This window comes from Varroa destructor, unplaced genomic scaffold, assembly GCF_002443255.2.
Source record: "Varroa destructor unplaced genomic scaffold, Vdes_3.0 BEIS01000003.1, whole genome shotgun sequence".
Classification (NCBI taxonomy): Eukaryota; Metazoa; Arthropoda; class Arachnida; order Mesostigmata; family Varroidae; genus Varroa; species Varroa destructor.
The window spans coordinates 31,846,197-31,960,025 of NW_019211456.1; the positions used below are offsets into that span (position 1 = coordinate 31,846,197).

The 113,829-nt window shown below is 40.8% G+C and overlaps 5 protein-coding genes, 2 long non-coding RNA genes and 1 pseudogene across 38 annotated transcripts; 4 read left to right on the forward strand and 4 right to left on the reverse strand.

The window, feature by feature from the left end:
* Positions 1–3,953: 3,953 nt before the first annotated feature.
* LOC111247581 (uncharacterized) lies at positions 3,954–8,987 on the reverse strand. Of its 5 annotated transcripts, none has more exons than XM_086983822.1 (5): positions 8,478–8,987; positions 7,621–7,657; positions 6,068–6,221; positions 4,892–5,653; positions 3,954–4,402 (listed from the first exon to the last, which is right to left on the reverse strand). In XM_086983822.1, exons 3-5 carry the CDS (start codon positions 6,161–6,163, stop codon positions 4,082–4,084), a joined length of 1,179 nt encoding a protein of 392 aa, XP_086839948.1. In that variant the 5' UTR covers positions 6,164–6,221; positions 7,621–7,657; positions 8,478–8,987; the 3' UTR covers positions 3,954–4,081. The 5 variants fall into 5 exon arrangements, with proteins under 5 accessions (XP_086839948.1, XP_086839947.1, XP_086839946.1 ...); XM_086983821.1 differs by having other exon boundaries at positions 7,551–7,657; positions 8,478–8,986; XM_086983820.1 differs by lacking the exon at positions 7,621–7,657 and having other exon boundaries at positions 8,478–8,971.
* Positions 8,988–10,412: 1,425 nt separating this feature from the next.
* LOC111247582 (protein D3-like) lies at positions 10,413–14,118 on the forward strand. The gene is made up of 4 exons (XM_022798687.2): positions 10,413–10,562; positions 11,509–11,940; positions 13,076–13,340; positions 13,618–14,118. Exons 2-4 carry the CDS (start codon positions 11,710–11,712, stop codon positions 13,818–13,820), a joined length of 699 nt encoding a protein of 232 aa, XP_022654422.1. The 5' UTR covers positions 10,413–10,562; positions 11,509–11,709; the 3' UTR covers positions 13,821–14,118.
* Positions 14,119–23,765: 9,647 nt separating this feature from the next.
* LOC111248190 (uncharacterized) lies at positions 23,766–41,814 on the reverse strand. 10 transcript variants are annotated; one of them, XR_015323759.1, is made up of 4 exons: positions 40,889–41,814; positions 27,414–27,744; positions 26,651–26,843; positions 23,766–23,973 (listed from the first exon to the last, which is right to left on the reverse strand). It is a non-coding gene; the product is annotated as an uncharacterized LOC111248190 (long non-coding RNA). The 10 variants fall into 10 exon arrangements; XR_015323762.1 differs by having other exon boundaries at positions 27,414–27,686; positions 40,889–41,764; XR_015323763.1 differs by having other exon boundaries at positions 27,414–27,635; positions 40,889–41,759.
* Positions 41,791–42,936, forward strand: LOC147756822 (uncharacterized). Its single transcript, XR_015323764.1, has 2 exons — positions 41,791–41,925; positions 42,194–42,936. It is a non-coding gene; the product is annotated as an uncharacterized LOC147756822 (long non-coding RNA).
* Positions 42,937–48,882: 5,946 nt separating this feature from the next.
* On the forward strand, positions 48,883–74,598 carry LOC111247791 (uncharacterized). 13 transcript variants are annotated; one of them, XM_022799176.2, is made up of 7 exons: positions 68,023–68,416; positions 68,642–68,757; positions 71,428–71,540; positions 71,968–72,123; positions 72,428–72,892; positions 73,589–73,705; positions 73,939–74,598. In XM_022799176.2, exons 3-7 carry the CDS (start codon positions 71,444–71,446, stop codon positions 74,037–74,039), a joined length of 936 nt encoding a protein of 311 aa, XP_022654911.1. In that variant the 5' UTR covers positions 68,023–68,416; positions 68,642–68,757; positions 71,428–71,443; the 3' UTR covers positions 74,040–74,598. The 13 variants fall into 13 exon arrangements, with proteins under 13 accessions (XP_086838366.1, XP_086838367.1, XP_086838364.1 ...); XM_022799174.2 differs by having other exon boundaries at positions 68,662–68,757; XM_022799177.2 differs by having other exon boundaries at positions 68,666–68,757.
* LOC111247793 (calmodulin pseudogene) lies at positions 51,195–56,304 on the reverse strand (annotated as a pseudogene). Its single transcript, XR_015322721.1, has one exon. The product of XR_015322721.1 is annotated as a calmodulin pseudogene (transcript).
* A 7,371-nt stretch (positions 74,599–81,969) lies between the features above and the next one.
* Positions 81,970–87,057, reverse strand: LOC111247792 (uncharacterized). 3 transcript variants are annotated; one of them, XM_086982245.1, is made up of 5 exons: positions 86,766–87,055; positions 85,259–85,399; positions 84,344–84,664; positions 83,853–84,070; positions 81,970–83,615 (listed from the first exon to the last, which is right to left on the reverse strand). In XM_086982245.1, exons 2-5 carry the CDS (start codon positions 85,389–85,391, stop codon positions 83,373–83,375), a joined length of 915 nt encoding a protein of 304 aa, XP_086838371.1. In that variant the 5' UTR covers positions 85,392–85,399; positions 86,766–87,055; the 3' UTR covers positions 81,970–83,372. The 3 variants fall into 3 exon arrangements, with proteins under 3 accessions (XP_086838371.1, XP_022654917.1, XP_022654918.1); XM_022799182.2 differs by having other exon boundaries at positions 85,259–85,381; positions 86,766–87,053; XM_022799183.2 differs by lacking the exon at positions 85,259–85,399 and having other exon boundaries at positions 86,766–87,057.
* A 7,205-nt stretch (positions 87,058–94,262) lies between these two features.
* LOC111247019 (lysozyme C-1-like) lies at positions 94,263–98,160 on the forward strand. 4 transcript variants are annotated; one of them, XM_086985834.1, is made up of 5 exons: positions 94,263–94,322; positions 95,014–95,178; positions 95,705–95,869; positions 96,826–96,901; positions 97,408–98,160. In XM_086985834.1, exons 2-5 carry the CDS (start codon positions 95,025–95,027, stop codon positions 97,502–97,504), a joined length of 492 nt encoding a protein of 163 aa, XP_086841960.1. In that variant the 5' UTR covers positions 94,263–94,322; positions 95,014–95,024; the 3' UTR covers positions 97,505–98,160. The 4 variants fall into 4 exon arrangements, with proteins under 4 accessions (XP_086841960.1, XP_086841961.1, XP_086841962.1 ...); XM_086985835.1 differs by lacking the exon at positions 94,263–94,322 and having other exon boundaries at positions 94,329–95,178; positions 95,720–95,869; XM_022797535.2 differs by lacking the exon at positions 94,263–94,322 and having other exon boundaries at positions 94,331–95,178.
* Positions 98,161–113,829: the final 15,669 nt, after the last annotated feature.

Consider the following 113,829-nt stretch of genomic DNA (forward strand, 5'->3'; position numbering starts at 1 on the left):
AATATTTTAGTCTTTCGATAAAAAAAAAAAATGCCCCAAACTAGGCGCACCATTTCTTTCCGACCGAAGTTTGCCACGTTTAAGCCAAAGCTCAAAGCAAATGAAATGAAGCGGATCGATCAACGGAAAGTGCCAAAAACGTACTCTTCAGATACGATACTTGCGTCTTCCTCATACAACGACCTATTTCTAAACGAATTCTATCCAGGAGTATTCGGTGCAGTACACTAACGGAAACACACAGTATTATTACAGAGGTATTGGCCTGTCTTCCGTTCAGGATGGCAAATCATCGCCGATGCATCTGGAGATTAAAGTACGCCAACTTTAGACCTATCCAGAGTGTTATCCTTATGTGAATGACCAGCACCTTTGACAGCCAATAAAGAATTTCACCGAAATGTCAGAACGCAGCAGCTATTGTTGCTCTTGGCAACAAAAAACTCTGACGCTCATCAAGGCTACTGCTATTCAGGTGAAGAGGCGACTTTTTTTTTTTCGCTGTTGTCCCACGCTGCGTCTTCTTCCTTCCCCGTAAAGCCCGATGGCGCAGTGAGTATTCAGAAGGACAGGGGCGGGGTACACACAGGCTTCAGTTTGAAGGACCCAATAGATCGACGCTTGAAGGATACATTATACGTACCCTATAGCGCTGCAACAACGTAACATTAACCTAAGGACGACTTCTCTACACACGTACCAACAGTACGAAAGAAAAAACGCCAGGAAAAGGATGCGATATGGGGCCAAGAGCTTACCGAAACCATCATCTTCACGACAAGGATGCAATAATAATAATAATAATATCAGCAGCAGCGTGACACTCTGCGCTGGGAAAGGCGCAAGGCACCACGTATTTTTCCCGGTATAGGTGTCATTTATATACACATATATATATATATATATATAAATGGCTATCACTGGCATTTTTACGTCGGGTATTTAGGTTCGTCCCGTTCGCTCTGCGATGTTCGCTAGCTGACAATCCTTATTGGGTTACGATAGCGCCACCACCACAGTCGAATCGTTCGCTCATTGAGCCTTGTTAGGCTCCGAATACTAAATCGAGAGATAACATGGTAAAGAAGAGCAGCTAGAAGGGTGGATAAGAATACAGGACTCGCTGAGGCGAGGCGGCGGGCCAAAGTGCGCGAAAGATCAACGAGGCAAAATCGCATGGAACTAGTGCACTGAATGATCCGCCGCCATCGCTTATCAATCTCTTCTCAGAGAAACATAAAGAAATGCAAGATAGCAAGAAACGACATGAAGTTTCGTTTTCCTCTGAATGATTGGATGGCGCAGTGAATGTTGAACGGAAAGGTTGAGATTCGCTCCGTAGAGTATACAACGAGAGATTGGTTTGGGCTGCCATATTACATTACTTTTAAACCTGAAGAGACATATTAGGCTATATAAAGACATATAAAGATGACTCCAGACATTGTGACTTTCTATTCAGCCGTACGGAAGTCGGTCACCGGTAGGAACCCTTGAATCTCGGTCGGCATTACCGAACACATCAATAGAGAACCAGGCCCTTTTTGATTAAGATAATCATAACGAAATCAAGTTACTCCACGACGTTTCGTGTAGCACTCATATCGCCTGATCATAGGTATATGGGTGATATTATAATAGCAACTGAATCAAACTTAGCTATTGCAAGTGAACTACCATTCGTTCTACTATATCCATTTTAAGTACGTTTTACATTAAGATTAAATAAGCTAAGTTGAAACATCGGCCTGCCCGATGAGCTGCAAGCGCTTTTTCGCAATGGCCCAAACACATCAGAGAAATAGAACAGCAAAAAGATCTTTTTTAATGCCGTATACGCGGCATTTAGTTGACATCACCCCAATTGCCTATCGTGTAACTAGACGACGAATAAAGAATAAATACAAAAATCTGTCCTCATAAACGGTAGCCTGGCCATTTACGCAGGACAGATATAGCGCAGGCTTAATTTTGACACTGACATGTTGTTTCCCTTATAGCTGACCATCCAAATCGTTTGGGGTAACGTATCGGGGATGGGGAGCGTCATCGTTCCGTTAGATATAGCAGAGTCGGCAATAATATCTCGGGTCTAAGTAACAAGTTTTATATATATATATGTATATATCATACGCGAGGGCATATATAGGGCATCATTTGGAGTCGGTGGAACGGACACACCGCAAATGAAGATGTGATTAAGCTTGTTTGTTGTATTACAAACGAAAACCTTCGTAGCGAGTTCGAAAGAGGAAGCAAGTTAGCTGAGAACACATACAAGTCGCTATGATCAAGGAGTCACTAAAAAAGAAACACGATATTAAGCTAGCAGATCTAACAAGATACAGGTTTAAGGATGATACATAATATTAGGTTCGAAGAAACCGTTGATCTTTCCCAATCAATTCACTTCAATTGCCTCCAGTCACTAGCAAAAGTGTTCATATTTCCGTTTCGTATAAATTATAACTCACTAATACAAATATACAAAAGCAGAACACAGTAAACCAGCCATCACTTAAATGTTTCAGTCCTTTCTGCACGGCGGCTGCTGCTCGGGTCACCTTTTCGACCCATTTTGTATGCTGCTATTCAGTTATAAATCGCAACGCGCCTATTTGCGTGATAGGAAATAAAGCAGTATCTAAGAAGACATCGATTGCAGGTTCGTAGACTATCTGCGCGCATATAGTTTTCTATGCTGTACGTCGATATGGCGGTACCCGTTGAGTATGAAGCTTATACAAAAGCTAAGCTTTCGCTCATAGATGAACAAGATAATCATTTTCACTTATACATTTGGGTTTTTGTGCTAGGCCCAAGTGCAGGTATCGGCCTACAAATTTATCCCACCAAACACCGTATGATGAACGTCATACGGAACGAGTACTTACGCGATAGACGGAAGAAAAAGGGAGGGTCTGAAAACGAATGTTATGACGATCTCACTACGAAATTGGTCTTTCTATTCGTACTATTCGCGTACTATTCGATGAAGCTTTTAAGCAAAAAATGCCTCTTCACATTTAGTCCTACTCTAAACTTGATCATCACTATTCGAAACATATAACTAACGAAACACAGTAATACATATAGAAATATTTAGGACTTTTACTACCAGCATTTTTTTTCTCTTCGATTTGAAGAAAAATTATGCTATAAATTCTATATGTTTCCCTAGCTTCCGTCGGATATATTCCCTAACATAAGCATAGAAATGATGAAGTTTTTACCTAGTGAAGAAAAACTCTACAGAGGTAAGAGATGTTGTCGCACGAAAAAGCTATCGAATGCATTTTCTAAGGAAGCTCTACTTTTCTGCACTTCATAGTGATAATCTTTGGGTTATAAGAAGTGCGCAGAGAGCTCTAAAGGGCTAAGCAAACTCTAAAAGCGGCACAACACTTTGGACCTGAATCAAAAGATCTGTAAAATGGAATAGGCTTTACTTCCATCTATACAGAGAAAGAGGTTTCGGTGCAGATCTCTGTTGAACCAACGCTTGCGCCTTGAGTTTATTCGGTAAATGATGTTTGGGCCTCAAGGTAAAAACGACCGATCCTATAATCGCTCAGGTCGTCGGAGAACGCGCAACAACTAGAAACGAGTCATTGAAATTATACTACGTCTACCAAATACACATATGTTGTCTGTGAATGAACCGTTCGGCCAAAGCTGATTTCGGGAGGAAGACTGACGGTGTCGATTTCTTTAGAAAAACCTATCTGATACGAGAATATCTTGTGTGTCGCTGAAGTGAAATATGCGCTAGATAGCATTTTCGCTATGTACCCTTAAATATACACGAGTATGTTTAAATAGAAGCGTATGTTTATAAAATTCCACAACGATAAGCGTAATAACTTAAACAAACAAAGCTTGAATATTTTCTAATGCAAAATTTCCATTATTAGGTCGCTGCACTATATCGAATATATACCTTTGAACACACGTTTGATCGCTTGTTATTATTACCTGATCTATTTTTTATTCCAGTACATTGCCATGATATCATCCTCTTTTCCTCGCATTCTTAGATCTGGTTCTGTCCGTCTTATCATAACAATAGGAAATCTCTGAGCTAGAGCAAATCATTGACGCTATAATTCGTATGTAGCGGCTGAACTAGCGGCTGAAAATTGTGAGGACTGCTATAATGGTCAGTTTTCACAAAAGCCATTTCCGCCGAATCGTAGTTGATTAACATGTGGAGCGGCAGCGAGTTCGGCACTCTTTGGGCTCGTATAACCGCGTAGAAACCGATAACCCCAGTAAAAATGAGAATGAGCTTACGGTCAAGGGCTATATCGTTCCAAACACGAACGGAGAACCGACGAAAATTAGCCAAAAACAGGTCGCACTGATGAATCGAGCTTCTGCTCGTCACTTTTCGAGTCAAGATCTTAAAATGACAGAGTCACACAAGAGAATTACAACGGCAGTGGGTAAATTAAGCTACCTGAATGCTAATGTAGAGGAAAGCTACAAGTGAAACTTTTGTTTTTGGTAGCCGATTTATTTAATGTAAGGCATATATGGACCGATATTATTAAATAGTTTCACGAACTAGCGTTTGCAGTTATTAAGCGAAGTTTAGGTAAAAAAACAATGCATTTCTCGAGTCGTTCTATAGCATAATGTAAACTTACTCACAATTGTATATTTCTTTCAAGTATAAAGTACCAAGCCTAATAATACTATCAACGACACACATTTCACATCACACCTCCTTGAGAAATAAACGAAGTGCTAACACAGTCTACTTGAGTAGTCGTACTCGAATCATCTATCGTGTTTAGAATGTTACACACTAATTAATAGGCGAGCCAACCTGCACTTCTACCTATCGGGCAGATGATCAATTGGTGCAGAACAGTTTGCAGTTATAAACCTGGTCATAGATGAGGTCGGGAAGAACCATGGACGACTTCGACATCCTGCACGCCATCTCGACCATTACCATCATGAGAAGAATACCGCTGAGGCTCTGTAGGTACGTTGATAGCCATCTATCGTTCGAGACCTGCCTATTTAATGTAAATAACAAATCTAGGGTGAGAAAGACCATTGTTACGTTCATCAACAAGATGGGCAAGCCGAAGATTTTGTTGACATGATCGTTTAATAGACGGCCTACCATTTCGTGCTGTCGGATACCCTGAATTGGCTTCTCCTTTGCATGAGCCGTAACTCTGATCGTAATGAGATTCAATTGGTAAAACACTACGCTCATAAAAATCGTCGTATAATACAGACTGCTGAACAACAGAAGGCCGGCAACAATGTGTTGGGTGCCAACCGCGACGCTTCTGAAGTCTGTCACGTAGAACGTCTCGATCAAGCGAGCGCTGAAGGTTAGAAAGAAAAGGCCAAGTGCGACAATCGAAACATGCCGATAAACACTGGTCGCCCGTGGTGAGGTTTCGAATTTGCGGACAATCCTCGACAGATCCTGAACTATGTTTTTAAGAAGTAGAATGTTTGCTTCCATGTTGAAATAGATAGAATTGAATATTGCATTCACGTGAAGTACGCCTAACAGAGAGCGGTTCCATAGCACGGAACCGCTCATCGCTGCCGCATGATCCCACAGGTCGACGATCCACAGAAGAAATAGCATGAAGTGTAATGCTCGAATGCTCCAAAGCCAGACCTGATCGTGCCGAAAGATAAACAGCAGACAGAAACGCAGTGCACAGATTATATATATTTAAATACGAAAAACTAATAGAACGACTGGATATTTTAGTCTTTGTAGGCGAATTTGAAGTATGCTGCAGCAGAGCCATTGTGAAATATTCATCTGATCTGAGTAAACGCTGCAATTCACATAATGATAGTTTTGACAATAAATTAGGACCGCTTTGCGTCTCGCGTAGGGACGCATGTCGTATTTGCAAACCCAGGAGCTCAACAAATAACATATACTAAAAAATGTAAACCTTTTTATATCTAATTTGACTGCCTTAGCATTTGTGTCTACTCCAGTGTTCACAGGCGGTAAGAACTCATCGACTGTTACTTCCGCAATGTTTAGTAGCGTTGTTGTGTGGCCTAGCAGACGTACCTTTTTCTTACAGTTCTCGGGCTCACAACCAGGCATTCCTAGCATCAGTCCAACAGCCTTCATTGAATTAAGGCTAGCCCTGAACTCCGACAGCATTTGCACTCGAAGTTCTGCCTCGTCCGCACCTTCCACGAAGCCGGCTGACAGTAGTGACCTGAACAAATGTTCTGCTCATGAGACATATAGGTACGTAGAATATGTCGTTGTCTTTGAACAAAATGCACTCGGTTTTATATAATCTATGGACGTGGCCGGATATCAAAGATAGAGTATTAATGGGACTAGCGTGGATAAGCATGACTTAGTACTAAACAACTATCCAAACCCTGCGGGAGGGGACTGTAAACTGGTAAAGTCATTACATGAACTACGCTCAAACATATCCACTCAAATGAAAAAAAAACCCAGCTATTTGATGAAATTGAATATAGCGTGTTGACGAAGGAGAAATAATCTCGCCGATTGTGTAGGCCAATCGCGGCCTACACAATTGGCCGATATTCCCAAAATGGATTTATACGTAAGTTGTCAGCTTCAGTGTCCTCTCTCTATCGGAGCCTGGTAGCCCGACAACGCTATTGTCACACTATAAAGAATAAATATTATCGTCTAAGGTAGTAAATATTGCCCCCTTCGCAGTGCGGGTGAAGCGTAATTATAGTAAATTATAGCAGTCAATTGATAAATCATGATATTGTTAAATCAGCGACGCGCAAACATTGAGTCACGCTTTCAACATGAACGCTTTCGACAACGACAAATGACACCTTCTTCACCTAATCGTAAATAACAGCTTAAGAACTGCTTAATAGTAATTTTTCCTTAGTAATAGCGGACATTTCCGTAAAATAAATAGATGTTTGAAGGTTACTACGGCTAAGTAATGTTTCAGACGGCTGGCTCCTTACAGTATAGAACAAAGTGAGTCCATGCCCAGCTGCATGTCTAGCCTAGGTTACGTGTCCCTGAATCCACGTCAGTGCTGCACCATGACGGAAACGCTTTTGCGCGCAGCTTACTTAACTATAATACGGCAGTTATTTTTAAATTACTGAAACACTTATTTCGATAACAATTGGAATTTGCCACTAATAAGAATATATACATACTTTTTACGTCGCATCAGCCTATTTTGACCCCTTGGGCATAGTATTCATCAGCGACATAGGATAACAAGAGAGACCCAAACAAACACCCGATAACAATTTCCTATAGGGTACAATTTTACAACTTGTGTTTGTGGATACTTTTCTCCTCGTAGAACAGCATCATTCCTGCAGGTATAGGATAACGAATAGGGAGGGCACGTATCTGTTAAACGGAAATCTTCCAAATAACTGCTATAGCAGAGTCGTATGGTAGTACCAATCAGTATGAGACATCTCAGACAAAATGAGTGTCAGTTGCAGGCATCGGTAACTGATGATTCGGTCAATCTGTACTATGTTTCTCACTGCGGCATGCCCCCATCGCCCATACACACCGGACGGTGAAGATTCATCTCGTAAAAATTAAAGAAAGTACTTTAAACTGGATAGGCGAAAATGACTGACGTGGCAGAACTGCTTAGTAATTCGCGGCTTCGGTGAACTAAAATCATAACAAAAGATCGCAATATTAGTGTACCGTAGATTTGTCGACGTTCCATATCGTTACCTAATCGTTAGACATTCGATCACAGCTTACTGCTATGTATTACATACGTAGGACGTACTCGGTCGTTTTGTATGTTCGGAGAAAATTTCCAATATATACTATACTATAATATATACTGTATAAATTGGGCTACCGATAGTTCGACGCGCTTCGGATCGGATGTTAAAAAGATTTAGTTGGTAAATGAAAGCTTGGCAATTGGTCACATACCACCGTCTGAGAAAACGACAGATATTTAGTAGAGCCGAAGGCCCGCAACGCTAATACTATTATAGAATTTCCGTCCTTGAACTCGGAAGACCTCAGTCTATAATCACTATATTAACGATGAATATTTATCTATGCTAGCCAGTTGGTTCTGTATGATGGATCGATACCCAACAATAAAAAATAAAACTATAGTTAAATTGCCCTCCGACTGAGTAGGTTTTATATCTTAGATGCACAATAGTTGAGCTAATTTATTTACAATTACACTGAATGAATAAATAAGATCTTGTTCTAGACGAATACGTTAGTATTGTTTGGCTGCTGGCTAGATAGGCCGTTGCAAAGTCAATTTTCAACGCTTTCGTATCACTCGAGGGTTCGTCACCGCAACTGGTCCGATCACAGGAAGGTGATTTTGCCAAAACGAAAACAGGCCCAATATTACTTCTCAGCATATTGCGGCGGATTATTCAGATCCAGATACACCGCTACGTGTACCGGATCGCTTCTGATGTTCCCAAATATTATTGGATTCGTGACTCACATGTTGTGTCTCGTGTCGCTTTAGTCAGTCTTTGTTTTCTTTCACACTTTTAACACGATTGCTTTTATAGTTCCGCTTGCTAGTTCACGTTGGATCGATTTATGGTCAAACAGGCCTTCTTGTTGCTTATTTTTCCCTGTTCGTTTGCTCTATACAGCAACAACTGGCGCCGTAGCGACCTGCAGGTCAACGGTGAGAACTCAAACCACTTTTGGTGGTACGCTATAGCCCCGTAGCCATTCGTGAACGGCCAGCTCGGAGAAGCGAGGCAACAGGAAACGTCGATCGCTCAGTAAAGGCAATGGTTCGTCGCCCGCTTTTTTTCGTAGCCTTTCTCGACCCGCCATTTTCGTCGTTATAAGCAGAGACAAGACGGTCTCCTCTCTCCGGCCTCAAGCTGGTGTGTTTCGTTTCCTTCCGAGTTCAGTCATAGACACAGCAACTGGGTCCAGACCAGAGAATCTCGAACGCTCTTAAAGAGCCGACTAATGCAAAACGATACGATAGCGAGACGAAAAACCGGCGCAATGCTAACTTTTTAGTGTCATCGTTCAAATTGTCGAGGAAGAAGAACTTCTAGTGAGTTTGCTGGGGCTTCGTGGTGAACAGTGAGATATGACATGATCATAAGAATGTTTTTTAATTCATTGCACATTATAAAACTTTACGTGTTTATATCTTAACTACGTATATCTTTCAAATGAATATACTTTCGGACAGTCAATAGACCTATGACTACTCACGCTTCGCTCACGAACCTTTGTCTGACCTCGAGTAGGCTAAACGTTTCCTTCGAGAAAGTGGCCTCTCAGCCTACCCTTTAGCCTAATGCGTCCATTTAACAGGCCATTGAATAATTGTTGTCGATTTGATTACAGTTCGGCAAAGTGGAATAGTTCGCCAAGATTGAAAGCACCATCCCCCAGGAACTAAAAAATTTTCTAAAAATTTACAGTTTGACCCACTCAAACAACATTTACTTTAAAAACAAGATTTTGCCAATAGTACGTAGTTCACAATTAGTGGAAATACAAAAAACTATTTAGCTTTTTACTGTACCAGAACAAAATTTATCGTTATAACGAACATTATCACATTAGACTGAGATTAAAATAATCCACACGGCTTTAGATTCATTGGTTTAAATTAATTGAAATATCAGAGCTTCATGGAAGGCCCAAACCAGTTACAGCTTGTCCTTCGAATTAGTAAGTCTTGGCCAAACAACGGGCGACGTCGCTTAGATGAAACATGACGTATCCCGAAAGCTACGGTTATTACGCAAGACACTACAGAATGGAATTTCAACATATAGAATGGACGTAAATATCTGCTTTTCGTCGTATTATTATATACATATATATATATATATATTTTTTTTTTCCGACGGCCGATAGCATCATACAAGATAACAACCGTCGTGGCTGTGCTTATTAGTTTGGAGAGAATGGTGTAAACTGTATTAGTGAGCCACCGTGTAGACCTGGAGCTCCCGTTTTACATTGGCCGCGTGTCTATCGAAATAAAATCTGCACAAATATCGATAGATGCTAGTTAGATATAATATATCCGTGAATAGCGACAGATCACAATTCCGACGCTTACAATATCCTTCACATTTCTCCGGAACATAGCGAACACTTGTGAATGTAACACACAGCGTATGCTTCGATCCAGAGAGCTTTGTTTCTAATCTTGGCTAGAAATGTATATCGATGATACGGGTAGTGTTTGTGTCATTGGTTACCTAAAAGAAAAAAGTACGCAAAGATGAGCCCCCCAAGCGAATTTGTTTTCGCCAAACTTCAAGGCAAATTTGCTGTTCGCTGACTATTAGCGACGACTGTATAATCCGCCACCTGCATAATGGAACACAATCATGATTTGTGGGTTGTGCGACCTAGGCGTATTTTGACTAACTCTCGAGTGTAAGTAAGTCCTGCCAGTATTTTTATACGATATAGACGAGGGAGACTGAAAACGGCATTGTCACTCGTGCTCAATTTAGTTCCCAGTGTGACGCCGTAAATATCATGCAGTGTGGTCTGGGTAACTACGATGTTTAAGCCAATCCTTTCCAATGAAGTAAGTTGCTGAAATAGTTATAAATTGATATTTGTAAACAGTGTAACCCATGTTTAAAGCTACGAGCTTCACCGTTTATGTCGATTGTTTGCACATATTCAAATTGGTTCAGTCTATATAGCTATATACTTATTGCTAAAGAATAAATATAAAAAATGGACTGAATCATAACATTTTTTTGTTGATTAACTGGTTGTGTCACTTCAAGTTTCTTCTCTGAACTTCTGCTATAGTATGAAATATTGCAAGTCAAAAACACACACTTATTAATAACTGTTACATAAATAACTGTTTGGAGACTTTTTCAAAAGACGAACTTTAACTGTTTTTCTTCATACTCTGATATGCGAAGTTCAGTGAAAAAATTACAGTATAACACCAAATGAAGTTCACTTACTGCAAATAATGGGTTCCGTAACGACCCGAACTAGCAAATTCAGATTTCCGATATAGCGGGAACCGTCAGGTTGCTTTCGGTAGCAGGCCGTTGGCCTAAATTCAGGCCTAATATGTATGGAACACAACGATTTCGTGGTTAGGGAGCGTAACCCAAATACCATTCGCTAATTTTTTTCCACGATTTACTTGTTTTTACCTAAATTATAACTCGGCCATTTAAAGATGACGCTAACAATTAAGGCAAGACATGTGGATTTACTAATCGGGGGTAACAACTGACGGCCTTGATAGTCAGACACATGAGTCTTATAGACTACCCCTTCAAAAATCTAACGTTACGTTCTCGACAGATTTATTTTACTGGTCCTTTTCTAGTTCATGATACTAGGTTAACGGTAGTCATTGGTTAGAGACCGCTTATCAAAATTTCAGGATCCTGACAAAAATCACCGAGATTTACAAGTCGCTAAATAAACAGCACGTTAAGTTTGTCTATTCATAGCAAAAACAAAATGATCGTTAAAATACGGAACTCCATTATCTGTAGTCATTTTCCAAACGTCATCTCGTGGCTATCAGCTTGCCAGCTATCAGTGGCAGGCAACTGTACGCTTTCTTCAAGCTGGATGTACTTTCCCAGAACTACTCTTTGAAAGGTGTCTGAGCTGCACGCGAATGAGGGTCGCATTGGTACGAATATAAGACCACCGACCAGCACCTTAATAAATGCGACGGTACGGCCGAACACATGAGAAGCTGTTGTTTCTTCATTGAAGAAGAGCAAGCACGGCGAAAACAAAAAACAGGAGTCGTTATGAGACAACAGCGTCAAAACTGGCGTATGCCAGCTGTTCTGGTGGGAACGTTGATCCTTAGCGGAGTTTTGGGCGATAATAAGAAGACTAGCCTAAAAGAGGAGATGGAAAAATTGAAAGTAGTACCCGATGTTCTGCCAATCGCACCCAAAGCCAATGTAGAGGTATGGCCCTATTTACCTCTTTGCATTGTTACTCAAGAGCCTTTTCAAATGTTTTTGGATTATCCCTGCAGTTTTTGCACGCCCACGACTTTTTATGAAAAATTTATTTAAACGATTTCGGATTTCTCTTAGGAGCGTCGGGAGTGCATTAGGTTCTTATGCTTTTCGGTAAATTATTTACGTATACATATTTTGAGAAAAGATATATTTAGTTGATCTTGCAACTTTGCATATAACCACGTCAAACATATACTGCAACGCTATATATATAAATTAATTAATATAGCGTTGCAGTATATGACTAATTAAAAGTTTAAAGTTCATTATCAAGTGTTGCCTTTGACAATTATATAGTCTTCTTTCAAACATTCAGTACACTATCGTCAACAGTTGAAGTTCAGCAACGTCTTTTAGCTCTGATCCATCAATCTGCACAGTGGTAGTTCAGAAAGCAGTTTCGTGAAGATCAATCGCTGTCTAAGCAAATCACCCACGGTCATTCCTTCATTATTATTCTTCTTCTTCTTGCTATGACCATTATATACACATATAATCTATAGACTAATGTGCACTTTGCAATGAAGTGTGACTGTTACTCTGAATTTCCGATTGAAAAAAAATTAGCGGCTAAGGCCACTTTTTACAACAGCTCAATCGTTCCTCATTATGTGGAGTTATATTATTACGTTCACTTATGTGGAAAGTCGATTTAAGTAAGACGAATAAAAGCATAGTAAGCACATGTGTGCTTGCTATGTACATGTGTAAATTTTAATCTTTGATAATTGAAGTTGAATCAGGCTCAATCAAGATTGAATTCTAGTGCCTACTTAGTTCTGCCTCTCTGTCGACCAGAAAATATAATTACATAAAATGATTCATATTCTCAATGTCACAAACGTGTAGTGAATCCTTCACATAAATATCACCTTAGCTATATAGCTTTCTCAAGTTTCCATAGCCTCAAATTATGCCTGCTCTCTTCCCTAATACGGGTTATGAAGTTGTTTTTTTTTTCTAAAAGATAGAATCTCTATTTGAAGTAATCATTTGATTTTCTAATTGATGGCCGCTGAAATAAATAATGCGAAGGTATAGTGGCGTGCACTTAGATTGCTTACTCTTTTATTCAAAGGTGGATTATGGAAACGGCGCTGTGTTGCGTCTTGGCAATACTTTGACGCCGACCCAGGTAAAAAACCCGCCGACTAGTGTGACTTGGCCTGTAGAAAATGGAGCCTTCTATACGTTGGCCATGGTTGATCCGGACGCTCCGTCCCGAGAAAAACCCACGCTGAGAGAGGTCAAGCACTGGCTGGTGGTCAATATTCCCGAAATGGATATCGGCAAAGGAGAGGAGATCGCCGGTTATCGTGGCTCGGGACCCCCTAAAGGCACTGGTAGGTCCTCGAATACCACGCTGTCGTAACGAAAGCTGGAGCAATAGCGATGGTCAGAAAAATTAGTTCCTTTTTGTTACTTTCCAATGATCCTTGGATTAGCATCCAGATTCACCCACTGCCTTTTGATTGGAGATTGTTTGATTAAAATAAGCACACTTTGTTGCAAATCTCTATGGTCAAATATTCTAAACAGACTAAAATTTTGTTCGATACCCTTTTGAAATTGCGGCCCTAACGAATTGCACTCATCGAATTACCTGTATTACATCTTTAGGACTGCATCGTTACGTAGTCGTGGTTTACAAACAACCGGGTCGCATCGAAGTACCTGATAAGAAAGTGGCTAGTTCCTCGCGGGCGGACCGCTATCACTGGAGCCTTAAGGATTTCGCTGCGAAATATAACCTAGGCGATCCTGTTGGGGGTAACTTCTATCTCGCCGAATGGGACGCATACGTTGATACTATCCCTAAGTAATGTGTAACGAATATTGTTTCACCCCTTGCCCTAAGAAGATGTTTTGTTTAAAGTGCGAAACATAAAAAGTTAAAATGAGGAGCACTTGTGACATACCAATTATAAAAAGACTGGATGTTCCACTAGAAAAGAGCAGTTGTTTGCAATCGAAGAGCCAAAAGAAGGAAGGAATAAGCGGCTTAACGAAGCAGATTCAGGTCCTCGTCAATGCATTCTAGTAGAACCGGTAGTGAAGCGTATTATGTAATTGTTAATATTGAATCATATAGAAAAAAACTAATAAAAGCATATTTATTAATATTCAGCTTTTTTCGATGAATTATATAATGTAATCCAGCGCTTTTAATGGGTTCCAAGAAGTGTAGCGTGATAATAATATTTGACCAGTTCTATTAATTGTTTTTTCATAAAACAATATAATTATCGACGATGTATATCTGTGCCAGATCAGTGTAAGTAAGGTCAATAGACGAGCGTCATACTTCATCATACGAGTTATTAAATATGTCAACTTATTTTTTCAACTGCATAAAGATAAAAATCGATATATGTCAGCTCTGTAATTCCAGTGAAGCTAGATAAAAGACAGGTGCTCATTAAATAGATTTCTCCATTTTTCTCTGCAGTTGATATTAGCGAGACCACATCTTTACTCATTTCTTATTTGGTACCGCTTAGGGCGAAATCGCTTTTAGAAGTTCATGTTGTTGTAAGACTACCTGAAGATATCGTCAGCGATGTCCTTGATTTTCCAAAAATATGGTACTCAAAAGTCTCAGAAGAGACGGGGGCGTTCAGTTTTAGTGTGAACTGAGGGTCAGGATCAGTCCAATCAACACGATGGCAGTACCGTTATTTAGCAGGAATGATTGATTTCACATTTAATAGATTATACTTATTTTGCTGTTCTTTTCTTTTCTTTTTCTTTTTTTACTAGCCTTACGATTAGCTAAAGTGGGCCGTTTATGCTGGTTTTGACCCGAAAAACCATTTCAATTCAGATAGGACAGATTGTTCAAAAATAGCGACAGATTTGAATATATGCGAGCCTCACTACTTTTGCAATAGCGTGCGAGTTTCGTAAAAACGTTCGTTTTTTTATCAGAAAAACCGAAATTATGGCACCACACACCGTCCGTATCGTACTGTATAAACAACCTTCGTATATTTTCTCATTGATTTTCACAGCTGACACCCCTCAGCAGCAGTATTACACGTATCTTGTGATATTGCCTATGGCGGAATATATATCTTTAAATCTAGTCGTCCTCTATCTGCCACCCGATGATCTAGACTGTGCTTGGCCAAACTACAATATGTACACTAACAGGGCCGCTTTGGTACATTGAAATATTTACTCCGGACGGATAGTCCTCTCCGATAAGGACTCATCGTCAAAATCAGTAAGTTCATATTTTATGGTAGGCGATACTGTTCGCTCGTAATAGCATTGTTTCTTTATTTGTTTGTCGTCTAAAAATACGGTTAAAAATAGGACGAGCATACGGTACTGATGGCATGCCTCAATCTCGTTGGTGCAGCCTTTCATTACCGATGACGCATCCTGAATCAAATGGCAGAACTGACTGAACTCGAGGCCCTTCTGGAAATGCTGCCGATCGCATCGAAATCTCACTCCATGCCAGGGGATGTTATTGTTGTTCCTATTTGAGTCCATAATGTTTTTGAGACAGTAGTGTAACATATAATCTGCTGCTTAAGTCTGAATGATGGCACATACTGCTTTTGGTAAGTTATTCTAACTGGGTGGATCACTTTCGATTGAGTTTCAACTTACTCAACTTTAGCTAACAGTTTCACTTAGCGTTAGCGACAGAGAACAACTGGCCAGCTCACTTCAACTAACCAATTGTTACGGCTAAGCTACCATCGTAAATCTTCACTATTATTCGTATCGTAGACGGCTATACTTGGGAAACGGGTCTAACTTAACATAGCTTGGACTGTTGTCATACATAAACGATTCCTCGTTTAAAATAACAGCTCTTAGAAAAGCTATTTAGAGTAGAAATACAAACTTTCCTATATCTGTACATTTTCAATGGAACCGTTTACCCCTAATGCCCAAATGTGTATTTAGTAGAAAAAAATGTTTACCTATTATCCAGAAGTTACCTATTATCGACGGAATGCTTCAATTTTATCTGCATATTATCAAGGCATGGCGTTCATCCGTCATTTCTCATTACGAAGATACGTAGTGCGCATTAAATCCAGGTTTTCTCAAGTTACAGCACAAGTGGAACTGTGCTCGACTGTTAGAAATGTAGTCAATCGCCTAAGGTCTACGAAGAACCTGCTCACTAAACTTCTACGATTAAATAATGCATAACAAACTTTATTTTAAGCAAATGTTCGAAATCGTCCAGAATTAGGTTTTTTTTAATTGTATCTATTGCTTGGAACATCAAAGGACTATAATACGTTTGTCTAGTTATGTTTATATTTGATCAGAAAGTTTGGCCAAGTGAGTCAATCTTCCTACCTGTGCGCTCCTATAAAATTTCAGCAAATAACTTATATGGGTACCCCTGACTCAAGCTGTGCCATGCGATTATTCCTTTTTCTAAGGGATAACTAACTGACAAAGGAAGGGTCTTCGCTTTTTATTTTATAATTGCAAATTTGGTTTATGTGTTTAAAGGATATCTTCGAAATACCCCTTGAGGGTACTGAGGATTGATTGCCAGTTAGATTAAAGTCATTTAGTAAGTAAGGTATTTCTAAGCGTTATCTTTCGACTAGCTATGTAATAGTTATTAGCTGTGCTTTTTATTTAACTTTTTTTTTCCAAAATGTACACAGACAATCGCCCCTACTTTTCCGAGTGTGTAGTCAACTGGCAGACAATACGATAACCGAGAAGGCTTTTTGGGAAAAACTTACTCCCAATTATACAACGTTCATACTTTAAAGGAAACATATCCTAAAAAGGAACCGTATTCATATTACATACAAAAACGTTGTGGGTAGAGTAAATATTATATGTCTGAGCGTCTGCCAATAACTGTTTCAAATTGAAGTATCCATAAAATTAATTAGGTAATAATAGACTTCTATATAATAACCTGAGCTCAATAAGGCAAATTTCTGCGGGGATATATAGGTATATGCTTAGTAATATTTGGACGCCTAAATAACCTAACAATTCACCTGGAGTAAGATTTGGCTTTTAGAAGAGAGACCTCTCCACAAGCTAGCTTTGGTAAAACACCAATTATCTATTTTTATCATTTATGACCGTAGGCTTTTGGAAGTTAAGAGTTAGCAATAAGACAATTACTTCACATGATATCGCCATAAATTTTCCCTCGAACTTACTCATCATGTAAGTGGAGCTAAACAACGTTTCGTGGATCTAAACTAAGCAAATATGCCCAAACGTTTGTACTTAATATAGTCACCGCTTACAGTTTGTGTTATATAAAATCTTCAGATCAATGCATTACCCAATTTAATAAATACGCTAGATATCTTGTTTTTGATAACAGAGGCTATCTTATGATATGCGCGGACTTCTGAAGCGAAGCCGAAAATGCTCGAAATTGTTTATTGGACCCCTAGATACACCGATATGTCTGAATTTTGAATAGTACATTCAATATAACATGTTTAAGAGTTTTTTTTTTTTTGTAAATCAATACCATGTCACAATCTTTCGTATTGCAAAGATCACTAATACTGCTACGTCTATTGTTCTCGGTAGAAATTCAATGATGAATAAACAACATGAACAGTTATACGTAAATACAGAGGTTCAATAAATGGATCACAACTAATTTTACTAGATAGCTCTGCGTGTGTACCGCATGTGGTGATGGCCTCTTATAGTTAAAAAAAAATCAGTGACGTTGATTATTTATTGATTTTAATGTAGAGGTGCGTATCATTACATGCTACTCGTATTTTAGCATAATTATAGGCCACTTCCATAGTCATTCCTATCGCTATAAGGACTAATTAACTTCTCATTATCATATAGGCTTCGTAGCAGAAATCTTCTTCCAAGGAAGTATGAACCCTCTGCTTGATTTCGCTTTGTTACATTTTCGTGACATACGTGTTTAAGATTATAATATGTAGCTTTAGAAGTAAAAAAAAGTAGAAGGTAAAAGTATGTGAGCAGGCTTGCTTCGCTCGAGCTGGGCATACGTTGAGGACAGCAAATGACGAGGTATGTCACCTTCGATCACACTAACGATTGTGCTTACGAACGTATTTCAGGCTGGATAATAGCTTAGTTAGAGTAGCGAAATTCTAAGCAAAAGAAAACAAATGATACAAATACGGTTGTATGGAATTAGCTCCTTGTAGACTTACAGATGTGAATGGTTGGCATTGATTCGTGACCTATAATATGAGCTTTCGACACCGGAGTTTGCCGGTGTCGAAGGCCGGTGTCGAAGCTTACCGGAAGCTGCCATTTTGGAAGAAACAGTTCGACTACCAGAGAGCTGTGGAATAGAATAAGCTTGGCACGACCTATCAACGGTGGGTTACGCTGACCTTGTCCATATGAACTGTTTGACTCAGTATAAATTAAACGCACGTTTTGCCATACAATATTCCATATAATAATTTGGCTTTAGATGAACCATTTGAACAATTGCCAACGTGAACATGATAGTTTGCGACGTTTGTAACAGAACAACCTCTCAGTTTATACTTGTGGGCAACCAATATACAATTTGATTAATTATAACATGCTTTTTAAGGTTTTAAGGCGATTGTTTTTCAAGGTGCGGAAGTCTAGATGTAACTGTTTCAGTTGAAACTTCTAAGATTACGCGAAAACGTACGGCATCCATAACAGAATTACATTTGGCTGGTATTTCCTTTATGGTATTTTTTTTTTCCTTAAAACGTTCTTACACATATAATGTATGACGGCGTTTTGCAACCCTGTTAAGAAATCGATTTTAAAATTCATTCATTAATACTTCACTGCAATAGAAATTTTAAGTCGATAAGTTAATTAATCGACTTTAACAATTACACTTTTTTTTCCATAGCTGAACAGTTAGGATCAACTCGAATCTCTGTACAGCAAATTCTACTTGGACATGTTGTTTCGGATAAAAAACGAGAACATCAATGGATGGAGGGGCGCGTACATTGATTTGTGTGTTCAGTTTAAAAAACTCGGACTGTTAATCTATGAAAATGGTTGATCTACTTCATCGAACGTTGCCCTTTAGTAGCTTACTTTTATATCATTAACCCAAATGTAGAATACCTCGTGTGCGTGAACTTACTTTAATATTTAGTATTTACTAGTGGAATATACAGGCTGATTGCGACATGCGATAAATATTAACTTACCAGACGCCCATTTGTCATTCGTAACTGGGTCTATAGCAGGACTACATGCTTAAATGAAAGTTTCATTGCTTATTATTTAACCTTGTTATCTGAGTCTATAGATTATTTAGTATTTACACAATACTTAATCAATAGATGCGACATAAGACAGACTAACACTTTATATTACAAGCATGCTAGAGCGTAAGGCAAACAATTTATTCGTTCAAAATGATAGTCAGCTTCCTAACTGCATTTCTAATACATTCACTACTCAATTTAGCATTCTTAGAAGGAGATTAAGTAATCTTTACATATTTATATATGGATAATTTGAAATGTATACGCTCGATTGTTTCACTTATCTTCCTTTAGATCTTCCGTTTCTATTTTATTACTTCGAACTGTGTTATGTTCGAACTTACTACGCTTAGTTGAATCTTCGTACACCGGTAGCACTTCTTCGGCACTCGTCGTTCATTTCATTCGATTGTAGTAATTTTTTCCTTGTTAACGCTTGAATAATCTAATGGACGTTCTTCAAAGATTTGGCGCAAAACTTTGAAATTCTGTCTGCCGTACACACACACTGTAAACATATTCCAAGGAATCCTCTAGCGTTGCTACCCGAAATCGGTTTTCTGTGGCCTCTGCCCTTGGCTGCGCAGAAACCTCGTGTACATTTGGCAAATCAGAAATAATGAAAATACTTGTATTTTGGTAGCTTTGTCTACCGTCAACTTGAGCTTATAGCATAGCACGAATTCAACTTATCGCTTGGCTCGCCTGAGAGTAGCTGCTGGTAGTTCTTTTCGGGCGACAATTAATCAGGCGGAGTCGGCACAAAGTTGCACAGCAAAAAAACCGACAGTACTATGGCCTGGCGTCCGAGAGAAAGAACCGATTTGGTTCAGTCGAATGTTTTCACTGTCCTTACGCAGCCTGCTTCTAACAGCCGTTGTTAATTCTGCGCCAGGCTGTAAGTTGACAAGTCCAAACAACATTTCAACAAGCCTCAATCAGCTAATGTGTAGAATTATTCTATGCTGCCCTTTGAATAGGCGATTCATCTATTTAACACACTGGATGGCTAAACTTCACTAGTTTGATTAAATATTTGATGCAAATAGAGGATGCGGTAGCAGATGTTTATTGCATAGGGCGACTGGTTTTAACGGCGTAAGTAAACGCGAACCGTTCGTCAGGGCAGTAGCAACAACTTAAGTTACGTTTTATCATTCGTATTGCCAGTCTATGGTCTAGACACGCCGGTTCAATTCGATGTATATATTTTGTATGCGCTTCATCACATATTTTTTTGGTTTCGATTTTGTGGTTTGGCGACAAAACGCTCATGCATTTTTTTCAAAAACTCCAGTTTCTTCTTGTGGGATCACCATTTTTATGTGGCCTTCAGCTACGATTAGTTTTCAATCGGACTTGACACACAGGATTGTCCACGGTAGCTGAATGATTCGAAAAGGAAAGCTTGAGGGATCTAGAAATGCCACGATCCAGTTCGCGTTAAAATTTTATAACGCACGGTATTTATTGTTTTAACTTGAGAATGTTAGATATCACAGCAAGCGACCAAGTGTTTTATAGCACTCGAAAGAGGCCAGCGCGATAAAATAGCTGTAAGATTGGTTAGCACCTATGGATAACCTAGCTGGGCATGATTTAAGTCGGTTGAGGGCTTACTTGGAGAACATTAACTACACTATCATTTTTAACTATCGAATATGTTCGCAGGACTTATAAAAAAAATAAACATATTAGAAAATTATTGTTTGTCGCGGTAAGTTTACATGAACCGCGGAAGTTTCGTATTTTCTAATATCTGTGTTTTCTCACGCAGTATGGGTTAATCAAATACATCTTTATTAAATTTACACAAAAATAACTTCAGGGGGGAGGGGGGGGGCAAGTGCACATTTTAATGAACGCATTGCCATGGCAATTATACAGACGACCATTGCAGATTCAATTCTCAACTCTGATAAAAGGTTAGCGCGATATGCGATAGGTCAATTGTGCAAATTCCAGATAATAAATTTTGCAGAATTTTTCTAAGCTAGATTTTTTAGGTGAGTAACAAGTCTTCGATGCTGCAACGAAAAGGTAACTTAGAAGACCTGTTTACAGAGTACCAATAACTGATGATATTAAAAAATCTAAACCTAGTACTACCGATCAGTAGGCATTTGACCGTTTTTGATCTTTTGCAAATTTTTCTTACATACCACGTCGGTGATAAGCTTGATACTATCAAAACGGCAGCAAAAAATATGCGTTTGATTATAAAAGCATTCACTTTCTAAGATCGATCATTTCCTGTGGACGCGGTAATTGTATACGCGCGGTTGTATAGACTATCAAAAGTATCGATAGATTTAGTGTTGAAGAAACTGCCTCACGAAGATCAAGCAAACCAGAACAGTGACGATGATGCCGACACCAACAATAAAGGCTGTGCTGCGTCCTATTCAGCACGACATTTTGCACCGCCAGGGTTGTCGTGGCTGAGACACTCTTGCACACATATGCACGAGTAAAGTTCGCCTTGCACGGACGTTCCCGATGTAGAAGAAAGGGAGCGCCAAAGTGAGGACGGGTGCGAAGCGATCTTAATGTTTGGTTGGCAGTGAGCTTCCTAGTTTCCTAGGTTGCACCTAGATATATATGATGACTTTGGCGATGATGATGGCAGTGGTAGTAACCGCAGAAACAGGGCTTTGAATGCGGTGCTGGTGCCGGCATTTAAAGCAGCGCTGACTGCTACGAGACTTTCGTTCACTTCGATCTGGAAACGCAGTCAGGCAAGCTGACAGGCAGGTTCAAGCCGCAGAGATCACCATGTAAATACAATTCAATTCAAATGCATAATTTAAAACAAAAAAGAAAATGAGGTATTTAAAGAAATGTAACTTATACAGCTGTAAAAAGCTAGGTTCATCTGGTAAAGGCCTCATGTAGCTACATGCATCTCTTTGTCTCTAGGTGTATTGAGATTTTATCGAAGCAGTCTAACTTGAATTTCTCTACACAAAATAATCTGTTAAGTCTCTTTGAGAACTAGACAAACTTCTGGCATTTCAGATCTCATTACTGGCAACAACAGAAACATTTTTTAATTTTTAAATTAAATGTGAAATACATTTAATATAAGTGAATAAATTTACTTAACTTTTAAAAGATTGCTCTCGCAGTTGGCTTGGGTTATCGTCTGCAAGCAGATTCTCAGACCTGCTGTTGAGGAACTTGAGCTTAAGACCCTTTTCATTCTTAAATATACTGTGAATATATAACGAACATATATAGAAATTCATATATATATATATATATATGAATTTCATTCGGCAGTGACAAAAAAAAAGATTAAAAAAACCGTCAGCAATAGAAACAGAGAAATATGGTGGGCGTGAAGATAACATCTGCTTAAGTTCTTGCAGGACAGCCTTAATGACCTTCGCCACACGTGGCCTAGCATGTCACGGATAAGTATGACTTTGCTATCTTACCTGAGTCTTTTCTGTTGTATTGAGCTATTTCCGTTCAACCAATACGACTAGTCTGTATATAGATCCTTGTTATTTCTTTTGCTTTTCACAAGCATTTCACAGTTACAACACCTTTCCGGTCCCACCAAAGGCAAATCACTTTTTTTATGGAAAATGGTTCAGCTCAGAACTTAGGCCTATCCTTCAGGGCTATTCATCGTTCTATGTTTCATATCGACGCGGTGACACCACTTCTCGTCACCCTCCAGAATGCTTTCGATATATTGAAGGGTCATGAGAAGCAATGCCATCTTGTGAACTTCAGTTTGTATGTGGGGCCTCCAGGCTTCTAATTTTTGATAAAACCCCAACTATATTCGAGGTATTTGGCAAAATTCAAGTGTTTATCATTCATACTATCCGCCAGTTACGAAATTGCTTGCCATTTGAGGTTCTCATCGAGTTCAGATGCTTGACCGGAGTGAAGTACATCCCCCAGCTCCCAAATTCCTTCTTTGAACTTAAAAAGTTTCTTCGAGCAGTCCTCTTTGGTACAAAGTCTTTGCTGTACACAGCACAAATATCCTGGACTGGTTCATCAGCTTTGCAACTTCAACTAAAGGCAGGATCGAGTAGATTCATTCAAAAATGCTTTTCTATTATTTATTATTAATTATTATTATTAAGTTATTAATTTTTCACATAAAGTTCCACTCATTGCACCACAAAGGTATAAAGGGCGATTACAAGTAATACAGAGAACATTTTTAAATGGCATATAGGACTAGACAACAGCGCCCTCTACTTATGTTACAACCTAAGACATATACAGAGCAGAAAAGTCACGTCAACTGTGGAAAAATTATTTATACCGTGATTTCGCTCACTTCACATCCATCACGCACAACAGAACGTATAGCTAGTAGCTCGATGTTCCATAGGAATCCTTTACATTCCGGCCGATGACTAAGAAAAGAATAATGTTATGATGTTCGGATGTTTAAACGACACATTAGTTACACTACCTCAACATATTAAAGAAAGTGTTTTAACATGTTTTACTTTTAGCGGTTGCTTATTTTCTCGTTCCTCATTGCGCTATAAATAATAAACATGGGCTATCTTAAAGAATATCTGGTAACCTGTTTCAAAACGTATATTTATTAAAGTTCTTAGTGGACCCATTTCCGAAGGCGTAAACTTTTCGCATCGATGTAAACAAAATTTTATATCGTCTTTTAAATTCGTCGTTTTTGCAGGCTGTTCTTTGATTCTGATTTGGCAGCTTGAGCCGTTTCCAGTAGCAGAATGCTTAAGACGTTGCGCCTGCTCTGAAACAGATACAATATTTGAGGGTAGTTATATAGATGCTTATATGTAGAGGCTTAACAGGATTTCCATCTATGGAAATATCTATTTCTATTAAACTGTACAGGACACGACGGCCGCGACCGTGACCATGACTATCGTATACAGAATCTATTTGAAATAACACAGCTTCAGTCTGCCTCTAAGGCTACGGTAAGGTTTCCTATCTTTTCCATGCAACAATACTGGCACGCCCATCGATAGCTCAACTTCGAAATGACTGATCCACTATACTTTTTCAGACAGGCTGTTGGCCATTGGACTACTCGGATCCCTGATAGATATGTAAATGTCATGAAAAGATATAATGTTCGTATCATGGCAGCTGAACAAAATGTTTTGTCTTAAAAAAAGGCTGACCACGACGATGGTACGAATATTTGGTTTATGTACCATCAGTAAATAACTAAACAAATCAATGTTTCCTCTACTATTTAATAAAATTGAATAGTTGAATATTGATAGATTCTATGTTAAAGCTTCTACTTTTTACAAGTGTTGATCACTGCGTGTATTGAGTGGTAACCAGTCTGTTTTTGCTGATTTTATGGATATCTGTGTGTTTGGCATATACATTTGTATAAATTTTAATAACTACAAGTAGTTAACTGTAATAACATAACAAGAAGAAGATTTTAATAATAATAATAATTAAATTGTACGAGGTGCGTGGACTGAATGATCTCTAGTATGCGTCAGGTGCCATACCATATCTGGTTTCCTCATGAGGTCAAATGTTTTCTTCATGACAAATGATCTGTGTTTATATTCACCATATTTCTGCTATGTTTATTTATAAATGTTGTTGTATGATAAAGTAAAAGAACTTAATATGGCCATACATTTGTGGAACACACCGCATTACCAAGTAACCACTTTAGCTCTAACTATTTATAAATAGTTTAAATAACAACATGGCGATATTTAATTATTCAACAATTTATTATTATTAGTCAATACTCAGACGCATTTAATATACGTAGATAAATACCCATAACGTTATTTCTGTTGCTCTCCATTATACCAACAGTTGATTTGGACATCTCATGGACCGTGCAAATCATCCCCCGTAAAACTGGAAATTTCACTTACCAATATTGCTCATTGAACTTCAAGTATAATATATTTAGACGTCCCAAGTGTGACATAGTTTCTCCTTTTCACGGAATAACCTCACACTGCTTTTAACTAAATAGCATATATATATATATATATATGTATATGTTACAGATAACTTGCTTCACTTGCGCCTGTCATTGTGTTTAAAACATTTATCAACAAATCGAACCGTTTAATAGACATCAGGAAAGACCCTGTGGAACGTTTTTCATGCAGTTGTTGGGCGGTTCGGTAATGGGTAATCAGGTCTTAGTAAGGGCAACAGCCCTCAAATATTTTGGTTCTTGCAATAAAGTCGGTCCTAGTCCTAGCTAACTCACTAGAACTAGAATGGCGAAGTTTGACGTTAACGTCAGGTGGTATGTTCTTGCAGCGAGTAGCATAGGATGGATAGGGACTCACGTAGAGAATTAGATAATTTTTCTTCAAATGAACTTCATGCAAAGTTAATATCAGCATTCCTTGTATCGTTTCGATGATACGGTTAAACGAAACTGTCTAGCCTTTTTTTACTTCAGAACTCACAGTCTGACTGATAAACTATTTTTTATAAGGCCCATTTTTCTGGTGGGAACGACTGGAAAACTTCAATCCATTCAAAACTGTCGTCAAGCGCTGAAACCTGTCACGGTGCTTTCGTGACTCCTTCAAGAAAATAATTGCCTTTTTGCCTCTGATTTCCTTTACTAATTCTAATAATTTGTTGAAACATTTACTGGCAGCTTCAACAGTATTTGCTGATTCGGATCGTACGTAGAAGCGTGAACAGCTAATTAACTTTATCATCTCTTTCGGAAAACGACTCAGCCGTAAGTAAGTTAATATTTTCAGGAATATTTTCTTTTTACAGATTATTAACAGAAGCACCCAATCAACGAAACGGTTAACGCATGCGACCGTTGTGTTTAACGGTGACGTGCGTGCACGATCTAGCTTAATCTTGTTCTTACTATATCAATATAGGCTAGTTCTCCATAGATAAGCTGCTATAGAAAATTGCACTTTGCCGAACACGCGGCATTCTGTGTGTACAGCATAAAAGCTGTATATACTGCGATTTTTAAAATATGTGTACACAATGTTAGCAGGCATATAATGACAGCCGCAGAACTTCCTTATACGATCGAATTATTGAATGAATTTATATTGCTCACCCTTTAAAGCAGGAGGCACCACGTTTCGGTATCATTTTCTCTTACTTTTCTATGATGTATTATCTCATGCCTTATTGAACCTCTCCTTCAGATCATTAATTACCAAAAACTTCGTCTTGTGTATCCCACTTTTCGCAAAAACTAGAAGCAGCTCACCTGAATTCTCTGGCCAAAAAAACAATGCCTATTAATTTTCAGTTAAGCTGAGAACCCGGCTTACACCCCATCTGTTATGGTCTATGGCCAGCACCATTTTTGTTTCAGTGGAAAAACCATGCATCACATACGGCCAATTGTGTCCCCAAAGGGATTGTTTGTGAATGCTTTAAGGATTCTAGATAAGTATATATGTTTAACGTTTACTTACCGACAAAATAAGTTACCGGAACAGCGGTGCGGTGCACAACGGCGTCTTAACAATTAGGTTGAAGAAGGAAGATTTTTGTGAAAACCTCAACGAGTTCAATGTCTTGTCTCCAATCCACCGTAAGCTAACACACCGCTATTTGTATCCGGAGTATGGTTGAAACATTGTATTGAATTTAGCAAATCCTCTACATCTATAACAGACAATCCAGCACTTATCGCGATGAGTATACCTTTCAAACCTGCAGGTGTTATATACGCCGCCTCATGAATTTACCCTAATTTCTTAAAATTTCCCTCGTTAGTTCATTACAGAAACTTCTATATAGAGTTCAAATTTACTTCACGCCCAGCGCCCATCACTTTTAGCTGAACAACACTTAGATAAAGTGAAGGAAAACACTAAGTAATATTAGATTTTTTCCCATAGACTAAGCAATTTTGGCGTAGCTTAAAGGAACATTCGGATTTCAGCTCAGGTGTGCAATGGACAACAAACAAATTGCTAGGGACCTCTAAACTGCCTTACGCACTAAATGACCATAGCATACTTTGCTACGTAAAGCTGAGTAATAGTTAACTGGCCGTCATCGACTAGTTCGGCCCGTCTATTGCTATTACATAATAGAATGCAACATAATTCAAAGTACTTCAAGTAAGACCATTTCCTCCCGTCAAGCGTACCCATTTATGCAGGGCGAAATCGATTCCTCTTTGGACTGTAACCACATCGAGACGAATAGAAAATGCAAAAAGTATTTTACCTTGAACTTGTATAGATTTCTACGCGTGGTTGTTGATCTGGCCGTCAGTCGTGTATAGCGGCAGACACTCCGCGTAGTCGAGCTGGTGCAGCTGGTATGGATTAAAGGAAGCGCCTTGTTCTAGCATTTTCCAATTCAGCTTTAGCTGTTTGGTGCGAAGCTGCATGATCGTGTCCAGTTTCGGAGTTGAAGATTCTTTGACCATAGTTGGCGATAATCCCGCTAGCAACGAAACACAAGGCGAAACGACAGCGAACAGAAGAGGACGGCTGCCTGTATTTACGTACATACGTTTTCACATGTAATCGACCTTGCTGTATCTATTGTTCCCCTGTGGGGTAGAAAGGCATGAGCAAAGGAAGACGCTTGCTATTTTTGACCGTGATAGAGCAGCGATATGAGAAACGTCGCCTATTAGAGTTCAAGTCGATGACAATGGTATAATTTCACAAGGAGTCATAGTGTACTCTGACCATCTGCAGCTTGACTTTTTAAAATCATTTTAGAGCTAATGGCTGTGATAAATTTAATTGTTCATAGTTGATGTCCGACATAGCCACAGCGATCGAACAGAAATAGACTTGATATATTACAGGGTAAATCCTAATCATAAATTTGTTCGAAGGTACATAGAATATTTAACATCTGTCTATACTAGATAAAAATTATCGAAGTTGTTTTTTTGTTATCGTTCACTGACAGTAACAAGTGGATAAACCCTGAACGCGAATTTTTAGTTTGAACGAAAGGCACTTACCGCTATTGACAGAAATAATAGGATCTTCTTTGAATTTATTGGAAAACGTTCTTTAATACGATCAAGCTAGCACAAACAAAACCATAGCATATGGTTTCGTTTTATTGCAGTACGTTTCAATTAAATAGCAACGAAAAAACGCGGTACTGTATTCTTAAAACAGTTGGATTGTGACTTTGCATATATAAGTAAACTATGTAGTCCAATTGAAATTGGTCCTATCAGCCACAACAGATAGCATCTTATGGTCTTCGTCAATTAGGGGTTCTACCCTCGCCGTGATCACAGTAACCGCAAAACGGAACAGATCGCGTCTGGGGTAGCACAAACTTTTCGAAAAAAGAAGTTCTTGTTCAAGCCAGTATCTTCAACAATTATACATTTAAAGAAAAGTAGGGCTATATGGGCTAGTCCGTCTCTTTTAGGCTGGGAACATTGATGTAAAACTGCAATATAATCAAACACTTTTAAGTTCAGTAGTGAGTACGTATATGTGTCAATTTAAATGAAGCTATCGTCGTTTCGCATTTGTTGACCGGCGTTTTGGCCTCCCAGGGTCCCGCTTCACTCAGCGGAGCACAATTTCATGTAGACCTATGCTATGCAACATTTTTCTCTTCACTTAGTTCTTTGCATAAATGGGATTATATATGCCACGTGGGGCTATATGAGCCAGTGACATACCTACCTTTACATGGTGCTCTTTCAAAAAAAAATGTATCGTCGCAGCGCATTTAAAGCATATAGGACACGAGACTTTGACTACGCTGGTAGGTTTTGTTTGCCATTGCAGGGCTTGTCTCCAACAGCAGCGCGTAGTAAATCATGGTTGATTATACCTCACCTTTCCTAATATGTATGGTTTTAGCATGACTAGCTAAACATAGCAAGGATCGTGACCCAAACATGGAGGTTGACACCGAAGATCAAAAAGAATGGGTGGAGTGATCTACCATCTGACCCAGATTTTCATCGGCCACTCCTATCTCCAAGCATATTCTCGTAGAACAGAAAACGTCCACTACCATCAGACAGAAGGGGGCAAAAATGCGTCTTCGAAAAGTGCAAAAATTGAGCCTTCTCAAGTCATGCAATTAATGGTTCCCCTCACGTCTCAAGAGTACTAACATAAGCACCGATGGAGGATGAAGATTTCAGGAAGAAGTGAGACTATTAAGGTGCTACTGCGGTCGGAAAATGCGGGTCTAAGCTTTACACCACTCCTGAAACTGAAGCCCAGTGTTACATTCCCACCCAAAGAAAATACGACACCTATGTTATATATACATTTTTTTTTTTGGTGTAAATAGAAGCGTCGCAGTCTACGTGATAATCTATAGAAACCATTGTTTTATAATGCTAACCTTCCTTAAATAATAAAAAAAAAAAACACCTTCTTGATATATAATCGATACTGGTGCATTCACAGAAGCTCAATGCCTAAATGCTATCACTACAGAACTAGAGATTGAGAAACATTGACGTAATATCACAGAAAATGTTGTGGTCGTCTATATCCGCTGAAAAGCAAAATTCGTTTTGCGATTTAATAGCTCATCTAAGTAACAAAAGACCTATGCTATCATTACAACGTTTGCTCGCATTTGGCTGCACCATCTGACCGATAAACTATCTGTATATTTTTCCTCTGTCCTTTTGTTTCGTCCTGCCATTTGTCGGAGCAGAATAATCCAAAGTAGTGGCATTTTTTTTTTGCATCGATATGTCTTCGATTCGAAACTCGCTTGCTTGATTATACATACGTATATATATATATATATATATATATATATATATACTTTTGGCAGATTGTAACGTCGATGTTACTCTTGACGTCAGAGTTAACTTAGGAATCGTACAATCAGAGTTGTAAGACGTCCATTGTTTTCGAGATGGTAACGATAATGCGCTCAAACGATTCTCACGTTTTTTGATGCCTGATTGCTTCTCTATGCATAACAACATAAAAATTTCAAACTTGCACCACAATAGGATATTGCACTGTGGATAAAACCGTGACAAAAACCTGAACGCATGCTTTAAATTCCTATAAAATTTCCATTAAGGGGATATTTCTTGAAAGTTAACAAAATAACCTAAGTTACAAGCACATTTTTTTTTTCTAGAGTTCACAGGTGCATCGTGAACAGAGCTTACTCTTAAGTTACATTTTAATTTTTCGCCTAATATGCACTTTTCAGCTAGGAGCCTTTTTCAGTACTATTACGAAAAGCCTGGGTCCTACACGCTTCATCTCGTGACAAGTCACTTCGTCCTGTAGATTCATGTCCTCGCGATGCAGAAGCAGTGCGGATCATTTGTACGCTTTACCCAAGATGTCTATGGTGTTTATTAACGGCTCCGATGAACCATAAATAAGAGTGAGCCTGTATGCCGTGAAATACCTCTAAGCAATTTCAATTTTCGCGGCAAATTTACGTCGTATAAACACTATTTTTTTTTTTATACATGAATAGATATACAATCAACTGCCAAACGGCTTTCGTTTGCCGAGTCGTACTTACATTTATGCATGTAAATGACCATGAACCGCGCAGCGTCAATTAAATACCATTGTAGTGTACGAATGATTTTATACTTTATAGGATTATATCTGCTCCAGTTTGGTGCGATAGCTCCATCCGAGTGACTCTATGGCCTAATTACACGTAACTTAGTGATTACTCTGAGTCATTCGATCTGTTACCGCCGACGAACTTCTAGTTAGCGGAATAACTCAATGCGTCGATCAAAAACCACACGAGAACTAGCACAACCTAAACCGCTAACAGCTACCTGCCGATCTTGGCCACCTAAAACACCTGCCTGTCTACGATAGACGCACGGGGACGGATTGGACGTTAATCAACCGGCCGGCTAATCGGCCGGGATTCTGAACATCGACCATTGTTGGACATCCAATATATGCCTACCAACTAAATGTTCTGAGGCATTCCACTGAGAGTACTTAGCGTCTGTGATAGGATAGTAAATTTTAGTCAAATCCTATTGATTTGTGCCATCTTCCGTTTTCCCCAGTGGTCGAGCTAACGACTGCCTATCGGACAAAACTCAATCTGTTTGATAACGAAGAGACGCATTGTAGTGGATGATCGTGTAATAATTTGCACAGTTTCACTGTGAGGCAGTTCATCGTATGTATATATATATATATATAGATATATCTATATGCGTGAGGAGAAAACGGATTGACCCGATGTAATTCTCTAGAAATCAGCAATAAAAAACAACGATAGACAATTACGACTACAATACCAATTGTGATGGTAAACGTGAATCGAGGAAATAATAAATGGCGAAGTACATCGCTGGAAAAATACTCAACAAATCTAAGAATAACGATGTCCAACCGAGCGAAGCTGGCGGGCCGTCGCGTATTAGCAAACTAGCCGTTCATCCTGTTTTTAGTTGCAACTAGATCACAATTAGGAATACCGCAGAAGCAAAATGCGTGTAAGACGATTTCGGTCGTTGCCTATTTGCTTGTTTTCGTAGACTGTTTTTTTCTCAGCAGTTTACTGTTTATCTACATAATGCTCGTTTCTTTTGCATGCCATCTGTTATTGACTCGTTCACCGGATAGCCGACAATTAAACAGGCGACCCATTTTATTAAACCACAAAAACGAATATAAACAACGTGTGCCGATACCGTACTAAAGAAGCTAGAAAATGATACAGTGTATTACAACACAATGCTATACAGCAGTTTCAAACAGTCTACTTTGCTTTTTTTGCAATCGTGTTCGACGTCTAAACTAAGTCTGATATATATATAAAGGTATCATTTAAACATGCACTTTCGACATCCTTAGTCGTCTTCAATGAAAAGAGTAGATGTTTATCGTTCTTTACGTAAGCATTGCTTACTGAGTACGTTACTCATTGCACGATCACGTCGTTCAGTGGTTGTATCTGAGATGCCTGATCGAAGTGGAAAACACAGAAGAGTTTCTCAAACTATATTCATTTTGATCCTTCTGCACCTTGTTTCGGCCTCAAAATCAAACAGTTATTACCGATACGTGTGCCTTTTCGCAGGTCGGGTTACGCCGACACGAAAGGTCAATAATAATGTGAAACTGAAACTGCAGAGTTACTGTGTCAACAATCTGAACTATCGTTTTCGGGTTTGTCGTCACTAGATACTGCCACCATCGACACACCCGCCACGGCCTAACCGACCTGCGTTGTCACTGACAACCCACGACCCATTTTGCTTTGGTTTTGTATCGTTCTCCTTATCTCGAGAATACTTACCCAACAGGTGTCTGTACGTTTGTTGCTTACCGAATGACAGACCATAAAGGAAATACTCATGGAGGGAAATTTGCTCTGATCAGGAGGCAACAATAATAGATGAATCTAGAAGTAAGTATAATGAAGGAGAGCCAAACAAAAAATGGTATGACCCGTGTGACTATATACTCAACAGAAGCTCTGATAGTGTTGCTTGTGACTGCCTTATTGTTGATGTCCACCGATGACGGCGACGTAAAAACGAGGGATGGACTGACTAGCCAATTTTATGTTTGCTTACATCTTGTTCTATTTGTGCAAAGCGTGAAAAAAAACAGTACAAATAACATTCGAACTGAAAAAGGGTGTCGCTCACATCTTCTAGAGATATTTGGACAGATAGAGAGCGACACTTTGATAGATTAATGGGCCGAGCATTGCCTTATTCTTAAGACATTGTACACTATGAGATGTTTCTATGTAGAAGACGGCGATGTATAAAAACATACCTTGTAACAAAAATGAGCTATATATTTCTTCGAAAAAAGGTTCAATACGTAAAGATCGTCCGCTGTTTTTAGTTTTTCTAGATTTCTCTATCATGTGACGAATGCTGTCGGGGCATACGTCTGTCGACATGCGCAGGTGTTTATTTTCTCCTCAAGCACTCTGTTATGAGTGAACTAAGCTTGTCTGTTATGCCTTCCTTTAGGTTTACTTTGCATTTGGATTCAAAGTAATTTCACGCAAACTATATGTCACACACGTTACAAGATGCTTCTCGAAGTGGCAGTTCTTATCTCAACATAAATGATTAACGCGAGTATATGAAGCTCTTACCGAAAGCTGGGCCGTCAGAAAGTGTATCAACAGTAACTCCCATAAATAATGTATGCTTTGAGAAAATCTGACTTTCTAAGTTGGTACCGAGTGACCTCTACGAAACAGAGTTGAGCTAAGTTACGAATCATCTCGTAACGATATGTCCAAATGAAATTTAACTTCGGCAGGTGTGTCATAAGTGCCGTTTGTTGTGGGCTTTCCATATGCTTTTAGAGGCTAGTAGTAGTGAATGGAAAGCTCCTTCCTATCACAGAGAGACCGGGTACAGATCCCGAGACCGACCAAACGGGACATGCGAAGAGTATCCACTTTTCGCTATACTATTAATAGAGCATTCAGAAGACTATAAGCCTCGATTGCATGCCTAACATGTGACTTGACAAGTCGGGCAAGCGTGGCAAAATACACTTCATATTTGAAACATACTGTTAATGTTTGTTTCAGTTGAAAATTCATTTTTCCAATTATACGTTCGATCGGAATGTTCATTCGTTTTATATTCAGTTCCTTCAATTGGTTACATGCAACGTCTCCGATTTGCAGACATTTCCCGATGAAGATTCGTTTTAATCGCTTATTATCGAACGTCAATTTTGAGACAAAACGGCAAGCAAAATGCGTATTCTACCCCTTCCTAATAACAGCGATTAGTTACCGACCGCCTACAGAAGTGGATTTGTGGTCGCCTGGAGTATAAATCAGGGATTGTTCAGTAACCAATGTAGAACCCACCATTAACCGTTGTACCACCTAAGCCTCTTAGGAGTAGAGTTTGAAGAAAGAAGGCCTGGAGCGAGCGACAGTAACCCGACAACGTGATTGTCGAGTTCCAACAAGAAGGGGCGAGGAACAGCTGCCTGCAAGGCTAAGATCAAGCTAGGATAGGTGGAGCTGGCCGTTTTCGGATGGAATAAGGCCCGACCGCTGGAAGAGCAGATGAGAAATACGACAGTGACCACGAAGTGGCCACGAATGACGGCAGGACACTGAGAAGGGGGACAGCCACTGCAACGACGGAAGGCCGGTAGAGTAGTACGATACACGCAGGCTAACTGTAACACAGGCAATGACAATGGTAGTGGATCTGTTTGCAATGTTGAGGCCAACAGTACAGCAACACACCCTTTCTAAACGGGAGACCTAGGGCACATAGTCTGTCCGCTGCTTCTTTGACGTCAGCCTTTCTGTCCTTATGGCCCTAGCTAGTTTTCGGTTTCCCTTTACGCAGCAGCAGCGTCATGTCCCTCCTCCCCGTCCTCACCTCCCTCTTCTTTGTCTTGTTTTCTCTAGCAGCGTCGCTTGACTTCGCTTACTGTATCGGCCTTTTCCTGCTCCGTTGACGCTATCCTACCTTTATTACTATGGATGCTTGTTGAAAGCCCTTCGAGCCGGAACTAACCGGGCGACGACAAGGACAGGGACGATAGCGCATCCTCGGAAGCAGCAACAATAACAGTAGACAGAGAAACTCTAGGAGTAGAAGTAGTAGTAGTGCCGGGGCATAGGATACGTATACTTCTTGACTTCGAACATCGGCAGGCCATTTCTTTTTGCGTTTAACTTCGACGGACCAACGCGGGCAGGGCAGCATAAACAGAGAAGCAGCCCGCGCGGGGGGGGGGGGGGGTAGTAATGTTGAACAGCGGATGTGCTGGTGGGGGACGACAAAAGCGTACACGAACACATAAGTGTCACTCTAATGCCTCTACATATGAGGCTATAGAGGGCCTTTATGAAACCGGGCCGGACCAAGCTTCAGGGCTCCCTAAATCTGCCCTTTGGTTTAGTCCATACAACACTAACCGAACAACAGAATCCACAAACTCAATGTCTACATTAGAGCCGCTGGTAGCAACACTAAGGACATTAGTAGCGTTTTCACAAAAGGTTCATTGGTTAAACTCCGCCTAAACGGCGGCAGCTTTTTGACGTGAGCTTTTTCGACCACCACAGAAACCCTTAGGGCTATGGCTGCGGCAGACTCACCTACCTTCGCTGCAGCTGCCCCGACGTCCTAATATTATCGTCAAGCCAACTCTGGGCGGCCAACCGACAATTCCTCGTCCAGCTGGTGATGAGTAATGTCGCTGAACGAGAAGTAGACGGCAACTAAAGAAATGCGTGAGAGCAAGCAGGGTTACGGACCATGTACGAGACCTACAGAATTGCTGGCTACTATCGGCTGGCGCGGCGAAGGCGCCAACAGGTAGGTAGCGGTAATAGCGGCGGCTGCACTGAACGACAACAAGGACAAGCAAAACGCGAAGGACGAAAGGCTGGCTCACTTTCACCTGCCGGAGGTCGCATCGATCCAAGGCAGCAAGGAAGGTCGCGCCGTTGTTGGCAGCCGTCGCTTCGGCAGCCTACCAAATATACCATCTTTAATTAGAATGGTTCAAAATCAGGATATGCACACTGTAAGCTGAGCCGACGCGACGTTACTGCACAACGCGATCAGGTTAGTCGTTCCGTTATCACAAACTGCCTTTTGAGGTTAGGTAATTTATGCTAAGCGATTACCTGTATGTTGCTGACAGGTCTATGACTTGAATTTTGGGTCATTAGAGCAAACAATAAATTTCTGATATCAAATACAAACGTTACTAAAAAGTACTATGAATGTTGTATATTCCGTAGCTAAAATTAATGAGACGAATAAATTCTGTAGGGAAAAACAACATTTTGGGTTAGGTATGCCTATACGAGGCAATTTCTCGTCCAACTGCCGCTCTGTTGAAGTAATTTAGGAAAAAGTTGAGAATTTGTATGCTGTGAATCCATAGCGTCCGTTGAAGGGAATCGTGTGCCGGGTCCTTCCGACCATCATACCTGAAACTCTTCCACAGCGGTTTACTGCAGCCGCAGTTCCTCAGCTTCCTGCGTCTATAGGCGACGCCATGGGGCTGAATGGGATTCCCACACCGATGGTGGGCAAGGACGCTTGCCATCGTCCGCTTATCATAAAAGGTTGGGGAAAGTAACGTCACTGCGCTCATAGGCCTCCAGGTGACTTTCTTTACACTTGAGATGGTTAATTCGACGCAACTAATGCTAAGCTGAGTTGTGAAAGCAGACGAACAGCGGGCATAAACAGTACACAGTCAATAATGGCTAACCAAGGGAAATTGGGAATTGACTGAGGAGAAAAAAGCCAGTCTTTTTACGATATATCCACATGATCTGACGCTGACCATGCAGTGTACGAGACTCAATGTGAACTACTCTTTGTGATCCAGTTATCAGGTTTTACCCTTTAAGTAACGACTAATGAAAAAAATGTGATGTCTGATGATAGGTAGTAAGAAACTCAAATCATTTACATAGTAAAAAGCGAGAAAGTCGCATAATTGTTTTTTTTTTTAGTATATCAACGCTGTGTAACGGATTCATTTATTTCTAAGGTGGGTGCCAACTGTAAATACATAATGCGAAAATAAGATGTACTAAAAACGAGGCGTACTTTTCGTGGAGCTCAGCCACCAGAAGACTCAGTAGATCTTAACAAACAGCCTTTTAATCCCAGTGCAACTGTCGACTCATCGTTCACAAGCTCCGACAAAAGGCATGACAAACGGGTTGTCATCAATCCAACATAGCACCGCATGAAAAAGTATTGTTTTTGTTGCTAATATCGACAATGAAGCCGTCCACATGTATAGAAATAGGCAGTTAAACCAATTTGATTTCTGTAATGTTTTGGCCAACTTTCGTTTCCGATATCAGCTCGCTAAGGACATCCTTTCCATAAACCTTTTCTATATACTTAATTCAGATGCTGTTTATATGACGTTAGCTCACGGTCACTAATGCTTGGCCATCACAAACCAAATAAATGACTAGTTCGCTTAATGAAGGCATGCCGGTGTTACCTCGCCTAACATCAATGTGTATTTCCCCTGACTCCGGGTGTTGCATCATGCGAAATTAGTTGCCGTCGTGTACCCGTCCGAGAATAAGCGCCGACTCTCCGACTAATTCAATGGACAGCTAAACACACGATCTGTACAAACGTACTCGGACGTATGAGCCGTTTGGGCTGCTCGCCAGAACTCTGCATTATTGGCTATCCGCCAGAGTGGCAATTACAGCGCCAGAAACAAGAGTAGTAATAGCAGGAGGGGCGGCGGCGACGATTTCATTGTTCTAATTAATTAGTACTTACTAACGTTGGCGTTAGCAGCAGTCATCGGAGGGTGCTGATGTATTGACGAGGGAACGGGACGCGTTTAGGGAGGTATCGACACGCTTAAGAGGATTTGATGGGACTATTTGTCGAATCCAACAGCAGGGAGTCTTCAAAAGGAACACACAGGCGAGAAACATCGTCCGCAATGAACAAACATTAAAGGCTACGCGCCCCTTTGCCGCTGTAGCTACTACCCGCCAAGTTTGACAACACTCAGCGAGCTATCGCCAACACCGTGTTTAATGCCGAGTATAACTGGATCTGATTAGCGGCACTCGATATAATAAACGGACTCTGGTAATCATAAGCAAAGGGTCGCGGATTGCGTGAGGCATATAAGACCATACTTGTAGAGGTATGCTGGTTGCATACGACGACTAAATATATAAGATAGTCTTCATTGAAAGCCCATTTTTACAGCTTCGTGCTAGTAAATAAAAAAAAATATATATATGGATATATGGCTACGATGAACGTAGACTTACAAGCGGAAATAATTAATAAACAGAAGCGTAACTGAGAACTTGCTTAGAAACAGTTGTTAATTGGTTGTTTCAGCCTTCAATAGCCCTGTCGATCCATCTTCCTGTGTATCCGCTTCAACAGTTTTCCTATAAGTTTCCTACTTAGAAAATAAAGTCGCACAAGCAACTATTTTTAATTTTACTTCTTCATGTCTATATACATATATATAAAAAAAACATAAAAAAACGCCTTGCTCTCAATTTTAGGTAGTTTCATTACCTAGGTGTGGGCAATTCATCCGCGGTACCGGTTACACATAGGCCTGAATTCGGCTTCCAAAGCATCTTTTTTTCAACACAAAACACGCACATTTTTTTAAAATTAACAGTAACGTTTGACTGAGTTGTCTTTGCAAAGAAAGGTCCAAACACTCAGCATTATTGTCGCCTGACAACAAAATAGTTGACTTTAGAAATCACTTTAGAAAATCATATATACATAACATTTTGTGAAACATCGCTATCAACGGCCGCCTACAACGTTCACCGGTCCCTTTCTTCTTCTGATTGACGCGTTAAATGGAGTCCCTTAATGGAACAGATTCATTTTTTCGGTTACCCTGTTACCTCCACTGTTCCTACTACTTTTTCATTGCATGTCTTCTTCCCTAAATCTTCACTCCCACTGAAAGCCTCTAGCGTAGATTCCCTTTCTGCCGTACGGTAGGTAGTTAGCCACAGATAGTAAGTGACAGGCTGGCTGGTCGCATATGAGCTAGCTTCAGGTGGACTAAACGTAGATTGACAAGGGGTGAGCTGGGCATGTCAACGGCAGGCGGCTGCTTCCAATTGGCAAAGCCTAAGAGTACGAACGAGAGGTCAAACTATTGCTGCCCACGTAGATTACACCGAAAGTCAGACCCGTTGCTGCTGTTGTATAGGTTGGCTCGTATGCGTTTTCCTATACCGGTACGCTCTCCTCAACTTTATCTCTGTGAGTCATCGCGCTTTTAGCTCTTTCCTCAAACGCTTTGTTTCTGACAACAACGACAAAGATATGTTACGATGCTTGCATGCTGAGTATAAGACTTGTAACTCGTCGCAAAACCAAGCTTCTTCAATCTCTATTCTTTTTTTATTCGACGGTAGTCAGTGGCGCCACTACCGCCAACGGCCGACGCCATACCGCAAGGATGAAGAAAAGTTTGGACAACACGCACTATTTTGGCGTGTCTATTACAAATAAAACGTAGTAGTATACGACAGTATGCTATGTTGCATCTGGTCTTTGAGTTGGATATAATCATGACTGGCTGGCTGCCTGGCTGGCAGCTTTCCGAACTTTTGTCAACAAGTGCCACAGCTCGAGATGTTTGAGCTAGATATCACCATGTATTCTTTTCACGAAGCTGTCCTTTTTTTTTTCAGGAACTACAATGCTCATTTTGGGACATATATATATGAATATATAGTATTGTTGCTGTTTTACCTATCACGGAGGCGTTCGTTCACGTTGTGTAATAAATATAGTAACCTCACCTCCGTAATGAATATAAAAAATTGTTCAACAACGGTGTAACTCGTTATAGTCCATCCTAATATTAAACGAGTCGCGCGTTCTTGAGCAACTTGTCAGTCATCGATCAGTATGAGCAGTATCACTATTTGTCGCAGGCATTTCAAAAGATAAACTAGACTGAGACAGCAGATACGTTGGTCACGATAATATTGTTCGTTCGTGTAGTAAATATCTTTCTGAAAATTTTCTCCGTCTGATTTCTGGTTAGGCTATTCGAGCTATTATAGCAAGCGACGGTAATTTTTGCTTACTTCTACTGTTATGCGCTTACAATTAATGTATATGAGCAAATAGCAGCCGCCACTCGGTCTCTGACAAAAAAAATGACGCAGTTTGTCTTCGGCTGCCAAGGGAGGGTGCAAGACCCGTGTCCGCGAGGTACGCACGGCACCCTATGCGTCGCGTAGGTCCTTGGGCCCTCTGGTTATTCTTTCACACGTTGCCTTTTTAGACAGGAAATTATCGACGTAATCACCCCAACAAAAAATAAATAAGAATCTATCAGATGTCACTATTATACTTCGTATATATATATATATATGGATATATAAATATATCTATATATATATACCGATACAGCGATATGTACCACACTTGCCGTGTGGTACATATCGCTGACGGGGATCAAACCGCCAACTCTTATATATGAATATGCATAAATAGGGACAATGGTCGACAAAAAAGCAGACTAGTCTCTGTAACGTGTATCAACTAAGCACGTTTCTAGCGCTACTATAAACTGTACAACTGTTGTTCTTTTGCAGTAGTGCAGTGTGCAGTATATTATGTACTACGGTTTTCGATAGGGCTCGCAGACATCGTCGGTGTCTATCTCCGCGTATTAGTAATTATATGTGCATGAGTGTTGTTAGTGTCATCGTTGTTGCTTGTCGCCAGTAGCCAATCGCTACTATATGGGTAGGAAAACCCTCTCCGGCGCCTCCCCAAGAGCGCCCACCCTGGCAATGCCTCTGCTGAATATAAGCTATCTACTAGTATGTACACACACAATTTTGCACTGGCAATGGTTGCCGTTAGAGTTGCTGTTGGCCGTTTTTGCCATTGATTCCAGCAGCAGCGTGAACGCTAGTCACGAACAGCGTGGCAACGACGGCAAGCTGAGTTGCGGCGAGACTGGGCCACCACGCCAGCAGCTTGCGGCAGAATTTCGTCCAGCAACGATTAGCCGGCAGCCGAACGCTGAGTACGCAAAGCGTTACTAGCGAACGGTACTAGGAGGCAGGTCGTCAACTGGCTGGCATCGGCTATAGGTAACGCTCTAGCTAGAGCAGGCTGGCCGGGTTGCGATTGTCGTCTCCAGTAATCCCCAGTTCGTGTCCAGTTTCTGTTTATGCGTGTCTGCGTGTTCACATTTGTTTGCCCATACCTCATGCGCTGTCTCTTTCCTCCTCTCCGCCTGTTCTCTCTGCTGGTTTCTGCTTCTTCCTGAGTGTTTAGCTTGGCGCAAATCAACGAACTCTCTCGCTCGTCGTCGTCTATGGTCGCAATCGTTCCGTCTGCAGCGCTTAGCGTTCAGAGCCCGCATTAGCTGCTCTCTATCAAGTGCGAAGCTGCACAAACACATCGCCATCACTCGGCATGTCTGTGCAGCAGTGGCATTGGTTATGCTGGCTGTATACGGTAGAGTCACAGTTCAGTAGGCGGCGAGCAAAAACGACTACATTACCGGCATTGCCAGCAACTACCAACCACCGGCAGCGTCATAAGCACATTACTAAACCTGTGGTGATCATCAATGGGACGCCGTTGGCCCATAGCACCGAACAGCGACGTCAAGTACGGCAGTTTGAACAAGCGGACGCTATCCAACAGCGACTGCGAAGACGAGAATATTGACTCACGCACCGTACCAAACCGTCGTGCAGAGTCAGCGTCGACAGTGAGGGGGTGGCTCCATTGTATCTTTTTCCTTCGCTTTTGGGTGGCCCAAAATGCTGCCACGTCACTGAAGCAGCGAACGAATTTCGATGAATGCCTCTAAACGTCGTTCAACTCAGATTCTCTTAGCCATTAGGACACTGAGTGGTTATATAGAATACACCTGAGTAAGCCGTCCACTATGCACGATGTATAGCTTTCAGCAAGGAGATTATGCTAGATCGTTGTAACTGCACGTGCATATTCGGACATAACCGTTTACAGGTGTTGTCTATAACAGCGCTGGTTCAAAACGGGAGCAACGTCAAATACGCCTTAGCCTGAATGCCCCATATTTTGATTCCACCGCATGCCGTACCAACGACATATATAAGCTACAAGACGAGTATGATCAAATAGAAAAGCAATAGAAAGAATTTCCACCTCGGAAGCAATTTGGTGTATTTGTTCCTCGAACAACTACGCATGAGATAATAGTCGAAAATCAGCAAAAAAATTTCTATTCATCCATTTTCAGGGAGCTCGGTGAGGATTTATGCAATAGATTTATGTAATTTATGTCTGTGGTAGCAGAAGGGCACATCCACAAGATTCTGCATATGGTCACATTAACGCTATCGTATACTAAACGAAAATGTGCCCTCGTATTGACAGTTCTAAACAACATCCTGGCATTTTACCAATATGTTTCTAGATGTGAAGTCTATGATTATCTTATGTATCTCAACCATAGTCCACGCAGTGGCCATCTCTTAAATTAAACCAAATTAAATTAATTGTTATTCATTTGTAGATAACGCAAAAAAACTGCGACTTCAGAGAAGTAAACACTTTGATCCCCTGGCAAGAGCAAATAAGAGGCAGGACGGTCAGAGCATCGCGAACACATTACCAGACGTCGAAAAAAGTACCGGGTTATCAGCTACCGCCACTGTACTTTAAGCGGAATGAGCAGTTCTGAGCGTCCAGGAATCGCTCACACACTATACATACGGTTGTTTTAGTTAACAAGGACCAAAAAGAACAAAGTATATGAGAGCGTGTAAAGAAGGTAAAAAACAGATTTATTTAATCTCAAGGAAATCATATCGATCAAAGGCGGTTAAATTTAAAGACAAACAGACGCGTACAGATTGTCAGCACAGATGCACTACAAAGAAGGACAGCTAGTATCTCTGGTATAGTAATTACAGATGATCTAAAGGTCTGGTGGATTTAGTAGTGTAACTAAGAACTTCAAGCACAAAAGTAACCCAATAAGCTGCACATGACAAATAAGTTGAACTTTTTTACAAATAACGGTATAGGATGACTCTGGGTCTAACCTCAGACTTGCCATAAGCTACTTCCGAGTAGTATCGTCATACAGAATCTTCCGATTACAGAATCATGGCACGTATAGATTATATTGGGTCGAAACGTTAGCCATATGGTTGTTTTCAATTAACGGCCCCCTCAGACGAAGTTACTGCATATTGAATAACTCCGTATACGAGGTAGAAATAACATGAAATAAACTATCATTTATCGAAAATATCGGGATAAACTATTCTTTATCAATAATAGACGAATACGAAAAGTGATTATTCTAATTTACCTTTACTAGTTATATTTGATGTTATTTTCCCTTGAAGCACATGGCTCGCAGCTCCTCAGACGGTTTCTATGTTAACTGTATTAGTATCTGACATAGAATCTAGAAGCTCATTAAATTTTTCAAAGTTCGGCGCCTCAATGTAACTCAGACAGTCTGTTTTGTCTCAAACAGGTCATTGGAGCATGGAGTATCAAACCCGCACAATGACCATGTGTTTTTGTTTAGTTGAAGTAAACATTAGCGGCAAGGTTTAATATTGTTCTGTTTCAGCTCATACACATATAAATGCAAATGATTGAGCCGTGAAATTTAATCGTTATCATTACTTAGATCTGCAGGGTGGAAGTAAACCCAACGACGACGACAACTACAAGTAAGTTCCATGATTGTCCATGAACAAAAAAGTTCCAGCCAAAGGTCACGCAAACAAGCGGAACAGATACGATCGAAAACAGCGCAAATTGTTAGTTGTAGTGATCAATCGTGAATATCTTGCTTTAAAGGGAGGTGCTAACTTCTGCTTGTTGGATTACTTCGGTTTGTGTAGGCCGAATTCTCATTCTTGTTATAATACCAGTCACCGCTTATTCGATGAGGAATGACTCGATGAGCTTTTGTTTGATGTTCCTGTTATTATTAAATCATATTTCCTTCATCGAAACAACAGATAGTCGGAAATTTACTCAATTGAGTGCAACATATGGGTCTTATGAAATAGATTCGTGCAATAGAAAGATCTCGATTCGTAAAAACCGTTCCATTCGACCAGTACAGTTGCCCGTCTACTTTTATCGCTATCTTTATGTTTTGAAGTTATCGATGATCAATTCTATTATAAAATTCTATCGCTGTGCTCTCAGAATTCACGGAAGGTCTACCTCATTTGCCTAATCTTGCTGAAGATGTTCGCAGATATTTTATTTGAACAAATCAAAAATTAAGCGTTATATGGGTCAGACTCCACAGCTAAGGTATCTATCTCGTACTGTGGGATCCTCACCTTACGTAAATTACAGAAAAATTAGAAGAAGCATTTGCTCAGTTGATAATATTCACGATGTGCTGCTATATATGTGTACACGATGTGCTGAAACCTGCATATATATATGTATATATATATATATATATATGCAGGTTTCAGTGATATTATGTCAGCCTCTTCTTTTATAATTATCTACCCACTATACTACTAGATATGACCGACCCTAAACGACTTTTTAGAATAGTTCCCGGAAGGAGCTATGTACTCAATCGGGTTAATTTTTCCCCTAAAGAACAAACGTTGGTTTTGTCTATGAGGTGTATTAATTTCGTTGGTCGTACGCCAAGTCCAGAATACTTTGTTTCTCACCTTTTACGTTTGAGAACTACCGTTTTGCAAAAAGGCGGTCATTAGCATTGTGTACGCTGATATAGTATATTTCCTTAGAAACTGGGTCTTGTAAAAAAAAAAGTGCGTTCCACTTGTGTTGGGTAAAAGGCTATATTTTAACGATATTACAGGAGACGTTATTAATTAATAGCTACTAGGAAATTAGGGACCACTATCTTTAGGGCCAATATCGTCGATGGCGCTCCAGTAATTTTATAAAATCACAATCCGTGCGAGGAGTACAGGTTGATTCAGATTTGAAGGCTGTATAAGCATTGGGTAGCAAGACCTAAGATTAGCATCTGTCGAAGCTCACAGGAACTTCAAAATGAAGTTATATTTCTTCGGCCTAACATGGGTTTTGCGTTTCTCGTTGAAGTAAGGCGGTGAAATGAACAGCTGTGCTGCAGAGTGAGAAGTTAGAACATTACAAATATATGTAACATTTGTGTTCAGCACTCTCAAACAAGGATTTATGTCTGCACAATGATCTTCGTCTTTCTGTGTCTGTTTTGTTGGAGATGATGCGATATATTCAAAAAGGAAAGTCCGGCCTCTCCACTATAAGCTTTCTGCAAACTGACATTTTCAGCTAAATCTTGATCAAATACAACTCGTATCTATTCCGATCGACCTGACGACCTAAGGAAGGACGTACAAATATGTCTGCTGGCCGTAATCCCGGAACTTATTTACAGAGTTATTCATCTTATTAACCATTTTGAGTGACACAAGTTTACTGCTCTAAGAGGCGATGGACAATATAAAATCATGAGTTCAAAATATAAATCTGCGTTTAGGATAATTGTTATATTAGCAAAAATGACCCTGTTTCATCTGTGACCACCTGGGATAAGGCTACTGCCACACAGTCAAGAAATATATGGGTGTAAAAAAAATCATTTTACAAAGCAGTATGAAGAATAGGAACGTTCGTCTAATTTGGCAAACGTAATATACGCTTTCGTCTCGCTATGGTTAGCTTTATTTTTCGTTAATTGATAGGTCCCCCACTTAAAGAACCGTACTCGTAGTTTTTGATTTTTTGTGCTAACCTCCGCCTCTCACGACGTAATCCAGTAATCTATAACTCACCAAGTAAAGATGCATGCCTTTGCACATTGCAGAAATCAATCGCTTTCAAGTTACAACACAAAAAATCTGAAATATAACTACTTTTAGCTAAATAGCCTATCTAGAATCTAATATGAATTTTTCAGAAAAAAATTGGATGTTTTGAAGCTTCCGTAAAGATCAAACCATTGGTAAACCTTTCGGTTTGTGGGATGATATAAAATCGGGTTTTTATATCATCCCACTGTCCCTTGAAATAGCTATGTTGTGAGCAATGACAGTATAGGACCGACTTTCCTTGCACTTTTAGCCTATCGGATTGCCATAGCCAAATCAGATTAATATAGCCTGGGTTCAAAGCTTTGTCCTTTAACATTTTTCTATTTGTGCGTCATCATACACTAGCCTATATTTCTCGAGAGCATGATCTCCAGAAAGGAACATTAAATACGTCTACAGTCAGAAGTAACAGCATGATGAACCAATTCATCTCCACAATCATGTTCCCTGCCTGGATGACCAATAAGGTCACCATGTTTGATGCCGTTGCGTCTTTTTAACTAGACTAGTTGATCTAGACTATAAAAACGTGTACTATGTCGATGCGGGTCGCCGGATGCTTCTCCCATACGCCACCGTCGTCATTGTTCATTACCTTCATTTGTTACATTGTGGTCTGTGTCGGCACTTGCGGCACGCTTAACTGTATTAATCGACTGGCCTGTGGCACTCCTACAATAAGGTTACTGCGACAATAGTGCCGTCTACATCACGAGCGCGTGATAAATGATGCTGATTGTTTCTCTTGTTTTCGGCGCGACGCTCCTTAACAACTTACGTTTCCCTTCTCACAGCAATGATCCTGACTCACAGAAAGCTCATATTAACGATCTTCCTAGTGTGGCCCGCAAACTGCAAAAAATGGTAATGTCCAGCGCTGACGATGGCCAGGTTCTATCAGTCTACCTAATGTGACACAACGTGCGCCCATATAAACGCAAATAATGATCATTATGCATAATATATTCAATTAGAGCTAACTTCTAATTAGACATGCTGTAGTTATGGCAATGGGTAACTTTTCTCATGAAGCGAATACCCAAGTACACTCTGTAGCTCAAAGGATATATATATTTTTATGTAGTGGTAAGTTTATACAACCGATGTCGTATGGCAGAGACGGTTTCGTGGCTGGATAGAATAAGTTGTAACTCCGGAGAGGAAGAATATAGACAAAATCTTTACTTGAAAAATCTTCCCTTGCTCATTGTATCTTTAGTACTTGTTTTCGAGTAATAAGTATTCAGACACTATGTGATACATCTACAACAAAAAGCGCATAGGTATTTTTTTAAATATTGGAAAAAAGTTACCGCCCAAGCGTCGTATGCAGAAAGTATTCCATAAATCCATAACTATTATTTTACCTAGCGATTCGAGCTACGTTTTGTTATGATCCTAACTATTTGGCTTTTTGTATCGTATCTTTTCTATCATTATAGTGACATCGAATGATATATACGATGATTCGAAAATAACGAGCGTACTTTTTGCTATGGACATCTTACTTCCCTTATACTTATCTGTTATTCGACACAGATCGGGTAGAGGTAAAGCTTGTGAATATTCCCAACATCTTTTCGTTTTATCTTAAGTTGCCATTATTAGGCCCAAATAGGCGATACATTTTTTTTGAACTTAGAAACTTAAAAATTCTTAAAAAAACGATGTTTAAGAACAGCTTAATGGCTTGGTTTTTAAACAACGTTTACTCATCCGAAAACACGAGGACGAATGATGTGTGCACCGCGCACCAGATACGCCAAACAAAAAACCCGTAATAACAAAAATGTTTTACCGAGTTTTAATACTTTAAACAAAAGTAATTGCTAATTATCCGCTAATACTCTGTTTTGTGATAGAATGAAGCACTGCGCATGGGTGACAAAGCGGTACTATAGAATAACGTCACGTTACCATTTGTTTAAGTGAAATTTACATTAAAGCAAGATTTTTTAACAATGTCATGTAGAGAGTGCGCAGAGAAATATGAGGAAGATCGTAAAGCCTGTGTGGATAGGGATTTCTCCATACAACGCGCTATTTTTGGTAATAACTTAAATGCAGACGCACGTACCAACGAGTAGCATGAATTTGAAATGAATATGCTCCATGAATATGGATTATTTGAACATGTTTATCGTAAACTAAGAGTAACGACACACGTGTGCAAATGCCTAAAGACTTCAATCTTTGCATCAATTTTGCTTCGGAGCTATGACCTTGATTTTACTATTACTTGGGGACAATAAAACCAAACTGGCAATCGGAACGGCCATTAACATTGTGCAGGTCTACGTAGATTTTCTGCAAGGGCTGCCTGTCTCTTCCTATCTGCATTGGTTCATTGCAGTAATTGGTAATTTTGCTCTTATGCAGAAGAGCTCAAATAAGATGCTTTATTCCATACAATACAGTGCCTAAAACTAGACTCCACTAGTTTTCAGTGCCACTCTTAGAAGGCCAAATGACGGTTGCCAACAATGACCAGTTGTGGTCTACGTCTAATTATTTGTAGCTTACTCGCATATGATTATGCTAGGTTTTCTTGATTAGGCGACTTTTACAAACGGTAAATGCGCTCTTCCTGCCTAACGGTACAAGTGTCGCCTTCCAGCGTGCAATGTTGGATTTTTTCAGGCTAGACTTCGACACATGCGCGTTCTCTCGATGAAGTAGACCGTAGTGATAGTCCGTAAAGTATTCTCGGCTGAGATCCTTCTACAAAGTTAGCACTTAGAAACGCACTAGAAATGGCCACACATTTTACAACCACTTATTAATTTTACGCTTAATAAATTAAAACGTTTGAAAAAGCCTGTGTTACATAAACTGTAGCTTAAATTCAGTATGTTGAATAAACAGTCTTTTTTTTTTTAATATCAACGAGCTTGTAAAAATCATGGGAAAACAAACACAGCATAAGCTCATAGCAGGTATACATTGAGAGAAATGTCTAAACACAAAAAAACTGATTAGATAAAAATAGAATTTTTCAGGGCTGGTAAGATTGCCGATTGCCCAAATCAAGCTTAGATCATTTTCAAAAAATCAGAACGACGTTTAACCTCGGAAATGATGTTGGGTTAGCGTTTTAGTAACGCTTAAGGTGAAACACTACGTTTGCTGAGGACATACGAACAACATGTTTTGCTATATAGTAATAAACACGTGTGCTATATCTACTCTTTGTGCTAGAACATTCCGCGAGATAATTAACGGAATGCAGACAAGTCAAGCCTGCTCAAAGGCCCGTACAATAAAAAATACAGCACAAAAAAAGAACGCCAAGCTTCTTAAATTTAGCATATTTAGCTTGCTATTTATGAACCAAATACACATTATGCCGTGGTTTTCAATTTTTATTTTTATTTACATTTCAGAGAGGATCGCCGTCGGCTTGGCGATGTCATTACGAAGAAGCCAGAAGCCAGATAATTAAGCTACGTCCGCCTTCTACAGTGTTTTTTGCTGAGTGTTCTGTCTTATTTTTTTGGGAGGTTATTTTACTACCTCCGCAGTATTTTTTTCGTTTCCCTTCCTCTTCTAACTTTGCACTCTTAGTCTAACTGCGCCCCCAAACGCCAACCAGCGACCCCACTGAGCAATCATCCGCAAGCCATTATATAATTGTCGCTGTCGCGTTTTGCCTTCTATATCAACAGCAAAACTTATTTGCAGTTTAGTTAGTTGTTTTTCCAACATTTTGTTTCTGTATTCAGTTACTGTTGAAGCTCCTGTTGTATCATCCTTCGACGCTACGGTTTCAAATACATAATTGTGGCAATAATTATAATTGTTATAGCAGTCAGTAACGATGATCGAGTGATAATCGTTCTTATCATAATCTTAATTATCTTCTATACAGAATATGTCTGTCAATAAAGCAAGGTTAATCTTTTTCTCGCGTCGTTATCCTGGCTGATTAGGGAACTTCTCGCAAATACTTGTTTGATCTAAAGACTAAATAGAGAAATATAAAATCGTTCTTTAAAGTTGTTTGTTGTTGTTTTGCTAATACGCTTATTAACAACGGGCGACGGAGGGCTCGGCCCACGCGAAGTCAGCAATAGTTTTCCACTGGTAGTTTGCTGAGCTGTTTGTTTCGTCGTTGCGTTTTTACGATGAGAATGCATTGATGACCTGTGCAACGACTCAACGGAGGCGATACGTCAACCTTCGTTTTCTAATCAACCGTTAATAAAGCTGCAAGCCTGGTAAACCCAGGTATTTATCTGAAATCTGATAATGCTCTTCAACATTAATTATTGTTATTAGACAGGGAGTAGTAATGGCTGCGGCCAACCAGCGACAACTACTGCTCGAGTATCGCTGCTTCACACTCCCCACGTCGCACTAATAAAGATAAATTTCAACTTGGCTGTAAAAGAACTCATTTATAAGAGGATTGCGGGTCAGCTTTGAACCTATCCCAGGCCATATAATTATTCTGTAACCATGTGCCTACTTAGATCCATGTAGACAGACCGCCGGGTCAGCTACGCTACACGACCGTCACTCGACTACTTTTCGTTCTTATTGGAAAATCAGCCGCCTGATAAGCCTCAAGCCAAACCGAAATATCGACTGCCTTGCAAAGCAGTTGTTATAGGATTGTTATTATAATATAATGTCGATATTTTCGTTCGGGCCGTCAGGTATGCAAATGGAATAGGAATATTTTATAGATGGCGCGCCCGTTCGACATTCTGCTATGACGATCTACACCGGTCTTCCAATGATGTTTTCCCCTAATAGATAAACTATTTACCTTACTTCAGTTGCTATTATATTTAATTGGCAGCTCTTCAAACCTTCTGTGAGTTCCACTTTTTTGTTTGCTTCTGTCCGTTTATTGGACACTAACGAATGAGAGCAGCGTGCCGGTGACGAGGTCGTTCTCGTAAGCTGCTTGAATGGAGGTACCCGGGAAATCGATATGTTTTTATTACGACAACATTTTTTAACTGTGGGGCAAGTGGTCGACATTGAGCTTATATACGTGTCCGCAATGGTATTTGCTTGTCAAGAAGCGAGCGTGCTTAGATCAACGAATTCAAGTTGACGAAAAAGTAACTTTAGCAACTGAAGCCACGGAATACGAAGAAGTGAACTTGCCAAATTTCCACAAAAAGCATAAACAACGAACTATCCGAGACATTGAACGATCAGGTGAGCTCAGTTCTCCTAATTTTAACTGATTTTAACTAAAGTCAAACATGCGTACAGCTGTTTCTAGGACCTTCACAAGGTAGGGCTTAGTTTTTTTAAATATCGATTTTCGTTGAGTTTCTCCTGTGTACAAACCGGGTGTCGTTGTTGATACAAAGAGAACCTGATATGACATAGCAGGACAATGGTCATATTGTCATACATATATACTAATTAATATTTAATTAGCAACAATCAAAGCAGCAAAGACTTCCCAAAATTTTCTACAGATATTCTCATTCTGTGCATGAAAAGAACGTCTCTCAACGAGTCGTTAAACGATCAGAAAATCGGTTAATTAGGACCGTTAAACATGTTCGAACGTAATCCTCATAGGGGAACGGCAAGCGGTTGTCTTGTTGATGCTCTGCTCACTTAAATGTGTTGAATTGTATTGCGTTCTTGTAACCTCCATTGTGCCTCATTTTATATAACTACATTATAGACGAGCGACATCGTATAGCAATAATAAGAATCATGTTTAATCATATTTATATTTATTTTATTTTACCTTAATAGTGTCATTATCATTTATATTGTTATTATCATCATTGTTGTTGTTATTCTAATGAGAACGAGGTATAAAAAGGAACAATACCAATAATGGCTATTCTTTCATCTTTATGGAAAGCAGTTTCAGCAGCGACAGCGCAGACGGAAGAGTTTAATATATGTATAACTCAATTCAGATGCGGCTTCTTTTTTAATTTGTAAGTAGCAGATGGATGCTGCAATTGGAGAAAGGCCTAGTTTGAGATGTCCTTTTCTCGTGTCTAAACACCTGAGGATCCACAACTTGGCAACGTAAACCTGGCGTCACTCGCACGCCATGGCCAGCATGTCATCATCTTCCTTTCTTTCGATATTTATTAACGTCTCAATCATAACTCATTTTGAATAAACAGCCTTTGTAGCTCTATTGTTCTTGATTCGTGCTATGAATAGAGCCTCTTCCGGTAACCGCACCTCCGGTCTCTTCTACAGTCTCTTGCATAAGCAAATCGACAATCCTTCGTTCTTTTTACTAACCGTTTTTTTTTGTACGTGAAAGCACACTGCAAATCATGAACATCCAGGCCGAACAATGACAAAACAGATTTTTTTCACTTTGATAACGTATCCCCGTAGACACATACATATTAGTACGCTTCGCAGTGAAGGACATCTTCAATTTGGTGCTTCCCCTCGGCTGCAAAAACATATAGCGAACGAAGACGTACAGCTTAACACTTCTATTGAATGCTGTTGAATTTTTCCAATCAGTCGCAGATACGGAGAGATTTCTATAGAAAGCCTTCTATATTCTTCAAGCACACTGTTTTGCCTATGCAACTTTCAGCATCTTTAATCGTGATCGGTCTGCAACCCAACTTGCCATTCGATTTGCGTGTCAACACCTTCGTTCTACAATAATAGCCAATGAATCTTCACCAATGTCGTCACTGTTTGGATTCTCACCATTGCTTTAGCACTTTAATTAAACATCATAACGCTAAAAACCTTGCTTGTTTCAACTTTTACCATCATGTTGTTCCCCTCACCTCCCCCGACGTTTCCATTATCTCCCTTATCGCCGCTATAATCGATATATAATACCTAGCATCGCATAGCATAGCACAGACATAATAGCATCCTCCAAGTCCATTTGAATCGTCATCATCACGACGATTCTATTTCACTCCGGTGAGGAAGGCTGAGACAAGAAGGGAAGACGTGGAGGTACGGTTGTTCGTGATGTTCTGGCGGCTATCATAGCTTTAACGTCACGCATTCCCAGCTCTCTCGTAAACTTTGCCGAGCGCTGCAAGTCAACGAAAATCAGCCGGGAACCTTAGGCATTGATTACAATACGTCATCCGTTCGGGCACTAACTCTGTATATGGACTGATCATACGCAATGGTGGTGATGGTGCTGATGTCCTCGTATTCGCAGTCAGTTCCTGTTCGAGAAAATCGCTCGCGGCCAGCAGAAAGTGCTACATCTACAGATAGATTTTTCATTGCTCAAATTCAATAGAATAGACAGACGTAGTTCGTCCAAGACGCATACAACGCTAACAGCGTTAACATGCAATTGTTACGCGCTTAGGTTTACGAGGACAAGCATCAACCAACGGCGACATAAACGCCAGAGCTACAGCCAGCGCCCCCATCAGCGCCAGGGGTCCAAAACATTCATTCTGCTGGTCTTTCTCCGGCTCGGTAAACAGAAATCGTTATCAGTCGAATTAGGTATTGCCTCCGGCATCCTCGGCGGCCCCTTCAACTAGCGCCTGCTGCCCTTGAAGACATCAACAGCAGCAGCAGCAGCGGCGGCGGCCGAAGCAGCCACAGCCTTTTCTACTTCCTTCTTCAAATCTTTTCCGAACGTTATTCTCCTCCTAGTTGCCTAGTGCCGCCGCAGTCCATAGCAGCCGCTGCAGTTGTATGGTGCCGGTGCTGCAAAAGTGATAGTAGTGACGCTCGAGCTTATACTTTTCTCTTTTTCATGTGTCCTGTATGTTGTACGCATATCCTTTGAGAGCACAGACGCCTCTGGTCGTTGCATTGCTGCCATGGCCAGCACACACAATTCTATGTGTCTGTGCATGCGTGCGTGCGTGCGTATGTGTGTGTGTGTGATGCAGCTCAGCCTCTCCTGTTCATGGTAGCATTGTGACCGTTGTCATTACTATGGTCGTCTAACTTGCTTCATCTCTTGTTTCCCTGCGCTGTTGCATTGTTACTTCTCTTTTCGATTTCGTTCGACCATCTAAACGGCCGCGCACACTATTTCGTCGCAGAACCACCATCGCCTCATCATTGGCGCAGCTGTATAGTGGCAGCGATGCGTATTGCTGCTACGGGCGCTGCCTTCGGGCCCTTCGTTCTCGGACTTCCAAAGACTGAACTCGCTACTATGTGCCTACAACCACTATAACCACTAGTGCTAACCGAGCCTATAGCGTAAGCCAGCCTGCCAGCTAGCCGGGCTGGCTTTCCGATTGGCCAGTTGCCTGTCTTTCGGCTTATTTGCCTGTTCACTGGCAGCCGGCATTGCAGAGAGGACTGACTGTATCGGTGTTGTATAATGCCAACAGCATTAGCATTCACAACGGCACCACACGGCAGACTTACAGCATCTGCACAAAGCCGATCTCACTGCTCCCTCCTTCTCAATAATAACCAGCATCAACATAACAACAGCAGCGACTCGGAGTGCGGACAGGGAGCTGTGCTAATAATGGCAGGCATGTGGCAGTAGTGATGCCATCAGATGCTAAAAAACAAAACCGACAATGACCAAGTAGACTTAAAGAACATGGGCAAAGAAGGCATCGGAAAAAGCGTTCCATACAAGAACTTCGACTGCATATGGAAGACGATAATGCACCACCACATGTATGGCTTCTTTCTTAACTTATTGCTGGTATTAACGTTGTTACTGTTGTCATTGTAGTTGTTGTCATCACCATGTCAAATAGTCGTGGCCGTCAATGTCTGAAGCTGAAGGATTATTATTTGCAAGCCCATTACATTAGGTTTATTATACATAATTGTTGTACTTGTGCTAGAATAATCTAATAAAGTTGCATCGTCGCGTACAGTATATACCAGTATAGCGATGGTGACGATGTCAGTCTGAACCGAATGAAAAATAAGCGGGCCACCAAACACCCGACGACAACAAAGATTTAAACGATGTCTGCCGCGAAGTCTCTGCACGCCGTGGCAACGGCACGTAGTCGAAATGAGAGGAGCTGGTAGTATTACAGTTTTCGAAGACGCGATATAGCAGGCGCCAGCTACAAATGGCGATTACCCAACGTAACAAAGGCACTATCGTCTACTCTCAGGGACTCTGGGGGTGGCTATCGAGCTCTAAGGTGGGCAGGCAGGCAGGTTGTGTGCTACTACATGCAATGCTACTTGAACTCATTTGTCGTGCGGCCTTTTCCTTATTCGTTCGATACGATTTGGTAGATGTTATTGACCTCACTCAGTTACTACTGGTGGTGGTTGTGGTGGTGGTGGTGGTTGGTGGTGGTGGTCGTGATGGTGGTGGTGGTGGTGGTGGTCGTGATGGTGGTGGTGGTGGTGCTGCTGCTGCTGCTGCTGCTGCTGCTGCTGCTGCTGGTGATGATGACGACGTCATTTCGCTTAGTTTTCATATATATCCGTGCTTGCTTCCCTGTCGACTTTCATTATCGTATACTTCGTAAATATTGTTTGTTGCTTACAGCTTGTTGTTGCGTTGCTTTAACAACAAGCTATTTATAGTTTTCTATTCCTTTCTCTCTTTCTTTCGCGCGCGCTTTCTTTCTCACGACATTACACGAGACAGCCAACATTATCATATATTTACTTGGACGTCATCATGGTGACGAACTCCTCGTAGTTGACCTGACCATCACCGTCAATATCTGCCTCCCGAATCATCTCATCTACCTCCTCGTCCGTAAGCTTCTCGCCAAGGTTGGTCATAACGTGCCTGAGCTCGGCCGCCGAAATGAAACCGTTGCCATCCTTGTCGAATACGCGGAACGCCTCTCGGATCTCCTCCTCCGAGTCGGTGTCCTTCATCTTTCTTGCCATCATTGTGAGGAACTCAGGGAAATCTATCGTTCCGGAGCCGTCGGCGTCGACCTCGTTGATCATGTCCTGCAGTTCAGCCTCAGTGGGGTTCTGGCCGAGAGATCGCATTACCGTACCGAGCTCCTTTGTCGTGATCGTGCCATCTCCGTCCTTGTCAAACAGGCTAAACGCCTCTTTGAACTCGGCGATCTGTTCCTCAGTTAGCTGATCAGCCATGGTTAGAAAAGCTATATGCTGTCTAGCTTATGCCCTACTGTCCCGTTGTCGTTTGCCACGCACTTCAGCGCTGTTGGTATCTGCGTTTCGCCCGGGGTTTGGGCTTGGCCGGCTGGCTTGCTTGCTTTGCCTATTAATATTTCGCTGTATTAGCGCCCGTGAACGATAGTGAATCGAGTTGCCTTTGTACTGCCTCTCCTGTTATCCGTAAGTGCACCGACAATACTAGGCCGACTGATAAACAAAAAACAATATCACTTACTCCTTATAGTGCCAACAAAGCAAACCGAAATTGTCTGTCTGAACTAGGTGTTTGTATCAATAATAACCGTGTAGTTAGTTATTGGATATGTTGTCTGCTAGTTCACGCACTATCCGCAGTTTGCACAGTCCGTTCAACCGTTAGCCGTACAAGCGTACATTTGCGAATCAATCCAATTGTTCAGAACTAACCTAGCGAAACAACAGCTCTTTCTCTTTCCCTCTCTACGTTGGGTCGCTGTATCAGGTAGTGCTGGTAGTTTTTCGTCTAAAATAAACTACACCTGACTCTCTGTATGTAACGTCCAATGCACAGCGGAACAAGCACCGCACGTAACTCACATGTGGGGCATTAATCGGCAACGAACCGACCTACCAACCGACACGACTCTCCGGCTGTTGTCCCTCACTTATTACCGCTGATGCCACTCACTGCCACTGCCTTCTAAGCACCACGACTCAGCTAGCTCAGTACTTCCGCAGTCGCCGACAGACACAGCGCGAAAATGGGCTAAACAATGGTAGACGCCATTTTGCCGGACCATTGCTGCCGGATGATCTTGCTCATTGCGGCAAAGAACGACTGGAGCGCCCTTGCGGGCGATTCGATAACTAGCGTCGCGGCGGCTGTTATCGCTACGCTACGAGGAACAGCTACCACTACTGCGATTGACGCGGGAAGGCCGGTGGCGATTATGCCGGCTAGGCAGAGTCACAACAAAAAAGAGCAAGCAAACGATTGAGTGTCGCAACCCAAGTATAGAACTAGTAGCGATAGCGTGACGTCAGGCAACGCGCGAAACGCACCGGTTTTAACAATAAGCAGACGATTACAAGTTAATTTCAATGGGTAAAAATGTCATGAGCAACGGTATGGCAGTTAAGGATGGTAATTTTTTTTTTGTGTGCGTAAAGCCAGATAGAACGCAACGGAAATTAGGGCACAGTACAAACGACGCAAGCAGTTCGCAAACGGAGTGCTACTGTTAAATGATCAGCAAGTGTTACCGTCTTGAGGGTATAGACTATTTTATGCAAGCAGCTGAAAGTAGGCTCCGGCTTGCTACGTTATTGTGTGACGATGAAGGTTAGTAACTGGCCCGCCGCTGCCTTATTATAGCAACTTATGATGACTGAGTATCCAATTAAGAGCGCCAGGTGTTACGCTCTTCTGTAGACGAAGATGATGCCGAAAAAGGGACGTGTTGGCCCTATACGGAACACTTCATAGTTACCGGAGCAAGTTTGCTTATCGTTAAGCTGGAAAAGAGGACACTTTCTAGCCGAATTTTGGTTACTTGGATATGTTCGAGCTAACGTTTATCTGTAGAAGGCTAATAAAAATACGTCCACAGACAACTTAAATCAGTTTATGTTATGCCACGCACATACAGAGGGATCCTAACCCTATATAGGTAGACCTTATTACGAGGACTAGGGTGAAATCTCGTCGTACGGTTGACCAGTTAACAACTTAAAATTTTTTCTTTCTTTATAAACATGTTTTGCCCCAAGATAAAGAAAATACTTTGGTGAAATTGCCAATACTTTACCTAACAGCGATTAGATCGTCCTACACAAATGCAATAGGTGAACGTGTTTATGTAAATACTAACGTCAGTAGCCAGATGTCCGTAGTGCACAATTTCATGCCCGGACCTGTAAAGTTCCAGGTCGGGGCACGAAAGGAAACCCAGCCTGTTCCCTCGTGAGTTACAGCACGAGATGGCTCCGCAAAGTGGACTTAGTTTGCATTTACAACGATCGCGTGCATCTGTTTCATTTTTGAGGAAACAGATTAAACTACAGTGCAACGTTTTGAGACTGGTGATTCCGATAATCATGGCTAAGTTCTTTAAGCTTTTTTATGCAGCCTTTATTCGTTCTGTTGAGATTTTTCAACAATAAAGCCATCCGTTGGCATGACGTTACAATGCCAGCGTCAACTAAGGCAGAAACTGCTTAGCGATTTCTGGTCGTTCGTTTCATTTTTCATAATGCTCCACTGACAGAAAAACACCGAATTGTTTCTATGGCGCAAACGCGATTGTTCGAATTCAACACCGAAGCTTTCGGTCGAACTTTTAGGTAAAAGTAGAGACCTGCATCAGTGGATTCTGGTAGGCTAAAATCAAAATAAGTCAGCCATTTTTAAATGGTCAAAATGAAATAATAGGAAATTTTGACGCTGAGAACAGCTACTCGTTACTTGTTGCAGGATAAAAATCTCCCATTGGACTATAGTATTCAATTTAGGTAGAAAGAGACTTGCTTCCATTAAATTGAACAACTTCGAATAAAATCGCAAATTCGAGAACTGAACGTTTCTCGTCAAGCAGAACTATGGAAATAGAAACTGTGGATATTACTGGTCACAAGTCATTCGAAGTTATTTTTATTCTGTTCAGTTGCTACAAACTACCGACCAAGTCACACCGATTCTCCCTAAAAAAGCCATAAATAGAAAAAAAATCATGAACTAATATTTTGCCCTTGGCTATTTGATTTCTGTTGAGTTTAATCTTTACTAAAAATCTCATCGCGATTTGCCAGAACACGATTATAAAGGTCCCTAGTTTGTCGATGAAGATCCTTTTCGCATGACGCCGTCTGCCGTAACGAAACAGCTCTGACCTGGGAAAGGTAGAAGTTTTGTCAAGGAAGCATAGTATGCGTACAGGGCTACCGGCTGTCGGTCGCCTAATTTCCCGAACCTATTATCTTCCGCCTAGCGCTGTCCGATGCAATCAGATCATCAGGCCTAGCAGTTTTCTGCTTGCTGTTACAAGTCTCTTTACTGAGACTATTGCAGTAATTCGTGGAGTACCGCGAGTAGTGTACAGCATAAGTTCGCAACCTTCTGAACAACGGACGAAGTGAATAGGCGCAGTATTTTGCACAAGAGGCGAGAACAGCCAATGTGCTCGCCATTGCCGCCGTATCCACCATTACCAAGGCAGCGTTCTTCTCAGACTTGCGAACCCAGCTGTAACAAGGCCCGTACCCTGGTTCATGTATTAGCGACGGTATGACCGGTTGCCTGGCATCATGAAACAGCGTCTACGTGATAATGACAGCCGAAGTTGAAAGAAGGTTCGGCCGAAAATTATGATCGTACACATGAAAGCAGTCGTAGCTTCAGCAATGCAAGGAACCGCAAGACATAAGCAAGAGCTCGCTCTTTATAAGGCAACGGTGAGATCGAGTGCATGATCGTTGCTTATCGCAACGGTGTACCGCTGGTGAGTAAAACGGATAGCAAATCGTTGTCGATTAGCGATGACTGGCGGAAAAGCAAAAAAAAAACAAGCTTGCCGTGGCAATATTATTGTCTGGGTTCTGTGCTTATTTGGTCCACTGATGGGACGCTTGCGCTAATAGAACTCTATTAGGTTACGACCAAGCCAAGCGATGACAGTTACGATGTTGACCATCATCGTGATGGCGCTCCCTGATAAAACTCCTCTATATTTATTGTATTTGACACACTTAATTACTCATTTATTGTAGCGATCTTCGTTATTAGGTGAACTAAACAGAGTACGACGAACACGAACGTCTCGAGGAGCAGAATATACCTACGTTACTTGTATCAGTGCGCCGATGGCCTCAAAGGAGCAGACGTTGCTGTAACTTGCACTGAAGTAGTTTACTTTGCGGATTTTGCCCCGCGGCTACCCCGTGACTTTCGTATCGTTACCCCTTGGTGATTTAATGACTGACTTCTTTACCGTTTCAAAAAAGTAGGGAACAGATGACCATGCGCAAAATATTATAGCTGGCTATTCTGGTAGGTTAGACAGTGTAGTATTCCCCAGATTATTAGAGTAAAAGATGTGTGCGCAATTAGGTCTCAAGTAGGATAATATATAAGATTTTCTTTAATACAGGCCTCTAAGAAAACGGGGTTCGCTTACAAGAAAGAACCTTATAGATACATTGGATCCGAAGATACTACATAATATGCTTGAATGAAAATTAGCAGTTTTAATAATCACATTCGAGACTGTGTTGGTATAACTTACGGCGGTAGAGTAACTACTTTATACCTATGCTTTTCAGATTTGTTTTTTTTTTTTATAAGCACGCCCCTTCGATGCCAAGCGATACTCTCTCTGGGTTTTTGCTCACACAAACACGCATGTTAGAGTAAGCACTTACACATATGCGAAGAGAATTTCGATCATCCAATTAGTCTTCAGCAGTTTATCACGCGTCCTACACACAGAAACGACCAGTATTGCGATTGTTACGCATAATTTCTGTGTCTATCTAACAGCTTGGACAGCGTGTTTCTCAAGCCTAAAACTACTGGCTAACGTAGCCGGAATGGACTCGACGTCTTCACGTGAAGTTCTACGCAATACATGGCCGTAGACTGAGACTAGCAAGTTCTGTCTCGTCTGCTTTGTTTCAAACGAACTTCACGCTGTCACTTAAGAATACAAAGGCGGTAATGAGCCAAGTTCACATCGATATATCATTAAATGTACGTTTCGTTGAAAATTGTATTGTTTGAACAGGTACCCAGCGTGCATTACCTGCTTTGAAATGATCAAACCTTGTGTGTTATAGCCTGCCAATCTGAAAGCCAGCGAACTAACGGAACGTAGAGTAAAACATCAAACATGGAAAACCTTTTGGCAGATTAAAAGAAACAGATCGTCGGCGTTCCAGTCACAGCTAACGTAGAATAAGCTAACGCGAAAATATATCAACGAGATAACTACAGTAATATAACTGTTACTCTATACCATAGTTTACATTGAAGTATATTGAACGAATTACGAGATTAAATGATGGTGATCCCGAGAGACGAGGAAGAAAAGCAGGTTGTGTAGACCTTCCCGTCTGTAGCCACGCTGGCTAATACCTATGTTTTGGATTCTAGTGAACCGCTTAAAGGGTCAGCTGATGCACTGCTTTGCAAGAGACTCCCATTAAAGTAGTGCTAATGCGATTCTAGTGGCTGACTCTGAAGACTGGATAATTTTTTCTATATCACAGGCCAAGTGGGTAATGCTATAACATTGTTCATGTTAGGGTATTCCGCTGGGTCCTATGAAATAGTTAAATGGAGTTAGCAATCACTTTCCTGCGGATTAACACCACTGCTAGCAGGCAACAGGTTACTGAAGAATTTCCAAGTTGGGTGAAATACATATTGCCCGCATATATCCGCGACCCGTAGAATTCTTAGAAAAGGACTGGTTGATTCTAGGACGTGAGCGCAACCTGAACTATTTCCGAACACACAAGATGCTTCATGCCACTTTCTTTTTGAGCTGTTGGGGTTCTCAGGATCCGGATATCTCAACATGTCAGGAATTAACGGCTATATACTAGACACGTCGGAATATATATATGTGTGTGTGTGTGTGTGTCTGCGTCTGCGTGCACGAAAATTCACAGTGGAGGTCGAATTTAGGGAAAGAGCTGCTTCACGAAGGCTTATAGGGGTTAGGATTTTTTTTATAACCTACCAGTACGTTTTTAGTAACTTTCAAGTATAATTCGATAAATTGACCTATGGTTGTGAATTGAATAGAGCTTTTAAAGAGGCAGAGATTAAGAAAACGTGGCTGTTCGCGTTTCTGTTGAATACTACCTATAAAGGATGTTGAGTCCGGGCACCGTTCCCTTAAATCAGCAACTCTATAAGCTTTGACACTGGTTTAACGAAACAAACAGCAATATCGATCCTCCTTGTTCTGGTATTTACACGACGGGACCTGCTACTAAACGAATCAACAATCACAGCAGATTTTCGAAGCTTGTTTTCTGAGAATTACTCTATTCTATAAGCTTACCTTAAAGATGTCTAAAGATTGTAATATGTGTACGTATTGACTTTGTAGATATTTCTATCAACTGAAGATTTGTTGGATATGGTGCAGTCATACTCTTCGCAACCTAAAGGTTATTGAAAGCGAACCGAGTTCTCTCGTTATGCATACGGAGATGTGCCTTTCTCTCAGCTATTATTAACGGCTATCAATTGAAGACTGCTTTGGTTTTTGACAGATACTCGAAAAAGCTGATCGACGCTTCGAATTTGCCCTGCGTCCGACTCACTGCTTTAGTACGACTGACAGCTTATCACACGCGTTGTCTGTAACTCATTGGCTGTAGCTTTCTCACGTACCGTTACTATACAGTACGAGTAATTGTATTTCATTGGACGCCAAAGACATGCAGTTGCAGGTTAAAATTCAGTGCAGCTTTTAGAAATCAGTTCTGATCTTTGAAAACGCAGAGCGTTTTGGGCTCAGCTCACTGTCCAGTTACGTTTATCAAGGTACATGCTCTTTTATTACTTAATCCTACTCAGGTTCACGGTCTGCTCAGAGCCTTTATCGATTTAACAGCAACAAGCTCCAATTGCATATTATAGCTCTGAGAGGTATGAACGACAGCTTTACGAAATCAGCTACGAGGGTTCACTAACGATATACGCATGTACTTTTCAAAACAATGGCTAGCGCATTATCCGAGAGTTCGATCTCTGTACTGAACGGTAAACCCCAGAAACAGTGCCCGCATTTAGCTCTGGTAAATCGGCGACACCAGAGCGCTCATCGTTCTCTCGCTCGACTTTTCCACATCCGGGACTCAGCTCGGCTTCAGGGAAACACTCACGGCTATTGCTGATTATAAAATTTCAACTGGCGGCTTCGTGTGCGAGCAAAGATTTAGCAACAGTAAAACTTGGATCTCTTGCTCCTGCTATTAGATTCATTAAAAAAAAAAAAAAAAAAAAAGAAAACTACTGCCAAGAAAAACCAGAATTGGTCAGATCGAATGGTGGCTTCAGATATTCAGTCGTGTGCGCGCGCATGAAAACGTTCAGAGATCGCTCGTGCCATTGCACCATATCCCACTTCGTCGCTGCCAATTGACCACCGATTCGAATTTATATGTTCGAGTTTATTCTGTCTGGGTTGAACGTTGATTCTTCTTTGGAAAGCAGCAAATGGACGGATAGCCAGCGACGCAGTCTCGGCCACCGGTAGCAAAGTGAAATCGCTTTGCTTTCCAATTGCGTTTGCCGCCCTATCATTTAGGCTTTCCACATTCGGCGGCCGTAGTCGACGGCTGTCTGCGAAACGAATAACACGATAGGCCATTCTCCATCCCAAGAATTCACGGCAGGCGAAAGCGCAGCAGCGAAAAATAGGAACTACTGCAAGGAGGCGCAAAAAATAAGTGAATATTGTATTGTTTGAAAGCGCTGAGATTGCTTATACTGAAATAATAGCAGTAACAGCTTAGCAGATCGTCGTCACGTTACCAGTAGTAAGCTTACGAATACCCGTTCACACAAAACAAAAAAATTTGACTTTCTCTGATGGACGCGTCTGATAGCAGTGGCCCGACTACCCTGAACTACGACGACACTAGCTATACGTGTATATATAGCTAGTGTCGTATGTATATATGCATAACATCACAGCAAAAAGTGGGTTTCGTTACAATGATATTGTGCTCGTTCGCCACATGCCATCGGCCGCTGCATGTAAATAGGACTAGTGAAGGGCTCTTGCACGTAAACTACTAGTACTTGGCAGAATTGCTCCTGTAACTCTTTTACTAGTACGGCACTAGCGGAGGCGATTACTGCCTGAACCAGAACGAGCCAATAATCATCGTTTGTCCCTAATTGAAAAAATCGAATGGAGGTACCATTGTAGATATAAATCTGGTCGTCATATTATCGCAGCCCAACCAGCGGGAGCATCCTTAATTACTAGTACTATTATGGAAAAGACAACTTTAAATGTTCGATTTACCGATAAACACCACATCTATGCGAGGGGTGAATGAAACAGCTTAGTCATGCCAGAAATAGCTTCCGAGGAGAATTCGAGAACCGAACCCACTGGCTGGCAGCACCCGCGGAGGTAAGTATCGAATCGAAAGATCGCCTATCGCGGCCAAACGATCGTATTGATATATACTTTTCATCTAGCGACAGTTAACCAGCCATCCACAATAGTAGTACTTCCACGCAATCAGAGCTATACAAAGACATCTCTACTTAAAAGCGCAAAATGGCCGTACAGATAGTTATGCTATGTTGGACGCGTTCGGCCGCACCAATTGGACGTATATCATCAATCGCATCTGCTTAAAAAAGGCTTCGAAAAAGTCGTGCGTTTCCTACCTCAGCCCTATCGTTATAGGCGAACTGATCAAATGTGACTGTCGGCATCACGATTATACCACAGCAGGCATCAGAAAACGCATCACTGGCACAGGACATAGATAATGATTGCCTTTATCTTACTATAAAACATGGTTAATAAACAGAAAAAACATTCTTCTTTTCATCGCTACAGGTTCCTGCTAGTGTAGTGATGATGATGACGACGACCCACCCTCTCATAACTCTTTCGATTACCGTCAAATAAATAACTGCATCGTCTTTAGATCGAATTCTAATTTTTTCTATAGAGCAATACGTCCGATACTGTCGATAAGTATCGCTGCACACGGAATGTTTTCTATTATCTTACGGAACCCAAGGACTATATTATCAGTGGTGATCATCAGTAAATTTAGGCCCTGAAGTCAATTCCTTTATATGATTTTCTAACTTTAACAGGAGGGAAGTTATTATAACTTCCCTCTTGTGCATGGCTATCAGTTGCAACATTCGGATATTATCCTAATCGTTCGATGATACAGTCACTTTTGATTTGCCTCTGAAAGAACGAAAAAAAAACAAAAAAAGATTATTGAGCGTAATTTTGGTGAATCTTTTTGAAGGTTTGCAAAGGAAAATCATTTCTAATGCGCCAGTCTGACATGGCGAGAGCCTCAGCCTGTTGCAAATAACTAATATCTTCGATATGCCCTTCTATTTTCACATGTATCAAGCTATCGTTAACGGGTCGCTAAACTTGCCCTTATCCCCTGGTTGCTTACTTTCGAGCCCCGACGAAATGCTCAAGTTTATAGAAGGAAAGTTTTTATACAACTTGAGACTATTCCAATATTTTGCTAGATGATTTAGAGTTTTGATGGAATCAAAACGAACAATCAATCATGACAGCACTTTTGTATTTCTCCTATATGATTTGAAGAGGGATTATAGGGATAATCTAGAATACAAATTGAAAAAGGTCGAATCAGAACACGATCCGGTCTTGCTGTTTACTCCATATTCTCAAATATACTTCTAGTTCTATTTCAACTAGAATAGATCTCATGCTTATACACTGTATGTGGAATGTTCAAAATTCGACGTCTGCAGCCCCTGCTTCTTTCTTATCAGGCTCCGCTCTCCGATCAACTCACTGGGCTGCAGCAACCACCTATGTACGAATGCTTCCGATTACAAGTGTTATCAGATAATACATGAATAATAAATAAAAAAAAAAAAAAAAAAAAAAGTAACTTTATGAATGAATACGTTTCTTAAGCAAAAACACCTTCGATTTCATCGACCGATTAGCGTAGAGTTTCACTTTCTAAAGAGAAGCTGTTGTTTTACGCATTTTTCTGCTTGATGTCTATCCAAATGTACGCAGGAATCGCCTTCATGCAGACATGCCCTTGCTGAGAAGACAACGATAGCCTGGCTTTCTATGAGACCACTTTAAAAGCATGCTTTTCACACTGAGCTGGCGATTGATAATTTTACGCCGCGCCACCAGCACCATACTGATTCAGCATAATTAACTTGTTGCTTTTGTCTCGTTCGTGAATTGTCGTCCTTCATTAGAAGCATTACTTGTCTTGGCCGCTAATCAAATTAGCCCCTCATATAGCGCTAAAATGAGAACACTATTTACCTTCCGCAATGGTCTACCTGTATGGCCTGTGGTGACCTAGATCCTAAAGGGTTCAGTCGGAATCGCGATACCGATACGTAATTACCATTTCGGGTGTTACGGTGATTTAGATGGCCACTCACTGTGTTCTCAGGCCTATCCATGCCCGTATCTAGGACGACCTGACGAAAGCGTTCCTACCCTTTTGGCGGTCCTTGTTCAAACTGTAGACTTGCTACTGTCTCGGCTAGGGCGCTGTTGGGTCGGCATTGTGACTGCCCTACGATGCGGTGTTAGTGCATTGATTGTTGGCCACGAACCCAGCAGACACACTCTTGAACGAGTTCGCAGTTATTTGCTCTTATTATATACGACGTTCGTTTTGTATGGCAATATGCGACAGCCTTTCCTATAATCACTGTGTGACTGTGATCGTGAAAGCGATGGTTGGCTTGAAAGAGTTGGAGTTCGAAACAGAGTGAACTTACTAGGACTGTAGCTAGTGATATCTTCGAAGTTTATTTATGTATCGCGGCAATGTCTTTGGAATTCGTTGGTGTTTCTCGTCGACAAATCAGTAATAATAGCGTATTTGTATTGACCGAAACGATCGATGCACAAAATGTGACGCTCGAAGAACTTTACCAGTCTGTCCTGGTATGGTAAGCCTTATGAAATCAGGCCAATATTAATGATCCGCCATCGTAGCCATGTATCGTGCTGTGTAATCCTGATTTGCCTGAGTTCAAAATGTATAATTGGAGTAGTACAGCTTGGCAACAATGGTTGATTTAATGAATTCTTTTTATTTTCTCTATGAAGATGAACGCTTCAGCTAACAGGCTTTGGGTAATGTTATTAAAGGGAAAAGAGGAGCTCATAGCCATTTATTACGGATACGACTGAAACTTGTTGCCTATTAGAACTCTGTTAGAAAAGGTAGATATGACAAAAACAAGTGAAAATTTGAGTTTTTTAAAAATGCTCTTTTTTTTTTTCCTGATTTAATTGTGCTTTGGATGAATCAAACCAATTTAGTTTTGCACTGACAAATATGCTCCGTATGATTCATCGATTCCTTTCAGCGGTAATTATTTCACTTACTATTAGAGTGAGTCGGAATGTAAGTTCGCTAAACGAACGATCTGTGTAAGGAGCACGGAGGGATACGTGTGGATTATCGTTTACCGTCAGTCGATTTATAGAGTTTGGTTAGGATCGTTATTAATTATATTGGCGCATATAGCCTGCTTATAGTAAATAGAATTATCGATGAATCCATGCCTCTTCAAGCCGAGTTGATGCTCGGAACACCACACTGCTGCCTATAGCACGGCCTAAAAAAAAAAATACAATATATTGGTAGAAACGACGATTTTGCAATTCACCGACAACAATCAATTCCTATAGGACCCGACAGGCCACGTCAAGCCAGTGTCGTAATAAGTAGCTCTAAAATAAAGAAAGTAATCAGACTTACGATCAATTGTTTTTAGTTAACGAGCGATATAGGATTAGGAATTGCTAAGCTTTACATTACTAAAATTCAACTTTATATGAATTATTTTTATCGTCACGTATGTATGCACGCGGTTTACGAAATCACTTAAAAACGTCAACCTGTCTAGAAGTTATATGCTATTATATAGCAAAATTTTTTGAGTTTTACCGCCAAATTGGAAGCTACATTCAGTTACCAAGCCACAATATGGTTGTTCCTCCTGCACAAATAGATCCATGTGTTGCCCCTTAGCGATAAAGCTTCCAACAACTAAAATTGTGCCGATTTTCCTAAACAGACAAACATCGCAAAGGAACTAAATAAGCGTATCTTGCATTCAACTAACACAACGACCAACCAGTGTTCTTCATGAGAGGTATTCTGCTGACGTAACGGTGCAAAAATACTACTGTTTATTTTAATCCCTTTGTACAAAATCTAGCTGGTTGCCTAGAAATAACAATGGAGGAAGGCCGTAGACACCATAATGTAATATTGAGTCATTACGTTGTGCGACCTCTGGAAAAGCTCCTAGGCAATATATGCCTTTACTTTAGATGGTTCAAATACGGCACAGATTTCACGTCGCCGAAGATGAATCTTAGAAAGTAGAAGAACATGTCTCTGGTTTATGGGACTTCCCGTTCAAAGTTGGCGCAAATCGGTGGGGAAGTTGTTTGGGTCGCTGTTTTGCGCGTACATCTACCTAGTGCATACAGCCTAGGAGGATGGGCGATAAAAATTTAGCATAAACATTGAATTCAACATAATGATAAAACGCTTTGCTGCTAACAAGCAGAAACGAAGATACTTTTTCGAATGAGCGCGCATCTGCTTTCGGCAAGTTCGCATTGGCTATAGACTTTTTCATCATTGTCTATGCTGGTTATAGGTGTGACGACTTACACCATCGGAAAGAAGAGGTAATTCTAGCAGTGACTGGTCTTGGTTGACCCCGAATATATTTCGCTACATCAAAAACATTTTGTTATCGTATGTTTAGAGAGTACACGGACTGAGTTTGTTGGCAGATTTAAACGAAGCAGCTATCTTTCCTCCTAAGTGAATGCCGCATAAATATTTCCTATTTTTGAAATTGTTTGGACAGAGGATGCCAACGAATTCCATTGTTAAATAAATAGCTTTGATTGATTCCTGTTAAGCCTTCTACTTTGGTGGGAAAGAGAAAGTCGCATTGTCGGTGACTCCCTCGAAAGAATCCAACGTTCAATGTAGAAACGGGCATCAATTATTGTGTCACTTTGTGATAGATGCTTTCGTTGACGATACGATTTTCGTAGGTGTCTTTGCCTGTCGCGTCCTAACTCTGCTGTAATGTGAATGTGTAATGAGGTCTTCGAAGTCAGTAAAAGGTTGGACTCGTTTACTATTTTCTCCGACCTCGAGACATCATAAACGAAATGCGAAACTCAACTTTCTATTGCCATTGATCACTTACAGTGTAAACTTGTCTATATATAAGACTATTTGTCACAGAGATTCACTTATTGATTTATGCTTGCGCTTATAATCGCCTAGATACTTTTTGTAAAAATCTGGAAAAAAATTACCTAAAAGTATTTATTTCATATATTGAGTGTTCGAAATTTTTTGCCAGGTAGCGTCGTTGATGCTGTGGTTCTGTTTATCCTACCAGTTAGTTCAAATCGGATGTGTCTAGATGCGGTGAAAACCTAGGTTACCTACTCTGTAGGTAAGTATAGATGATACTTCATGAGAGTTTTGTATGGCTAAATTCTTTTGGCCGTATTTTGATAACATCTGTTTAGAAATGCACACAGAACTGGATTGCTGTTTGTATTATACAGCCCACTTAGCATTCGTTCGAACAATCATCATAGGTCACCAACTAACAGATACTGTTGCTCAGATGCCCATTCGGTAAAGACGGTTCTTGCCACCTGACCGAGTTCATCCTGCTCGTCTAGTTCCAGCGTGTTTTCAATTGATATTGGTCATCGAGAACAATCATTTGGATTTGGTTGCCCGCCCAACCTTTCGCCTACTGAAGTCATCATCACTTCGTGGCCAGCGGACTTAATATGGCGCGAGCAAGCAGACCAAGACCATTTTTGATCGTTTCACATGCTTGAGTGTCTGGATGGAACCAGGATCGACAAACGTCGTGAAACAGACCTGCTCAGATTCGATTGATTGCCAAAGACAGTCGGCAGTTTGTTTGGATGCTACTTGTCATGCGGAGGGGGATGCAACGCACGCCAATTCGATTCGTTCCTTTAGCTTCTAGATAATTGTCTCCGTTAACACTCACTAGAGGATCTGTGTGATAGGCAAAAATGCACTGCGGGGATCTACCGCACAGGTCAGAGCTGAATAGAGTTTGTCTCTGTTCGCTGAAATGGAAGTAAATACGGAGACAGACATTAGCGTTAGCCTGTGTATTCAGTCAACTGTGTATCGCTTTGTTTGCGCATTGTGTGGTGGCAGAAGGCCACCAAGCACTGCCAAACGTCGTGTCTCCTGATCAGAGGCGGTTGTGCGACAAATACACCCTCCAGCCAGTCGGGCCGTCGGGTACGCTGCGACTATGGCGGATCGTTGGATGGATAGGCCAAACGAGGCTCATTACTGCTCACTAAAAGTCGTTGGCTTTTTCTAGCGGCTTTCAATGTAGAGCAACAGCAGGAGCTGCCGGCCCTCACTATCACCGCTGTCCAGCTGGAGCTGTTAAAGGGTCAAGTGTTTGCTGCTTATGGGTGTCATGTAAGCAAAGCCTTTGGCCATGTATTGATAGAACACGACAAGCAAGATACCGTCGTCGCTAATTTACGCGAGTGAATAGGCTACAGGCAAAAAAGTACCTCGTGATGATAGACCCGACGAATTGATCGGCTAGCTAGCTTTACAATTACCGTAGAATACTCAGTTGAAAAAAAGGGTAGCAGACATTGAGCGTTCCCGAATGTTACAGAAAAATACGTTGCTTCTGTGTATGGACACGACCGTTAATAGTCGTACGATTGAGATTAAACAAATAAAAGGGAAAGTATCAAGGGAAAGTTTGCAAGCAGGATAAAGTTGACTTAGAGCCAAATAACAAAACATTAGTTTTATCATTTTTTTTTCCGAAAGAAAAAAAGAAACATGTTAGGCATGGTTAGCGAGTAAATGGTTTTGAAAATGGTCGGCTTCTTGACAGCGATCACCCAAAATGGTGGCAAATAACAACTGTTATTTGCGCGCAGGCGTCTAGCTGAAATGTCAATAGGACAAAGAGTTAACCAGAGTCAAACGTCCCGCGCGCTCCCAGTTAGACAACAATCCGAATGATCCTGGCAAAGGCACGACCTAAGGATTTTTCCTTGGCCTAGCAGCACTACGTGATATGTACGTGTTTCGATTGGCAGCGTGACAGATTTAGACATTTTACTGGCGTGGTCCAGGAAAGATTATATCCTTGCGAGTGGATGCTATACTATTTGGATTAGCGTCTGACGAAACATGCAAAGCCTTTCGAGGCTTTAAAGACCATCGAGCTTCTATGCCCGATTTCGAATCGATAAAGATTTCATTATATCTGGGTTACTCACTTGTTTGCATTTTATAGGCTTTTTTTTTAGCCAAGAAAAACAAGTGGTTTAGAATAGATATGATGGAATGTAAGGAGGCTTCTGACAGACAAATCCTGTCGTATTGTTTTGGCATTCGATATTATAGAGGAGCTATTGTTATTACCGTTTTCTGTTGTAATTTTTCTAATGCGATTATAATAGTTCAGGTTCGAAACCGGACGTAGACACGCTTTGTTTCGTATTGGAATCAGCCATCTGGAACAATGCCTAACAGTAGTACTGAACACACAATTATAAACATTCATGTATTAACAATGTGAGGTATATACGAGCGTGCATTTATACAATTATCCATATATATATATATACACATATGGATAATTGTATAATATAATATATTAAGTGAGTGTCATTGTTAACAGTCTTTTGCCTTGTCCTGTACAACGTTTTTCCTATGTTCATAACGCATGCTAGCCACATTACATAGTTTACTATTATTCAGCTATGAAGAGAGTTGAAAATGAGAGACAAAGAACAAAAGCAAAAAAACAAGCTTGAACATACGTTGGAAAAAATAATTCATCGAAGTAGTTGAACCTCGAGCATGAGATTGCAGACAGGCTGTACCGCTACGCTATTAAAATGAGCACCCCACGTAATACGTTGTTCTCCACGTAACAAGTTACAGAGCTGACTACACAAATCAATGAATAGGATAAAATCACCATAGTTCCAACGCAGCGTGTTATTCCATTTATGATAAGCGTTGATCAGAGCCACCGAAATGCGGTTTGTGTTAGAGAAAATCTCTATTTTACGAAACGTTGCAGCCAGCAGGTGATCTATATGAAACACTGGCGTGGTAGCAAAAAAAAAGGACCCGCTATGGAGAGCTTGAGTGTAGTTCTCATCATTGTTTTGGGCATCTCCATCGGAGTAGTCGGTAAGTTCTATCACTTACTTCCTATTACTGCAGTATAACGTTTATGAACTTCTAATGACTCCTTAAGTATATTTTCTGTTCTTAATTTCGCTGCTGGATAATTAGTATCGCAATTATCTAAGTATTTTAGCCACACTTCTTACATTAAGGCCTGTATATATTCGATAATTACTGTATGATAACGCGAGCCAATATTTAGTTAGGGTGGCTGTCCAGCGTATTGGCTAAAATGATTTTCCTAATTGCTATTACGACTAGCCTCTTAATATAGTATCACCGCGTAACATATTTGGGGTTCGATCGGTAGTAGGTTCCTCAGATCTTTGCAAATAAACATATACGTATTACACACACGTTATTCTTTTATTCATTTTCTAAATGTTTCCTTAATTTTTTTAATATTCGAAATTTTGTTGACTTGGTCTAGGTGTACTGATAGTGGTTGTGTTTGTTTGGCTACAGCGAAAGCACACCTTAACTATTCCTGGAAGTCCTACATTGAGTCCAATCGCTTTCAGCACAGCATCATCCAATAGATCAGTTATAGGACGTTGGGCCAGTGGTGGAGTTGACAGCCCAGAAGGTACTACGCATAATGTTGGGTATATATATTTCATTAACGATTCATTTGGCTGTAGCTCCATGCCGAGTGAATGGGGCATCAGAAACATCTGAATAGATTCATGGACTTACTTCTTACCCCCCTCCCCCCCTCGACAGCTTAATCTTCTGGATTTTGTTAGCAGCGCGCCTACTGTTCAAAGCTACCCTTTAACGTTAGAATGAATTCGGGAGACTTATTTCTTCGCTATAGCGAAGAAAGAGCTCACGAAGCTAAATTTCTCCTAACTAAACATCGTTAAGAAGTTCTAACTCTTTGTCGACAGGCGGTGAACGCGATAATCGAACGTTTGATCGAGAAGCTCTTCAACTGGCTACCACAAAGGCTTTACCGGCAGAGCCTCCGAACAAGGTAGGCGAAGGCCCAGATAATACCAGCAGACATGCCCCTGACTCCGTGCAGATGCTGAATACATATGCACGGAAAAACCTGCCTTGTCTGCCAAGTAGCGGCAATGGACTGAACGACGATCTAAACATTTATAGTAAAGTACATCATGAACCCCTGCCAAATCAAGCTGGTCACAGCGAACACGCCCCGGTTCGACAAGGTTATCAATATGATAATATTAGTCAACTGCAAAATCATGGCTATGTCAGACCTGCAGACGTATATCCGCGCATGTCGGTAATAGTTTTACCCAGCGCTGACGCAACGCGAGCAGCAGACAGGAACTATACGGCGTCCGTTACCTATCGCGATGCAGTACAGGCTACGAGTTTCAAGTATGGTACGTACGAGTCTATTATTAGCAGTCATGATAAATAAGCTCATGCTTTCTGACACTTAGCGCATTTAAATGTTACAAATGCCGTCATATCATCATTTCTAAACCTTTTTCACCTTTTATGTCATTAATAATAGTTGTAAGAACAGGTTTTAAAAGCATTTAATTACGTGGCATTGTATTGAACGGTGCGGAACAAGAAACGAGTAGTATCTATGAAACAGTACGAGTATCGCCAACGACATGATCCCGTTTAAGATCTTGCTGTGCGATCCTCGTGTAAGCTAAACCTCTCAGCAAATACGCTAAATACTTACTTATATGTAGCTGATATTTTCTGCCTTACGCTTCCTTCACCTAACTGAGACTATCGTATATAACTGTCATTCATTGAGCACTTCAAATTTCCTACTGGTTTCTGTGTATCCTTATGGTATAATCACTATTAGATGTTATCCACGGACCCGTTTATTGCGTCGCCGATTTGTTGTATATTACGGGACTGGCATTGCTTGGCTTAGGATGGTTCACCAGAATTTGTGCCGGTGCAGACGATCTAGAATAGCCAGCAAGCAGGACTAGGATGGTTCGCCTTGCCGACATCCAGGCAGCGATATTTAGGGATGGCTAAGTGAAACATATTGTCAAACATATTCGTCACACGAAAAATTGTTTGTATTGTGCCGTATTTTTATGCAGCCACTCCCGTCAAGGTAACGGTCCTTGAGGTTGACACATTGCTCGCCAAGGACTCCATGCGACAATATCAGGTTGAAGGGGATATAAGTGTGGCTTCACTCAGCTCGATTGAGACACGTAAATATCACAGCATGCGTATTCCAGTATTTATTTGCGCAAACATGAATGCAACCTCAGACTACATTATAAAATACGTGTTATAATTGTCATGATATTGCTATATCAGTTCTACCATGCTAAAAAGGTTTCAACGCGTTTTTGCCCTGACGAAAGTGACAGCACTAGGAAAAAGCAAAGAAGTTTCTAAACATATAATTATGCTAATTTCTGCTGGCATCCATGGATTTCAGAAGAATCAGACGTTTCATTAGTCGTGGACATAAAGGATACTTCGCGGCCAACCATTGGGCCCCCTAGAGATCGGAGTTCTGAGGCTGCAATGTTCATCTGAGAAGTAGTTGCAGCTTCTCTAACAAAGTATTTTCCAATCCCTAACACGACCATATCAAATAATACCGGAAAAATAAGCGCACTACAAGTGGCTCAATTTGAGACCAATCTATCCGCGATAATGGACACATAATATTAGGCAACCAACTAGCATGTGTCGCTTCCGCCACTGTGGGTAGTAAACATCGCCAATTACCGATAAGTAACTTTTAGGGTCGAAACCCAATGAAAAGTAAGATATTTCTGTATGCAGCCTCTGCTCAGGCGCACCGGGACGCATCAACTGCCGAATGGCTTTGGCTGTACGACTGGGCTTAACGGATTCGAAAAAACGAGGCCTAAATCTAGGCTGCTAGAAGCCGACAAGAAAGTAACAACTGTGTATGAAGAAGCATTGCATACGTAATACTAACTTATAACAAAAAAATTATATATTTTTAAATATTCTAGTACACGCCTACGGCTTTGTACATATGTTTGGTGATTGGTTAAATGTGTTGATCTGAATCTAAATATAAATGATCATTTCATAGATAAAGCTGTGATGTTCATTCAGTCTGTTCGATGCTCCCTTTTTTCTTTTATAACGAAATGTATAGAAGTTTCTTTTGCAGAAAACATTGTTATTAATCTGACACGTTTGAATTGCCAGTTGACGAGTACCCTTTTGTTTTGATGAATTGTTTAGCATCTGTTAACCGAAATTACCTTACAGAAAACTTCCAAAAAAAGGACTCAATTCAAGGCGAGTGTACAATAAAGTACGAAAAGAATTCATTTAATGTTTGTTAGTGGTGTTGACTACCCCGTAACAGCGTCTACCAAACTATAGTCTGGTCCGCCAAAGTTTCTGCCGGCTAACTTCTAATTAAAGAGGTAACTAACGAATTTTAATTATTGATAACTTTTACTTATTTTAGTTTTTATTTACTTACTTATTAGTTATGACGATAAAGTTGGAAGCTTGCTTGAAAGTGTTTTAGGTAACATGTACATAGAGGGAAACTCATCTGCTTTTTTTTCTCGATGTTGTCGATTAGTATAAGTAGTAGCGTCATTCGTATGACTTATACTGGTCTGGATATATAATAATATATTCAATATCTGTATCAATTTATTCAATTTTATTTATTAATTCAATGTATTCAATATCTGGTATAATATATTCAATATCAGAATTATCGTTAATCACGTTTTACCTTTGTAAAAAAGCAGCAGATCAACAATTGTTGTTAATTTTACAACTCAATTTCACTATATACTTAAGTTTCTCATAAGTTATATTGCGTAGACAAGCTTACGTCCATAGCATATAGCTGTTCACTAAACCTTGAAGTAAATAGAAATCCCTTTGCAAAAACCTTTCAAATGCAGGTTTCTATATTTTTCACTAAGTTACTAATGGGATCTGAGGTTTTCTTCGATTTTTCTGCAGGACAGGTTTTAGCTATGTTGCAGTAAAAGGACTATGATGTGTTGACGTCATCCTAAAATGTGTACTACTTTATTATAACTATTCTGTTTATTATAACTAAAAAAAAACGTGTTCATTAGACCCTGCAGAGCGGTTATTGGCTGTTAGATGTTATTAGTTCTGTTTTGTTCTTCTATCTTTTTTTATAGTTAAGTTGGATTGGTAGGTTTATATGATACAGAAAAGTTTATCAGTTCATGTTCTCTAATCGTTCATCAAAATATGGATACGTACATTATGCTATAAAGAATTAGATGCCTATCACAATGATACAGAACAGAATACAGCAGAGTCGTTATTGGACCAAGAGTTATTGAGTCACATAGTATTTTGTTGCAGGCTGTCTGCAAACTGCATAAAACACGGTAGAAAATTTACTTCGAGAGACTATAAGCCGCCTATGTATGTATGTACATATGTATATATTGGAAATCACTGCTGTACTCGAAAAACAGAACGCTACAAGCATAAACTCCTAGTTGGGATAATCCTACAGATCAGTAATATTCCTACTGAACAGATATATCCTGTTCCCATTTAAAGTTAAGGCGTTGTACCAAGAAACGGGTTTTATTGCTCTTCCAGTCCGACTTTAGTGTACATAATCGAAATTCGCAGGGCTAAAAAATGAACGGGTATCTCAGCGCACACGTTCGTTCTGCTTAGCGGACGAATCAAAGCGAATGGAGAAAAGAAACTAGTATAACGTATCCCTCGAACTGGTCTCGCCGCCGTCTGTTTTAAGAATGCTATTTTCTGAACGCTGCAACGCACCGACGCTAATCTCATCTGGAGACTCCGCGTGGGTAGATTTGGACATGGTGGCGCTAGCCGTTCGCCATTTTGCTCTACTGTCGTATCTCGTTTGCTGATCACGGCTTCGCGACGCTGTAGGTGATTCGTGAATGAATCACGGAACAGTAGCAGACAACCAATCAATGCCGTCGTCCGATCGCTTGTGGACAGCGCTAAATAAAGAAGTATACGTCTTCATGAAGTAGTGCTTCAGCGACTCCCTTTATTTGGATGACAGATACCGACAAAGGCTTAATCAGTAACGAACTGTCACCCGTATAGAATGGAGACTGAGCGTGTTGAAACGCGAGACAATTTGAGTTGGTTAGAATGCTTAATAAATGAAAAGGACCGATAGGGCCATTGGGCGCTAAAGGGATTTTAGTCTCTAAAACCTGAAATGTATAGAGAAAGAACTGAATATATATTTTGTAACAAATATGTGTTAGTGTGAAAATTTTAAGTCCGATGACTAAGAACAAGTGGTAGTAATAGGGCAAATAATGGAGAATTTCAACACGTTTGATTTCTGGGAACTTCCCCGCATTTGAGGTTAGAAGCTTTCGTTTGATTTCCCCAAAACGCCAACGGCGTTAGTGAAATACTCCAATAAGCTTCAGTTGTAGAAGTAGTAACTTATCATTCTTGTTGACGTAATCGAACATCTTGGCAGAATTCGAAAGATAATCATCTTCTATCATAACGATGTCAAAGCAAATGCGCCGAAAAGTGGCCGTCTGCAATAGCATACACGGGATATTGCCAAGAAAGGCTGGTACACGTTTTCGAAAATATTATATGCTTTCAGTTTATGAGGTTTGCTTCAATAAGTGGAACTCTCAGTAGCAAACATAGTTAAAATAGTTCTGTAAATGAGACTTTTTGATTTTTTTTATATCAAATTTGCTAGGTCGAAGCGGCCAAGGGGCGGACCTTTCTAAGCCAATGGAATGATCTTCAGTTCCTGTGCTCAAATAGACAGGAGCAGTAATATCGACATGTGTTGAATCGTCTCACTGATTCAGGCCTATTTTGTGGATCTGATCGCTACGATTACCGGTCGTGCTTTTATGTTTTAATTGTGATAGCAACTATTAGCCTAGCTAAAAATACACTATTTTTCTTTTTCATTATGTCAAGGTACGCGAGTGTGTAAAAAAAATGTGTTACATTACCGTCTTGTATGGCTAAAGTTTGTTTCAGCGTTTGCGGGATCGATTGGCGCTTGGCTAATACCGAATGGAGTAGAAAGATCCTAACTTTGTGCAGACAGATACTTCTAGGCTTCTGGTTATATTGACATTTTTAAGCAGTTTTATCTAGACATCGAGCGCCAAACTCGCTGATGATTTGCCGTATGATAATATTTCGTTGTTGAAATACCAACAAAGATGGAATGATTGTCATTAGGCTTAATGGCTCAAAGTTAGTTCAACTTGAAATTGTTAAATCCCAGAATATAGATGATTCTATCTGCCCTGAGTCGGATTTCAAAGCAGCACAGTGTCTCGGAAGGAATTTCATTATGAAACTACCTTTGTAGAGTAAGGCTGTTGTAATGCTGATTCCGTTAGTGTGATTAGTATATTCATCACGGTGAACTTTTTACTAAAGGCTCCTCAGTAAGTTACAAAAAGTGAATCCTTGTTTCTTCCTAGTAGTGAGCAAAATTGTTTTTGAGTTGTTCCATGATCTAACGCTCTCATGCGGATTTGTGTCTCCTATTAGAAGTTTACTCCAAAAATTTAAGTTCTAGTGGTAGGGATCTGCCTTGCACGTCGGCATTAAGTGGGAGACTCGAGCCGAAGATCAACGTCGACGTACCAAGTGATTGACGCGAACAAGCGGCGGTACATATCACTTTTAGAATATTATTTGCACGCTTGGACTCCAACTAGGAACAGAAAAGAACGTCTAGAGGAAGGTCATGACATTGGGCTGGTACTTGGGCTCGGGCTAGACAGGGACGGCAAAAATCACATCTAACTTCTTCGACTCGAGGAGCCTTTTGCATTATTTATACGATGATACCTTTAGGAAAGATACACTGGCGCATAGTAAAGCAAGTCCGTCTGGCCACCAACTAACCGATGTATTACAGCGATAGCGGCTTACTTCATGCGTATTCAATGAAAACTATAAGACAGTCTGGATGCGGCATAAAGCGGGGTGTCCCTTTAGTCATCCGTGAATAACGCCATCTCGTTTAAACAACCATATTATACTTCATCGTACTGGACTATGGCGACTAACTATATCGTGTGTTTTGTGTAGCCAACCAACAGTCAACCGCAAATTGCTTATTATCGTCCACCCAGTTTAATCATAACAAAATTACTTAATAAACACAATAATGGGCTCTCGGGGATCTTCTATCTGGAACCCTGAAACGCTGATCCACTTATTAGTGATACATTGTATTTAATTACTGACAAGCGGAATTGTAATTGATCATCTACGCTACTTATCCCACGCATTTTATAAATTCGGTTCGAGTTTCTGCCGTTATACCCGAGTCCCACGTGGATATACCTTTCTAATTTACATTATCATTGTTTTCGTGATAAGTCAAGTACTAGCTATTCTACTACGTAAAAAATACGCTAGACCATAGTCTAGTTTCAGAGCCAGAACGTAGTAGTCCGGCTTTTTGCTTATTCGATGTAACTAATCGAAGGTTTACCAAATGAAGTACAATAAGGTAGAACTCAACGACGACTTCTCGGCCGTTACAAACGTAAAAGAATCGTTTGTATCGTATAATATGTTTTTCACGTGCATATAGTTGCTTGTTGATTAGGTCTAGAACGTCGAACGCCTTATACTTGAACGTATCTTGCTTTACGTATTACGGTTTTTAGAGTGCAGAAACAAGAGCCTCATAATTTACGAATCTTCAAAGATGGCTGTTCAGGTTTCTCTATTTTTACTTACTAAAGGTCGTGCCACGCAAATAACACTAATCAAGGTAGTACGATGCTCAATGGATAATACGATTCCATTGTAGTAGAGCGAAACGTTGATGAACGCTAACGTGATATTGGCATTATTTCGCGTACGTCTGAAAACAAACGAAAACGGACACAAAACTGTAATAAAGAATGCTTTGGGTAGGCAGACGTAATCTCAATAAGAAAGCTGATCTGTGACGACGTATGAACGAAACGATTTAGCTAGCTAAAAACCAACGTCTTTGCCTAAAATCCAAAGAGTGTCATCGAGCATTCCTGCGAATAAGGTCACAGCGGAACTGGACTATTTTTTTTTTTCTCTATCTCACTATCTTTTTGGATGGTTAAAAATTAATCTTTAATTGAAGTATACCAGAAGCTCTAACGTTTTGGGCCATAAAGCAACGTGCGGTCCTGACCATGAAGCATTAGCCGATCTGATATCCGACAGTTATATTCAATAGTAATTGGAATCACCAACTAAATAAATGTTCGTCATTTGGATTAGGTGCATACATGCTCCATACGGCGTTGGGTATGCTCTGGCATCGATGCTTGAGTCCGGCAGAATGAAACGATCAGGCCAACGTATGATACGTTAGCTCGCCGCAGTAATGATTACCGGTATGAAACAGTCGCTCGTGGCGAGAGGGTACTATAAACAAAGGTCTTAATTTGATATAATACATTGAAGTGTCATGGTTAAAAGTGAGATGCGATTTGAATAGCTGACGTGAGCAGACTGCGACGTCAAGTTTCTCTACATAACGGCAGACGTGCCCGGTAATGGAGGATGTCCTTTGACATTATAGGGTATGAATTTATCAACGAGCGTTTGTCACGACACTGTTTTTCGTTATGTGTTATCATAGCCCATAGCCGACAATGTAAATCCAGCGTATAAATGGGGTACTATGCCAATTTAAGCAGGACTTATCACGAAGTCAGTTTTCCTTCGTCCTGCAACCAAGTATACAGCCATATAATCCTTTGTAACTGAAAAATAAAGTGGAAACTGTTGGTACAGATATGAACCATGGAACCGAAAGTACAATTTCATCGGTTCGATCGTCTCGCGGCGATCCCGCCCTCATAAATGGCCTGCGTTGTGAAAGACGAAGATCGTGTACGCTCGTTGACTTGAATATCTCCATTGAATTTTGGTTCACTCGACGTTTCCTAAACTTAAAAAGACTCATTTTTCCATGTTCGTTACTTCGTAAAACATGTGTTTTGACACTGTAACCGCTATATATCAGGTTCCTACAGTACAAAAGACTCGAGTCATTTGACAACTGTTTGTGACGGATTGTCAATCCGTTACATTCATTGAAAAATTTACCAAAATAGACAAATTAATCTAGTTCTAGTATTAGCACGAAGTATGATTAACGTAAAATTGTAACTTATTAGTCAGCGTTTGGTCTCATGCATGCTATTACTATAGGCTAACTAGATCGAGCAGGTGATCTGAGCACAAAATAACTTTCTCTCGGATTTTAACACTCAATCTGGCCGTCGTTGGCGGGTTTTAGTTACCTACGTATATATATAAAGTTCAAATTCATCAAACGGTGAACTTTGTTTCAGCTCTTCCTATCATAGCGCTGCTATCGATGGTGTTCGACTATACGTAATTATAGACGCATCTGGGTAGCCAAAACATAGTCATGTATGTATTTCGTACTTGCAACAACGAAGAGCACCTGTTTCAAAAGTAAAGCAAAGTAAAATTAACATAATGAAACTAGGTTCGTAACAACAATCTACAAGTTGTCTACTAGGAAAAAGTGAGAACGGAACTACATGAAAACCGTAAGCGAAAGTCTTACTTTGCAGTGATTTCGATTTCTAGATCGACATGGGGCAAATGTACCATCGCTCGGTGATAACAGATTTATAGCTTAGCATAGAATAGATCTTTAGAGCTAACGAACATTTATTGTCCCGGGAAAGAGTTGTATGACAGAGTATGGCTGTCCTGGGAAAAACCGCATCCATAAAAATGCCGCATTTTGACTGACTTTAACGGTTCCTAATTCTAGAATATAAAGCCCAAACTGCTTGAATAAAGACCACGATATCTATATGTTCCACTACCTAATCATACTGGCTCCTGTCCACTTGGAGAACGAGGATTTCCTACGAATCTTGGTATTATGTAGATCACTTTAACGTTACAATCTACGCTAGATATCTTTTAGCGATGGACCTGTGTTCTTGTCGTATGATGATTACTTTATTTTTTGCTCATTTCAGCTAGTAGCCCAGCCCAACTCAACCAGAAGCACGCGTTTAGACCCGTTAGGTTATTTTCCGTCGAAGATTTGAGCATTTGATGAATTTTGAACGTTCGATGTAAAAACGCAAATGTCTGTGACATGTACGTAGTCTATACTGTTCGGTTTCTTTTGAGGAGAGAATGATCGTCGTCTATCGTTACGCAAGCATACGGAGACCCGGCTCCCACCGAAATGTTCTGCAAATCCTTGAAAAATCTACTGAAATTTGGAGAAAGCTTCCCTAGACAATATCAGTTTTCTGCTTCGCTAATCTGTTCGAGGTATTTCACCGTCTCGTAGACAGCATGAGCCGCAAGTCTCTATACAGCTTGAAAAATAGCTCTATGATAAATGTGAAATTTATCATCTTATGATTGTATACGACAGCAAGAATATAGACACCGAGTAATTAAACGAAAACGCAGTAACAACGTTTATAATATCTTTAATTTGAAATTCATTTATATGACAGTATAAGTATTATAATGTCGATTATTAGAATATGTACACAATATAGGCACACGTTTGGAACAAGAAATTCCTTATCACTTGCAATTAGGTTTGTCTGTCATTTTGAAATAAATGTAAATACGCACTTAACAATGATAAGTTATGAAGGAATCAAGCATTGATAAACAATCACAGACTTTCAAATCGAATGTTTCGAAATTGTGAAATGGACCGGACAATCGCGTGGTATTCGTCCATACTTTGCCTTATTTCGAATCGGTAGTGATCAAAATAACAGTGATAATAATAACAATAATAATAATAATAATAATAATAATAATAAGCATAATTATAGTAATAATAATAATAATAATACTTTTAATGATAATTACGTCAGTGGAGATTAACAAATACGGTTACTCTCATTTGTTTACCTGATCATTTCGAGAGTCATTGACTAAATGACTACAGCTGTTAACTATCGTGAAATGAAAGAATGGTGCTCAACAAAACACACGTCCAGTTGTTACTGATCAGTGATTATTATCATCACATATTTTTTTTTTTTGTCAATTCGACATATGTGCAATGATATCAATTAATAGAAATTCCTTGCTATTATAGAACGCGCCGGCCAGCCTTTCCACGCCTGAAAGCATTTTTTCATCGTCACTGGTTTTCGAGTCGTCACACGCTGCATCGACAATCACAGACGAGAGACGCCCTGAGCCAGTTCTCATCCAGATTGAACTACAAACTACAATGTAAAAATCCCTTTGACAGATCTGATACACAACAATTTTACGTGCAATACCGGGGCATGTAAAGCTCACAACTGCCGCATCAACGTGCTTTACAACGGCCACCAACACCACGTAGTCATTTCATTCGGATTAAGCGCGGTACCAGCAACCATTGCGCTGAAAAACTATACAACCGTTAAGTGCCTCCTACCGTACAGCTCATGTGTAGAGCTCCCTAGAAGATATGTTAAAGCAGTTAATAAAAAGTGTATTTAGTTTAGGAAAGTAAAACCCGTCATTTACCGTACAGACGCCTGAAAAGAGAAGCCGAGTAACGAGCTCGAACTCGTAAGCGAACTTCCATGCTTTAATGTACCACTGTCATGGATTCGCAACACTGCCGCTCACCTACTTGGCTTATCTCGTAGACATCTACAGCAAAAAAAAAAAACCTCCAACATGTTGTTACAGTATTTCGCCCGCCATCCTTACACATATTTTTTAATATTTCGATTCACATTATTTCCTACGTGCTCGATAATGTAAAAGGCATATATTGTGCTCCTTAGTGTCGCTTTTTCCGAGGCCAATTTCAGGGCACTCTCGCTTCTAGCGTTCAGTGCTGGCCGACTCCCGAATCTACGGTTTCGCTTTGCGCGCAAACGGGCAGTACTTGATTGTATGGGCATAATCTCCCCCGCCGTTCTTGCAAATCGGGCAGTTGTACTCACGCAACACGGGGCATGTAACCTTACCGTCATCCGATCGTAGACAGTGGCTCTGATAAACCTCAGCTGGATCACCGTTAGATTGGCAGAAACGGCAAAAGCCGAGCTGCGAAGTCGCTACGGGAATGACCCTTGGCCTCAACTCCTCATTGACCTAGAAATCGGAAAGAGAATCCGTCAATGAGCGATTAGTTCAGTAACACATTCTAGCAACCGAATATAACAAACCGATAAGGCATCTGAATAAACCTTGTATTCAAATATAGCTTTCACTTCCATATACAGACTCGTTGGCGAAGTTCAACCACAAAATTGAAAATCTGAATGTCGCAGCCTGAATGTAGCCTGACTCGATGACAGGATGACCATGTCTATTATACTGAAATTTTACCTTGGTTACGTGCTCTTCGTTACAAGCAGTGCAGATGACTCTGATTTTCGGTGAACTGCAACATCCCGACGCTGTGAAAGTAAACGTTTTCGCCGGTCGAGGACGACTTCGGGCTTGCTTTATGGGCCGAGGATTTTTCTGCACCATAGTACTCCACGAAGCCTGGGAAACTGGGTACTGCAGAGAAGCCATTGAGGAGGTAGACGACGATTCCGAAGCTGCATTTTTGGGTCGAGATATAAATATAAACTTTTAACAATTATTATCCTAATAAAGAGACAATCGATATGACAAAGCTTTCTATAAATAGACCTGACACAGGTCATTACATGAAAACATTTCAAGACTCGATCAAGCCAAGAAGCTGAGTCCTACTCCGCCGCAACAAACGATTGTTTTATCACCTGGCAGAGGCATTACCCTATGTCCAATGAGACATATACGCACCGCTTTCAAAAATGTTAGAGTATAATTTTTTTCACAGTACTTACTTTGATGCTTGCTAGGGTTTCTTCCGTTATTTAGATTGTTTCCGTTACTATTACCAGAATTGCTGCTGTTGGTGTCAGAGCTACTAGTAGAAACTCTTTGACCGAGCAGGTGCATTGAGCCAAATTGATTTGCCAGAGTGGACTCTGCGAATTTGAACAGAGAACCATTCTGTATGCTCGTACGAATGTCGTGTAGAGGGTCAGTATTCTGCTTCGGTGACCATACAGAGCTTTGGGCGATAGGAATGCCCGCAGATCCTCCCGTCTTCGACAACGGGATTCCTTCGCCAATGGCCGAACTGTTCTTCTGCCCGGGAGAGTCTAGACAAGATACAAACGATAACATGATTAACCGTTACGTCCGGAGGTGCCATTGGGGAATGACAAATGTCGCCGCGACGCGAAAGCCATATTGTCATTCCCAGGTACATGGCTTGGGCACAGCCAGATGGTCGGAAGACTGTAAAATTCTCTATTTAGGTTTCAATGTTCGTTCGACACAGTTAAAAAAGCTTTTTCTAAACATATTTATTGTTTAAACAACAATGCCCGGCCTATCATAAAGACGAGAACAGATACCCTGAGAGAAATAAGAATCAATAAAAATCCTTAGCTGTGGTTTTGGTTGGTATATAAAAGTACAATGATGATTTGTTGTGAAGATATTAAATTTGCCGGTAACATAGAGGTAACTAACTGAGGCAAATACCATAAGGCCAAATGATGTTTGCAGGGTAAAGTGACCATTCAGAGGGTAAACCTCGCTAAATTCTAGTTACTCAGAGATCTAAAATTCTCAGATCGATAAAAACCCATTCGCCCTATAACGAATTATGCTCTTCTGTTTCAATTCCAGCATCAGTGTTGTTATTCTGTTCCATGTATGTTCCGAACTTCCCAATTGTCAAAGCTTACTGTTCGAAACAAAGCTGAAGGCCGAGCCTATTTGTGTCAGTATTGGGCTTCTTCGACTGGCCGCGGACTGCGTTGGTTCGTTTGCGTTCCATTTGCTCGACGGAAATGAACCCTCCGGTAAATCTGTAATCATTTAATTCCCTGTTTAAATTGACTAGTGAATTCCACTACCGGGAACGCACCGACTCCAAGCTTTACATGTTAATCTTTTGAACTCCAGAATAGCAGAGGTTTGGAGGGGTGCGTCTACGAATACACAAGGATTTCATCCGTATCAGATGTACACATAATTAAAGAAAAATTGTAATTTCCAGAATTAATTCCATGGGAGACTCGTGAAGTGTCTATACCACCAGCTCGATTCGATCGGAGCCAGTATCGTAAGCCTTTCCCACCTGATTGATGGACAGCTTTTTTTTCCAATATTAAACTAAACAGCCATATAGAATCAACGAAGTTTAGACTAGATACGCTACCTTTACATAATGAAATTGGCTATAGAATGGACTTCGTCCTGTGGTGAATGTACATGTCGCAGGTCGGATTTGATATTAATAATGCGAAAAAGCGAGAATACGCGAACGGCGTGGACGCGATCAGTTTTCATTGATCATTGTTAAAAAGCGCATTGGTAAATGTCCGCCACTCAGCGATTGTAGTTAACTTACGGTACCGTCAGTATTAACTGTAGCCTGCCTGGCGAGTCATGCTTGATCATCTCACCGTTTACTGTTATGGTTAGCGCATGTGCGGTCAGCACATGTCGAAGGTTTTGAGGACCACTTCTTTTTTTTATCAAAACGTCGGTTCGGCCCCGTTCAGAAAGATTGCGTCCACGACTACGTCTCATTATAAGGCTTTATTGGCATACACGCTGTGTTGCGACATTTATTACAGTGGTCTTTAGGCGGCCATCGTGAAGCTAACTAACCGACTAGCTAAGGGGAACGCGGTACAGGGTACACACACACAGAGCGAATGTTATCTATACGCTTTCCATGTTTCGAGTTTTACGTCCGGTATCGCCGTTAGGCGTTCCATCAGAGGGCTGGCTCCCAATACGAAACCAAATATGTCTATGCCCGGGCTCGAACCTAGACCACGTGTCCATAGTCAACGTGTCCTTAAGATTTTCTCACCCGCTATATCTCTACCCAGACATGGTTGGCCCTACGCGTGCCTTAGCCCTGCGCCTGTGCGGTCTGCAATTATATTCTAGTACTGCATACAATATTATAAATTACTGTGAAGCGAATGTCGATCAGTTACGTTGATGTTCTGACATTTATATTAGTCACTCGGGTTGGCCATCTCGATCGTTACGTCTGACACACACATTTCTTCAGTTAATGGACACCGTTCACGCCGCAATACCAGTTGTTATTATCCAAGTTTTTAGAAGTGTATACACACAAATATCAGACGCTCTAAACTACTGGTTGGCCGCACGTATCATGTGTTAACCAAAAGGTTAAATGAGTGGAATATGTATCAATTGTCAACTTACCCATGCGCCAATCTACGCCACTGAGAAAGTCCGGACTAGGAACAGTTTCCAACATTGTAATGCACAAATTGTACGCAAATTCAAAGACACGTCCACCTGATAGGTGATATAATATTAAGCAGACAGGATTACACAATTGGTCCGTTAGTTTTCTAGTCGCTTTTTATGGCTGCCGTTTGAGTAGAGTTACGCTAAGGGTAACGAACTTCACCGACGATTGGGTTCATTCGCAGCAAATGTCGTCCACGATGTCTGCACTCGCGCTTTTAATGGGTCGAATGTGTACGCGTTGTCCTATTTAGAAGATGTCATCTGCTATTCACGCAATAGCACGACCATATCTTGGCGCGAGTTTGCGAGGGTACGAAGCCATGCGTTATAACGTGTAGCGTGCACGCTAGTGATCATTCATTTGACTGCTTATTCGATTTGAGTCATCATTACCTGTAAAACTGACAGACGCAATTTCGAGCTTGTTTAGACAATTTGATTGCCTAATTCTCACACGTTCTTTTGTGGTTTCCACAAATCCGAATTTATTATTATTATTGTTAAAAGAGCGCCAAAAAATGACACCGGCCTTTATTCGTCAATTGCATATTCTGCTATATTGCAAATAGATTGCTTTGTTAACAAGCGAGATTAGCCGTTTCGAAGACTGCTCACGTGTGTAAAAATCAATCAATAAAAATACTAGCAATAACCTTCGATAATCAAAATAGCCTTAAAGCAACTATTATTGTACTGAAGTGAGTTATCCACCCAAGATGAATAAAATTTTTCTATCTATTAGTCAAAGAGATTAGCTTCACAGATTGTGACCGACACACCGGTGTGCATCCAATATATGCACATATATACATATACAATATATACACATCCAAAGATGCGAAACCCAAAGGAACATTTTTAGCAAAAAAAAAGGAATGTATAGTTGAGCCAAAGACTGATGCTAATTACAAACATGTTCTTAACTAAACAAGTTCAAGTTTTGCAAAATTTCCGTTACTAGTTTCGGTATCAGGTAGCAACAGTTTATTTTGGATTGTATACACATGTAGCACAGCGGCATAACTTGCTTGCGATAGCAAAGGTTGAAGTGGTGGCTCCTGTCGTACGACAATGGCAGCGCGTAATAGCTGCATAATGGTGAAAAGCCAGCTAACAAAGCCCTCCGATTAAAAAAAAATCGGAATACATGAAGTTATGAAAATCGTTTCGTGCAGCCGGCCGGATTTTGCCTTAACCAACACATTTGATAATTTCCTCATACAATGTGTATTTACTCAAGTTCTAGTAACTAACTGCTCTAATCGTGTATTATTGGAAGAATATTGCATATGATCCAAGTGAAGAAAGGCCTCCGATTAAATATCGAATTTTCCCACCCAGCAAAAGTTGTTTCGACCAATACATCTGACTGTTGGAATGTGTATATGTACACTAATTTACTTGATTAACAAATTTTCAAGTAAAAGTCCTTAGATCAGAACTACACATCCCCTGACTCATTAATTTATGACTCATAAATAGCCATTCCATGCCGGGCTAGCTGCGCTGTGATTCTCATTGGAACATATTTACTGCTTAGTCTGTGCTGCCACAAAAAGACTCAAACGAAGCCAAATCTAATAGCCCGATCCTTTATATAATAATAATTTACCGCGAATTAGCATATTACACAGATACATACAATATCCATTTATACATAAACTTGCCGAACACCTTGTGAATCTTTCTTATTTTGTGATCCACTAAAAAAAGGTTGAGAACCACAAAAATCGATGATATGTTCACTATATAATTCATATTTACGTAGAACGGACGCACTTATAGGTACAACACATTAGACTGTTAATTAACGCTAATCCCCCCAACCAAACCGTATTACTGACTGACGAATACTGACTGATATACAAATTGGAAAAAATAATCATAAGCGACAATATCGAAAAAAAAAAGATATAATATGGTCTCTCATATGTATGAACACACAATATATGGTGTTCAAAAATAAATCGTAGTTTTTCTATTGCGCTACTAATTATCAATGGCGATTCTACCTAGAAGCAATCGCCGCATGCATATGGCCAATGTATCGTGGTAATGAACTTGCTGTGACAATGTCCTTCAATTCAGAGCCTCCTAGCAAATGCAAAATTCAGTCTGTGAAAGCTGCGGTCAAAAAAGCCTTAGCATCTTTCTATTGGTGTCCACTTGACACCCGTATCAATATCGCTCTAGATACTGCTATCCGTTAAAAATTGTTAAATGACACGCCACGCTTATTTTAGTGGTACATATTCCATAAGGTGCAGACGTGGCTTCAGTTTAGTGGGTTTACCTCCGATACTAGTTGTTTGTCGTAGATTTAGCAAGGGCTGCGATTGCGTATGCTGGCTGGCATATCCCCAGAGCATTTGGTCTTTCGGTACTCGATCAGGTACTGGAAGGATTTCGGCCAATTATGGAAGGCGGTGTTACACACCGGGCCCCGCTGCGGCAAGCGATACCAGTTGCGGCCCTAGTTCCTCTTGTTGGAATCGCCAAGTTCCGCTGGTGAGAATAAAGAAGCTGGCAAGTGACAGAATGATCCAGTGAACGGGCATTAAGTAGCGGCTGTGCTAATGTTACCTGTTTCGCTACTCCCAGAAAAGTTGTTGCGGTGAAGACGCGTCATAGCGCAACGAGTAATACAGAATCACGGTTGTTGTCTGCTTGGCTTGCCGCTCGTGATTCTGACAAGTCATAGAGGTGTGAAGGTTCGTCAGAGACGCCGCCCTATAAACTCTCCTTGACCAAAGATGAAATTGGAGAGACTACCTGAACGTGCGATGGCTAAATGGTATGTCACGTTTGTGCAGGCGACCTTGGGCGATCCCAAGATCGCTCGTAAGCGCTCAGATGATTCGAATCATCTGAGCGCTTACGCGAACATATGTGATGTAGTTGTCGAATGATAAAGGCTGTTCAGATCTCTGTAGCCTCCATTGGAGTCATGGCCGTTGTTAAGCAAGCGATTAGTAGAGTTCGGCGTTCTTCCAGGAATCCCTGTATCTATTTGTTTTTGTCGCGTGCAAGTTAGACGAAGCGAAGGATGCACACCAGTTGTTGTTTGTGATATTAACAAAGTAGTGTATTCTGAGTCCCGATAGCTGACGATGTCGTGGTAACTGATTGGTGTAAATAGTGCACCGTGGATTAAATCACCACATGACTTTTTAATCGTTCCTTACATTAATTACATGAACCCTTAGCTGCCTTTAGGGAAAAACGGATTCACGTGAGAAATATATGAATCACTTCAATCGGTGATGATTATCAGCAACGGATAAATATGAATTCGACGGAAGAAGCGCGACATGTGCGTGAACGTATTTATAGTCTGACAATTAGTAACAGATAAGGGCAGTAAGTGAAGACACCTGTCTTCGTTCAGTGCTTCTCAACGCTGATATTTTGCAGTGGATAGTCAGGCCCGTGGCACGATGAAGATTACAAATCGATATCTATTCTTTAAAATTGATTATTAATATCAGTATCATTCATTGCATTGATCATTCGAACGAAATGGTCTTTGGAGTTAAGTGACAAGGAGGAACCTCTCGGTGCATCGGATGTCTAATTATTGCTAACGGTGTAATACATGCGATTGAAAAATACCGCTTCTCAAATAAAGCAGGATAAAGGCTCATCATAAGCTTCAAAAGGACAATTCGTAGTTTATTCTAGTGGCGTAACAGATAGTCAAAGTACACAACATGCTCTGTATGTAAAGGTACTTTTACACTGGCAAAAACTGAAAATATTCCTAGTTCAATTGATCACGTTTTTACAAAAATCCAGATGTTTGGATTAACGATGTAAACCAAGTGAAAATTAATAAAAACGGAAATATATATATATATATTTAAAAGGGGATTCATTCAAAATATTAACACTGCATTCATAGTGTTTTAATGACTTTCACCATTTTGATCCGTTACTCATACTTCTTGAGTGCAATACTTATTTTAAGAAATATTGAACCTATTAGTATATAATTTCAAATGTATTTAAACGGTTTAAACCGACTATTTAGTATTTCGAAAAGTTCCAAAACTACCGATAAATCCAAAAGTTGACCCTTAGATGCGCGCAATTGCTGACAGTTGTTTCTGGCAGTCTCTCAAATATTAGTCATTACGCGTACGTAAAGACATTTCGCATTTGTGAAGTTCTCGCTATTCACTGCATCCTCGTCTGTTAGATTTTTCCGTCAACACTGTCGGAAAATGTTCTCAGCGGGGTCACGTGCTCTAATGGCGGGTTGGCATTATATCGAAAATAAAAAATGTGTTTAACGTATTATTAATGCATGTTAGTTCCACACATAACACCAGGCGCCTTAGCCGATAGCTGAAGTATTATTTACCTAAAACGAACGACTCACCTCTATAGGAGCGTGTGCGGAAGGTTCATAGGTGTGTGTGCCTTAGAAGCTATTTAATACCCAATTCTCTTGCAATTGATTTAAGCATAGAAATACGGTTTTTACTATATTTCTTTTACACATATATAATGATAGAGTAATTTACACATTAATATGGTGAGATCGATTAAACATTGATTTTAGACAAAATGCATTTTTTTGTGAGATTGTCGTTATCCTATTCAGATGTCCCTGCGCCACCGTGGGAATGAAGTTCAAAACGCCTGCCTCGATCATTTATGCCGAAAAGAAATAGCAAATGTCACGGTATTACTAATAAATAAGGTTGATTCAGTTCCAGGTACAGCCTTCAATGTTAGGTTAGATGCTACTGTGAAAGAACGGTACGTTCCATAAGGCTATGGTACATTTCATACTCAATAAGTATGTATACCTACCAAATCGTCAGACAACACAAGTTCTTCAATAAACTGATTTTCTAATAAATTTCGACGTGTTTTCTTCAATCAAGAGATGGTTGATTATTATCTTGCGTTACGAAGCGTACTCAGCTGGTGTATGTCGAGTTTAAAGCCGCTTGATTCAGACGTAGAGTTATGAGAATGAATCATTATGACTTAGGAATGTAACGCTACAATAGCCAGTGTAAAGCTGCTTTCGACAAAAAGAAAATGCACACTTAAAAGTCCTCAGAGCATTTGCTTGATAAACATAATGTTTCTTTGACATTCAAACCAGCATGCTCCCTTACTTGTTAGATGAGGATCGAAAGCGTAGTCGTGGTAATACTGCCTAGTAGAAAATGGCTAATTTTTTCAAAACTTTACTCCTCATAGTCTTGCCTTCAACTCGCCAGCCCTCAAACTTCATTTTTGTTTCTTCCCTTTCCCACAAACTCCTTAGTCACCAGGCTTACCATTTCGAAAGACTTATTCCGCGCCACCGGTCAATGCTCAGTTTCGGGTGCTCGACGTTAGCACGCGGGTGAACCTCCGTTGGAGCGTAGGATGTCACCCCGAATCCAGGCAACAATCATTTAAAGCTAGTAGCGGCTTCAGCCACGCTGATACCCTATAGTCAGCGCCAAACCCAACCAGCATCGTTGCACCGGAGCAGACAAAGTATGGCTTGCTACGCGCAATGACAGCGGACTGTCGAATTAGGAAGGCAAAGCCTGGGAAATCTATACGGCGGCCTAGTATCGCTTCGATTTCCCCTCGCCTTACAGCTCGCTGGGTGTCTGACTAGCCATCCAATTGCTGGCTGGGATTAGAATAGGACCGTAGTCAAGTATAAGCCGAGTCAGCCCCCAGGGGATAATATTGGGAATCAGGTAGCTCGTTATTCTCTATACACTCGACGGTATAGCCGAGACGGAACAGATCTTATGGAGAAAATCAATGGCGATTTCCTCTTCATATCATGTCCAAATAGTAAATGGGTGATTCTTATTGTCGGATGTACATTTCGATATAGTTCGGACCGAAAAACCAATATGATACTCTGCTGTGTGATTTTTTACCTATGATTTGGTTCAACGCATCTTTTATGCTGAAGATCAAAGTAAACCGAGTGTTATATACGTACAAGTTATTTATTTCATGACAGAAAACCTAATTTAGTTGCAAGTGTCGAAACAAGTAGATTTAATAAAACCTACCTATTATGTAATACAAATGTCATTAAGGTAGGTAAAGTCTGCATCATCATTCTACCTTCATTGGTATCTGACTCTAGATAAATCTTGTCGCCTATACCGCAGTCAAAAAGTGCGTAACTTTTACATGTAAATTATTTTTCACTTACTACAACATCAAAATCTGCTATTTCCATCCCCATTTTGCTAAAACCATCTGTAGACGAGCGTCAATTTCCAATCAGTTAGTAGAGCTTTCCAATAACTTCGGCTAGAAGTAGAATTGTTTTCTGTATTTGTTACAGTTAACATTCAAACGGGAAGATATCTAGCAGCTAGCCCATACCTGCTATATTTACAGCGTTTAAAATATTAGCTAGAAGTCGGTACTCATATGATATGCAATCCTTATATCACATTGTAGTTCTCCATATACCAGCCCTCAGGTTGTCCCTATTCGCAATTTATCCAGAGAAAGGGTGCGCTTTTCGGGTTTTAATTACAAGTCAGTCATTCTTCCCCTTGATCAAGAATAGGGTATGGGCAATGTCGGTGGTGTTCTAACAGGTCCGATGATAGCGCTTTCTATCTACTGAACAACGATCTAGTCCAAGTGGATTCTCCCTCGTCAGCTTTGCTCTTGCTGTATATTGAGCTAACCAGTTTGATTTGAGTGGCCACCCAGTTTTGGCTTTGGCGACAGCTCTTATCTATTTGCTAGTCTATTGGGGATCTTGGGAAGGACTAGGCAAGGAGAAGGGCATAGAGCAACCTCCTGCTAACTCAAATCAATCTCATCTGTTCTGGAGTAGAAATACAACGACGATATTGCAAATAGCACATGGCTGTTCCATTGACCAAATAGGACAAAACCAGGTGTTTATGTCGGTACGTTTGTAGGCGCGGATAAAGTAAATCGAATTTCTGTTTATACGTACCATAATTGTTACGTGTTTCTGCCTCGTTATAGGCGGACCGCGTTGCTAAATCGATAATTGAATTCGTTTAAAAGCTATTGGAGAAAAATTTAGCTATCCTAATTTATATATATATACGTATATTATTAAGGGGTATGTTACTACCTAGAATGACGCACAACACTCCAGATGCTAGAGGATCAGCTTTTGAGGAAAATTGTAACCAATATTGAACATTTTATTTCATCTATTTTTTACCCCCTTTTGGGTTTCTTCTGACGCCCTTCTGCTATTCTGTCGATGACGGTGAGCGCACTGTGACGTAACATCTCGTATAGTCCTTTTTTTTTGTTGCGAATTAGATTCGATCAACCAGGAGTAAAAAGAATACGATACTGTGTTTTGGCGGACCGCATCCTTAGTGCCAAAGCGTGCACTGTAGTTGGACAGTATTGTCAGGCCACAATTAGGAAACAGGCATTTCCCACCCCTTACCCATAAGTACACCCACACCTTACCAATAAGTACGTTATTATAGCCTGTCGCCACTGGAGCAGTTGGTAAAAATAATCGTAAGTTTATCAAAATTTCCAGCCTACACTGCGTGATCATACCCAAACGATCCCAGTTTCACGTCGTACCAATTTCTAGTATTATTCTTGTTGTTGCTTTTGACTAATAGCTTATATCTGGCTCACATATGAAGTTTTTCTTTTATATTGTACTTAGCGTTAATGGCTTAAACATATCGTTGGCTATAGGGATTATTCGGTAGTTGATGGAGTTCGCGATTTCAAAATTATATTGGAATAGACGCATCGGACCGTGGTAGTATCTAAAGCCCATTGTCTGGTTCGCCAAACTTAGCATCGCTCGTGTTCAGCTGGCAGCTCCTACTTGGCAAATGTCAATTGGGTATGCATTGTGGGCATCGCCGACGGGCAATGATGTCCACCGGCTGGGCAAACATTTTAGAGCTCGCCTGAGCAGTACTCATTCGGCTGGCATGACTGAAAGCAATTCTTAAGCGTGCTTTTTCGGTTGGATTTCAATAGAACTACTACACTCAGTATCACGGAAGGTTCCTGTGCTAAAATCGAGGATATTTGTCATGATGCCAGTGCAGTGGTTCACCGCATGTACAGCTTTTGATTACTTGTTGATATCTGACGGTCGCGTCTAATGAGAATGTCGTTACGTTAAGATATTCGAGGCGAACCGTGTCGTAGATAGATAGGGCTAAAAGGCTATTGTATATTGAAGAGCTAAACATCATGAGTGAGTTGCTCCGATCGGCAATCGCTTTTGTGCTGTGCTTATGGATGACTCCACTCTGGTGGGAGGACGGGCAGACGCGTAAGGTGCATCGTTGTTACCTCGCCCGAAAACTCAAAGAGATTGGATGGAACCGGTGGAATGTCAACAACTGTAAGCAATCGATCATGCTATACGTACTATATATACATATGTACTTGTTTATTCATTATATTGTCAGGATTTGAACTACTTTATCAGATGAATAGATGAATGTCATCATAGAAAAAAACACGTTTGTATGCACGTTGTTTGACTCTTTCGCCCAAAATACTTTGCCCTCACTTCTGTTATCATTAGAGTCTTCTATATAATTGTACAATTATTATTACTATATTATATTCTATATATATATATAAGGAGAACATGAGGACGGTCTATATAAAGGGAGCATGACCAGCAATGTGTCAACTGCTGTATAACAACCTTTCGATTATCCTAGGGCAGTAAGTGTCTTCGAATTAGTCTTTTACAGAAATTGCGCAAAAACGTCACAATGCATTAAAGCCAATAAATGGAACGGACAAATATAATTACGTAGCCTTATAAAGTGATCGATATGGGAAAATTTATAAGAAGCGTCAGGAGACCAATTCGAAGCATAACACTGTCTGGAAATGTTTCGTCTGCTATTGGCCAGTTCTGTGTGTCGCAGATTTTGTAAGCGGTATGGAGATGAATCTCTCTAAAGCGCGGTCCAGAGGCCAGCGGTGTGTAGGTATATTTCAAATACCAAGTAAATTCTACTGCTTCGATAAATTCGTACCGGGAATAAGAAACGGGAAGTGTCATGCGCTTTGCTCGTGTGAGTATAAACTTTCAGTATTTTTCAGAGCTCTCCACATACAAAAACACCAGCTATAAGAAGATTTTCTTTAGCGGTTTAAAGTTGTGTTGTGTTCTTTATACCGCCCTTACATTACATTTTAATTACCCTTACAAATTTAACAGTACACAACATTAAGCGAAATATTGAAAAAGCCAAATAATGTAGTATTTTTTATGACATTTTTTTTCTATTCTTGAAAAAAACATTTATTCAGCTGTAGTGCCGGTAGCGCCGACCGTGAAATTCTGATATTTTAATTTCACATCGAGTAATCACTTGAAATTTTCGACCTTTCACCTTGAGATATTAAACGCCCTTCCTTTGTATTCAACAATTTGGTTTCCCAACTGCAGGGCGTTGTCTAGTCATATTACGATATATTACAAATATTACCCTCTTTAGTACCAATGTATTAAAATCATAACATAATTAGGGAAAGCGTTAGCTTTTTTTCGGTTATTATATGCCGTAAATATAGTACTACTAGCTTGTTGCAGTCGATGCAGCTAGCACAGAATTAATTTTCTCAAATATAAATAATGTGAAATTCACGCAGAAATAACTAATAGTAGAGGAACTATACAATGAACAAAACAGGGGATTGAGGAAAGAGGTGTGAAGTATTTCGTATGTACAATAAAAGACAGTCTTCGTATATAGAACCCACCAGGGTTTATGATAGAAGCTACTTTGAAATATTTCTGCGTTTGTTTTGATCACAGGCAACGATGTAGCTTGTCTTGCAACAAAAGAATTTCGGAAGATCGAAACTGGGGAGCTTACTCTAGGGCAAAACCTTGATCCCATTTTGTATTAAAAAAGAAATAAACTATCGCTCAAAGAAAATATTTTTTTTTAAAGAGTAGGCATTTTTTTAAGATTAAAAATCACACATCAAAAGTATTGAAACATATATTTATATTATGTTGCAGCCTTTTTAGACGAGGATCTTGAGGATGACGTTATGTGCGCATCGTACATCCGCTGGCAATATGGATTTCAATTCTGGTAAACAGTATTCATCGATATAAAAGCAGATCTTGTTTAAGGTCTTTATCAAATATTGGTGTGTTAAAAAAAGATTTCCCGATCCTAGTTCGATCTATTTTCACCCTATATAGCCTATGAAATTACCATTTTTAAGGTAACGCTATTCACCGATCCGTGTGCGTCATCCGTAATGTTGTCAAAAGTGCAAAGGGTCTTGGCGTACGCCTAAAACGAACACAGCCCGTATGCACAGACACAATAGCTGAACGCAAAAATCACATTCATATCATCCTGCTTCCCAATGCTGTTTTTGCATAAAATAACTCGATCTTCTGGATCATTTTAGTTAACAACATACGTATATACATAATTGATCGATATAAATAACTGTAACTACTAATGATAACAAAGATAACTTCGAACCATTTTCGATATACTTCTAGAACTCATGGCACCAATGGTTCTTTCTGGACCTGCGATAATAGTTAAACTAAATATTTTTTTGTTTTTTTATTAATCGACAGGCATGGCTGGGAGCGCCACTGCCGTCAGAAGGCTCTTCATGGGCTTCTTGACGGCTGCGACGTGCAAATCAAGCCAGGTCAATGGCATTACTGGTAACGGACGAAGCTCTACATGAAGATTAGCCATCTTCACATCAATTTCATTCCAACCGGAAAGTAGTCCTGTTATAAATTGAACATTGAGATTCATCGTTATATGGACCAATCGTCAATTTAGAGCCGGCAAGTGTATAGGACCTGAGATAGAAACGACTTTGGGATTCATTCCAGAGACGATTCAATTGGAGATCTAGAAATTTCGCTGACAAACAGTAAATTCTATTTTTAATAGAGATAGACGATTTTTGAAACTTCAGCGATACATCATATTTTCAGTAAACTCATCCTTGGAATAGCATATCTACTCTGCGAAAAGCTTAACCCAATAGGTATTACGAAAGCATGTACTTAAATAGTCACCACCAATTTTCTTTTTAATTCTAGATAATAATTTAAATTCAATTTTTCTGAAAAAATCTCTAATAATTATATTACTGCAACTATTTTATAAGCACTGTGGTGCTGGCTGTTGCCAGGGGAATCCTTCAAATACAATATGTGTGTGTTCCACCCTTTGTCCATCATTCATCCTTCATTTACTAAAAACTGAAGGCTATTTATTCTAGCAAGCGTTTATATATATATATATATATATATATATATTTATATAAACGAAAGTAAATAAACCCTTCAAACAATTCTACGCGTTAGAAACTGGTGTTTTTTGTAGAGAAACTGTCTTCTGTATAATTTTACAAACTATATTTATCTGTTCTTTTCATAATTTGTCGAGACTCTATAGTAATACACATCGCTGACGCACACATGGTCCAAACGAAGATATGACTCCACATCTATAATTAGGCCATCGCTAGGCCACCCACTGGCTCGTGGCGGGACGGCGTTGGCTCACTGCTGTACTGCAGTCAGCAGCCCCGGCAGAAGCAAAGAAGCGACCAACGAGCAAAGAAATGTGGGCTGGGCGCTCGCGCGCTGTAAACACAGGCCCAAAACCATTGACTTCTTGGCACTGAGCTGGCGTTCCATCATGTCAGCAGCAGCCTTCGGGGGAAGGTGGTACCCGAGTCCACCCATCGCTAAAGGGAAGGCATCCACTCCACTGTTCCCCCACATGCCTCTCTGCTCCTCTACCCCAACTTCGCTCTCTTTCCACGAGTGTTTCCCGTGCTGCTGCTGCTGCTGGTGCAGTGGCTGCAGCAAAAGCGGCAGTAGCCGCTTACCGACTTTTTTCGAGCTACACTCTTTCAACGAACCTTACGACTAGGCTATGCTCATTCGCTGCTTAGCCCACCTTCTTCCTACATCTCCAGCTCTTTCCATCCCTCTCACTCTCTCTCTGTTAATGCTGTTCCTAAAGCCCCTCTAGCCTGGCAGTCAGCATACCAGCGAGCCATGCCACCTCCAGCTCTGCGACGCTGGCCCCCAGTTCTGCGCCAGCTGTTCTCTTAGATGGCAAGGAGCAAAGAGAGAAAATACTCAGACGGAGCGTTTGCTTGGCGAGCGAACGAACGAAGCTCGTCGGCAATACTGCTACCACCACTGCGGCTGGGCCTCGCTAGTGAGAAGGTGAAATTTGTATTTGACACAGTGTGGCCATTGCTCTCTGATTGCTGATCGAGGCGGCACTGATACTGACTGTGGAGTGTTGGTAAAAGCTGCCCTGACAGCAGCGGTGATGCTGGCGTTGGCAATGGCGACCGTCATAGCAGTCTTCATAGCGATCATCGTACAGTTCTGTTCACGATGCTCCATATTTTGCCTTGCTAGCAAATAAGCAAATCGCTAATCGCTTCGTTGTTGAAGTCACCAGTCTCCGTGGTCAGAACGCTGCAGTCCTGTGAATCTCGCCGTTGTCTGTGCACACGTTGAAGTAGCCGGCCCCGTATATTGTTGCTTGATACAGAATGATGATAATGTTGCTGCTGCTGTCAAGTAGGAGACGGTGGGACCGTATAGAAACTTGTCGACAACGGCAACAACCTCAGCAAAGCGAGAGAAAGTTTTACGAAGCAAGTTGTTGAAGGAGTCGGCGGATGCGAGAGTCCTCGCCGCTTTAGCATAGAATGTGGGGTATCGATAACAGGCACTCATCACCTCCAGTATCCATCCAGTAGGCTACACATACCAAAGGCGTTCTGGTAATACATGAAGAATAAGCAGCAAGAGTTAGAGACGCAGGAAAAAAACTGCGATGAGACACAAGGAGCTGGCCGAACGCGGCTTGGGTACTATCGGTTTTTCAAAGCACTGACATCCAGTAGTTGTTGCAGGACAAGGGAATAATCTTTCAGCTGATTCAATTTTTTGCCGACAATTGTAGCTGGTTGGCAGCGTAGAATGGTATGATAACGGACCCAAGAAAGAGCTGCTCATACTTCACTGAAGCAAAATGTTCGACGTTATCTGTCATTGATCAAGGACAGAGATTGGGTATTTACTTGACTTCCGATTTGGCCCGCTAAATTTGAACATGATGATTTAATCTATTACTAGCGAATATGCATCACTCGTAATTTCTGTGTTTTTCCTCTAGGTCGATGTACAGTTAGACTTTCCAATTCAGATCATTGATTTAGAGCTAAACTCTTAAACTCTACTATCAATCCCAAACGAGCCAACAAATATATACTAGTTATTTTCCCTGCAATGTTGTGTGAGTGAGCTTTCATTCAGTTATCTCCTTGCTGTCCGTCCTGTTCGAACGTTATATGAATGGCACGTTGCCATCAGAATGAAACGAATGGGCAGTAAGAAGTAATACTAGGTTTAGTAGCATACCTTCCATTGTTTTTTCTGCATCTACGGCTTTAATTACTATCAGTTTTTGGTCCTATTTTGAGTAAACGCTCTTGATGACCGTGTATCTTCTATGTACCGTTCGTAGAAGTCGACAGAGAAACAATTTATAGAAGTTGAACATGGCAGATTTTTTTTCCTATTTAATAGTTATTCTGTTATCAAACTAAAGCACATCGTGTAGCTTTCGATAAAGGATGAACTAGATTAGGCGTAAGTTACAGATGCAGTATATTTACTCGCGTTCTTTACAGTTATCTCAATTACTACTACTCTATAGAGAATATGCATGTAAATCTTTATAAAAAAAAAAAAGAATTGTTTGCGGGGACTTTCTGAAAGCACATCATTTTGAATACTTATTTCGTTGTGTCCATTGCTCAGAAATGGTACACTGCGGTATATATGTACGCTTTCGAGCGTCTATCCGCACTACTGGAATATTATCACAATCATCTTCGACAAACCGGAACGATTTTTCGTTTCATTTTAGGGTTCTGAAGATTTTTGTCTACACTTACGCTAACATCCTACTCGGCATCTGTTTGCAAAGCATGTAGTGGGGGCAGTCTAACGGGAGGCCTCGATAGGAATGCTCGCCTAGGAAAGCCGGTCGTGGCCTCTCTCACCGCCAAACTTAGCTGAGGGAGGAATTCGTAATTGTTTAGCCTCCCCGTTCGTCGCAGTGAGGGTTCTTGTGGCCAAGAGTCATGACAATGGGTGGCAACGAATGTAGTCGCTAGCTCTTAGCTACTTTCTTACCATTTGGCGACATATCGCTATCTTGGTACAGAGAAAAAAAAATGAAATAGTTCGCATAGTTGGATATTCGTAGAAAGTATTCAATGAAGGACCACATTCCTCGGGGCGTCCTATATAGCCATTGGTAAAAGTGTATAGAGTCACAGCACTGCTATATTCAAAAGGATACTCATTCTATGCTCCAGTTAAATAAAAACTCCTGATATACTTGCCAAATAAATGCAGATTATTATCACCGTTCAAATATCTGAGCTCTAAACAACTGGCTGGTATAAAACGTGCATTCTTTGATGCTTGCCTTTTCCTGCCTCGAGAATAAAGGTATCATTTGAGAATCCTCTGCCAGACGAGAAATCTTCCATAAATTAATTCTCATATATCTACAGGCCCTTCTATTACTTTATGCAACTCATTTCCTTGTATTGTTTTTATTGATTGAGGTAGCGTATAGTCGAGACATTTGAGGTACAAGACTGGCAAATGTGGTGAAATAACAACAGATAGAAATACGAGCAAACTCGTAACACCCCAACTCAGTGTCCCTAAACAATTGAAGTCCTATATAATATATCAAATAGGTGGCTAAAATCTAATCATGTTCCCCCTATCTGCCAGAACAGATATGTGTCACACATCCGGTGAGCACGCGACGGTTTACAGGCATAATCACCTATGATATATATATATTGCCCACTTACCAACGTATGTCTCAATAGCGCCATTATTACAGTTTAGTTTTATGTACTGTCAGCCAGGCAGCAGTTACTGTTTTACACTTGTGTAGCATTTCATTCTAAATAATCCGTACTATAGTTGTCAGAAGTGTGTGGTGAGTCTGTGTGAGCCTTCCAGGTTTCGCGTTCCTACCACCGTCATTACCTTCTATGGCTCGCCGCACTAGGGCATCGAATTTCTTGCCAACCGACACCCCATTGCTTTCCCTGATAACAAACGCAGTTCCCGAGGTGTCCTGTGACACCTTAGAAACCACTCCCTATAGCTGAGTTACGGTTGCACCGGTCACCTCCCAACCAGAAAAATATTTATCTTTTTGTGGAACCTAGGAGCTCTTGAGCAAAAGACTGCCAAAAGTGTTTGACATTTTATGCTGCCTCTACCTACAAAGTGTGCAGGTCTACGGTTACGCTTTGACTTGAGCCGGCTTTAAAACAGTGAACTGGGTAAGATGACATAAATACGAGCTATTTAGCTATACAATTTAACATAGAAAACCGACATTGGCTGATAAGCTTTGACGAATTTTGACCTAAACGCCATTGACGTAGTGGAAACTGAAAACATATAGCGTAATCCTTTATAACATCCAATTATACGGGGCGTCCATTTTTTCTTTCCCATGTGTTTGTTCATTTCATGCGCTTGAAAATGGAATTCAACGTACTGGTTGCCTCTACAAGCATAGTCTAATAATGCTTTCCAGATGGGACGACCTTTTATCTAGAATATATCAATGCTGTTAATGGATAATATTGGTGCCTTTTACGCCACTAAATGAATCTTGGCTCGAGGCTATTACATGGCTAATCAAGCACCTCTTCTTCTATAGCTTAAAGCCAAATTTCGCAACCGATCCTTTCTCCCTGCTCTGTTCTGCGCTCCGAGGAACCATACCGCAATATCATATGGCTAACAATCTTGAACAAGAATACTGTCTCTATACATGTGTGTGTGTATATCTGTAGCAATACAGCACGTGGCCACTTCCGACCACCACCGGCGTCACGCATCCCGCTTCAATGCCTTCCTCCGGTACGAAAAGCCCGGAGCGGAACTAGTACCCACTTCCGCTTAAGCTAGGCTGAAGTTCTTTTCATATCAGCAAGGTAAGCGGACTGCTTCCTTTACATACCGTTAACGTAGCAGAGGCTGGCAGGAAAACAGAAGCTGATAAGGCTGTTTACACCCATTGGACTCACCCCTCAAAGAGCGGAACGGCGACATTGCTGCCTAGAAGATAATGGGACGAGGCTGCTTTGGGGGCAAGGCGGAAATAAATGCAAGTTAAGTCAATCTCTGGCCGTTTGCGGTACAGAATGCTCGGAATCAGTTGAAAAGGGAGGACTGTTAACAGCGGACACGCATAGATTCGCGGTCATCGATAGGAACGCTCAGAGTTGAATATGAATCGATATGAGAAGTACTGAATTGTATCTGTGTGATTGGCGTATGGAGAGAACAGACAGTTCGATAAACCTCGGGATTGCTTCGTAGGGATAGGCGATCAGTATTATTATTGATATGGCGTGGTAACGCTTTTACGGCCGATATCCCGATACATGTTGAAGAAGAGAGAGAAAATGCAACCGCAGTAACTAATCGAGAACTAGGAATTGCCAGCTCCTTAATGATTTATATGTTGTTTTGTTAAATTACCTAGATTAGTACGTCTAGACTATTTATTTATGTAGTCAATAACGTTTATCTGATACAGGTAAGCAAATTGAGGTTAGGTGAGAGTTTAAAGTATATGGAGCAAATTGGTTACACGACTAAAGCTGATTCAACTTTAAAGTTCTCTCTCGTTAAGGTGACCATATAACCTGTGAAGACGTTTCATTTGAAGGTGATACCAACCTTGAAATATCATTTCAGGCGATTAGATCACGCGATAGAGGTGGATTTAAGCTAGACATTGGTAGCTCCAATGGATTAATTTTACGGTCAGTAGGAAACTACCATGTCGTTGAAAGCCGACATCGACACCTTTCGAGGCTCGTCACAGTCACCGTGGCGGTAGCTTCATCATGGTTCCCATGGCGAGGGGAAAGCTCAACACAGCAAGAAGCTCACCGAAGTCATGCTAAGCACTACGTACCGTTAGGTCTCGTGGATTTTGAAACCTTGAAAGAATCAACAGCTTCCGTAAAAGCAGATACGCTTCCTACCTATCCAAATTAATTTACTCCTAGAGATGCAATGCTTGTTTCGTGTCGGACAGTTTAGTTCTCCAACGAAGATTTTCCAACGAGTGAACAGTTCTAAAAAAAGGGGACCTTTGTAATCCAGTGAGGCGGTCACGATTTTCTAGACTAGCAAAGGCTGGAACAAGCCAAAGTAGGCATTCATTTAAAACACGAAAAACTCTATGGTCAATATGCATAACCACATATTTAATGAGCACAAACGAGTGATTTTTGAGAGACGTCTATAAAAACGTTTTTGATTGTCTGAGATAGAACTATATAGATTAAATTATAATAGTTGCTCATCGAACAAGTTGCTATTAGAAACACTGGAGAACAATGCAACTACGTTACCCATGATTACAGCTTTATTTTCTAAAAGCTATACTTTTTTTAACTTCCTTTTTTTTTAGTAAAAATAAGGCGTATTGTTTCATCCACGGCGGGAATACGACTCCGATAAACGGTAATGCCTCCAAGTAAATCTCTCTAGTTGTTTACCAAAATATGTGTTATCATAGTACTTACGATCCTTTAAAACTAAGAAGGAAAACTATACATTGAGGATCTCAGCTACATATAAGACCCATAGATTCAAGTGTTTGCGGTAATTACGGACTGTTTCTTTTAAGCGTATCTCGACAAAGAACTGACAACGACCCCAAACCACCCTCTACACAGGTTTCGAGCACTCGACATGCGGCCTGAAAGATCACCTGAAAGCACAAATACGAAAGTAGGACTAGAGCAGGCAGGCAGGCAGGCAGGCCTGCCGATGTGTTGAAGAGGGATTACAAGCATTCTTTTATCCTTTCGGTGAACTACAGGAGATGGATGGGCATTTTCGATACACGCAATGTGTTAACCTTTTCTAACGAAACTCTTGACATCATGTATATATCCAGATTCGAATAGGTTTCGCGAATAGCACCGCTTTCAGTATGATTAACTACCAAAGTCCGCATACATTTTTCAGTTTCTTTTCTGCAGCTTGTCGTAGAATTTGATCTGTATATTTGTATCATAAACGAACAATTCTGTTAGGTGCGTTGAACTTACTGGTCTTCAACATATATGGACTTGATGCAGACGGGTAAAGCCTATTAACAAAAAATATGGCTGCATGTCATAGTTTCTCGCATCCGGCTGAAATAGACTGCTAGTTTGAGGCCCGTCAGCGGCACATATTTCATTCAAATAGACAAAGTGATTTTTGCGTCATACTTTTTTGTGATAAAAACGGGCGTCCTCAGAAAAGTACTATTCAATAGTCGGTATTTTTTTCATGTTGTGGTTGCTGACAATTCCTCCTCGAGAATTTTCGCCGTAAGTTGCGGGATTCTGTGCATCTGGTCCATTTCCCAGACGTCCGCAACTGGGTAGTACGATACTCGAGGTTCGTTTTTGTCCGCTTAGGCGCATTGTCAATATTGCTGCTGATACGCGAATGCTCTTCGCCAGTCCACCAAACTTTTCCGCCTCTGAGATAGCTCAGCTAAGTGGATTCCGATGCCCAGCTTCTCGTCGCGTTCGTCCGCGTATCCTTCGGGGTAGAAAATCTTCACGGATAAGCTGACACACCTAATGTCAGTACATATCGGGTGACACCATTCTATATTATCCTGTTGCATGGTGCCATCGGATCGGTCTGCCTCTCTCTGTCGATTGGCAGCGGAAACTGAAATCGGCTCTTTTTCGGAACCGTTCATATCTGCAACTGAGTGAACACTTAAACTTAATGTTAATTTGTTACTAGAATAACTCGTAGTCTTTTGTATAGCATTTACAGTGGACGGCAGTGGCGCGTCAACCTAATTTTGCGTAGTTATTCTTAGCAGTCTGACTGTATGTTCTCATACGTGTTCGCAAATCACAGAATAGATGCCCGAGCTTGTTCAGCACTTCGGAGAGCCCCATCAGTCCTTGCCTAGATGTTTCTAAGGTGCGTACTTTGAAGGGCAAAGTTTTGTAGCTGATCCACTAAGAGCCGAGGTACCACGTGACCGCATTCGGTAGCTAATCAAAGGCGACTAGATAGGCAACTATCTACCTTGAGCGCAATTTGAAAATGCCCGTGTCCCTAGGGGAGTTTTGCGCACGTGTTCCCTACACATTTCAGTTATTTCTCCTTCAGCGCCTTCTAATTTGGAGAAGCATGTTTCAACGGATGTCTTTCATTTATCCACACGAAAGGTTGTATTGCTCTGTAAAAAAAAATGGCACAAAAAACAATCTATGCAAAGCCTCCGACCAGGACGGCTGGCTCAAACTTCTTTTTGCGTTATGATTCGCTGTAAAATTCGTTAATAATATAGGAAATGAAGGTGACAAGTTAGTGGTAGACGTATTAAATTGAAGATCTACAAACGAATGCTGTTGGTTAACCTGATCACGTTCGATAGCTAAAGCAGCGTATCTGCGAGATTTATTTTTTCGTGCTTAAAAAACACGGGCGATGTATAACAAAATACAAAAGGAACTACTTAACGCAACATGCACATTTACAGAGGACATACGACTCCAAGAAGTTAACTTTTACAACATGGCACAACTTTTATCTTCTTTGTTTAAAGAAGAACTTTTGGCATATAGTGTAAAGTATTCGTTGTTCAAAGGTACAGAACAGGGCGAAAAATTTCAACACATGTAAAAGAGTTCTTTGGTAAATGTGAGATTGGCACATGTTTATTAATACACATGTTTGGACACGTTGGAGTCAACGTTCTGTGAAGTTGCTACACGATTGCATTTCGTGTTGTCCATTACGAAGTGATGCATCCATTAAACTTTTTTTAAGTTTTGAGGTGTCTAGCAACACTGACCATTCATTTTCTTTTCCGACAATATCCCATAATATCAGTTCATTGCGAATATAATTATCAGTATAAGCCCGAATTTATTCTTCTTGTTACTACCATTGTTCTACTAGGTTATCTTTAGCTAGGGGCATAGGCCAACGTATGTCCCGTCGATATGCGGACCAGACTGATTTTTTGATGGTAGTAGTCAGCCTTACGTGGAATACGTTTCTGTTCGTTCGAAAACTTAAGTTTGTAAAGAATATTGTTTTTGCTTCTCGATGTTTTCACTACAACGCCTTCGAGGTGTCGACAAGGGTCGTATTGGTACTGGCTTTGCTGGTTCAACATTTGCCGTCGATATAACAGTTTGTTCATCTGTTCGGTCTCTCGGGATAGGTCATTTATTCCGTACGTTTTAATCTCTCAATTTCCCTTCTCAGAATAATTGCACTAATGACAAATAGTTGTTTCGTTGTACGGCTTCACCAGTCTTCGATAAACTTCACCGGCCCCTTCATCTTCGAGAACAGAGATTTAATGATTGGGCGCTAATTTACCGCGCCGAACTGTGTCTTTGCCCGTAAACCTCAACGGTACATAGCTGTATTATAACCGTATACAACTAAAGATGATGAAAATGAGATTCTTTGTTCGAGAATTAGTCGAAATGATCGATTCGCTAAGGAGCTACGAACGAACTAATAGTTATCTTTTGAATTAAGTATAATCTTTGAGTAGGACAGTATTGCAGTTTGTTCCACGTACATGTTGGTGATCGTCCATTTATTATGTGGTGTTTTTTAAAGCAGTACGCGAGGAGCATGTGAAGATGTGCAGCTCCCGTTTTATATTTAGTAAAGAAGCATCTGCGAGATTTTTTGAGAAGTAAGAGCACTTGTGGTCAAGGAAGGGCCTTTACCATCGCTAAAAATACTCTTCAACCATATAAAATTGAATATGCAGAGTCAAACCCTGTGTCCCTGCAAACATTTTTTTAACATTATCTATGTATTTTATAACTCATTGCTTGCACTTGTGAGCTAGCTATGTGTGTTAAACTCACTATAACGAAGCGGTGACCATTCCGCATTCAATTGCAAGCTAATCAGTACCATCGCCGTGTCAGCTGCCTGTTGCGTCATTACTCCTTCGTGACCAGAAACCTATTGGCATTTCTTTTAAAACCACAGTACTGATTATTCGCCTTTCAATTATGGCTGCTCTGAGCGGCTTGAATCCATCCCACGTCATTCCCCCTCCGCCTTCCACTTCGAGTGGGGTCTCTAACATTAGATTCGAGTGCACAGCAGCTGCATCTCTCGGTTGGTCTCCACCGGCAAATCCAGCGATTACTTAGCCCAGCCGCCAAAATAGAAAAACGCCATACGTACATTCCTTTTCTGTCTATATTTGGTCATCTTACTTTCAGCGGTAGCCTCGTAAGGACACCAAGTCGGGATCCACCAACAAACACTGGCTCCATTCCACCTCAGTGTGTAGACATGCACGTGGCTCCGTTGCTGACGCCGCAACAGCAGCGAAACAAGCCTATACGAGAGCCACCTCAGCCGTCACCGTCAACGCGATCTGTCGCAGGAGTTAACGCTGTTCGAGAACTTATGGGTTCTACACCAGTCGACGCAACTCTACCAGCTGCCGGATAGTTAAGCGCAGCAGCACTAGCACGGCCTGCTATTTCGCGGTAAGCTCCGCTTGCAAGCCATGAGACGGGGGCAACGAATCGTCGTACAAGAGCGACTCAGCGTGCGCCGGCTGGAGGAGTCAAGATGTTGCCAAAGAGGCGGGGCCAAACCGAGCAGCTCTTGGCTTCCCTTCGCTTACAGACGGCTTGTGGGAGGGCACAGGGTTAGAGGCTTCGGCTAGGGCCGTCAGGGGAAAATAGCAAGGCAACTCCTAGCCATCCAGCCAGCTAGCTTGTCTGTCTGCCTGCCTGCCTGCATGCCTGCGTGGACAACTGCTGCAGGTGGGGAAGTTGGGGTGGGGGTGTTGCTACGGCGGAGTGAATGGCGATAGGAGGGTTCCTATGGCCGCGCGTACCACCCGCCGCCATATCCAGCTACGCCGGAGCATAGCGGTAGTGGCAGAACCGCTGGCAGCCGGTCGGGGAGAAGAGGGAAGTCTGTGGGGCGATGAGGGAAGAGAGTATTGTAGATAGGGGCTACGCAATTGGCCCCTTAAAATAGGCTGACTGAGTGTGTCCGTGTGTGTCGGTAGCTGGGTGTCGCGCGGCGGCCCCTAGCCGCGAATTCCACAGACTGCTACTTCAGCCCGCGTTGGCTGTCAGGCCGCAGACTTCGCTAGCGACAGAATGAGCAGCCAACTAAACAGACGATCGCAGCCATTTGGTTGTCTAACTGGCGCGCGAAACCTGGCACAAGGGGCACGACTAACCACGATAGAGAAAAGACTTCTCAGACCCCTATTGTACATGTTTCCTTGACATCTTTAGAAATGTTTATAAAAAAATAGTTTGTACAGTGAAAATACGTGTGATTGCACCAGATTCTGTGAATGGATGGACTCATTTTAAAAAAAAAAAACAAGTAGATTGCAACGACAAACACATGGACAACTAACTGTATGAGAGCAATGTGCCACCTCGGTCTTAGTAGAAAAACTATTTCTGATAGAATACTACAATTGTTGTTCGTGTGACATGCGCAACAGACGTCACATCGCTTCCGATACAGTCCTTCTTCTATATAATTGTGATTGAGTGCGGCCACATCTTCTGCGGCCGTTGCTGCCATTTTGGAGGCGTGGCTTACGTGAGAGTGACGTGTTTCCGTGCGTGTATGTGTACGTATCTGAATAGTCGGTTCCTCGTGGGGAATCTCTGAGGACTGAGCGCCGGTCTACGTATGCCTCTGCGTCTATTTTCATGACAGTAAGCTTTTAAATATTGACATTACATGACGGTAAATGTGATGGGTCGCCAAAATGATTCCTTTCCCAACGGCGACACTCGCTTCTTTTTGGCGGCAATTTTTACTCATACAGCGCATCAGGCTTAAAGTTCGCAGTAGTTTCATAGAAACTGTTTCAATGGACCGAGCTGATCGGGGTGTTGCGGATGAAATTTTGCAAGAAAGATGTTTCGCGTAACTGGGAAGCGTTATGGCCTACTGTTATTTAACGCCTCTCCATAAATCGGTGCAGCTGCTGCTGCTGCTGCTGCTTAGGAGCTGGTCGCGGCCGCAGCGCAGGCCCCAACTCTGCGGAGCATCTCAGCGAAGAAAGCCCGTTGAAAGCTGAACCAAGCGATGACTATGCCATAATGTCCCTGGACTAGCTCTGCGTACAAACTCGCATCCTATCGCTGTAGAACGTCATTTGCTTTATAAAAGTATAATAAACACGTAGATACAATTACGTACCACTTTCGTTAACCTGTAGTAGCATAGTCGCCTCCACGCCACTTTACGACGACAGTTTACATTCGTAGCCGAAGTGATACAGAGATTGTTTCTAAAAAATAGCATTGAAAAACAAACATTCTCCATATATATAGAGAGAGAGAGAGAGAGAGAGAGAGAGAGAGCGAAAGAAACTGTTTCCGATTTCCCCATTGTTGGAAAATGACAGAATTTTCTCACTGCAATTTGAAGCCTGCGATGGCCCTACCGTTCCACAGGCCAAATAGATCTTTAGCAAGGGTATTGGCGCTGAAGTGGTTCAGCTCTGTGCGAAAAAAAAAAACCCGTTTTTCAGCGTTAAAGAGTTGCTATTTCTTTGAAGCAGACTGCAAAACTGGGAATGTTTTTATGGTCTATTAACGAAAATTATTTGTGCGCATAGTTATTTGTAGTGTATCGTGAACTTCGTGCGTCGTGAAGGATCTCCTTCTTCTGCGACTGAGGATCTTAGTACTTTCGACTAATACAACTAATCGCCAATACGAGAGTTTACCGGGCCATGGTCAGTGCTGTGTTCTGAAGGGACGTGCAACCAACTGTCGAAGCAGCTACCCTGGAAGAACAATTTGAGTTCATTCGTTTAAAGTGAATAGTGAAATGTACCCGAGACGACACCTCGACTAGTTTCATGTAGTGGGTGATTGAGCGGCGAAGGCTGAGGCGGTGGTGGGCCCAACGACAGTAACAAAAGTTAATCAGCTAAATTTTTTCTAGATACAATTACCGAACCGAGAGCTAAAGAGAAATGTGCACGATATGCGTTCATTTCCAACAATCCTAAGTTGTTACGACGCTTCTAGACGCTGCCATTTTGGCGCTGGATCAGAGGGGTGGCATTGTACAGGTTTTCGCATGACATAACCGACCGGGTCGCGATGCGGTTCATTATGACACGAGCCAATATTGTTGCCATCTTGTTATCGATTAATACGCCTCTTCTCGCAAAGGAACTCAAGCAGCTGAAAGGTCTTTCTTGCATTACATAAATACACATCCACCTTTTAGGAAATATAACAAATATCGAACTTGTAATGAACCTTGGTGAACCCAATCTCGCAGACAAACCTGAATAGTCACAGGCTTTCTAGTGTGTTCTAGATGACACGTGGACGATTTGCTACTCCGTTGACTAAAAGATCCGCAGAACAACATTTGAGAGCTAAATATGCGTTACTCCATTGGCTCGTAAGCGTTCCTGTGAACGTTACACGGCTCTTTACTGAATAATAACAGTAATATACATTGGGTAAATGTTATTGATGAGTGTTGTCCCCGTATCCGCCATTAAAAAACCATCACATCATCTTTACAATGGGTTGTCAATACGCGTTAATGAAACCGGGTTCAGTTTAATAGCTTGAAACGTCACTCGTTAGTACTAGGATTACCTGGTTTTTAACAAAACATAGTTTTAAAATTCAGTTATTTTAGTAACATATCAATATATGACATCTATTCGATTACTATATTAAACAGGGCATCGTCAAAATTCTACCGCCCTTCTACCTATAACAGTGTTTCACCCAGAACCATTGTAGACATTGTGGTTTACTACCGTAATATCATGGATTGAATTTGTGCTCTAGGTATTAGACAAAATCACATATCAAAATGTCTTCCAGAGCTCAGGCTCAGTTGTATATAGTCGACCAGAGGCTACACTGTCATCCAAAGTCGTTTCGTGTATATAACGCTATTGTACAGATTTAATTGAAACTGTCAGAAGAAGGCTGTATTTATTTTATTATTTAGCAGCTGAGGCCGACCAGTCTGCAATACAATGTATCAATGTGCACACTATCGTAGCGAAGGTCTTGAAAGGAGTGCTTCGTATTATAATTTGTGAATCACTATTATATGATCTAATTATAAAAATGTCGTACCCAAGATTTCTCCAACTTTCTGACATATACACGCATCATAATCATATAGATCGTAGCGTAACCTATGGAGTGCCATTAAGATGACCATTTCATATCTGAGATCTAAGATACTACATTGTTTGAAACTTTCACCTAAGTCAACAATCCTTGCACTTATAGATCGGTCAAATTATTATTTGCGATATCAGCCAACTTCTCGCCTTCTTACTAAGGAATTATAGTTAAGTAACGAATAATCTACCGCAGAACACCAACATCCAATACAATTCTACTTCAGGCCATCAAGACTAACCCTTCACTGATTGATGCACAGCTTGCGCTCACGAAGAGTCTGATCTACTGAGTGTTCTATACAATATTGTAAGTTATATAGAGGCATAACTAATAGGCTTAATAGGTTATCGTTCAACCCTGTTCGGGAAACACGATCGTGTCGAAGCCTTCGTCCTGACCAGACATTGACTTGAACATTTGTTCTTCAGTAATATTCCTAATCCGGTCTAACTCGAGAAACGGTCTACAAAAACAACTGTTAAAATCGCTAAAACTAACAGTATCCCGAAATTGACAGCAAAGAAAACCTCACTTCTAGCTTGAACACAAAGGAGACTCGGTATCGATGATACCCGACTGGAGAACTTAATGCCAATTCAAATGATGAGAGAGCTTCAGGAGCAGACCATATACCACTAGCATACATATGCTCCCAACGTAAGATACTACTCTTAGCCTTGTGTATATTATATGTCACTCGAGACAAGAGCTTCGCCTTTAAATTTCCGCGGTCTCATTACATAACACCGTTCCACACCCTATCATAGACAGACATCTAAGAAATACTTGGGGGGAATAGCTCGATTAGGCAAATATGTTCCGCCTCTTTCTTGTCGCGCATTTTCGGGCTCATCGTGAAGTCAGTTGCTGCGGCTACTGCAAAGTTGCTGTTTTACCGTCTTAGTCTTTTGTGTTAAAATTGGCGAACAGCTGGAACTGGTGATTTGCATGAGGTTTATGCCTGCCCCATCCCTACTGCCAGCGGTGAGAGGGGCGATGGGCGCATCTGCAATAGAGCGCCAACGACCGTGGCCGCACGATGTGTGCTGCATGTATGCGTGTGTAGCAATAGAAAAAAACCAGCGGGAGGTTGTGGTAAACGAAAGAAGTTGTCGGGTGAAAGCATCAAAGGCGAGGTGGCGCCATCTTCCAACAGTCAACGGTGGGACTTTGCAAAACTGTTGTTGTCTGTTAGCGACTGGCACCTTTTTTTTTTCGATTGAAACGCCTTCAATCAGTACGGTGCTGATTGGTGACTATTCATAAGCTATCCAGACACGCTGAAGTTTTGTGTTACTCCAAGGAGGACCCTTGCGCTGACTATTCTACGGCGTGAGCGAGGAAAGACGTCAACCGAATATTTATTCCACTGAAAGGAAAAGATGAAAACGATATGCATATACAGTTGCTCTTCATAACTAAATCTCCAATTATGACAGTGTCAAATTTGTGAGTTGTATGTAAACTACAGGTACGGTTTTCCGTTGCAACGTTATCCAAATATTCATACTGTTGTTCACAGCTCGATCGATGCGACGGTGCAATTACCCTGCGAGTCAGGCCCAAGTGGCTGAAAGCATCGCTAAACCACTCACAAAGGGCAAGTGTGCCCTATTCCGCCGACAAACGCCGGCCGACAACGGTGGCCGCCGTTGCCTCTCCCATCGGCGCACCTATATAGAGCCAATGAAGCCGCTAAATTGCG

Excerpts from the sequence above, each read along its gene's own strand:
- LOC111247581 (XM_086983818.1), bottom strand. The coding sequence starts at position 7,010 with ATGCAGCTGGGCATGGACTCACTTTGTTCTATACT. Across the intron at positions 6,222-6,975 it reads GACTCACTTTGTTCTATACT|GTCACTACTGTCAGCCGGCT; the intron begins GTAAGGAGCCAG and ends ACATTTGTTCAG. Across the intron at positions 5,654-6,067 it reads CCGAGAACTGTAAGAAAAAG|GTCTGGCTTTGGAGCATTCG; the intron begins GTACGTCTGCTA and ends CGGCACGATCAG.
- LOC111247582 (XM_022798687.2), top strand. The coding sequence starts at position 11,710 with ATGAGAAGCTGTTGTTTCTTCATTGAAGAAGAGCAAGCACGGCGAAAA. Across the intron at positions 11,941-13,075 it reads CACCCAAAGCCAATGTAGAG|GTGGATTATGGAAACGGCGC; the intron begins GTATGGCCCTAT and ends TTTTATTCAAAG. Across the intron at positions 13,341-13,617 it reads GGGACCCCCTAAAGGCACTG|GACTGCATCGTTACGTAGTC; the intron begins GTAGGTCCTCGA and ends TTACATCTTTAG.
- LOC111247791 (XM_022799166.2), top strand. The coding sequence starts at position 66,080 with ATGTCTTTGGAATTCGTTGGTGTTTCTCGTCGACAAATCAGTAATAAT. Across the intron at positions 66,205-71,427 it reads TACCAGTCTGTCCTGGTATG|CCAGCAGGTGATCTATATGA; the intron begins GTAAGCCTTATG and ends GAAACGTTGCAG. Across the intron at positions 71,541-71,967 it reads CATCTCCATCGGAGTAGTCG|GTGTACTGATAGTGGTTGTG; the intron begins GTAAGTTCTATC and ends GACTTGGTCTAG.
- LOC111247792 (XM_022799182.2), bottom strand. The coding sequence starts at position 86,820 with ATGTTGGAAACTGTTCCTAGTCCGGACTTTCTCAGTGGCGTAGATTGG. Across the intron at positions 85,382-86,765 it reads TGGCGTAGATTGGCGCATGG|ATTTACCGGAGGGTTCATTT; the intron begins GTAAGTTGACAA and ends AAATGATTACAG. Across the intron at positions 84,071-84,343 it reads AAACCCTAGCAAGCATCAAA|CTTCGGAATCGTCGTCTACC; the intron begins GTAAGTACTGTG and ends CCAAAAATGCAG.
- LOC111247019 (XM_086985834.1), top strand. The coding sequence starts at position 95,025 with ATGAGTGAGTTGCTCCGATCGGCAATCGCTTTTGTGCTGTGCTTATGG. Across the intron at positions 95,179-95,704 it reads CCGGTGGAATGTCAACAACT|TTCTGTGTGTCGCAGATTTT; the intron begins GTAAGCAATCGA and ends GCTATTGGCCAG. Across the intron at positions 96,902-97,407 it reads CAATATGGATTTCAATTCTG|GCATGGCTGGGAGCGCCACT; the intron begins GTAAACAGTATT and ends ATTAATCGACAG.